The sequence below is a fragment of the Dromiciops gliroides genome, chromosome 3, assembly GCF_019393635.1.
Source record: "Dromiciops gliroides isolate mDroGli1 chromosome 3, mDroGli1.pri, whole genome shotgun sequence".
Lineage (NCBI taxonomy): Eukaryota > Metazoa > Chordata > Mammalia > Microbiotheria > Microbiotheriidae > Dromiciops > Dromiciops gliroides.
In genome coordinates this window covers 136,449,402-136,593,580 of record NC_057863.1, presented here as the reverse complement: position 1 = coordinate 136,593,580, position 144,179 = coordinate 136,449,402, and positions in this window count along the sequence as shown.

Genomic DNA, 144,179 nt, shown 5'->3' with positions numbered 1-144,179 from the left:
TTTAAATTTGGTATTTTAAAAACTTTTCATAGAGCACAGAGGAAAAGAAAATCTACAAGTATAATACTAGAAGAGAACAGAATCTCTTCAACATAAAGTAGTAATGAATAGAATAGTGAAGACAAAGTGAATAAACACTTGTTATAAAAGGGAATGGTAATTGAAATAAGATGTTAGATCACATAGGTTTCCAGACAGGGAAAAGCAGAGTCAAAAGTTAATTTGTGTGTGTATGTGTGTGCGGGCGGGTGTGCATGCACATATGTGGCCTGTGTATGTGATGGGGAATAAGAAAAAGGGGAGGATAAATATGGAAACAATAATAACTGGTATAGAAAGGAGAGAGATACAGAAACATAGAGGGATAGAGAGAGAAGGCAAGAAAGAATGAAGGCAAGAAGGAAGGAAGAAAGGAAGGAAGGAAGGAAGGAAGGAAGGAAGGAAGGAAGGAAGGAAGGAAGGAAGGAAGGAAGGAAGGAAGGAAGGAAGGAAGGAAGGAAGGAAGGAAGGAAGGAAGGAAGGAAGGAAGGGAGGGAGGGAGGGAGGGAGGGAGGGAGGAAGGAAGGAAGGAAGGAAGGGAGGGAGCAAAGGGGAGACTGAGAGAGAGAGAGAGAGAGAGAGAGAGAGGGAGGGAGGGAGGGAGGAGACAGAGAGATACAAAATCAGAGAGTCAGAGACAGAGACAGAGAGACAAGGACAGAGACAGAGACAGAGACAGAGACAGAGACACAGAGAAACAGAGAGAAATAAAAAGAAAGAAAGAAGGTTCCACTTCTCAATGTAGATCAGCAGCTGTTTTGCAATTTTGAGGGATAAATAGGAAACCTATGTTATGCTTAAAGATATCAGAGACCATGAATCAATATCATAAATATAAATAACTGTCTGTACATCTATTGATTTCCATCTATCGATTGATAGAGATGAAGAAAGATAGAAGGAGGAAGAGAGTGAGACACAGATAGAGACAGAGACAGAGACAGACAAACAGACAGAGATTGGTATCATTAAGGAGATGAGTCAAAAAATAAATTGTAAAAACAATTAACAAAACGTGAATTAAATTGACAACAGTGAGGCAACATGCCAGGATTTGGGGAATGTAGCTAAAGTGGTAGTCAGAAGCATGGCTATTTGCATGAAATTATACATTTAGAAAATTATGAAAGAGAAATTTAATTAATTATACATGAAATTAAAATAAAAAATAGGGAAAACTAGAAAACACAAAATAAACACAAGATGAACTTTGAAAGTTAGAGTAGAAATAGATAAAAATGATAAAGAACTATGAATATGATAAAAAGTAAAAGTTGCTTCTGATTTTTAGTCCCTATTTGACTTTGGGCAAGTCACTCTTTGTACTTAAGTTTTGTCAGCTTTGAAATGAGGGGCTTGGAGGAGATGGCTTCTGGTGTGCATTCCAGCTATAATTATAATGTCCCAATATTGATAATATCAAGAAGCTTTTTGTTAACTTGATAAACAGGGAGGAAAATGAAATTGCCTTTTATATGTCTATGAATATATCAGAAACTATTTTTAATATTATATATTGTCAAAAATATTAAAGTAAATGTACATTTACCTACAAAATTATCTAAATTAACACAACATTAAAGATATTTTTAAAATTCATCTTAAAAAGTGAAATTGAATAAGAATTAGAAGGAAATTCCAGTGGGAGCAGGAGGAGTGGGGGCAGTTCTAAACCCATTGGCAATTAAATTCTATAAATTTTTAGGGAACAATTGAAACCTATAATTCAGAAATTATTCAAAATATTTTCTAAAGAAAGAACTTTGCTAACTTCATTCATAAGAAAAATGTCAGCTTCATTATCAAAGAATGAAAGAAGCAGAGAATATAATATAAATGAATATCAATAATGAATATTGATTCAAAAGCCTTAAATAAAATTCTATGAGACTACAGCAATGTATTAAAAAATTTTTTTCACTGTGCTCAATTTGCATTTAGAATGGGCTACAAGAAGTTAATTTTAAGAAAAAAATTGGCATAATTATATATTAATAATAAAATCTAAAATAAATTATTAAATCAATATACATCACATCAATATACATTTCTTTCCTTCTATTCATTTACTCTAATGTAAAGTTGCTATCTGTATGATGGCTAAGATTCTAGCTATACTGTCTAAAAATCTAATGAGTGGTCGCCAATAAATTAGAAGCTTTAGCAAGAGTTTAGACTTTTAAGCATTTATTAAGGAGCATAAGAATTTGGTGAAGAGAGAGAGAAAGAGGCCTAGATTCAGCTATCTATCTCAGGGAGCCAGCATCTCCTGTTCCACTCCCTCCTGAGGTCCTGGCTAAAGAGAGAGAGAGGGAGAGAGAGAGAGAGAGAGAGAGAGAGAGAGAGAGAGAGAGAGAGAGAGAGAGAGAGAGAGAGAGAGAGCAGGAGGACCTCACCACTTCTTTGTCCCACAAACCTCTTGTCAAAACTGGAAACATCCCGTCCACACACACACAGCTCCAAGCTAATTGGCTGGTAGCTTTGATCGACAGTACCCACAAGCAAACATCACTTCCTGATGCCAAGAAACTGACCTTCCAAGCCACATGGCTTGCCCTCAGATTACTTCTTCTCATGGCAGAGCTTTCCTACAGTACCTCCCCAGCAGGGGGCATCACTCCAGTTGTCACACTAAATAATCTAAAAACAATAGGCATGGAGGGAAATACTTTAATAAGATAAAAGTGCATGTCTAAAACAGCAAAAAACCCCAACTATCTTTAGTTTAAATAGGGAACACTAGAAGCTTTCCCAACAAATATAGAAGAAAAAAAGGATATCCCTTATCTCAAATATTATTTGACATAGTTCTAGACAAAGGAATGAATTTAAAATATTGACATTGATTAGGAATGGGAATTATCTCAATTTAAAGGCAATATGATAATTTTCTGAACAAAAACAACAGACTCCAAAAAGAAATCAATTGAGATAGCAGCTTGAGTAAAATGAATTTACACAATAAATGCACAAACATCATCAACATTTTGACAACAGAAATATGAGAATGTAAGACAAATTACATTTTAGTAATTAAAAAGTAAATAAAATATCCAGGAATATCTACTAAGGAATGATGGAGACTTACATAAATACAGTTACAAAACACTTTTCACAGAAATAAAAGGAGACAAATAACTGGAGGGATATCCATTGCTTACCATTTTGTTGTGCCAATATAATAAAAATTATGAGACTATCTAAATTAATTGACAAATTTAGTACTGTGATAATGAACCTAAGGAGGGATTCCTGTATTGCACTAGAAAATAACAATTTTATTTTGAAGAAACAAAAAGTTGAACTCATAAGGGAAATAAAAAATCAATTAGTAATGAAGTGACGATTGACATGTCAGATTTCAAGCTATATATGCCTATAATTATAAGTCTATTTGGTACTGGCCAAAGAATAGAAAATTATATAAGTGGAATCATGTGGATAGCAACAATAATTGACAATGAATCTCAGTAACCCAATGTTCAACAAATACAAGAATGAAACTATTTGGAAAAGGACTGTCACAAGAATTATGATTTTTTGTGAACTATTTTAGAACAACCACAACCCACTCATTCTGTACTTTTGATATTTCATTTTTTAATAAGATTATATGACACTGACTGAACATCATTAAAATATTATCTTGAGAGGCAATGTGACATAGTGGTTAGAAAGCTAACCATCAAGTCAGCAAAACTTGGACTCAAGTTTGGCTTCCCTGTGTGACCTTGAGAAAGTCACTTAAATTATAAGGTCTTTAAACATCTCTCATATTATTAATTGTAGATATTATACTGTCCTGAATCACTGGAGGATGCTTCTTCACTTGTGAGTTCTCAATACCAATAATACGAGAAATATAGTCTCTATACCTCTTTTTATTTTAATAAACATTTTTATTTGAAGTTTTGAGTTCTGAGTTCTATCCCTCCTTCCCTTCCTTTCCTTCCTCCTCTCTGTGGCAGTAACCAATCAGATATAGGTTATACATGTACATTTATATAAAATATTACAATATTAGCCATTTTGTATAAGGAAAATCAAATAAAAGAAAAAATGAAAGGAACAAAGTGAAAAATGCCATGCTTCAGTCTGTATTCAATAAATATTATTTCTTTCTATGGAGGTGGATAGTATGCTTTATCATTAGTCCTTTGGGACTCAGATCATTGCATTGTTGAGAATAGTTAAGTCATTTAAAATTCTTCATCAAACAATACTGCTGTCTGTGCACAATGCTCTCCTGGTTCTGCTCACTTCATTATATCAGTTCATATACGTTTCTCCAGGCCTTTCTAAAATTGTTCAGCTTATCATTTCTTAGAGCACAATAATATTCCATTACAATTATATACCACTTTTTGTTTAACCTTTCCCAAATTGATGGACATTCCTTAAATTTCTAATTCCTAGCCACCACAAAGAGAGCTGCTATATATAATTTTATACAAATAGGTCTTTTTTTCTCTTTTGGGGGAGATGTCTTATCAGTTCATAACTCCAACAGTGGATTACCTTATGCTTATTCTTAAATATTATCTGAACTCAGATGACCATTGAAAGTTATCAAAATTTCTTTGCATCCTGATTTTGCCATCCAATTTTAGTTATCCCTCTGAGCTTTATGTAATTTGCAAAATTGATATCCATGACAACTCTCACTTCATTTAATTTGTTGAGAGAAATATTGAGCAGCACATAGACAAGGAGAGATAAATAAGATCTTCCTCCAAAGTGACATCTATTAATCATCCATTTTGTGGTAGAGACAATCAGATATTAACTCACTAAATGGTAGTATAATCTTTCTACAAGGATATCATCAAATACTTTATCAAATTACAATCTGAAATGCAGTAGCGATATGTCTGTGTTACTCCCTTGGGCAACTAGTTTAAAAAAAAAAAAAGAAAATTAATCTGACAATACAGATTTTTTTTATCAATCTGCATTACCTCCTCATCACTTCTTCTATTTCTAAGTCCTTGCAAAGAAACCATTTAATAATGTGTTATAGTTAACTCTTCTTTATTAGAAGTATGTAGTAGGGGCAGCTAGGTGGTACAGTGGAAAGAGCACCAGCCCTGGATTCAGGAGGACCTGAGTTCGAATCTGGCCTCAGACACTTAACAGTTACTAGCTGTGTGACTCTGGGCAAGTCACTTAACCCCAATTGCCTCACCAAAAAAAAAAAAAAGTATGTAGTACCTAGGTGGTACAGTGGATAGAGCACTGGCCCTAAAGTTGGGGGTACCTGAGTTCAAATCTGAGCTCAGATACTTACTTGTTCTGTGACCATGGGCAATTAATTTAATCCCAATTGCCTTAAACATCTGAGGCCATCTCCAGTAATCCTGATGTATATCTTGCCATTGGACCCAGATGACTCTGGAAGAAAGAGTGAGGTTGGTGACTTTGCACAGCCCTACCTCACTTAAATCTAAATTCACTGCAAGTCATGATATCACCACAGAGTTATGGTCCTCTTTGAGAATTAAGGAGAAACAACAACATTTGGAAGTATTCACTTTTATTCCCTTTTAAAATATTGTGGCAGTATCTAGTCTAACTCTCCCATGTACTCAGACATCAAGTTCTATAGTCGTAGAGGAAAGTTCCTTCAGTATCCTGGGATGTAGTTTGTCCCAATTAGGAGAACATGACTCTTAAAATGTAAATTGGTGTCTCTTCTTAGGTCTTAACTTCTCTGCAGCTTCCTATTTCTATTAAGCATTTCTATTCTCTCCTTAGTAGTTCTGTCTCTTTGGAAGAGAACTGAAGTCACACGATTCTCAATAAGTCTTTTATACTTAGTAGGGTTCTTATCCTTTCCTTTTTTTCCTTTTGCTCCTAAAGTAACTTTCCAGTAATTTTTAATTGTCTTGAACACACATTTAAGTTTTCAGGTATCATTGGACTTTAGAAGTCTTTCTGATATATATATATATATTTTGGTGAGGCAATTGGGGTTAAGTGACTTGCCCAGGGTCACACAGCTAGTAAGTGTTAAATGTCTGAGGCCGGATTTGAACTCTGATACTCCTGACTCCTGGGCCGGTACTCTATCCACTGCGCCATCTAGCTGCCCCTGATAATATTCTTACAAGCATAATGGGGTGTTGGTGAGCACAGATCAGTTTTCTTGGTAGATGTAATTCCTTATATGAAAGATCCTGCAGAGTCTGCTTCCTGAGAAGCACGAGCATGTGTAATAGAAGAGGCTTGGAGAAATTTGTCAAGTAGAGACATTCTGAACTTGGTTCAAACATTCAGAAGACACTATTTATTCAGAAACATTCTTTTTTGTTTTAGTCTTACTCCTTCCTTCCCACCTCTATTTTGGTGAAAGAAGAGAGTGAATACAGTAAGAGCACAGGTATTTTGGGGCTATCCCCATCCAAGGTCAATATATCTGCCTCTGACTTACGTTTATTTGCATTTACATTTCTTTCTGCATCTATTTGTCTAATATTTGAGATGTTTATGATACTGTGAGCTTAAAAAGGACAAGAAGGTGAATAATCAGGAGGTCTTGCAGTAGAATCCATGCTGGATTTTGTGGACCTTTGGTCCAGAATCAAGGCCCTAAATGAGCTTTGAGATCCAAATCATCTGTAGCTGAGAAGGAACCTAAGTTGAATTTGAATTTGGTGGAACCAATGCTGTGTAGCAATTATATTAAATTGGAGTCTACTCTTTCCCAAAATGAAAGTGATATGAGAAGAGTATACCCCTCATACAAATTTGGGGGACATAATGTGTTTTCTTGCTTTTACTATTTATTTGAAATAATTATGCCCATGTCCTAATACTGTTAACAAAATTTTAATAACAATGGAATATTAAATGCTCAACACTGCCTATTTTCTTCCTCACTATAATCAAATATATCATCAGAAATTTAGTGGTGAAAACTTCCTTCCCCCTTGAATCAACTTTTTTTAAAGTCAGAGGTCTTGGATATTATCTATACCTTCTGTAAGCCACTTGAAATCTGTCCTTACAAAGTCTGAGATATATGTCAGACTGTTTCAAGTAATCCTCTCTTTATTCATTCACAATTTCTAGCATGGCATAAATGCTTCCTCCTGATGTCAGTCACTTTTATTTCATTAACTATTTCTTCCTTATGAATCAGAATAAGGTCCCAAATAATGACACTCTTAGTTACTTCCCTCACTTTCTGAAAAATTAAATTATCATGCATACAAGTCAAAGTTTCTTCCCTGCTCTATCAATATCAAAGCAAGATCCGAAGCAGAGGACCAGGTGGTGAAAGTTGCCTACCATAACCCTGTCCTGCCTCTGGGCCGGTTACACATTTTGGATCAGAAATTCTTCATCCATTTTTGTCTAACCCACCTGCTGGCCTATAGTATTCTCCTACAGCTAATGTTATATTCCCATCATCCTTTTCAACCTTTCCCCAATAGTTTTCTATCATGTCCCTACCCTATGTCAAGTATACTTTGCTCCAATCAAGATTAACTGACTACTGATTAACTCAAAAATGCTCCCATGTATTTGTCCATTACTTTCCTTTCCTATTGTCTTTGTTCACAGAAGACCATGGGCATAGCATTTCTACTCTTCATTGTTATCTGTTTTAATGTTCTCATTTTTATCTCTAATAACAACATCTCTGTGAAGATTTTTCGTAAAGACTTCACTTCTCCCTCCGGTATTTTATTTGTGCCCCCCACATGGATTTATCTATTTGTCATTTATATATCATTTTGGTTTGTTATACTAGAATGACTAGAATAATTTCTTAATATCTCTCCCAACAATATTTCATTGAAGACTCCCTCGTAATAAGGACAAATTAAGGAAAACTTAATGATGAACCACCAAGTTTGATAGCAGATGAACCAGTTTCTGCACTCCCCATGCCTTTCTTTCTCCCATTAGGACATTCCTTGTCAGACCTCCATTTAGCGGATAGTTTCAGGTGAAAGTTTTAACTGCGTCCTAATCTATAAACTCCTGGCTGGCTGGCTAATCTGAAAAATTATAACTGGTTTTCTAATCTGTAACTTTCTATAGCTGTAATTGGCTATCTGCAGGCTGCTAGCTGTCTGCCCATCTATAGGCTGTTAGCTGCCTAAGCCAGTCTGTAAGGGCTGTTTAAAAAAAATCCCCCAACTGCTTCTCTGAGACTGATAAGAATTGAGCCTCTTTTCAATTAAAACAAAACAGGGCTTATTGAGGTGAATAAAACTTAGGGATAAAGACAAAGAAAAACAAAATATATATGACCTGTGAACTTGACCTGCTTCTTTTTTAACTTTCTCTCCTGCCTCTGTGAAATCTCCTCCCTCCTCTCTTGCCTGTGGGTGTAGCTGGCTGCCTCCACCGCCTATAGCCATGCCTCACTTGAACTGGTTCACCTCCACCTCTGTATCTGGTCGATTGCACTTTTTTGTCTCCATAGCTACTTCACTCTCTGTTCTCAGTCCTCCCTCTATGTCTCTACCTCCCAGGCTATAAAAACCTTCTCTCCTCTGAAACTCTGCTTACCGTGCCCATGCACACCAAGCTAATTTGCTGGCAGCCCTAGGACTGCAGCCTGCGGGGCTCGGGGGAGCCCTGCATCTGCCTGAGGCTTTCTAACCTTAGCCAAAGATTGGGGGGGGGTCCCCAAATCAATTATTACAAAGGCCAGTCATGATTCATGGAGGTCCCTAGTTGGCTGACTTTGTGATATATTAAAATACCTTAGCATAGAAACTCCCTCATTATCTTACTAGTCCACCTCTGAAGCTGGTCTTGAACCCAGAACTTCATGACTCCAAACCAACATTTTAATCTCTAAACTCTGCTGCATCTTGCCTTACTTTTACTAGATAGTTAATGAATATGTACTTATTCAGTGAATTGTCATTTCTCTTTGAATAGACATGATTAACATAGTGGAAAGAACCATGGAGTAGTAGTTTAAAGGCTTAGGTATTATCTAGCTGTGTGACTTATGTAAATTACTTATTTGCTCTGGGCTTCAGTTTTTCTTTAGCTACAAATTAGAATGATTGGAAAGGGGGGCAGCCATGTGGTGCAGTGGATAAAGCACTGGCATTGGATTCAGGAGGACCTGAGTTCAAATTCAGCCTCAGACACTTGACACTAGCTGTGTAACCCTAGGCAAGTCACTTAACCCTCACTGCCCTGCAAAACCAAAAAACCAAAAATAATAAAATGATTGGACCATATGATCTCCACCTCAGAAGTTATCTGATTCCAAGGGAGGAGCAGAGTCAATAAATATTATGAGCAGTATGATAGTAGAATGTTTCTCATTTTCTCATATATCATCTCTAGCAACAATCAAAAGATCCCGATGCTACTTCCTTCTGGGGTTCTTTGTTGTTTTTGTTGTTTTTAATGAGCAGTTCCCTTTCTACTGAATTTGAGCCCTGGAGAAAATTGGGACAGAGATGTGTGTGTGTTGGTGGGGGACTCTGTACCTGTTTTCTCTAAAACTATCAAGCTCATACTATTATTCTACTTTTCTTTCCCAAGGTCATGGCTATCCTCATCAAACACTGCCTATTTAAGTGACACTCTTTGCTTGGCATGTACTTAATTGCTTTAGTAATGAGTCTTTTGGTAAATGACAGCAAATATTAATTATATGTTAACTTCCTGAAATTATGCAATTTACAATAATAAATGTTTCTCAATGCTTACTTATTCCTCTAGTTATGACTAAGATACAAAAGGAGTCACTGTCTTAAGAGATATATAGGGTTTGAAGAGGTAATTCAATTGATTTTTCTTTGCCTCATTCTTTTGTCTGTATTCAATACTAATGGTGGTGGTATAGAGGTGTTTGACTGAAAAGTAAACTAAACAGTTTCTCTCTCTCTTGACCCCCAAACTTCTATAGGCAGGGCCACTCATTTGAAAATGCTTGATTGAGGTGTACCCCTTGGTTTGAATTTCCCTGAGTCAACACCCCTACTCCACCCCTTAGCTTGAGATGAAATCTTTTTTTTTTTAGAACCTACCTGCTTGGAGAGAACAGACAAAAACATTTACACAAGGTGAATGTCATTGAAAAGCCCTTCTTCTCACTAGAACATTACTAGCTCAGACTATGTCTAAATATCTTTTTTTGGCCTAGATTTACTTAATATTTGCTTTGAAGGAATCTACAGTAGTATACATTAATAAAATCTCCTTTGATCAACTTGAGTTCCTACCTGATGAAAAATTCTAGTGATTAGAAGAACTTTCTGATCTCCCTCTAGGTCCCAGGAAAACCACAGCCATCTAATACACTATTTTAAAAAAAGAAACAAATAAAACAACTCAAGGACACACATCCACATCCACAAACACCTCCACCACACATTCTGAATATTTAAAATCTGTTTCTTTTTTAAACAAACTGATTATAGAAAGTGAAAAGACCTGTTTAAAGAAATAAGGAATGGGGGCAGCTAGGTGGTGCAGTGGATAGATCACCAGCCCTGGAGTCAGGAGTACCTGAGTTCAAATCCGAGCCTCAGACACTTAACACTTACTAGCTGTGAGACCCTGAGTAAGTCACTTAGCCCCAATTGCCTCACAAAAAAAAAAGAAATAAGGAATGAGTAATTATTTCTGGAAGAGAAATAGACTGAAGAAAGATACTTGGAAGGCTGTTGTAATTCTGAGTAAAAGAGGACTCTTTGAAATAATTACCAATGACGATGATCTTGGTCTTGGAATCTCTTTTCTCTCCTACCTGTCATTCATCTCTGTTTGAAACTGTTCAGATGAAGGCAGTGGCAAGAGTTAGGACAATCCCATTCCCTTTTTCTATACACTATTAGAGCTGTATATTTTGTAATTGAAATGGCAGTAATCTGGGCCCATCATGCTCATTACTAGGGTTTATAAACCTCTTGTTTCCCACAAGATCTCAGTTCCTGCTCCTAGTTTTAGAACAGACTAAACATTTCTGTTCCATCCTGCTGTTCTGTATTTTTATTCCATCTATGCCAGCTTCATTGAAATTTCTTAGGTTAAAAAAAAAAGGGCTACATGTAAAATTAGGTAGTTGTCTCTTGCCATTTTTATATCAGACTCCACTAGCAATTTGGTGAAGTCTATAAAATTCTCAGAATGATGATAAAAAAGAACTATAATTAAAGGAAATACTAAATTTCTTTTAATGATTCAATCCAGAGACAAGATGACAGAGAGACACCAGGAAGTTACCTGAGCTCTCCCAAGTTTCCCTCAAAAACAACATTAAATCAAGGCTCTAAATGGATTCTGAAGCTAGAGAACCAATAAAAAGTCAGAAAGACACAATCTTCCATCTTGAGATAATTTAGAAGACTTCAAGAAAGGTTGGTCTCACTTGGGCAAAAGGGGAGCACAGCACAACTCAGCACAATGTGGAGGGGGTCTGGGCAAGTCAACAGGAGACTCTTGGCCACAGCATAGTAACTGAAGTCCCTTGGGCCTGGATCACCTGTCTGGTAGTGCAGCAGGCCAGTTGTGAGACCCAACAGCAACAGGTTGAAATGGCAAGCTGCCAGCTTGGGAACAACACAAAGGACAAGTGTGACTAGGCCAAGCCATCCCAATTCAGGGAGCAAGCCTAGGGCAGTGAGGAATCCACAAACCACAGAGGCCTCAGAGCAGAAAGCCAATGACCTGGCCCCTATCTCCCAGCACAAGAAGTTTGCAACAGTAGACTCTGTGCCCTAGAGTAGATCTAAACTTTAAAAGTTTTTAAAAGAAATTAAGCTACAATATGAATAAGAAATAGAAAAGGGTCCTTACCATTGAAAGCTTCTGTGCTGACAGGGAAGACCAAAACCCAAATTCAGAAGAGGACAATATTCTCAAGATGCGTACATGTGAAGCCTCAAGGTGGGAAATTAATTGGTCTCAGGACTAAAAAGCTTTCCTGGAAGAGCTCAAAAAGAATTTAAAAAATCAAATGAGGGGCAGCTAGGTAGTGCAGTGGATAGAGCACCGGCCCTGGAGTCAGGAGTACCTGAGTTCAAATCTGGCTTCAGACGCTTAACACTTACTAGCTGTGTGACCCTGGGCAAGTCACTTAGCCCCAATTGCCTCACAAAAAAAAAATTAATAAATAAAATGAGAGAGGTAGAAGAAAATAGGAAAAGAAATGAAAGAAATGAATGAAAGTTACCTAAGAAAATTATGAAAAAAAGAATCAACAGCTTGGAAAAGGAAGCACAAAAATTGACTAAAGAAAACAATCGCTTAAAAAATACAGTTGGTCGGGGCAGCTAGGTGGCACAGTGGATAGAGCACCGGCCCTGGAGTCAGGAGTACCTGAGTTCAAATCTGACCTCAGACACTTAACACTTACTAGCTCTGTGACCCTGGGCAAGTCACTTAACCCCAATTGACTCACTAAAAAAAAAATACAGTTGGTCAAATGAAGAGGTACAAAAGCTTACTGAAGAAAACAATGCCTTAAAAATGAGATTTGGGGCAGCTAGGTGGCACAGTGGATAGAGCACCAGCCCTAGAGTCAGCAGTACTTGAGTTCAAATCCAGCCTCAGAACTTGACAATTACTAGCTGTGTGACCCTGGGCAAGTAACTTAACCCCAATTGCGTCACCAAAAACAAACAAACAACAACAACAACAACAACAAAAACAAATGGGAATTGGGCAAATGGAAGCTATTGACTACATAAGGCAACAGCAATCAGTCAAAAAGAATCAAAATAATGAAAAAATAGAAGAAAATGTGAAATAACCCATCAGAAAGACAACTGATGTGGAAAATAGATCCAGAAGAGATAATTTGAGAATTATTAGACTACCTGAAAACCATGATCAGAAAAAGAGTCTAGACACCATATTCCAGGAAATTATCAAGTAGCACTGGCCTGATATTGTAGAATCAGAGGATAAAATTATCATTGAAAGAATCCATTTATAACCTCCTGAAAGAGACCCAAAAAGGAAAACTCCAAGGAATATTGTAGCCAAATTCCAGGACTATCAGGTGAAGGAGAAAATACTACAAGCAGCCAGAAAAGAAAAAAAAATAAATATCATGGAACCACATTCAGGATTACATAGTACCTGGAAGCTTCAACATTAAAGGATCCCAAGGCTTGGAATTTGATATTCTGGAAGGCAAAGGAACTTGGATTGCAACCAAGAATCAACCACCCAGCAAAACTGATAATTCTCTTTCAGGGTAAAAGATGGACTTTCAATGAAATAGGGGACTTTCAAGGTTTCCTGATGAAAAGACCAGAACTGAACAGAAAATTTGATCTTCAAATACAAGGCTCAGTAAAAGTATGAAAAGGTAAACAGGAAAAATAGTTATTCAATAAGATTAATCTGTTTACATCCCTAAAAGGGAAGATAATATTTATAACTCTTGAGTACTGTATCTCTATTTGGACAGATAGAAAGAGTATACATAGAGGGTATAGGTATAAATTGTCTTTGATGTGATTATGTAAAGAAAATTAAGGGGTGAAAAAAGGAGTATAAGGGGAGAAGAGAAAGGAGAAGTGGAAGGGAATTAATTACTTGATATGAAGAGGCACAAAAAACTATTACAATAGAGGGAAAGAAGGGAAGGATGAGTATTGTTTAACCCTTTCTCTCATCAGATTTGGTTCAAAAAGTGAATAACATACACACATTTGGATAAAGAAATTTAGTTTACACTTAAGGGAAGTAAAAGTGTTAGGGGAAAAAGGTAAGGCACTGACAGAAGGGGGGCAAAAGCAGGTGAGGAGAAAGGAAAAAAGGGAGGCAGCTGATAAAAGAGAGGTGAGATTGAGGAAGGCAGGGGTCAAAAGCAAAATTCTGGTGAAGAAGAATAAGGTAAAAGAAGAAAAATAAAGTACAAAGGGGGAAAATAGAATGGACTTAGTCATCATAACTGGGAATGTGAATGGGATGAAATCTCCCATAAAACAGAAGTGAATAGCAAAGCAGATGAAAAAACAGAATCCGACAATATGTTTTTTACAAGAAACACATTTGAAACAGAGAGATACACATGGAGTAAAGGTAAAAGGTTGGAGAAGAATATATTATGCTTCAGCTTAAGTCAAAAAAGTAGGGGTAGCAATCCTTATCTCAGAAAAAGCAAAGGCAAAAATAGATCTAAATAAAAGAGATAAGAAAGGAAACTACATCCTGCCAAAAGGTTCCAAAGACAATGAAATAATACCATTACTAAGTGTATATTCACTAAGTGGTATAGCATCAAAATTCTTAGAGGAGAAGTTAAAAGAGTAACAAGAATGGAGCAGCTAGGTGGCACAGTGGATAGAGCACCAGCTCTGGACTCAGGAGGACCTGAGTTCAAATCTTGCCCCAGGCACTTGACAATTATTAGGTGTGTGACCCTAGGCAAGTCATATAACCCCAATTGCCTCATTAAGAAAAAAAGAGTAACAAGAAAAAATAGACAGCAAAACCATACCGGTGCAGGACCTTAATCTTCCCCTCTAAGAACTAGATAAATATAACTACAAATTAAGTAAGAAAGAAGTTAAAGAGGTGAATAGGATTTTAGAAAAGTTAGATATGATAGACCTCTGGAGAAAATTTAATGGGGATAGAAAGGAATATACATTTTTCTCATTGGTATATGGCACATCCACAAAAATTGACAATGTATTAGGCAAAAATAGCTCATTGTCAAATGTAGAAAGGGAGAAATAGTAAATGGATCCTTTTCAGATCATGATGCAATAAAAATTATATGTATAAAAGATCCCTGAAAAGATACACTGAAAATTAATTGGAAACTAAATAATTTTATGAGTGGGTCAAACAACAAATCATAGAAACAATCAACAACTTCATCCATGAGAATGACAACAGTAAGACAACATACCAAAACTTATGGTATGCAGCCAAAGCAGTGCTTAGGGGAAATTTTATATCTCTAAATGCTTACATGAATAAAATAAAGAGGAGATTAATGAATTGTGTATTCAACTAAAAAAGGTAGAAAAAACAAATTAAAAATTCCCAATTAAATACTGTTAGAAATTCTGAAATTCAAAGGAGAAATTAATAAAAATTGCAAGCAAGAAAACTATAGAAGTATTAAATAAAACTAAGTTTCTTCTATTAAAAATCAATAAAATATATAAATTTTTGATTAATTTGATTAAAAAATAAAGAAGAAAACCAAATTACCAGTATCAAAAATGAAAGGGGCGATTTCACCACCAATGAAGTGGAAATTAAAGAAATAATGAGGAGCGATTTTACTCAACTGTATGCCAATAAATTTGACAATCTAAATGAAATGGATAAATATTCACAAAAATATAAACTGTCCAGATTAACTGAACAGGAAAAAATCCTTAAGTAAGACCATTTTAGAAAAAAGAAATTGAACAAGCCATCAATGAACCCCCTCAGAAAAAATCTCTAGGGCCAGATAGGTTTACAAGTGAATTCTACCAAACATTTAAAGAGCAATTAATTCTAATACTATACAAATTATTTGGAAAAAATATGTGAAGGAGTTCTACCAAATTCCTTTTATGACACAAATATGGTGTTGGTACCTAAACCAGACAGAGCCCAAACAGGGAAAGAATATTGTAGACAAGTTCCCCTAATGAATATCAATGCAAAAATATTAAATCCAATATTAGCAAGTTGATTGTGGCAGCTTATCAACAGGAAAATAGATGTTAACCAAGTCGGATTTTTACCTTGAATGCAGGGCTAGTTTAACATTAGGGAAACTATCAACATAATTAACCACATCAATAACAAAACCAACCAAAATCATATAATTATCTCAATAGATGCAGAAAAGGATTTTGACAAAATACAGCACTTTTCTATTAAAAACAATAGAGGGGTAGATCCAAGATAGTGGAGGAAAGACTATGACTCTCAGAACTCCTGACAAATCAACCTATTTACCTCCAATAGTGCTATAAGACAACTTCTGGAGCAGCAAAACCCACAAAAGAACAGAATGAGATCATTTCCAGACAAAGATGGTCTACCAAGATGGAAGGGATCATCTGCTGTACTAGGGTGAGAAAGGAGCTTAGCAAGGAGCACAGATGCAGCCAAAGGCAGGCCACACCTCCAGAAACTCATAATTTTCTGCATCAGTGGCTTCTTTTGAAACTTGGCTCAGAAACCAGTGAGGAGGTCCAATTGTTGGCCAGGGAGAAATATTAGGGGGTCTCTGAACAAGGGGGACCTCAGTGTTGTTGCTCAGGAAGTGGACTTGAGTGGAAGTGACCTAGTAGAGGAAGGGCATAGGCACGCCAAACTTTCAACCATAGAGAATCAGATTTTAATCAGATTTCTGTTTCCAGGTTAAAGAGCAAGTAGGCCCATGGTTACTTACAAGCCAGGCAACTGAGAATGAGCTTCTTCTTGAATCATACCACCTGGGACCCCCTGTAGCTTGGAAGCAGCACTCCACATTAAGAAGGACCTAAAAGCCAAAAAATAAGTGGACAAGATGAACAGAAAGAGAAAGCAGCAGACCATAGAAAGTTTCTTAGGTGGCAAGATAGATCAAAATACTCCCTCAGAAGAAGATAATAATGAAGTCAAAACTCCTATATTCAAATCTTCCAATAAAAATATGAATTGGTCTCAGGCCATGGAAGCAATCCTAAAGGACTTTGAAGATAAAATAAGAGAGGTAGAGGGAAAAATAAGAGAGGTATAGGAAAAAATGGAAAGAGAAATGAAAGTGATGCAGGAGGGTCATGAAAGAAAAAGTCAATAGGATGAAACGCCAAATTGGCTAAATGGAAAAAGAGGTACATGAACTCTCTGAAGAAAATTATTGCTTAAGAATGAGGATAGAGCAAATAGAAGCTAATGCCTTTATGAGAAATAAAGACACAATAAAGCAAATCCAAATGAATAAAAAATAGAAGGCAATATGAAATATCTCCTTGGAAAAACAACTGACCTGGAAAATAGTTTCAGGAGAGATAATTTGAAAATCACTGGACTACCTGAAAACTATGATCAAAATAAGAGCTTAGGGGGCAGCTAGGTGGAGCAGTGGATAGAGCACTGGCCCTGGATTCAGGAGGACCTGAGTTCAAATCCTGCCTCAGACCCTTGGCACTTAAGAGTTGTGTGACCCTGGGCAAGTCACTTGACCCCAATTGCCTCACCAAAAAAAAAGAGCTTAGACACCATCTTATAAGAAATTGTGAGGAAAAAATGCCCTGATATTCCAGAAGCAGAAAGTAAAATAGAAATTAAAAGAATCCACTAATCACATGCAGAAAGAGATCTCAAACGGAAAACTTCCAGGAATATTATAGCCAAATTCAAGCGATCCCAGGTCAAGGAGAAAATATTGCAAGCATCTAGAAAAAAGGAATTCAAATACTGGGGAGCTATAGTAAGGATAGCATAAGATATAGCTGAATCAACATTAAAAGACTGGAGGCATAAAATACGATATTCCAGCGGTCAAAGGAACTGGGATTACAACTAAGAATCACCTACCCAGCAAAATTGAGTATAATCTTTCAGGGAAAAAATAATGGGAATTCAATGAAAAAGAGGACTTTCAGGCATTTGTGATTGAAATACCTGAACTGAATAGAAAATTTGACTTTCAAATACTAGACCCTAGATACATGTAAAAAGCTAAACAGGAAAAAGAAATCATGAGAAATATTAAAATACCAAACTGTTTATACTCCTGCATGGGAAGATAGTACTTCTCACTTTTAAGAACATTCTCAGTATCAGGGAAGGCAAAAAGGAATATACTCAGACAGAGGGCACAGGTGTGAATTGAATATGAAAGGATGATATCTGTAAAGCATTTGGTTTTTGCTTATTCTTTTTTTTTTTTTTTTGTGGGGCAGGCAGGGTGGGGTGGATTATGTCTGGGGCCAGATTTGGTCCAGTTGCATCCTGGGTCAAGGGCTGGTGCTTTGTCCACTGTGTTACCCAGCTGACCTATGATGACATCTTTAAAATAAAGTTAAGGGGTAAGAGGAATGTACTGGAAGAAAGGGAAAGGGAGAGGTGGAATGTGGTAAAGTAGCTCAGATAAAAGAAACAAGAAAAAAGCTTATGGAGTGGAGGGGAAGATGGGGAAGGAGCAGGGGCAGTAAGTGAGACTTATTCTCATCAAATTTGATTCAAAGAGGGAATAACATACATACTCAAGTGGGTATAGTAATATATCTTGCCCTGAGGGAAAGTGGGAGGGGCAGGGGAGAAGTGGGGAGAAGTGAAGGAAGGAAGGGCAGATTGGAGGAGGAGACAGTAAAAAGCAAAACACTTTTAAAGAGGGATAGGGTTAAAGAAGATAGAAAATAGAGTAAATATCAAGGGTAGGGAATAGGATGGAGGGTAATACAGTTAACAATAGTAAGTGTGAAAGAAATGATCAGGATGCTATTAGAAGGACATATGAAAAATGCAAATCATCAACAGAGAAAAAACTGATAGTATCTGAATACAGATTGAAGTATATAATTTTTTTGTTAGTTCCTCTTTCTAAAGTTATTTTGTCTGTTTTCTTTTACAACCTGACTAATGTGAATATGTCTTGCATGACTGCACATGTATAACTTATATTGAATTGCTTGATTTCTTAGGGAGGGGTGAGGAGGAAGCAAGGAAGAAAATTTGAAACATGAAGTTTAAAAACAATCAATGTGAAAAAATGTGTTTTTTTACATGTAACTTGGGGAAAATTATAAATAAATAAATATATATTTTTTAAAAAAGAATTAAAAAAAGACTAGCGAGCATAGGAATAAATGGACCTTTCATTAAAATGATATACTGTATCTATCTAAAATCATCTGCAAAGATTATTTCTAATGGGGATAAGTTAGAGGCACTCCCAATAAGATCAGGGGGGAAAAATGGATGTCCATTATCACCTCTATTTTTTAATATTGTACTAGAAATATTAGCTTTAGCAATTAGAGAAGAAAAAGAGATTAAAGGAATTAAATAGGCAAGGAGCAAACAAAACTATCACTTTATGCCGATGATATGATGGTATACTTAGGAAATCCTAGAGAATCAACTACAAAACTACTTGAAAAAATTAATAACTTTAACAAAGTGGCAAGTTATGAAATAAATCCACATCAATTATCAGCATTTGTATACATGAACAACAAAGCTCAGAAGGAAGAGATAGATAGACAAATTCCATTTAAAGTAACTGTAGAAAATATAAAATATTTGGGAATCTACCTGTCAAGACAAATCCAGGAACCCTATGAACAAAATTAGAAAATACTTTTCACCCTAATAAAATCAGATCTATACAATTGGAACACTATCAATTGCTCATTGATAGGCTAAGATAATATAATAAAAATTACAATTATACCCGAATTTGTTTACTTATTCAGTGCCATACCAATTAGACTACCAAAAAATATTTTATAGAGCTAGAAAAATAATATCAAAATTCATCTGGAAGAACAAAACGTCAAGAATATCAAGGGAACTGATGACAAAAATGCTCAGGAAGGTGGGCCAGCCATACCAGATCTGAAGCTAAACTATAAAGCAGCATTCATCTCAAATATTTGGTAATGGCTAAGAAATAGAGTGGCAGATCAATGGAATAGGTTAGGCCCGGGAGACACAGTAGTAAATGACTTTAGTAATCTACTGTTTGATAAACCCAAACACTCCATCTTCTGTGATTAAAAACTCACTATTTGACAAAAACTGCTGGGAAAACTGGAAAATATGATTTCAGAAACTAGGCATAGACCCTCATCTTACACTATATACCAAAATAAGGTTCAAATGGGCATGTGATTTAGACTTAAAAGGTGATACCATAGGTAAATTAGGAAAGGAAGTCACAGTTTACCTATCAGGTCCCTGGAGAGGAGAATTTATGACCAAACAAGATATAGAGAATATTATAAAATGAAAAATGGATGATTTTGACTTTAATAAATTAAAAAGGTTTTGTACAAATGAAGCAGTGCATCCAAAATTAGAAGGGAAGGAGAAAGCTGGGAAACAATTGTTATAGCCAACATTTCTGATAAAGACCTCATTTCTAAAATATATAGGGAAGTAAATCAAATTTATAAGAATCCAAACCATTCCTCAAATGAGAAATGGTCAAAGGATATGAACAGGCAGTTTTTAGATGAAGAAATCAAATCTATCTATTGCCATATAAAAAAATGCTCTAAATCACTACTGTTTAGGGATGTGCAAATTAAAACAACTCCGAGGTTCCACCTCGTACCTATCAGATTGGCTAATATGACAACAAAAGGAAAATAATAATCGTTGGAGAAGCTGTGGAAACACTGGAACACTAATGCAATGTTGCTGGAGCTGTGAACTGATCCAACCATTCTGGAAAGCAATTTGGAACTATGCCTATAAGCTGTAAAAGTGTGCATACCCTTTTACCCAGGGATATCACTATTAGGTTTTTATGCCAAAGAGATCTTTAAAAAGGATAAGGACCCACATGTACGAAAATATTTATATCTGCTCTTTTTGTGGTGGCTAAAAATTGAAAATTGATGAGATCCCCATCAAATGGGGAATTGCTGAACAAGTTGTGGTATATGAATGTAATGGAATACTATCATGCTGTAAGAAATGATGAGCAGGTAGATTTCAGAAAAAAAACTGGAAAGACTTACATGAACTAATGCTGAGTTAAATGGGCAGAACCAGGAGAACATTGTACACAGTATCAACAACATTGTGTGCTGATCAAATGTGATAGACTTGATTCTTCTCAGCAATACTATGATACAAGATAATTCCAAAGTACTCACGATGGAAAATGCTCTCCATATCCAGAAAAAGGAACTGTGGAATCTGGATGCATATTTAGCCATAGTCTTTCTATTTTTCTTGTTTTTTCTTTTTTGTGTTTTTTCCCTTTTATTATGATTCTTCTCTCACAGAATAACTAATGAAGAGATATATTTAATGTGATTGTACATATATAATCTATATCAGTTTGCTTGTTGTCTTTGGGAGAGGCAAGGGGGGAGAAAAAATGGAATTAGAAATCTTCTAGAAATAAATGTTGAAAACTACCTCTGCATGTAACCAAAAAATAATAAAATGCTTTTATGATTAAAAAAAGATCCAATCCAAGTTCATGGACCCCCTTGACATTTAACTATGTAACTCTTTGGAATTTCAGGTCCCACTTCTGGTCCCCCAAATCTCTTCCAATTCTAAATGTATGCTCTTATCTGTTGATCTAAGGGGAAAACTGCATGTCTCTCTGAAGGTGTGGTTCAATTTCTTTTCACTTTTTACCTCTTTTCAAAACATATTTCATTCACTCCTAGATAAAGAAACATTTGAAGGTGTATGACACACATGACTGATATTTTCAGTCAGAATATTTTACAACAATTACTATAACTCAATATATTATATGCCTTTGAAACTTATGGCAGAGTTTTTTTTGGGGGGGTGAGAGAAGAGAATGGTAGGCAGATGCTGATATAGTAATAGGGGTAATCTTTATTGTAATCACATTCATGATTCAATATATATATAATCAAGGAAATAGGTAGGTAAGCTTCTCTTTATAAAATGTGTTTTGAATTTGGCTCAATTGTTTCTCTTCAAAAGCCAATTTACAATCTATTCAGAATCTTCTATAGGCTTTGTGCTTTGATTGTTTTAATGGTTACTCTGAATATCTTGTTAAGACAATTTACTCTCTAGGATAAGATTTCTTTTCTCAAATGGCCTAGATATCTAATGTTATAATGAAGAAAACATTGCTATCTAGTTACTATAATACTATCAAGCTGGCTTCAGAGCCAGGAAGACCTAGGTTCAATTTGTATTTGTGACATGTAATGTTTAGGTGATCCCGAGTAAGTCCCTAAATTCCTCAGTACTCTAGGTCACTTTCCAAGACCCTAAGTTACAGAGAAGGTGCTGACCTGTATTGGTAGAGAACTCATCTAGGAGTTCTTATATAATGAGATTCAGTTTGTAGCTCTTATCCTTTAATCCCCCAAATTTGTTGCCTTCCATTGTTCTTAGAATTGTAAGCACTTACCTGATTTTTATACATATATATATATAATATCTATATGTGTGTGTATCTATGTTTGTGTGTATCAATGTTTGTTTGTATATATGACTGTCTATCTACGTACCTATCTATCATCTATCTATGTGCTTATTTTTTCAGAGGTAGTTAGGTGGTGGAGGGTATAGAGTGATGGACCTGGAGTCAGGAAGACTTATGTTCTTGAGTTCAAATTTATCTTCTGTTACTTAGTACCTCTGTAACCCTGGGCAAATCACTTATCTCTGTCTGCTTCAGTTTCCTCATCTGTAAAATGGGCTGAAGAAGAAAATGGCAAATCACTCTAATATCTCTGCCAAGAAAACTTAGGGTAGGCGGCAGCTAGGTGGCACAGTGGATAAAGCACTGGCCTTGGATTCAGGAGGACCTGAGTTCATATCCAGCCTCAGACACTTGACACTAGCTGTGTGACCTTGGGCAAGTCACTTAACCCTCATTACCCTACAAAAAAAAAGGGAAAAAAAAGAAAACTCTCAATGGGGTCATGAAGAATCAGACACAAATGAAAAACAACTTAATAGCAATGGTTTATGGCAATATTACTTTCTTTCCTATTGATACTTTTAAAAGGTATAATAGTTCTTTTTGAGCAAATATATGCAACATAAATTCTATAAAGGGTATAGCAATTTTCTGTAGAATTATTGAACTTTATCTAGCCCTGCAGTCATGTCTTAGGCCTTCCTTCCTCCCTCCCACCTTGAATGTTTTCTTCAGGTGATTCTCTAAAATTACTAATGGTTAGCCAAAGAGTTGTGGTGCAAAGTTGCCTCCTCCCCCCAACTCCTCCACATCTGACACATATACATAGCAATACTATGCTTTCCCAAAAAAAGACTCAGGTACTCTTAACTCTAAAGTTAGCACTCAATCCACTGATATTATATATCTGAACTTTTTCACTGAAATAACTGATATTGATTCCAGAGGTCAAATGACAAAACATTCTTTACTCCTCTCAGTAGCGTCATAGTGACCTATCAATATGGGATATTAGATACTTTTAGCAGTTGCAAGAATTCTGTTTCTCAATTTTGCTTCACTATTTTTTTGTTACCAGAGAGCATTCTAATGGTGGGATGGTATTTGGGATGATTTGGGATGGTTTATTGAGAAGTGTTTATATGGAAAATTGAAAATGACATCAATAAAGCTTTCAACAAAAAATAAAAATGAAGTCTTCCCTAAAGGCAAAAAGTAAAAAAGATACCTTGGAATTCTGCGGAGGGTAGGCCCCATGAAATGCATACAAACACTAAAATAAACTAAATAAAAGAAATAGACTACTTTATTAAAATTCAAGGGACAGGGATAAGAACAGTCTCACAAACTCTGTCTTGCATTCTGTCTCTGTTTCTTACTGTGTGTAACCTTTTCTATGCTGTTAATTCAGTTCTTTCTTATTCTTTGTTACTCTAATGCATTATCAAATGTTGGTGGAAAATGAAATATATTTCTATTTCAATACAGTGAATGGTGAAGCTGATTGGAAAATTTATTTCCTGGCTGAAGACATGCACTCAGTGTCTGAAAAAGAAAAATACAGAAGAAAAAAATAAGATATAATTTTCTAAGTAGTTCTGACACCAGTAAATAGTATTTTTCCTGAAATTTTTGATAGAAGTAATTTACTTTGTCCAATAAGATGATCATCACATTGTAACATTGCAAAATACCTGAAAGATTTTCTTGTAGTTTTCAAAAAGACATGCACATTAATTCATTTATTCATCACCATTCTAGGGCTTTCAGTTACCAAAATTGACTAGCCTATGCTCCCCTAGCACTTTAAAACTATTTTTCATATTTAGCTATTTGATGATTAATATTTTGAGGCAGGTCATCTCTGTTGTTGAAACTCAGTAATTCTTTATAGTGCTTTTAAGCAACAAGCTATTCATAATGAAACTTTAGATGTGGCCCTTCTGCATTCCTTTGTGGAACAAGAATGTGGAAAATTCTAAACATATTAGCACCCTTTTTGAAATTCCCAGTGTTCTTCATCTTGATGGGAGAAATATCACTTATCATTCCATATTTGGCATATTGAAGGTATTTTGCACATATACAGATTAAGAATAATTATGATAAAATAAACATTCACATATTAATGGCTAGCATTTATTTTGTTTTAAGGGTTTGAAAAATGTTTTACAAGTAAAATTTTATTCTCCCAATCACCCTGGGAGATAGATGTTATTATAGTCATGCTTATTTTTCAAATGAGGAGTCTGAAGTAGGCAAATTAGGCTCTTTTTCCATGTATACATAGTAGATATTTGAGACCAAATTTAAATTCCGGCTTTTTTTTTTTTTTTTGCAGGGCAATAAGGGTTAAGTGACTTGCCCAGGGTCACACAGCTAGTTAAGTGTCAAGTGTCTGAGGCTGGATTTGAACTCAGGTCCTCCTGAATCCAAGGCCGGTGCTTCATGCACTGCGCCACCTAGCTGCCCCTAAATTCAGACCTTCTTGACTCTACATCTAGCACTGTAGCCACTCTACCTCCTAGCAATGTTACATAAAGTTGAAAATTAGTTTTCCCATTAAGTATTTTTGAACAATAAACTGAAACTTAGAGTCATTTTCCTATACATTTTGTCATATTTAGTGCAAATCTGCTCATCTTATGTTACAGTGTCATCACAAAAAAACTTTAAAAATATATTTCTAATGTCTTAATTTTAGTTTTGGTTGAATTTTATTTAATGTTTTATTATTATTCATCATTACTCGATCATTGTAAATCTAAGAAATTTCATTACAAAAAACAATGACTTCATTAAACTGAAAAATTGAAAAGAGTATCATAGGAAACTTGCCATATTATCTGAAAAGTCTTAAAGCACATATAATTAGATCAGTTAAAAAAAGATGCAAAAATGCATTTTGTACATGTCTTACTAATAAATTATGCTAGAATAAAATACCCATGTGATATGTTAACATGTAATTATAGATCAGTGTGTTTAAACATTAGCATTTAGATTTGCTCTGAGGCTACTTTATTGCTTTTAAGGTTATTTTCAATTTTATAACCTCCTGAATCTATCAGGTAGTATCAGAATATTTAGCAGTGCTAAGTTGTTACAACCAATGGATAACACATTTGTCTTTTTTAAAAAATTGATAGTGTGAACATAATGTCTTGTACTGAAGATGAATTCATCTACAATCACAAAATGAAGTGGATGGTTGAGAAAATAATTTGGCCTTGTTGGAAGGAATTAATGGAAAATTTGGAGTTTGTTCAATGTTAAGTAATCCATACTCTTTCAGTTGTATTAATAATATGATCAAATTAATAATATTATAAAATAGGGTACTTGATTAAAAATAATTACAATATAAATCAAAAGGGTTCTATTGCCCATCTCATTCTGTTTTTCTTTTGTCAGTCTTTCTATGGCCCTGCAGATGTAGGTTTCATATTTTTTTTAATTGCTATTAATGTGATAAAAAATTAAACCATTACTACATTCCATCTCTGGACTGTGATAATTTTCTTTTCTTTTCTTTTTTTTTTCTTTTGTTGAGGCAATTGGGCTTAAGTGACTTTCCCAGGGTCACACAGCTACTGTTAGGTGTCTGAGACTGGATTTGAACTCAGGTCTTCCTGAATCCAGGGCCGGTACTCTATCTACTGTGCCACCTAGCTGCCCCCTGGACTCTGATTATTTTCAAAGGCTTGGAAGAATCACCTCCCTTATCTCTCCTTTCTGGCTTCCCTGGCCTTCTCAGCTTAAGTCCTACTTTTTTCAAGAGGCCTTTCTTAATACTTTCTTAATCTTCCTGAGACTACTCCCAATTTAATGTATCATATCTTATTTTCATGTAATTGTTTTTATTCTGTCTCCTACATAAGACTGTGAACTTCATGAGAGCAAGGATTGATTTTTGTCTTTTTTTTTTTTGTATCCCTAGTGCTTAGCACAGTGCCTAGAAGATAGCAGATGCTTAATAAATGTTAATTGACTGGCTGACATTTCTATAGCTTTTTAATATTTAGAGATGCCTTTTCTTACAACCTATAAGGAAGGTACAATGAGTGTTAGTACAATCTAACATTGTACTGATGGTAGTAGTACTAACTACTACACAAAAACAGATAAGAAATCTGAAGGTCAGAGTGGTTCAGTGAGGAGCCCAACATTACAAAACTAGAGTTAGAGGTCAAATGCAAATCCAGATCTCCTATTTGCAAGTCCAGAGTTGTTTCAGCTATATCATGTTTACAGTCATGCTACCTTATTACATTCATAGAAAAGCTATTTGGCTAATCAATAAAATGAATAAAATAATTAATCTTACATATTAGCTACACTAAATTTGCATTGATAGTCACGTAGCAGACAATCACATCATAAGTCATAGTCAAGTTGATCAAATATACTCCTACATAGCAGTTAAGAAAACTACAGATTCATAAATGTTTAAGATTAGAAAGAATTTTAGAGAATATTTAGTCCTAATCTCTTGGGTAAAATGAAGAAATGAAGAATAGAAAAGTTAATTTATCTATGGTTACTTACCTGGTTAAGGGAAGGGAAGGGAAGGATGTGTTATTTATATAACACATATTGTGTACCAGGCAATGTACTAAGCACTTTACAAATAATAAGTACATTTGATCCTCACAACAAACCATAGAGGTAGGTGCTATCATTGCTTCCATTTCACAGTTGAGGTAAATGTAGATTAAGTGACTTCCCCAGGGTAACATAACTATTGTGTACCTAAGGTCATATTTGAACTCACATCTTCCTGACTCCAGTCCCGGTTGCACTATCTACTGCATCATCTTGGTCATTTATCCTGCCTTCTGGTTTTGTGCTGTTTATTCATCTATCTGTCTATCTATCATATATCTATCTATCATACATCTATCTATCTATCATCTATCAATCAATCTATCTATCTATATCATAAAAGATGGGTATAGACAAAGAATTATCATTTCCTCTGATTACTAGTGAACAATCATGATTGATTGGCATGATCAAAGGTTACAGGCCAAATACAACAAATACAAATACTTCTGCTAAGTGTTTAGGTATATTCAAATGTAACATTCACATTTAGTAAATAATTTCTCATCTACTTTTCTTGTGTAGATTGCACACCATTCACTGCTCTCTCCAATAAGAATTTTTAATGAGGAAAGAAAATAAAATTATGATGAATTACATCTGACATTTTCCTTATAGACATCAAGTTATTTTATTTAAATAGACATAATGCTTTTCATAATTTATATTAATTATTTAGCTTTTCTAAAATATTCTTTCATATTATTTCAATGAGGCTGACTTCAAATGGCAGTATTTAGGATGTTATTAAAATAAGGGAAGATGTTAAAGGGAAGATGTATGCATTAAAAGTCATCTTTACATTTTTTTCCACCATTGGTAACAACTCTACTAGAATGAATGGGTAGCTGGATATAAAATAACAGCAAGCAGTCACTTTTACTCATAGAAGAGTAGCATCAAGGAATTCAAAGTGCATTTGAATATGCAAAATGTATGTATTTCATGGGCCCAAAGAGATCATAGTATCCACCTTGATTTTTCAATGACAATTATGGAAATATAAATACCTACATACAAGGAATAAATAGTGTCCTCTAAATTACAAAGGACCCTCTTACAAATTAAGTGGATTTTTTATGTTAGAAGACATTTTCTGGATCACAGACTGTCATATTACACCATGTCCAATTTATGCTATCCCCCATTGTTTTCAGGAAGGGTATAAGTTTACCCATATTCCCATAAATGTTACCTTTTAAAATCAGTCACGTCTCCTAAATTAGAATATATGTAAAATAAAGTAGGCATTTGTATATCAATGGGCCAGTTTTCATTCAGTTTCTTCCCACAAAAATAAACCAAACCCTAAAAACCATTACTATTAACAAATGTCAGATGGAGCAAAACTATGATTCCTTTGTTATAGCACTGTGGTGATAAATGCATGAAAAGCATTAAATGATTTGGACATATCCTATGACCTAGACATCTCCCATTGTGTAAGTATGTTATTCCCCTCATAGTGGTACTGTTCAGTGTTACTCTTCTTGAGCAACTTCTTAGAGATCCCAGTTTTTTTAGGTAATATGTAAAATAAATGCGTGTTTTAATGCTCATATTTTTGTACTCAATGTTTGATCTCAAGCTAAATAATACAAACATAGAACAGAAAGAAATCCATTTAGACACAGCCTCTTTTTGTCTTCTTTGTTTTCTACTATCATTGCCAGCATCTATTTCAGTTGTGTTAGGAAATGTTTTTCGTTCGATGCCCTAATTGGCTCCTCTTTATATTTGCTTGTTTTGTAGATTTAGAGATGGAAAAGTGTTGAGAAGATATCTAATTCAATTTAATTATTTCAGATTTGAGGAAACTGGGGTCATAGAGGTTAAATTATTTACCCAATGTCACATATATCTGAGAGTGGCAGAGCAATGATTGGAACCCAGGTCCCCTGACTCAAAAAATCCCTCAATATTTCTATACCATCACATTTCTTCCTTCAATTTAGTCTCACCACTCTTTTTTCCCTAAGCTTATAATGTTAGCTGCATAATACTAGCTATTTTATTCTTTCTACCTTATGCTATATAGTGATCATTTTCACATAAAAGTAGACTAGTGAAAAATCCATATTATGGACATGTGTTTCTGCCTGCAGTCTAGATTGCAGGTGCAGAAAATGAAATGTCTTTGTTCCAAGTGGCTTCTTCTGCTGAGAAATATATAATTGGGGCAATCTATATAAATAATGTACATTTGGCTTGAGTCTCCATATTGCCACAGTTTAAATGTGTGTTTTCAGCTGCATTTGAATACCCGCTAGAAAAAATATATGTACAATGTTGAAGATAAACAGAAACACAACTGCTTTTCAATAAAATTCTAATTAATCCCAATGTACCTGACTTACTAAAATGCTCATGTTTATACCTCTCAGTTTGTGTTTTTAAGAATGCAATTTAAATACACTATATCTTTGAAACAATACTTATTGAATATATGTGGTTTTGGGAAAGAAAATAGTCTTTGGATATAGGATCTCACTATGTAATTTCATTTCCTGCCTGTCCTAGATTTTTTTTTCCTTGCACTTTTATGACCTTGCATATAAATAACCAGTATGATATAATAGACCCAGCTCTGGATTTGATTGAATTGAAAGGGCTTATGTTTCAAACCACACCATGTCCAGTCACTTTCTACCTATGTGATCTTGAGTCAGACATTTCTTTGCCCTAAGCCTCAGTTTCTTATATTTTAAAAAAGGGAAGGCTTGACTAGGGTCATAGATTGAAAGCTAGAAAGGACCTTAGAGAACACATTGTCCAAATCCACCATTTTAAAAATAGAAATTATGAAAATCAGAATTGTTAAGGGATTTACTCAAGGTCATACAGGTTCTCAATGGGAGGTTTCTATCTCCAAATTTATTGTTGTTTTTTTTTCTACTACAGAATACTGGCTAGATATTATATAAGTTACCATTCAAGCTCTAAAGCCAACACTCCTCTATTCATTGTGTCTATGGAGAGGATAAATTACATAGCATATCTTTTGGTAAAAAGATTAAAGACATCCCATAATTTAACCCCATAAAAATGTAAGATTTGGAATTTGCAACTTCAAAAATTTTAGTGAATTAATTCAGTTCAATCCAATTTAACAAGCATCAACTATGAGCAAGTTACATTGGTAGGTACTAGGAATATCAAAGCAAGACCAAACTAATCCTCAGCCTTGCATAACCTATATAAAGATGTGGTACCATCGTTTATGAGAATGCTAGAGCCAATTTATAAGATGATTGTTAAATTATCACTGTGATCATTTATACCTCAGAAACTGGCAAACACTACAATTGAGGTTTAATTTCTTGTTTTGTTGATTGTCTAAATTTAAAGAGATGCAACAAATATTGATAAAGCAGATTAAACTTAATAGTTTGTAATGAGCATGTTCTCCCCTTCCCCAATCTGGTTGTTAAACTGGGTTAACAACATCTGATTGTTAACAGTATTCCCTTCCTTTATTCTGACATACACTCACATTAATCAGTCAGGTTAAGTTCCAAGAAATAGGATAGCTACTCTTCCCCTCAGGGTTCAGGGAAGTGGTTGTGCCTATGTTTAATGCTCTTGACTCAAGACCCAATTATGGTATGTCCACTCCAATATCAATCACCTTTCATCATAAATATACACTCTTGTGATTACTGAACCACTATCATTTAACTAATTAACATGCTACCTTTTAAAAAGGAATATTTTTCAGATGATTATAACAAAAACAAGTCATAAATATTCATGCCTCTCCCCTGAAAACACCTGGGGATAGATGCTACCCAATACAACTCCAAACCAGAGGGAGAGTGGGTTTAAATTTAAAACAGTTTCTATAAGGCATTTGCTCCCACCAAGATCCCTTCCAAATGCAATATAGTCTCAGCAACTGATGGACAGGGTAACTCAGGAATTTACTACTCACTGTTTCAACTTGCCAAAAATCCATTGCAGAGTTCTCCTGGACACTTGTTACCTTGCTTATCTTACCATTTGAAGCTCACAAGCTTGCAGCTGTCTCCAAATAATCTGTTACATAAAGGAATGTATGGGGTTAGGGTTGGAGGTCAGCAGATGAGAAATGAGCTTTGGGGCCCACCCCATAGAGAATTTTGACAGACTCATCTGAAAGTTATGCTTCATTTGCCTGTGAACTTGGTAGGACAAATGCTATGTCTCATTCCACTTCCCCTGGAAACTGAGGTGGGTAGGATAGAGAATGGTGGCCCCTAAGGTATTTGAAGGAAGTGTTCCTTACTTCTATTCTTACTATAAATTCAAAATAAATGCCCTCTTTTTGACAGCTAATCTTTGTAAATTGGTTAAGTGGAACTGGAACATTAATCTTTGGCCATTAATAGGGGTTTGGACCCCTATTAATTAGAGCAAAATCACCCCCAACTACTCAGGAATGAGGGAGAGATTTAGTCACCTTTTCTCAGAGAAAGTGAGACTAGAGCTTAATCCAAAGGAAAGAACAAACATAACAAGGACAGAAGCAACACCTGGTCCACATGTTCAAGGGATACATGGCAGTGGCACAGGTAAAGAGAAAAAGGCTAGAGTTACTATACCTAATCAAGGGTTTACTGCTTTTTTCACCCATTTCCTAGAATATAGGTAAACAGGAAAGAAAAAGAGGTTTGCTTCGGGCCAATTAGTGTCTTTTGAATGCATCACAGTTCAGCATCAACATCCAATCAAAACTCTACATATTGCAGCCCTGAGCCATTTACTGATTATTAACTAAAGTCAATGTAGAGACTGCATATAGCATGCAAACTACATATCCTCATAATGGCTAGGCTTTTCCAATCCTCCATTACACTTCCAAAGAGAATACATTTTACTGGGTTTGGCAGTGGTGTTGCAAATATTCATGCAGTTATGTATATATGTGTATATATATATATAGATTTAACACTTATACCACTTATATTACTATATATAACTATATTTATATAACATAACTATATATAGTTCATATATATATCAATACATATATATACATACATATACACATGAACTTATCTATAGAGAGAGAGTCAATTCTGAAAACTAATGACCCAAGAGTCACAAAGATTATACAATCATTGTTATCTCTGAAAATATCAAGGAACTCACACAGATTATCATAACCACAGTTAATTCTCAAAATTAAAATACACTAAAAGCAAAGAGATAACAGTGGTCATAAGCAAAAAACTTTCTTCATTCTGTCAGAGGAGGGAAAGCTGTATGAAAGCTTTCCCTCTGATATTGAGGAGACCCACTTTAGTGTGAGCAAATTTCAGTATATATACTAATAGCTATGCAGTGAGCCACAGCCCTGACAACAAGGAGAAACAGCAACAAGACAAGTTTGATTCATAGCAGAATTTCATGACCAGAACATGGGTACTGGAAATGCTTGTCCAAGCTCAGCTGGTGCTGGTGTGAAATAATTCTGGGGGTTTGCTGCAAATGAGTTCATCCAGATAGTGAGTGCAAAGGACTGTCACTATGCCAAGCTCAGGGCAGAGCCTGGTTGCTAGGCCTTAGCTCTGGGGAATAAAAAAGGTATCTCTTTAAAGTAAAAAGAGATGAGTAGTCCTGGCATGGCGATCCTGATATTTTCCTTATTTAGTCAAAAGGAGGGGGTCTAAAAGAACCTGTCCCATTCTGGTTAAAAAAAAAAAAAGCAAAGGCAGGTATAAACTAAGATGGCATGAGAGACCAGTTGGGCCCAGACAAGATGTTGAGTTGAGGGACAGCTTTAAGATGAGGTTGGTGAGCTTAGGAGTTAAGGTGACAGATCTAACAATCTGTTAGCCTCTCCCCTTAGACATGATGGAATGGCATTTTTATTGCTCCTTGAGGGGACCTATTGGGGAAGTGTTTTCCAGATATCATTAAGAGCATCCCAGTAAGGAATCAAGGGTCTTGGTATTTAGGCGCATAACAAAAAGAAAGACCAAAGAAAAAAACCCACCACCAACAATAACAGCAAACTAGGACACTATACTAAGCCCTCATCCTCAAGGTCCTGGAATGTTCTGCCATTCACTCAGAAATGAAGGTTTTCTTCAGATTATCTAAGAGTTCACACCCACAAGTTTGACAGCTGTGGGATTAGTCAGAAGGACCTGGTAGTCACCCTTGGAAAAAATGTTTGCCAGTTTGTAAAGTGTGAATGAGGGTAAAATGAAACACAAGCCAACCCCAAATTGTAGAAGGCTCTGAGTGGTTAACAAATATTTTGAATTTTATCCTAGAAGCAGTGTGATAACATTGTTAGTTGTGTGTGAATTATAGATTGGAGAGGGAAGATAATGAAAACAGGAAGCACTATTATTTCAATAATCCAGGTGAAGTGTGCTGAAAGTCTTAAGTATGTTAATTGATATGTGAAGGGAAAGGAGAAAAATGCAAGACATGAAGTGAAGCTAAAGTCAACAAGATAGAGCAATTGATTGGATGAGGTAGATTGAACAGATGAGGTACTGAACTTGAAGGAGTTGATGCCCTTAACAGGTATAGGGAATTTAAAAGGAAAGCTGGCTTCTGAGGGGAAAAAAGTAATGAATTGCATTTTGGACATTCTTTTGAGATATTTTAGAATGTCCAAGTGGAGATGTCCATCAGATTGTGGATAATATGGAATATCTCAATATAAATTATGAGGACTGTATATAGATTTGGGTATTAGTGGCAACAAAAATGATCATTTTACTGAAAAGAATTGATGAGGTCTATAAGACAGATGATGTGGAGAGAGGGAGAGAGAGAGAGAGAGAGAGAGAGAGAGAGAGAGAGAGAGAGAGAGAAAGAGAGAGAGTAAGAGAAATTAAGAGAGAGAAAGAAAGTAGAAAAGTAAGACTGAAGCAAAGGGCACAAGCAGCAATATGATGGAAAAAGTTCAACCTTATCTTGAGAATTAATTGTAAAAAAATAGTGTGAGCATTCATTCCTTGGAAATTAGCAAATGATACAGATCAGAGATCGATTTATTGTTTGGTTGAATGTAAAGACTTTAAAAAGTAATGGAGAAAATGTTAATATTGCAAATCACTCTTAAAAGTTTGTACTTAAGAGAGCCATTTGTCGAATATTGAATAGCACATCACTGGTGTATATCCAAATTCAAGATTATAATCTGGATAATGATCCAGGAAGGAAGATTATAAAGGATTAGTCCAAAAGGTAGAAGAAGAACTAGGAGAAATCAATGTCATGAAAAGCAAAGAAAGAGAGATTTTCAAGAAGAAGATATTGTGGGATGGTCAGCCATATCAAAAGCTTTTAACAGGGCATGAAGGATAAAGAGTAAGGAGAAGTTATTTATATTTATCAGTCTTTAGTTGATAAGTAATCTCAGAAATAGTATTTTCTATGTAAAAGTGCAATCAGAAGCCAGACTTCAAGAATATGGGAAAAGAGGGAGATGCCCTGGTAAGCTGGCCTGGGAGGAGGTTGGGTGCTGTGGTGGAAGTGAGTAAACTTTCAAAATCATGACACAATCACTCCAGAAACATAAAATTAATGCTATAGGACAATTCCTGGAGCAGCAAATCCCACAGAAGAATGTGCTGAAATCATCTTCCAACCAAGGACAGCTTGGAAGGTCGGAAGGAGGGAGCTGCTGTGCTGAGACATGAGTGGAACCCAACCCCACAGTCACCATGACACAGATCTAGTCCCAGGAAGTCCTCACCAGAGAAAGAGACCCCAAGAGCCTCTGAATCAGCTGCAGAACCAGTGTTGTCAGGAACTAAGATCACAGTACAGTGAGAGGGCTGAGCCATTGGCAGGGGGAGACTACAGGGTTCTATACTGGTGCTGAGGCAGAACTTGGGCTTTTCACCCCTGCTGGGAACCAAGAGGTAGGCTTGAGTAGCAGTGGCCCAGGTGGGGGAGTTACACAGACTTGTCAGAGCTGACAACCACAACATACAAAGCTGGTTGATTGGCAAGTTGGTTTGGGGTCATCTATGGACCAAGGAACAGGCCATGTGAGTGAAGAACCTGCTCCACCTTAAATCATACCACCTGGGACCTTCAGAAGCTTGGAATAGTGCAGCCTGGAAACAGTACCCCACTTTAAGGAGCTAAAAGTCAAATAAAAGACAGGCAAGATGAGCAGATAGAGAAAGGTGAGGACCATAGAAAGTTTCTTTAGTGACAAGGAAGATTGAGGTGTACCTTCAGAGGAAGATGTCAACATTTGGTCCCCTATATTTAAAGCTTCCAAGAAAAATATTAATTGGTCTCAGGCCATAGAAGCTCTCAAAAAGGACTTTGAAGATAAAGTTAGAGAGGTAGAGGGAAAAAATGGAAAAGAGAAATGAGGATGATGAAGGAAAGACATGAAAAAAAAGTCAACAGCTTGAAAAGCCAAATTGGCCAAATGGAAAAGCAGGTACAAAAGCTCTCAGACAAAAATAATTGCCTAAGAATTAGGATTGAACAAATGGAATCTAGTGACTTGATGAGAAACCAAGACACAATAAAGCAAATCCAAAGGAATAAAAAAAAAAATAGAGGACAATGTAAAATATCTTCTTGGAAAAACTACTGACCTGGAAAATAGAGCCAGGGGAGATAATTTGAAAATTATTGGTCTACCTGAAAACCATGATCAAGAAAAGAGCTTAGACATCATCTTCCAATAAATTGTCAGGGAAAATTGTCCTGATATTCTAGAAGCAGAAGGTAAAAAAGGCATTGAAAAAAATCCACCTATCATCTCCAAAAGGAAAACTTCCAGAAATATTATAGCTATATTCCAGAGTTCCCAGGTCAAGGAGAAAATGTTGCAAGCTGCCAAAAAGAAAGAATTCAAGTACTGTGTAGCCATAGTATGGATAGCACACAATCTAGCAGCTTCTATATTAAAGGACTGGAGGGCATGAAAAATTATATTCCAGAGGGCAAAGGAATTGGGATTAAAACCAAGAATCATGTATCCAGTAAAACTGAGCATAATCTTCCAGAGGACAAAATGGGACTTCAGTGAAAAAGAGGACTTTCAGGTATTCGTAATGAAAAGACCTTAACTGAATGGCAAATTTGACTTTCAAATACAAGACCCTAGAGATCCATAAAAAATTGGAGTTGGGGGACATACCTGCATTTGTGCAGTGGCTGACTTGTGTCTGAGGCTGGGTTTTGGCTTGGATCCCCCTGGGTCCAGGGTAGATGCTTTGTCCACTGTGTCACATATCTGCCCCATGATGACATCTTTAGGGTTAAATTGAGGGGCAAGGGGAATGCACTGGGGGAAGGGGAAAGGCAGAGGTAGCATGGAGTGAAATCCCACATGAAAGAAACAGGAAAGTGCTTATGGAGTGGGAAAAAGGTGGGGGAGGAGCAGGGCAGTAAATGAATTTTACACTCATCAGAATAGGCTCAAAGACCTTAATGCCATCAGAGTAGGCTCAAGGAGGGATTAACACACACACACACACACACACACACACACATGCCCAATTGGGTGGAGTAATCTATTTAATGTGGGCAGTAAATGAGCCTAACACTCATTAGAATTGGCTCAATGACCTCAATCTCATCAAAATGGGCTCAAGGAAGGAATAACATACACAGTCAATTGGGTATAGTAATCTATCTAACCCTACAGGAAAATAGGCTGGGAGGGGGATAAAGAGAGAAAGGCAAAAGAAGGGAGGGCAGATTGGGGGAGGAGACAGACAGAAGCAAATCCCTTTTGAAGAGGGGTAGGGTGAAAGAAGATAGATAATAGAATATCATGGGGAAGAGAATAGGATAGAGAGAAACAGTTAACAATAGTAGTCATGAAAAAGAGAAAAGGGGAAAAATTGTACAAAAATATTTATAGCAACTCTTTGTGGTTGTTAAGAATTGGGAATCAAGGGAATGTCCATCAATTGAGGAATGACTGAAAAAGCTAGTATATGATTGTTGCAGATTGGTATTGTGCTATAGGAAATTACAAACAGGATGATTCCAGAAAAACCTGGAAAGACTTACATGAACTGATGTATAGTAATGTGAGCATAACTGGGAGGACACTTTTCATAGTGACAACTGTATTATTCAATGAGCAATTGTGAATAACTTAACTACTCTCAGCAATACAATAATCCAAGACAATCCCAAGGGATTAATGAGGAAGCATACTATCCACTTCCATAGAAAGAACTGATAAAAAGAGTACTTGTAGATTGTACATATATAACCTATATCAGATTGTTTGATGTTTTGTGGAGGGGGGAGGAAAGGGAAGGAGGGAGAAAAATTTGTAACTCTAAATCTTAGGAACATCAATGTTGAAAACTACCCTTACATGTAACTGGAAAAATAAAATAAATATTTGCTGCACTGGAAAAAAATAATAAGAAGAAAAGCAAATCCCTTTTGAGGAGGGATAAGGTGGAAGAAGATAGATAATAGAGCAAATATAATGGGGAAAGGAATAGGATGGAGGGAAACAGTTAACAATAGTAATTGTGAAAAAGAGAAAAGAGGAAAAATTGTACAAAAATATTTATAACAACTCTTTGTAGTGGATAAGAACTGGAAATCAAAGGAATGTCATCAATTGGGGAATGACTGAACAAGCCGTGGTATATGATTGAAATGGAATATTATTGTGCTATAAGAAATTACAAGCAGGATGATTTCAGAGAAGCCTGGAAAGACCCATATGAACTGATGTATATTGAAGTGAGCAGAACTGGGATGACATTTTGCACAGTGACAGCAGTATTATTCTATGAGCAATTGTGAATGACCTGACTACTCTCAGCAATGCAATGATCCAAGACAATCCCAAAGGATCCACTTCAAGAGAAAGAACTGATATTGATTGAACACAGACTAAAAAAAAAGAGTACTTGTGGAATGTACATATATAACCTATATCAGATTGGTTGCTGTTTTGTGGAGGGGAGTGGAAAGGGAGGGATTGAGAAAAATTTGGAACTCTAAATCTTATGAAAATGAATTTTCAAAATTACCTTTACATGTAGCTGGAGAAAATAAAATAAATGTTTGTTGCAAAAAAAAAAAAAGAATATGGGAAAAGAGCAAGAAGTGACATAGTGGAGGGAAGGAGAATAGAAGGCAATTCTAGAGGTTTCACCTGAAAAGGAGGAAAATATGATTGTGGCTTGGGAGCATTTCCTGGTTAAGAGAAGGGTATTAAGGGCATTGGATTAAGGGCATTGGAGTCAGACAACTGTAGAACTAGATTCAAGCTCTGCTTATTACCTGTGTGAATTTGTGCAAGTAATTTATCACCCCTCCCTCATCTATCTATGAGGGTGTTTGATTAAGTGTCCTTGAACCGTTAGATTATGCTCTTTAGATTAGGGTGATCTGAGCACTAGTGGAGACAACAAGGAAAGAACCCATATAGAAGGAGAGAATAAAGACCAGGAAGAAATGGGATAAAGGGATAGGAAGGAAAATGGTCACTTCTTTCTCAGAGAAATCTTGGCACTTGTATTGGATAAGTCTTGTTTTGACTAATGTCCTGCTTTCTTTAGCAGTTTTATAATAGCCCACATTTACATAGTCCTTTAATATTTACAAAACACTTTTTTCTTTAACCAAGTAAATCAGACCTTTAGCACTGGGATTTTACAAAGGGAAGAAGGAGAAGCTTTGGAAGGGTTAAGCAACCATTGTGTTGTCAGTTAGATAACACGTGTCAGAGGTAAGATTCAATTCAAAATCTGCCTCTATCTTCCTGCTTTCAAAAAGATTGATTTCTTTAAAATTCCCCAACCTTGCAAGATCATTCAAAAGCTTAAAGACAAATAGAAGTCTCTGCAGCATCACCTCTAAATAGAGTGAACCAGTGCTCTCATTGCTTCCTAGTTATCTGTGTCTGGGTTTGCCAGCTGCTTTGTGTGCTCTAATATAAAGGTGATACCTGAAACTTGCCTGTCAAGGTTGTCTGCCAGCCGCCTTTCCAGACTGCATATGATCCTTTTATCTCACAGAAGAAGTTTGACAGCTGAGGTGAATCCTTTCCCTGTCAGGTAATTCATTGCTTTCACCTAGGAACATAACCTATGAAGACCCAGGAGAAATGGAAAATAGACCTTAATGTAGATCTAATATTTTTAAGAAGACAAATGATCAACTGCTTTTCAGAAATTCGAGCAATAGATAAATCAGTCTCTGAATATTACATAAAGGATGCAGTGAACCAAGGATAATTCAAACAACTGGGAAAAGAGGCAAGGAGGTAAAGGAAAATTTTCTCTCAATAGGTGACAAAATGACAAGTCCTTAGAATGTACAGTCTATCCTTAGTTCCTGCTCCTATGGTTAAGTATCTATGTATTTAACTCATGCAAATTAATACTTAAGATTCTTATTATAATGGTAGGACTGAGAGCTAGCTATGTATTAGGCTCTGGAAACATGTCAGTATCCATGAGAAGATATATATATATATATATATATATATATATATATATATATATATATATATATATATGATCTTGAAACAAGCAAAAATTATCCTCAATGATAAAATTTTAATTAATGGAATAAAGAAAATTCAGATACTGTATTTAGATTAACTATAGGGGCAAATATAATGTATTATGCTTAAAAGTTCACTTTTAATTTAGGTGCTATAATACTAAATTTCCATATCTTCACATAATAGAAATATTATAATGCTTATCAGACAATTCCTTCTTGGTAAATAGAAAAGAAAACATATGGTCAGTCTGGAGAGAACAAATCAAAGTGTAAGAGAAAGTATTTAAAATTGTAGTATGAAACGTACATAGGAGTCAATTTTATTCTACAATGCTTTGACTTTTGGGATGTCACTAAATTTCATTTTTGTTCTTTTCCTCATATTTATGTTTTATAATGTGTTCACCCCCCCCTTTAGTCTACATTTTCACTTTTCCAGATTTGATAAAGGTTTAGATTTGCAAGTAGAATAGAATGTGATGTACAATATAGTGGATCAGGTAGAACTCTGACCCTATATCCATTTGAATTTTGTTAATATTTTTGTCTGAAAATTCCATATCATTTGATTGCTAGTAATGTAAATAAAGAGTAAGATAACATTCAAGTATTCCAAGAAGCTCTTTAAAATGGCACAGGTCTTAAAATTTAATTTAACTATTATATTATGCATTTTCTTATATCACCTGACTGACTTAGTAGTTTACTCCTTTAATTATTTTTTAAACATTTTTGAGCATTTTTTGACAATCATACTCTGATTTAGCATATCTAGGAGGGGATGTATTTTTGTTTCCTAGAATCAAAAAGACAAAAGAAATCTATTATTACTTTTTGTCAAAAAGAGTGTCAGAAACTGTAGTAAGTTGTAGACCAGGGCAGGAAATTTGGGGATAGATAATAAATCAGACTGTTAGTACTTTTATGATGCCCTGAATAATTATATTATTTAGTAGTTGGTTGATTTCCCATACTTAATTTGTTTTTTGGATAAATTAATGAACATTAGCTTGGAGGTAATTCTCTGGTAGCATACCACTAGACTCTTTCGATGCTCTTGTCGTACTTAACACTTTTTTTGTTTGTTTGTTTTTTAGATAAGTAACTTGAAGGAAGATACACCAAGCATCTTATCAAATTTCCAAATAATATAAAACTGAGAAAGGTACTTACATTGAAGTATAGAATCTATTTTTTAAGATCTCAAAGGCAATGGGAGGTAAATAGAAATTACTGGAATTGGGTCCCAAATGTACATCAAATAAAGATACACAAGAAGGAGACTTGGATTAACAAGAGTTCATATGAAAAGGACATAAGGATTTTAGCTGAATGCAAACCAATGTGAGAAAACAGCATGACTGCAGCCTAAGAATAAAGTTTTGGGACTGAAGTCAGGAATAACTGAGTTCAAATCCAGCATCAGATACTTTCTATTCTTGAGACTTTGGGCAAGACATTTAACCTCTGTTTCCTCAGCTACAAAATGGGAATAATAGCATCAGCTACCTCTCAGGTTTTTTTGTGAAAATCAAAGGAGATGTTTTTAAAGTGTTTAGCATAGTGACTGCCACATAATAAGCATGATAGTAATCCAATTTTTATTATTATTGCAGTCTTATCCAGATGATTCTGCAATCTCATTTATGTGGGTTCTCCCACCAAAGATTTATATTACATCTTAAACATGTCTGCCCATCTTCTACTACTTTTTTCTTTCTTTTATAAATTTGCCATAGGGTGGCCATAAAATGTGCTTGGGCCTTTCTTTACTTTTTTCTGAGAGCAAGGATTGAAATGAAATATATAGAATCTTTATTTATGACTCACTCTGACCCTTTCACCAGTCTATATTCTTTTTCACTCACATATTTCTCTGATGACACCATTTATACTCTTTCTCTTGTACAATGTCTGTTTATAATGTGTTAGAATGGAGACACACCATAGTATGAATTTATTTGTCTCACTTTCATAATAGTTTTGCTTCCTAGGAAAGTATAGCAATATAAAATATGCAGCTATAGGACAAGCTGGGGAAATATTAGTAATAAAATGTATTTTTCTAGGAATAAATATTGAGTTATTAAAATAACAGCAATTACACAAATTCAAACAAGCTTATTTTTTTCTTGTTCAATTTTCAACATATGTTAATTTTCAGTGTCTATTCAAACTCTTTCTCTTCCTTCCTCCATGTCTCTGTCTCTCACCTCTTTATCTCTCTCTCTCTATCTATTTATCTCTATCTCTTTTTCTCTTCTACCATCTTTCATCACTACTGGTACATTAGATTGTATTCATGTAAATGCAGTTAGTATCTAGGAACAAGAAGGTATCATTCATGATCATTTCCATTGGTCTAACCACATGAAAAATTTGTTCCGTTTTAGGTAACACATTTTAAGGTTACATTAAAAACAAACACACACAATTGAAGTGTGTTCAAAGGGAGAAAAAATAGATTTTTAAAAGCCTAGAAAGTAAGTCACGTTATTGTTCAATTGTTTTCAGTTGTGTCTAATGCTTCAAAACTCCATTTGGGATTTTCTTGGCAAAGATACTGAAGTGGTTTGCCATTTCTTTTTCTACCTCATTTTACAGATAAGGAAACTGAAACAAACAAAGTTAAGTGACATTTCCAGAGTCACACAGCTATTAAGTATCTGAGTCCAGATTTGAACTAATGAAGATGAGTCTTCCAGTGCTATATTCACTGTGCCACCTAGCTGCCTCCCCAAAATCATATTAGAAATTGTTAAAGGATATTTTCCTGGAACCTCTGGTGCTGGTATGTAAATGGAGAAGAGAAGAGTTGATAAAATTATTTCATGATATTTGAAGAATCGATTTTTGGAACAGGAACTATAATTATTTTTATTACCAGAAGGCAGAACCAGGGTAGGAGGTTAATGTTTATATATTTCCTTTTGCTAAGCCAGATAATGTTTAGTAATTAGTTTTGTCCCAAATAATAATCATATTTGATTTTTGTATAACACATTTTGATTTACAACCCACTTTACATTCATTATCTTATTTAATCTCCAAAAACAATTCTATGAAAATAGATAGTATCTATATCAATGCTTATGCAGATAAGGAATATGAGGTTCATAATTTTACATGGCTTGCATATGTTTACTGAATTGGTAATTATCAAATATAGAACAGATTCACATACAGTGTTCTCCTTGATACAAGTTCAATGTTCTTTCCAATTTATGAGATTGTCCCTAAGTTTGAACCAGATATCTTGTGAAGTAGCGAATTGCTTTTCTCCAAGAGCATTCAGGCTCCATTATCACCTATGAGGAATCTTCTACAAATGATTTTTGAATGAAGTTGGAGATGGTACTAAATGATTTCCAAATTTAAGACTATGATTTAATTTGTTTTAATTTATTTGTGATTCATCTGCTCTTCATAGACTCAAAATTTTCATTTTGGTTTTGTTATTCAGTCATTTTTGAGTTGTGTACAACTCTTCATGTACCCATTTGGGTTTATTTTTTGGCAAAGATACTGGAGTGGTTTTCCATTTCCTTTGCTAGCTCATTTTATGGAATAGGAAGTGGGGCACACAGGTTTAAGTGACTAAATGAGGCCAGATTTGAATTTTGGTCTTTCTGACTCCAGTCCAGGTGCTCTATCCGTTGAGCCACCTAGCTCTTTTGGTTTGAAATAAACATACTCCTAGATCTTATAAATAAAAGGAAAAATATCAAATGCTGAATGTCTCTAGATAGCTAGGTATTTATTTAGACTTCCAGAAAGCTACTTAAATGTGTAGTGAAGGAGAAATCAAATAGGACTTGGAATTAGAGGGCAAGACATTGACTGGAGGTTGGACCAAATGGCCTCTGGGGCCCCTTCCAGCTCTACAGATATTATCTTATGATACTGTGAAGTCATTACCTCTCTAGGTCTTCATTTTTCTCATTTTAAAATGAGAGGGTTGGCCTAGATGACCTCCAAGGTATGATCATAATAAACCTCATGAGATTTAATAGCTCTGTGTCATTAGTTTCCTAATTGCATAACTATATGGTATTTTTTCATAATGGGTTATATAAAAGGTCAATTCTGAAGTAAGTGTCAGAATAGTATAGAGGAAAGCAGATCAGGCTTGGACTTAGAATTGCCTGATTTCAAGAGCTCTTGCTGAAACATATTAGAAACATAAACTTGAGAGAGTCAACTTTTTTGCGTCCATGAAACTGTCAAAGACATTAAACCATAAATGAACCATGTATTTTCATTGGTGGGGAGGGTATCCAAGCTATGTATTTCATATTCTAATGAACTGAGTCTCTACCTCTCTACTGAGGCTGCAATGTTTTTGAAATTCTGTATGGAAAGTGTAAATTAAGTGGGGTGGGGGGCAGAGTCAAGATGGTGGAGGAAAGGCAGTAACTTCATGGACCTCCCCACACAATCCTTCCAAATACCTCCATATAATGTCATAGGCAACTCCTGGAGCAGCAGAACCCACAAAAGGACAGGGTGAGATCATTTTCCAGCCAAAGATGGATCAGAAGTTCATCAGGAATGGTCTGCTGTACTAGGGTGAGAGTGGAGTCCAGTTCCACTGCCCCACCATGCAGATCCAGCCCCAGGCCATGCCCTGCAGATCCAGCCCTAGGCAGGCTGCCCTAAAGGCAGCAGTGGCTATTTCTGGAACCCAGCTCACAGGCAGATGAAGGGGTAGAGTGGTTGGCTGGGGGAGATAGCAGAAGTCTCTGCTGGCACCAAGGGGAGACTCTATTGGGCTTCCCATGTTTGGAATGAGGAAATAGTAGGTCTCTGCTGGCACCATGGGGGGACTCTGTTGGGCTTCCCATGCTTGGAATGAGGAAATAGTCTGGAGTGGCAGTAGCCCAGGCTGGGAAGGGACACAGGCATGCCTGAGCTTGCAAGCACATTCAACCAGTTTTCTGTTCCCAGGTTAAAGAGTAAGCAGGACTAAGATTACTAACAGACCAGAGCACAGGCCAGGCTAGTGGAAAAAAGTGCCACTCCTTAAATTGTACCATGTTGGACCCGCTGAAGCTTGGGACAATACATCCTGGAAACAGTGCCCCACTTTAAGAAGGACTTAAAAATCAAGAAATAAGTTGAGAAAATGAACAGACAGAAAAAATTTCAGACCACAGAAAGTTTCTTTGGTGACAAGGAAGATCAAAATACACCCTCAGAAGAAGATAACAAAGTCAAAGCTCCTACATCCAAAGCTTCCAAAAAAAAATCTATCTACCTATCTATCTATCTATCTATCTATCTATCTATCTATCTATCTATCTATCTATCTATCTATCTATCTACCTATCTATCTCTATCTCTATCTCTATCTATCTCTATCTCTATGAATTGATCTCAGGCCATAGAAGTGCTCAAAAAGGACTTTGAAGATAAAATAAGAAAGTTAGAGGAAAAAATGGAAAAAGAAATGAGGGTGATGCAGGAAAGTCATGAAAAAGAAGTCAACAGCTTGAAAGGTCTAATGGAAAAGGAGATACAAATGCTCTCTGAAGAAGATAATTGCTTAAGAATTGGGATTGAACAAATGGAAGCTAATGACTTTATGAGAAATCAAGACATAATAAAGCAAATTCAAATGAATGAAAAAATAGAGTACAATGTGAAATATCTCATTGGAAAAATAGCTGACATAGAAAATAGATCCAGGGGAGATAATTTGAAATTTTTTGGACTACCTGAAAACCATGATCAAAAAAAGAGCTTAGGGGCAGCTAGATGGCGCAATGGATAGAGCACCGGCCCTGGAGTCAGGAGTACCTGAGTTCAAATCCGGCCTCAGACACTTAACACTTACTAGCTGTGTGACCATGGGCAAGTCACTTAACCCCAATTGCCTCACTAAAAAAAAAAAAAAAAAAAAGGGCTTTCAAGAGATTGTCAGGGAAAATTGCCCTGATATTCTAGAAGCAGAAGGTAAAATAGAAATTAAAACAATCCACCCATCGACTCGTGAACGAGATCCCAAAATGAAAATTTCCAGGAATATTATAGCAAATTTTCAGAGCTCACAGGTGAAGAAGAAAATATTGCAAGCAACCAGAAAGAAACAATTTAAATACTATGGAGCCATAGTCACGATAATAATAGACCTAGCAGCTTGTAAATTAAAGGATTGGAGGGCATAGACTATGATATTCCAGGGGGCAAAGAAACTGGGATTAAAACCAAGAATCCCTTAACTAGCAAAAGTTTGTATAATTTTTCAGTGGAAAAAATGGGACTTCAATGAAAAAGAGGACTTTCAGGCATTCATGAAGAAAAAACCTGAACTGAATAGAAAATTTGACTTTCAAATACAAGACCCTAGAGAAGCATAGAAAGGAAACAGGAAAAAGAAATCATGAGGGGTGTTAAAAAGTTAAACTGTTTACATTCCTACATGGGAAGATGATACTTCTAACTCATTAGAACTTTGTCAGTTTTAGGGCAGCTGAATAGAATGTACTTAAAGGGCACATGTGTGAATTGAATATGAAGGGATGATATCTACAAAGCATTTATTTTTTGTTTATTAGTTTTGTTGTTTTTGTTTTTGTTGTTTTTTTTTGTGAGGAAGTTGGGGTTGGGTGCCTTGACTAGGGTCACACAACTGCTAGGTGTCTTATGTCTGAGGCTGGGTGTGGGCTCGGGTCCTCCTGGGTTCAGGATTGATGCTTTGTCCACTGTGTCACCCTGCTGGCCCATGACATCTTTAAAATAAAATTAAGGGGTGAGAGAAATTCACTGGGAGAAAGGGAAAGGGAAAGATGGAATGGGATAAAGTATCTCACATAAAAGAAACAAGAAAAAGCTTATGGAGTGGAGGGGAAGATGGGAGAGGTGCTGGGAAGTGAGTGAACCTTACTCTCATCAGAATTGGCTCAAAGAGGGATAACATATACACTCATGTGTGTATAGTAATATATTTTGTCTTGCAGGAAAGTGGGAGGGGAAGGTGATAAGGGGAGAGAGGTGAAGGAAGGGAGGGCAGGTTGGGGGAGGGGCCAGTATGAAGCAAAACATTTTTGAGGAGGGAGAAGGGGAGAGAAGCTAGAAAATAGGGTAAATGTCATGGGGAGGGAATAGGATGGAGGGTATTATAGTTAGCAATAGTAACTGTGAAGAAAATATTTGAAGCAAGTTTTTCTGATAGGTCTCAGTTCTTAAACACATAGAGAACTGAGTCAAATTTGTTAAAACAGAGAGCCATTCCCCAATTGATAGATGATCAAAAGACATGAAGTTTTCAGATGAAATAATCAAAACCACTTATAGCCATATTTAAAAAATCCTCTAACTTCACTATTGATTGAAGAAATTCAGGTCAAAACAATTCTGGGTACTACCTCATAACAATTGGATTGGATAATAGGACAGATGAAAAAAATGACAAATGTGGGGGGGGGATATGGGGAAAATGAGACATTAATACACTCTTGGTAAAGTTGTAAACTGATTCAAACATTCTGTAGAGCAATTTGGAACTATGGCTAAAGGACTATAAAACCAGGCATACTCTCCGGAGCTAGCAATACCCCTACCAGGTCGGGACCCTAAAAGAGATTAAAAAAAAAAGTTGAATTCAAAATTGGGGTGATGCCCAGCAATTGGAGAATGGCTGAACAAATTGTAGGATGAGATTAGCATGGAACACTTCTGCTGTAAGAAATGATGAGCAGAATGCTATCAGAAGGACTTTTGAAAAATGCAATCCATCTACAGAGAAAGAACTGATAGTATCTGAATACAGATTGAAGTATATATATATATATATATATATTTTTGTTAGTTCTAATGTGGAAATGGTTTACTCAACCACACATGTGTAACTTACATTGCATTGCTTCAGTTCTTAAGGAGGGGTGGGGAGGGAGGCAGGAAGAGAATTTGGAACACAAAGTTTTAAAAAAATCAATGTGAAAATTTGTTTTTACATGTAATTTGGGGAAAATTCTAAATAAATAAAAATCTATAATAAAAAAAGAAATTATAAATTGGAAAAGATAGAAATGCCCCACAGCCAACTTTAAAAGCACAAATACCTTTTTGTAGACAGGGATTGTGAATCACTGAAAGTTTTAAATTCCTTGATCAAGGTCAACTGCATATTATCCAGGAAGAACCATGGATTTCATGGCAAAATTGATTCTATATCACTTTATAAAATATAACTTTACAAAAAGAACTTTTTTGTAAACGAGATAAGAAATTTTAAAAAGCACAAGGTATAGTCTCCTGAGAAATATACCACTAATACTTGATTATTTGAAAATACTATATCCAATTAAGTGGTTAATTTATTCATAAGTTACTATTTACAAAACTGAATTGCTTAAATAAAAAAGGTAAATTAAATAATACTTCATTAATTTGGACATAATTTATTTAGAATACCTGAGCATTTGACTTAGGCTTTGAGGTGTGACAAATTTTAAATATGAATTATTTATATGAACATGATTCATTAAAAAGGGCAACTTAATAATGTTAAAAAAATGTTTTCCCTTTAATTAAAGGGATCAATAATTAATTAGGGCTTATAGGATGGCCATCAAAATTAATGAAGGGGGGCAGCTAGGTGGCACAGTGGATAGAACACCGGCCCTAGAGTCAGGAGTACCTGAGTTCAAATCTGGCCTCAGACACTTAACACTTACTAGCTATGTGACCCTGGGCAAGTCACTTAACCCCAATTGCCTCACTAAAAAAACAACAACAAAAAACCCAACAAAATTAATGAAGGAAAATAAAAGTTTAGACTTCCTTTCTCATGTAACAGGCTAGGTTAAATTTTTGGCAAATAAAAGTGGCAAAATTGCTACCTATTCATATATGGCTATATTTTTTAATTGACTAAATTGTGTCAAAATATGATCATGTACCTTTCTTTCACCTTCCCAAAGATTTCTTAGAGAAGATGGTGCTTACTAAAGACTTTCTGTCAATCATTCAATCAATTTGTCAATATTCATTTATTTAGCTTTTACTGTTTTTTAACACTGTACTATGTGTATGGGGGTGTGTGGGAAAGGTATATACCTTTTGTATAATCAGATATTCTCCACAATGCCACGTTTTCAGATAATTGTTTATATTTTTCACTCTTCATTCAGCTATCTAGCACCCTACACACTCAGACTTAATGTCTTGCTGAGCTAAATAAACTTTTCTGTTAAGACTCTACTACCTACGAATACATCCACTAATCTTTTCCTTTCACACACAAAGAAAAACAACAAGGCACTAGTACAATGCAGAAGGAGACTAAAAGAATAATTAAGGGTTATTTTGTGACTTAAAACTCAATGATCTTAAGTCAAGTACCATATTCATACAGTACATAACCTTAATCCTTCTGCGAAATCCCTACTAAATTTTGTGTAGTTTTCTGTAGTGCTAATGGTACATCGATAATGAATATTGTTTGAACTGATTCAAATTATTTGAATTGTTATTTAGGATATAGAATGTCCAAATTGCAATGTCATTATAAAATATTTTTACAAAGATGTAAAAGGACATTTCAAATTGAGAATGAAAAAATTCATAATTGGACCGTTCATTCATGCATGGAAAGAAATGGAACAGATTGATTATAAGCTTCAAAGTAGTATACAGAAGAGTAACAAAAAAGCAAATAGTCGAACAAGTGCACTTTCCTTTATCTGAGTGTTTCAATTTTATTTAAAAAGTAAATTAAATAAATAAATAATAGCTAGTTTGAGGATAAAATATATAAAATACATAAAATAAATGAAAGGCATTTAGGAAATTATTGCCCTAATTCTTACAAGTATATATTCATTACTAATGAAGGAATTTTTTTCTCTCCTTTCCTTTCTTCTTTTTCTACCCTCTTTTCCTCTCCAAAGGATCGCAAACTATGAATAACCATAAAAGAATACTCCAGATCACTATGTGGCCTGTGATGATTAAAAATATGAGAGATAGTTTCTGGGTAATTTAATAATTTTATTAATATACCAGCAGGATCTTAATAAAAAGAGTTTCTTTGGCTTCCTTATTCAGACAAAAGACATCCAGTTTCAGTCAGGTCTCTTCCCATACATTCCTACAAATATAGTTGGTCCACCATGCAGCAATCAAATAGACTGGCCAATATCGTTCAATTCAAGTTCACACAGTTGGAGGTGTGCTAAATCAAAAAGCAGTTCAGGGATATGTAACTCAGGTCATTCAACTCTTAGGAAGATGACATCACAGAAAAAATGTAGACCTTCCTACTCAAGCTGATAAGAGCAAAATCCTTTCCATCTAGGTGTGGTTTAATATCATCACTAATGTCCTTGGCCTTTCTAGACAAAAGGATCTGTCTCTACCCAAGAATCTACTGTATGCTTGGGTCTAATTTGACCTAGATGAATTTTATTTTCAAGGGATACTTAAACCTTGAATCTTGGAGGGAGGACTAAGAAAGAAGGGGAGATCTCTGAGTCCCCCAACATATCGATCACCAAAAATTAGTTCTCAAAAGCCTCCCTGTTTCAAAAAACATTATTATGGGACTTGCCTTATTTGTGAAGATAAAGGTCTTGCCCTTTACAAGGGACAGGGTGTAATTTGTGAGAGGTGAGAAAGCTTAAGCTTTCACCTGTATTTCTTTAGGGACTTTCCACAAAAAGTTAGGATTCTAGTATTTTTCCTACAATAGAGGAATTTTTATTTTGACATATACACACAAACACACACACACACATATAGTGGCATTTAAAATTATATGGGGTTGCCCCATATACTGTCCCAGTTTAGGAAAACTTAGCTGGGGTTCTAATATATAGCTACTTAGAAATTAGGGGCTACTGCACCAGTTTGGGGGCATTAAGCACTTATTAAAGCATATTAAATATCTGTACATTGCTCAGAAAGATCAGAAGTCCTACATACCTAGGATAGAGGGGAGAGAGAGAAATATCTGGGTCCTGCCTCCTCAAGTCTTAAAAGCCAAGAGACCCTGAGAGTGGGCCATGTGGCTGCCCCTTCCTTGTACCAGGGTAAAGAGAAAACTTCCTGTGGGCCTGAAGAGAGCCTGCCCTTACACAATGCTCAAAGCAAATTCACTAGCATCATTCAAATCTATTGCTTTAGTGGATTTGAGGGTGGTTCGGCACAGTGCATGCTAATGTCAGAGTACAGAGCCCTCCAAGGGTAAAAAGGCTTCAGGTAGGTATGGTTTTAATCCCTATTCACAGTCCAAGGTCCAACCACATTCCCTTTGAAATTCTCCTGACTCTGCGCTGGCCTTAAGAAAGGTCTGGCCAGCCTCTCTGGGTGTCATATAACCCAATTATTTTTTTCACAATATGTATGTGTGTATGTGTGTTTATGTTTAAGCATGCATATATGAATTTATGTATGTGTGTATATACACCTATATACACATACATACACAAATCCATACATGCTATTTTGTTCTATTATTAAGAAATAACTTACCTAAGCTTTCATTTAAAAAATATTGAATAGCAGAATATATTATTGAATAATAGGGAGAAAAGGTGATGGTGCTCACAAAGAGCAGACACAATCATAGAACAGAGCTTCAGTCATACTCTGATTTAATCTTGTGGTGGTCTAGTTCCAAGCAGCATCATTCTAGTATAGACTATGGTATTGAAAATGCTGATAAAATTGTTTCATAGACAATGGATTGCAGTTGTAAATGAATTATATGGTGGAAGTATGAAACAAATGCTATGTGTCACCAAGGGATAATAGTAAAACATTTTAAATCCACATTACTGATCAGATTCATAAACAGCAAATATTTTGAAAGCTTGGCATCATCAAGGGGAATGGTATTTATCATGGAATATTCTGTGCGATGTTTCATATTTTAAAAGATCACAAATTTCATTGTTTTGGTATTCCTCCACTAATACAGATCACATATTCTACCTATTTTAATATACATTGATCCACATAGTTTCTTTTCTATTCCTTCATTCCTTCATTCCTTCGATCCTTCCTTCCTTCCTAGCTACCTAGCTACCTTCTTTCTTACATGAGCTCTTGTTACCCTCCTTCCCCTGAAACCCAAGCCCAAACACCTAGTTTCAATCTTCAAGGGATGAGCATCTCCAAAATTAATGAGATTATTCCTGGGAAGATAGACATAACCCATCATTTGGCTGTACTCTAAGCCTTTGCAGCTTAATGGATCTGTTAATACTCGTGTTCTATAGCCATCACCTTCAAAAAATTAAGGCAATCTTCTTATAGTGACAATTCATAAGAATAGGAATTTTGGGAGATCTAAAAAAGATATATGTCCAAAATAAAGTGTATTGTTATGTGTAAATAAATATCTATATATAGAGAGATAATTATATCATATACTAGTTGTAGAAATTTTCAAAATTTTGAAAAGAAAGAACATTCAAGTAGAAATTCCCTATTTTTCTTAGGTCTTCAATATGCTGCTTTTTTTGTCTTCTGCTATTATGATTGTTGAACAAAGCCTCAGAATACACCTCAATTCAGAAAAACTTCTGAGGAGGATCCATAATCACTCAAAAGAATTTGGCTAAAGTATCTGCAAATAAAATATAAAGTAGACAACAAAAGTTATATTGTAATAGAAGAACTTACATCATATAAAATTATATATTTACTTGACTTTTAGAAAGAACTAATTTTGACAAAACAAATTGCCCAGTGTAAGAAACCTAGTCAGTTATAGTGGGCTGTAATCTTGTAATAGTTGATCTAAATGGAATCTGCAATTTGAATAGAACTAGAATATAACCTCAAAGGGAGGTTATGCTACTTGTTAAAGGATTCAATGTTTCATTTTTAAAAAGATCTTATCACAAACATATTAAATTAAAGAATGTGAATAGTATTTATTTTACAAAACATAAAGAATCAAGTATTAATTAATTTAATAGGCAATATGATAATCAAAAACAATCCTCTTTCATGTAATGATTGGAATGACACCACCTGCTGGAGACTTACTGTAGGAAAACTCCACCATGAAGAGAAGGCCTCTGAGGGCAAGGCCATGCGGCTTTTCTTTGGCGTCAGGAAGTGATGTTTGCTCGTGGGTACTCTCTATCAAAGCTACCGACCAATCAACTTGAGGAGCCTCCCATTTCTGGGAGGGAGACATGAAGTAGGAAGCAGACGCTGTCAGAGGGGGTCTGGCTCTTTTGGTTCCTGACCTTGCCATGGTAGGTCAGATGATAGGGTCTCTTAGAAATAGTTAGATTTTTACCTTTCTCTCTGATCCTAATGCTCTGTTATAAATACTTAAACACTTAAATACTCTTGCTAAAGCTTATAATTTATTGGCTACCACTCATTAGATTTTAGATAGTATAGCTAGAATTTTAGCCCCTTACATTCCTATAAACGATAAGTTCATGCTCATTGTAGCAAATATTTATAGACATATCCTAACAAATCAGAAAGTTAAATAATGCCTTCACTGTTGTCAGATTTTTAAAAGTCAGACTTTAAACAATTTTGAATAAGGGTATTTGAAGACTATTTAGGGGAGATTCTAGATGAGGGCACTAATTTTAGATTCTCATTAGGGAAGTTTATTTTCTGACCTCTTTTTCTCATTATAAATGACCTTATATTAAGGGAAAACTATTGAGACATTGATCTAGGTTTATTTTCTGTGGTCAGATTCAGGAGTAATTTTGTGGGGGCTTGGGGAATTATTGCTTTTGTTATTGTTGATTTTTTTACGCAAGTTTCCATAAATGCCAAAAGAAACATGAGTGTAATAAACAAAACATTGTAAGAAACAGTATAGGTCAAATTGGAAAAGTGTGTATGTGGAGCTGGGTGAAATAATGGGTGCCTGCTGATCAGGAGCCTAGGATCGTTATATCTCTTGAATGTGGATATTCTGTGCTACAGCAAAGCTAAAGCTGATCTGTGTAAAGTGATTCTGGAACCAATATGGTGAGTTCCAGAGAACAAAGAGATACCAGGTGGTGTAAGGTGGAATTCTGAGAAAGGAAAGAAAGGAGGTAGGAAGGAGGGAAGGAAAAAATTGTAAGAAAGAAGGTAGGTAGGTAGCTAGGAAGGAAGGAAGGAAGGATCGAAGGAACGAAGGAATGAAGGAATAGAAAAGAAACTATGTGGATCAATGTGATATGGTTTCATAACAAGTAGTCTTTCTGTGTCCTGGCACATTTGGCAGACTATGTATTGACTTGAACATGCAAACTGAAAGGTTTTTGTTGTATAAACCCAGAGGAACTTGACATTTTTCAGTAATGGAAAACAAAACAAAACATGTATAGAAAAAAGTTTAACAGGTATCAGAAAGACTTTTTTTCTCTTAAACATAACTGCTACAAACTTTTTATTTGAAATTATCTAAGGTGAAAATTAGCAAGGAAATAAAGTTAATAATATGGCTCTTCTATGGTTTTCATTAAAAAGTTGACATTTATCTTATCAATTGTCATTTACCTTAGCTTCATTCACAGAAATAATAGGAAGGTCATAATTTATAATAAAATAAACACTGCAATAAGATCAATATTAAACTTATAATGAAAGTCAGGATTAGAGTTTACATAAGGAGAAAGAAAGATAAAAGTGGTTAGGATGAAAAGAAACATTTAAAGGAAAGGCCTTGCCAAGTCAATTCATTTGTTGTGTGACTATGTTCATAAAGGAATCTTAAAAATGATCCAAACAGCAAATGATATTTCAATAGTAAATATTAAAGGACCTAAGGAAATTCAAATTTAATTCAATATTATTCAATAAAGGTCAGTATGAAGAGGGAAAATGATAAAACCTCAGATGGTCAGAATTTTCAACAATGTCCTCATCAGAAAAGGTCAATATAAAATTATTTTACTCTTGTTCTCAAGAAGATAAAGGTTTAAGTGTAAGAATATTCTTGTTCATTGACTTCAAGGAAAATAGCCTTTATATCAAAAATAACTTTAAATTTTGTAGAATGAAATTTCCTCTAGATCTTAAACATGCAGGCTGAGCAACCAACACATTAGGGAACCTGTGAAAATTTGTCTCTGAGAAGAAATTAAAGGGAATGTATTCCCTTTTCTTTTTAAATAAATTGCATTGTAAGTCAGGTGTAAAAAGTAAAAAGATGATTAGAGGGCAACTACTCCAGTTGAAGATTAATAATTAATCTCTGTGTACCTGCTGTGAGCTCTCAACTTCAAAGGCAATTTCTCTCTTTTTCTGTTCTATAAGTGCTATAAAATTTTCATTAAACATTTTTCAGCTTTTCAGGTTACTGACCACTAACTGTTTATTACCAAATCATTGTAAGATACTGAATATTATTTCCTTTAAATTCATTTCAGCTGTCATAATCATCATTGAGTGATTCTAAAAAACTATACTGGGGGCAGCTAGGTGGCACAGTGGATAAAGCACTGGCCCTGGACTCAGGAGGATCTGAGTTCAAATCCAACCTCAGACACTTGACACTTAGTAGCTGTGTGACCCTGGGCAAGTCACTTAACACTCATTGCTCCACCCCAAAAAAAAAAAGATTCCACAGATTTGGGGAAGCTAGGTGGCGCAGTGGATAGAGCACTGGCCCTGGACTCAAGAGGACCTGAGTTCAAATTTGCCCTCAGACACTTGACACTTACTAGCTGTGTGGACCGGGGCAAGTCACTTAACCCCCAATTGCCTTACCAAAAAAACAAAAACAAAAACAAAAACTATACTAAAACTCTTCTGTAGTTTAAAATGAATTTAAAAAAAATATTTCTCTAAGCCTTATTTTTGAAATGTTTAGCACTTGGTAGGTGGGAGTAGGTTGCATGTAACACATTACAAATGAATTGTATGAGAAAGAAATGACATAAAAGGTGTCTTCAGGAAGCTGTATAAGCAGAAACAAAAGATGAGTTGTCCATGTGGTAAGTGCAAAAAAATCTGCATGTGGTCTTATCAGGCCAAAACACACACACACACACACACACACACACACACTCACATAAACACACAGAGACAGAGATAGAAAGAGAAACAGAGACAGAGAGACAGAGAGAGACAGAAAGAGATTCCAAGGAGGAAGAGGAAGACCTGGGTTCAGCCACTTCTGACAAATACTGGCGACGTCCTTCTGGGCAAGAAAATCAGAAAGTGCTTCCAGGCAATTATTAAGAATATAATTTTCAGGGGGTAGGTAGGTGGTGCAGCGGATAGAGCACTGGCCCTGGATTCAGGAGGACCTGAGTTCAAATCCAGCCTCAGATACTTGACACTTACTAGCTGTGTGTGACCCAGGGCAAGTCACTTAACCCTAATTGCCTCACCAAAAAAAAAAAAAAAAAAAAGAAATACATATATAAAATTTTCAGAAGTTATTTATCTGTACTGATAAAGGAATTTCTCCATTGAACTCACTCTACCCTGATGAAAAGACAGTAAGATAGTTCTGGGACAAAAACAAACCAATAACAAACAAAAATTTTTTTATTAATGTAACTAAGCATAATGTTTTGGTTGCCATTTCATATTCTAGATGAACATTGTTCTTGAAGTCCAGGTCTTCCACTAGCTTCTATTTTTTGAGTTTCATTTTTCAACCTCAGCTTGGTGTGTTATTTTATTTATTTTATTGATATTAAGACTATATTCCATTTTATTAAATTTGGTCCATCATTAAAACCTGTCAAAATCTTTTGGGATCCTGATCTGTCATTTGATATATTTATTATCCCTTCTAGATAAGCATGATTAGTTCACCTTTTTCCTAATCATGGGTACGAATGTTAAAAGGAACACAGACAGATCTCTAACAGTACTTGCCTTCAGATATTTTACGTTCACATGCATCCATTAATCATCAGACTTTGCATGGAGTCATTCAAACAGTTCTGAATTTACTTAACTGTACTGTGATCTATATACATCTTCCCATCTTGTGCACAAAGATATAATGAAATGTTCTGACAAATTCCTTGCTGAAATCATACTATGTCTACAGCTTTCTTGTTTTCAATTATTCTATTCCCCTGATCAAAAAAAGAAAATGAGGTTAAACTAGTTTATTATGTTGGCTCTTGGTGATCATTTCTCCTCCTCTAAATGCTTACCAATCATTGTTTTGACCATACATTGTTGAGTATTCACCTTTAGTATAAATATTTTACTTTCTTTCCCTTTTGGAAAATAGGTGAATGTGCCCTACTCACATTCTCTTTTTCTTACTATCCAAATTATATCTATTTTTTCATAGATTACTGATAAGAGCTCAGTAGTAACATCAATAAGTTCTATGAAAAAATTCTCCTGGGTATTGATACTTTGAATTGGAGCATTTTGGTGTTCTTTTAAAGTCTCCTAACTTATCTTGGTTTTTATTTACCTAGTACAGTTTTTCATTCTATATGTGCCATTTGTAGGTAATTTTTTTTTCCCTTTTGTAGGACAGAAGGAAAATAGGAATTGATTAGTTCTGCCTTTTCTCAATTTCCTATTATCTAGATTCCATTTACTCTGAGTTGGAGCATTCTTATCCTTTCTTTGATCTTCCTTTTGCCCCCAGTAGAGTAAAAAAGACACATTATATTGTCTTTTACATTCTTTGCCAGCCTTAGCCTGGCCTTTAGCATTTCTAATGCTTCTTACAGCACTGTATGGCTCTTTCTTCTTCATCCTTAGTTACCACCTACTTTCTATATCTATATATTTACACCTATATCTATGTTTATCTATAGATATATGGTGCCCTAACATGTGTAGCCATATTTGTACACATATGTGTATACTAATATATGTATGTTGTATACATACACACATGTGTGCGAATTTATACACACAAGATGAGGACAATAAAAGCACTGACACCATAGAGTTATTGTATTGATCAAATAAGTTTTCATTTTCAAAAGATCTTTTCTAACATTAAAGTTCTTCATACATGCCACCTATTAATATTATTATCCATTTCCTTGTAAATTTATTTTCCTTGTAGAATTTCAAGCCATAATATCTTAGCTACTGTTTCTCTGAACTTTTAAGCAGTGTGACATAGTGCATAGAGGGCTGAATGTGGAGTTAAGAATTCCAGTGTTCAAATCACATTTCTACCATTTACTACTTCTGTGATTATTATTTCTATGACTACCCATTTCCTTATATGTAAAACAATGGGGTAGGATTAAATGGTTTCACAATTCCCTTCCAATTTGAGTTTGTGATTGTATCTTTTTTTTCCCTAACCTCATGTGTACATCAGACTATAACTGGCTTCCCTCTTTGTATCTACCAGAAACTCTAATGTCTCCATCATTTCTACTTCAATAACTAGTTCCTACATACTAGTTAGAATCAGGTCCAGAATGTCAATTTTCCTCCTTGCTTCCTCTAATCCATAAAAAACCAAGCCAACAATTTATCATCTCCTATGCTTTTAGCAAAGAGACAGCTCTAGTCAAATGTCAATCATTCTAAAATTCCTCAGGAATATCCAAAATATATTGTAATCTATTTTTGTTAAACAAAGCCATTTTTGTGAATTCATTTGATAGAGTTAAAACTTTCTCAAAAATATTAAGACCTAGAAAAATTATAAGGAATGAGGCATGTTTGTGTAAGAAAAGAACTTTATTTAAATAACAAGTCTATTCATATGTTTAAAATAGTTTCAGTAGGGAGTAAGGTACCTGCTTCCCCCCACCTTAAAAACAAAACAGGAGACAGTTCCAATAACAAAGAAACAACAAGAAAATGTTTTCATTATACTGTGCAAAGACCATATTCAATAAAAGTAAACATTGAATTAAAGGGAGTGGCTGGTCAGGAAATATGTGTGGGTTTATGGGAAGGGGAGGTGACTATGTGGAAGAAAGTAGGGAATAAGGACAGGATGTGTATTGACTAAGCAAACTGCACATTACTCATGCCATCACTGAATTTAGGAGCTTGAAGGGATATTAGATAGCTTGAAGACATTGAGTCCTAAGGATTGGAAAGGAGTTCCTTAATTTCTCTTAAATAGTAACTATGAATCCAGATTTTGGACTCTAAGTCTAGTATTCTTTCTACTAAATTATATTTGTTTTTTAGAGAAATAGGTTTGTGTGGCCCACGGCACCCTGGAGGTCTTTAACAAAGATTCAAGGGGTTTGGAGTTCAAAACTTTTAATAATAATGTTGACATTATTTGTCTATTAGAATTTCCCTCCATTTTCTAAGTATATATCCATCTGAAGCCAAATTTTCTTCATATGTTTCAACAAAAACAACATATCAAAACAGATTGAATGCAGAAATAGACATGATAATCTGTCTTTTATTAAATGAGACATTAAAGAAATTTGCAGAACAATGTAAAAATGCAAATATTCTATTTTTTGTGTGGGGAGATAAGGTTATTTTTCATGAAATGTTGCTTTTTAAACATGTAATGGATTAATTCTCATTATTTTAAAATTAACAAATACTTTTTAATTTTATCATTTAAAATTTCTAATATGTTATGTATCTATAAATAATAATCCACAAAATGAAAGCTCCTTGTGTTACTGTATAATTTTCTTTTTTTGACTGGGCCATGAAGGTTAACTGACTTGCCCAGGGCCACACAGCTAGTAAGTGTCAAGCGTCTGAGGCCAAATTTGAACTCAGGTCCTCCTGACTGCAGGGCCGGTGATTTATCCACTGTGCTACCTAGCTGCCCCTACTAAGATCAAAAAGTTTAAGATTCATAGTTTTAGCATCCTTTTTATTCTGACAACAGTTAGAAAAGGAAACAAAAAGCCCTGATTTCTATGGAAATACTACAGTTTCCCTCTGCCCTTGCTTTTTATTTAATCAATTTTTTTTCAATCTGCAAAAATTCATCTTCTCTGCCTCCCTCTCCCAATTGAGAACAAAAGAAACATAAAGTTCTTGTTACACACATGTATAATTAAGCAAAACATACTTCCACATTGGTCATGTTCAAAACATATCCTTGCTTCTTCCTCTGATAAGCTGTAGCACTTGACCCCAACTTGCCGGATAGGGTAAGGAAGAAACAATTAGTTACAGAGACTTTCTTCAGCCAAATGCCAGCCTTTTGTGCTATTTCCATTCTGATTATATATGCCATTGCCAATAGCTATATCTCTTTTATTCTCTGGGTAATTCTTTGTCCATATACTACTTTTTCTATGACTGGAACAAGCATGGGAATTTGCTAGTGTAAAGAATTGTTATTTGAGCTATAATTATAGTCGTATAGTAAAGTTCGAATTTAGTTGTAATGCTTCCAGTAATATTGGATATGTTCTTAGTGAGAAAGATAAACTCTCCTATACCATTGTTCCAAAGATTTTTTACTGTGTTTGTGAGGAAGAAACCAGCAAAGCCATGAATAAGTATTGAGCAGGCCAATAGTTTAAAAAGGGACAATATGCTGTCCCAAAATATGCAAATTAGAATATACAAGGGGGGAGCCAGATATTCAATCATGGTGCAATTCAAAATGGACTGGCTTTTCTCTGACCAGCAAGATAAATGCTAATGTTTTTTAAGAGCAAGGGAGATTGCCTAAGGGGGCAGTGGGGGAGGGGCAAGAAGGTCCCCCAGGTTAGTTAAATCATGGCCAAATAAGGGGGAGGGGGATGGGTTAAAGAAATTCACTAGGTTAATCAACTCCTACCTGGCTCACCAAAAACTGTGGGGACCAATTTTTAATTGGGGAGTATTAGCTAAGTGCCTCACTGCAATATTGGGGCAAGGAAGGAGACTGGCAGCCTCTCTCAAAACAGAGCAGGATTTATTTAACAGGAACGAACAAAACACACACACACACACACACACACACACACACACAAACAGAATCAGTAGGATCAAGGGAAAGGAAATAAAATGGGGAAAGGGAAATTATACAACCTAAATAACACCACCACCCAGGAATTGGCTGATAATACACAGAAGAGCTCCTGTCACCTTCCAGCTTCCAGCTAGAATGGCAAATCTCCTCCCTTCCTCCCAGCAGACCCCAGACAGCCCCCAGCCATTTGGCTGGCCACTCTGATGGTCACATGACTGCCCTCACTAGACTTCCAATCATTATAATATTGTCAGGCTCATATAGGCGTCAGTGAGTGGTGATGACATGAGGTGCCAGCACCATGGCGATGGCTACAACCAGTGGGTGGAGCACTGTGCCATTTGTGGAGCCCCAGAGGCCAGTGCATGTGCTGAGGTTTTTTTTTAAAAAAACTTCTAGCCAAAAGATGGAGTCATAAAAATCTCAAATAACAATTAATTCTCTTCCCCAAGGACTAGACACTTGATCCCAACCTCACCCTCTGTGCTTGGGTCCCTCCTATAACAAGGCCTCCCCTATGTTGTACCTCTTCCTGCCACCAATTTACCATGATATCATGTTCTGCTCACCTGCTGCAGCACATTTTCTACTGTCTTTCTCTATACCTCTTTGAATTTGATTATAGGTCTTCATATCTACCTTATTTCAGTAGTTATATATCTTGCTTTAGATCCTGTTGTTTTTTTTTTTCTCAAGGGGTTACCCTATTGACTAGAGTCCTTGTACCAGTAGAGAGAGAAAGAGTTCCTTTAGAATGCATGGGGATCTGAGTGACACAGTGTATAAAGCACTGACCCTGGATTCAGGAGGAACTGAATTCAAATCCGACATCAGACCCTTGACACTTATTAGCTGTGTGACCCTGGACAAGTCACTAAATCCTAATTGCCCTGAAAAAATGGGGATGCTATTTCTTTCCTGTAGGTTATAGGTCCAAAGGTGAGAGTTTTAACCTTGTTGGACCTCTAAGGAATTAGAGTTTGAGCTTTTCTACTACCAAAGCTGGAGTTTAGAGGCAGCCTATTAGGAGTTATAGGTAGGAGTGCTCAAAACTTTGAAAGTTTGACAGATGAGCAAAAAACATATCCTTCTCACATTCACCATCACATCATAATTACTCACATTTCACTTCCATTAAACATCACATGTCTTAGAAACAGCAATGAATCTAGAGTTAGACAAGTTGGGTTTAAATCCTAATGTTGCCACTTGCTACCCAAGTCAACACCTCTAGATCTGGTTCTTCATCTATAAAATGAAGCAGTTGGACTAAATGGCTTCTACAATCATCTCTAACTATAAATTTTTGATCAGTTATGGTCTATCCCCTAAACTCCTTAAAAACAAAAACTCTGGATTTTCATCTTTCTCTCTCCAATGTCATTGCCTTGAATTAAATTTCTGAACTTTTCATCTCTCTGCCTTGCTCCACCCTCTCAGCTGAGAAACTTTCTTCAAATTTCACTGAAATAATTAAGGCAATTTGCCAAGATCTCTTTTCTTTAATCTCATTTCATATCACTCAAATATCTTCCACTACTATCTCCTCCTTTAACCCTATTAAGAGGTGGTCCTTTTCCTTTCTAAAACTAACATCTCCATATACACAAGTGACCCCATTGCATCCTATTTTTCTCAAGTAGATTGCTTCCTTCCAACACCTCTTCTCTTTCACTAACTTTCACTTTATGCTTCTCTATTGATTGATTTCAAATGGCCTACACACACACCTATGTCTCTCTCAAGCTCAAAAGTTGCTCACTTGAGCCAATCATCCCCACTAGCTAGCTCTTGTCCAATATCTCTCATTACTCTTGTGGCTCAATGCCCTGAAAAGGGTATCTCCTTAACTCTGTAATCTGGCTTCTGAAATTCTTTTTTTTGGGTGGGGTGGGGTGGGGTGGGTGCAATGAGGGTTAAGTAACTTGCCCAGGGTAACATAGCTAATAAGTGTCAAGTGTCTAAGGTTGAATTTGAGCTTGAGTCCTCCTAAGTCCAGGCCCAGTGCTTTATCCACTGCACCACCTAGCTGCCCCCTGGCTTCTGAATTTCAATGGATATTAAATCTAAACTTCTTTCTGGCTTTTTCTCAGTTCTCATCCTTCTTAAGATCTCTGCAGTCTCAGACATTGACAATCATTCATTTTTCCTAGATATAATCTTCTCTTTAACTTTTCATGACATTACTCTTTCTTACTTCTCTTCTTCCCTCTTGAATGACTTCTTCTCAGTCTCTTTTACTAGATCTTTATCCAGGTCATGTCCACTAACACTGGATGTCCCACAGGGATCTTTCTGGCCCTTCTTCTTTTCTCTCTTTCTACTCTTTCATTTGATAATCTCATCAATTATCTATGCTAATGATACTAAAATCTATTCATCTCCTGACCTCTAGTCTTACATCTCCAATTGCTTGTTGGATTTGTTGAATGAGTTGTCACATAGACATCTTAACTTCAAAATCTACAACACTGAACTCATCATTGCCCCCAGACAACCTCCTCTCTTTCTTGCTTCTTGTTAGTCTGAAATACAGCACAATCTTCCTTAAGTATTTGACTGCCCACCCTTCCTCATTTCCCATATCTAGTCTGTGGCTAAATTCTCATAATTTCTGCTTTAGTCATATCTCTCATGCACACCCCCCTTCTCTCCTCTGATACTTTCACCACTCAGGTGCTGGCTCTCATAACCTCATGTCTAGAGTATTCCAATATTCAGTTGGTTAGTCTTCTTGACTTGTCTTTCCACACTTCATTCCATTTATCACTCTGCTGTCAATGTGATCTTCTTAAAATACTGCACTTTGACCTAGTAACCCCCTCTTAAATAAACTTCAGGGGCTCCCTCTCACCTCCAGGATCAAATATAAACTCTTCTGGCATTGAAAATTGTTTTCAACCTGCACCCCTCCTATTTTTCTTATATTTTACTCCCCTTTCTTCCCCACTAGCTCTCCCCCAACCCCTGCCTCCCACCTATTTTGTTATTCAGTTACATTTGTCTTCTTGCTCTTCTTAAAACAAGATAGTCCATTTCCTGACTAAGTAATTACACTGCCTCTCTTCTATCCCTAAAATTTTCTTGCTCCTCATCTCCATCTACTGGCCTCCCTGAATTTTTTCAAGTCCAAGATAAAACCCCAACTTATATAAGAACCAGTTTCCTGCATTGTTAGTGCCTTCCCTCTGTTGAATATCTCCAATATATCCCCTATATATCTTGTTTGTACATAGTTGTTCGCATGATGTCTTCTCCATTAGATTGTGAGCTCTTTGAGAGAAGGCATTGATTTTTTAGTTGTTGTTGCTTTGTATTCCTAGCTCTAAGCACACAAGATTAATAAAAGTTTACTGAGTGACTGAATTAAAAACTAGTTATAACAAACTAAACAAATAAAGAGTTAATATAAGTTTTGATAGCTGATGATATGAACAACTGAGTGCAGGGGACCCATCTTATTTATTTCCCATTCTTCTTAGTACCCAGTTTTGTGTTTTGTATAGAATAGATGTTCAATAGATACTGAATAATGAGTAGATTTTTAGGTTGTCAAGCTGATACCTGGACATTCTCTTCCTTTTTAATATTGCTATACATAATATACTTGTATATACCTATAGCATCCCTTCATAAAATAAAATAAACTAATTTACATTGCTTTAATAATAATTTAATTTTACAGAAATGTAACACTCAAGTCATTTAAATTCTGCCTCACTTTCTTCATGTGTAAAATGGAGTATAATAATGGTATCTACCTCCTATGCTTGTTGCAAAGATGAAATGACATGATTGTAAATTGCTTACCATAGTGCCTGGTCCATAGTACCACTATAGAAATATTAACTGTTATTATTATTATATTGTTATCTAATTTTTCTCACCTGAAAATGGCATAGGTACATGACCTGTGCTATTTATGCAGCCCTGACCTTTCTGCTAACCTTTGGTCTTATAGCTCTGTCAATTAGGCATCTCAAACTATGTATTCCATAGACATCTTAAACATACATATCTCAAACTGAACTCATTATTTTTCTCCCAAAACTCTGTTCTCTTCCTAACTTCCCTATATTGAAAGTACCACTATCTTCCCAGTCACTCAGGTTTTCAAAAGTATCATACTTATCTGTCATTCAAAATATTGGGGGGAAGCCTATCTCTGTTCTAAAATTTTGGGAAACTTAGCTGGGGTTTCTAATATATCGCTACTTATGAATTAGATTTGACCACATTTAACATAAGCCAAAAGCTCCAGCACCAGAAAGAGAGAGAGAGAAAGAGAGAGAGAGAGAGAGAGAGAGAGAGAGAGAGAGAGAGAGAGAGAGAGAGAGCCAGCCAGCCAGCCAGCCAGCCAGCCAGCCAGCCAGAGAGACAGAGAGACAGAGAAAGCGAGCACATGGCTCCAGAGTTCAGAGGTCCTATATTACTTAGAGAGCAAGAGAGGGGAACATATGGCTACCTCCTTCAGTGCCCCAGGCCAAGAGAGAGAGACTAAGCCTCCTGTAGTCCACCCCAGAGGCAGCTCTTCCACACTGCTCAAAGTTACTTGGATAGCATGATTAAATTCTATTGGTTTACAGGACCTGAGTGTGGTCCATATCAAAATGAACTGTACTGTGCTGAGCTCAAGGTCTCATGAAAGACAGATGACCTACTAAGAGTTTAATTTGCATTTCTATTGTCTCTGGGCTGGCTCTGAGAAACCAGCCAGAGTTACTGAGTGGGGGGGGAGGCTCTCTGGGTCCCCACAAAAACCCTATTATTAATAATTATATTTTTCACACAACTCCTTACTTTCTCTTAACCCCCTCTCTTTATATCTAATCTGTTACTAAGGTCTATAGATTTTACCCTTGTATCATCTCTAAAATATGCTCGCTTTTCTCTTCTGACAGTGCCACCACCCTGGTAAAGACCCTCATCCCCTCAAGCCTGGACTATTGAAGATAGCCTACTGGTTGTTCTCCTTGCCACAAGTCTCTCCTCACTTCAGTGCATCTTCCACTGTCAAAGTGATATTCCTAAAGCACAGGCCTAACCATGTCATTTCACTCACATTCAATAAAGTTTACTAGCTTTCTCTCAGGATTAAATATGAAATACTCTTACACAAAAAGTCCTCTCCCCACTTTTCCAGTCTTCTTATACATAAAACTCCCACCCCATTTATCTTTAGATTCAATGACATTGATCGTCTTGTTATTCCTGTAAAAAGATGATCTATCTCTAAGCATTTTCACTGGTTATCCCCCATACCTGGAATGTTCTCTGTTCTCATCTTTACCTGATTTCCCCGGCTTTGTTCAAGGCCCAGCTGAAATCCCACCTTCTACAGTTACCATTTCCTAATCTCCCTTAATTCTAGTTCCTTCCCCTGCTGAGTATTTCCAATTTTCCCTTCAAATAGCTTGTTTATACATAATTGTTTGTATTTTGTGTCTTTAATAAGACTGATTTATTTGGGGTGAGGGAATCTGTTTTGCTTTTCTTTGTATCTCTATTACTTAGGACAGGGCTTGTACATAGTAGGTGCTTAATAAGTGTTCATAGGCATAATGAAAGACAACATTTAATTGAAAACAATACCTGAAGGGAAACAATCATTCTCTTGAGCAGGTGTTCTTATCCTTGGGTCCATGGATCTGCAAGAAGTCCATGGATAAATTTCAATTGGACAAGAAAAAATAAACTTTTATTTTCACTGACTTTAACTGAAATTTAACCCTTCCTTTGGCTATTTAAAAACATTATTCTGAGAAATGATTCATAGACTTAACTAGACCTCCAAAGGATTTCATGCACAAGCAAAAAGCTTAAGATTTCACATTTTCCACAACACATCTGATAATTTGTATCCTTTTCTATGCAGGGCAACTGGGTTTTACAATGGAGAGAGCACTGGTCTTAAAGTTGGGAGGGCCTGAATTCACATCTCTCCTTAGACACTTACTAGCTGTGTGACACAGGGCAAGTCACTTAACTCCAGTTACCTAAAACATCTGGGGCCATCTACACTAGTCCCGATGTTTATCTTGTCACTGGACCCACATGGCTCTGGAGGACAGACTGAGGTTGGTGACCTTGCACAGCCCTCCCACACTTAAATCCAACTCACTGCAGGTTATGATATCATCACCCCAATGTCATCGTGCTCTGCAGGAAGAAAGAACAAAAATACAGTCCTTTTCTATGAAGGTGAGTGTCACAATGAACATTGGTAAACCAGGTCAGGGAAGGATAACATATTCTTGAAGAACTACAAATTTATGTCAAAGTAAAAAAGCTAAGTTCTGTTTCATTCATTGTTGTTTTATTTGTTTGTTTTGTTTTCAGGAAAGAAAAGCCAGAGAAGATAGGGGGGAAAAGCATTTTCTTAATTAAAATATTTCCATTTTTCCAGTAAGTGGCTCTATAAGTGTAGCACCCTTACCAAGCAGATATGATTTTCATTATCAGGCATTCAATATGTAACCAGGACAATACACCTCAAGGCTGTACAAATAAAAATAATTATATTCTAGTCTGTGCAAGACACTTCACAAGTTAACAAAATATAGAGGGTATGATTTTAATAGCCATTTTTAAAAACCAAAAAAGGCCTTGCTTCTGTGTGTTAGATGACTTGGACTATGAGATAGATAAAAAACAATAAGAATATTATTTCAGTCAGTGAGGCATGACGTGATTTAAGGCCTATATGTGGACAGAGTAATGCCACTGCTTTGTGCATAGGATGAAACAAGAAATGAATTATGTCAATCACATGTCAGATTACAGACTAAGGTGAGGAGACAGGATCTAGTGTTTTTTATTATCACTACATTAACTATGAGGGGGCAAATGGAAAGCTATGAAATCATTTATTTTTATGTGCAGCCATAAAATATTAAATAACATGCTGACCTTTCCTGCTTTACAGCATGTGAATTACATTTGTAAAAAGCTGACACATGCAGTATGTACTGTTTCTGCCTCTCTTTTTGTATGTAAGGGTGATGGCTTTTAAAAGTACTAAAACCAAGGGAAAGGTTGATGAAATAGTTTCTAAAACTTCATTGTAAAGTTCCATCTCAAATATTTTTTATAGAAAATAATATTTTGCACATAGTAGGCCCTTAATAAATCATTGTATTGTGATCTATCTGAAATGAATAGAAAGGCTTTCTTTTTATTTTCTTCTTCAGTAATCAAACTCCAAAGCATTTCAAAGCAGTTTTGAAACTGAATTAAAGCTCCTTAAACAAATAAACAGTTGTTGTATCAATTATGCAGAATCAGGAGATTACCAAAAATGCTGTGGATAGAAGCCTAGTGCTATTTAAGAATAGTTCCTTGGGAAGTTAAGGGAAAGGACACTATAAGTAAGAAAGAGTGAGCTAAAGACATAAAAGCTGAAACCATGGTGACATATGGAGAATTTTTAAAACAAACAAAACACCTTGTTTCCAAGGTTAAAGATACCATTATCATAATGAAGTGTGATAAATTGAAGAACAAGAAGAAAAGAGAATTATAAATGGCATCATGTAATAAATAATAACTTTCTCTTCTTTGAGGGTGTGTCGTTTGAAATTATATGGGGTTGCCTATCTCTGTCCCAAGTTTTAGGGAACTTAAGCTGGGGTTTCTAATATATTGCTACTTATAAATTAGAGGCTTTAGCATCAGTTTTGGCCATTAAGCATTTATTAAATCATATTAAATGTTAGTAAAGAGAGAGCACATGGCTTCAAAATTTCAGAAGCCCTACATACCTAGGATAGAGGGGAGAGAGAGAGTGGGCTGTGTGGCTGCCTCCTTCAGTGTCCCAGGCCAAAAGCCAGAGGGCAGCTTTGGAGAAGGAAGAGAGCACTGAGAGAAAGAGACCCTCTTCTCCAAGGGTTTTTATCCTCCTGCAGGTAGAGGCGGGTCAGTGCACATTGATCGAAGCTAATTGGCCAGTAACATTTAAGTCCATTGATTGGCATGACTTGAAGGTGGTCTGGGTAAGTTAACTTCCTTAGGTAGTCAGGAAGCTCGATCTACCTTTCCTTTGCAATTCTACTGACTCTGGGCTGGCCCTACAAAACCAGCCAGAGTTCCTGTGTATATGCATGTGAGGTCTCTGAGTCCCCAAAACACCCCATTATTAATAATTTTCTCACAATGGTACAGGTGTGCCTCACTTAAAGAAAAGTAATTTTCCAAAAATTCATGCAGAACAACCAAATAAATTATAACAGAATGAGCCTTTATTTTGTAAACTACTGCAATATAACTTCATAACACATTTGTTTTAATTATAGTGTGTGGCCATTAGAGGCAAGCTCCTCATAAAAATAAACCCATCCTGAGGTTACTTTACCTCAACTCAGTTTTCAAAAATCCATGGCTTTTACCAAGGTATCCCTGAAGCCCTGATTTTGACTCCTATGGAAGGCATAATACTTTTATTTTCTGGGGTAGAGTGGTCTTTGAAACTTTTCCCTGTCTAGGATACAATTTCATGTTGTTTTTATTTACATTATTATATTAAACATACCAGAAAGGCATCCTGAGAAAGAAATAAAAGGTAGCATGTTCTAGGCAGGTCAGACCTCTTCCATCACTTCCACATAACCTCCCCTCAGACTCACATAAAAATAGTCTAAAACCTTTTCCCTAAGACCCTTGGTAATAGCAGAATACTTCAGACCACCAGCCTTGCTTCCAGCTGAGGCCTCACATTAATCACTGTGGAGAAGGGATCCATCTTCTTCACCAATGCAAAAAACCAACTCCTGACCAACTGTCATCATCAATAATGTAAGCCTAACAGTATGTGGAATAGTAGCACCCGTCATACCACTAGCCTTGCCCCTGCAACCATCACAGAGGGAAGAAAACCAAATAAATGTTAGCAAGGATCTGCTTCTACAGGTACTAAAGCCCCACCACTTAACCAATCAACAGTTACTGAAGGTATGGAAAAGAAAGTTCATACTACTGAAATCCTTGGCCTTGCCAAATGTTTCAATATCGGAAATGTATATGATTTTATTAGAATAAATAACATTAAAGAACACATGCCTTTTAAGCATAATACATCTTATTTGTCCCTATAGTTAATCTAAATATAGAATCTGAATTATCTTTATTCCATTAATTAAAATTTGAGCATTAAGGACAATTTTTTGTTTATTTAAAGATCATCATACATACATCTTCTCATGGATACTAACATATTTTCAGAGCCTAATACATAGCTAGCTCTCAATCCTACCATTATAATTATGTTCAGACATTTCCTCCTTTTTCTTTGAGATTGTTGAGTTACATTGCAAAGTATATCATTGGATTGAAAGATCACATTAATCTTCCTTTCCATTTTGAAAAATTGAAATGGTGAACAATATTTGTATAAAATACAACAGCTCCCATTTACCCTCAACGCTTGTGAATTCTAATGGAATTTACTCTAAGCTAACTGAAATACTATGAACTATGAAACCTGTGTTTACAATGGGACTTTTTTGTGGGGCAATGAGTGTTAAGTGACTTGTCCAAGGTCACACAGCTAGCATTTGTCAAGTATCTGAGGCCAGATTTGAACTCAGATCCTCCTGAATCCAGGTCCGGTGCCACCTAGCTGCCCCACTTGTGTTTATAATGAAAGCTCAGCAGACAAGAATTTTTCAATTGCTTTCAGATTTTGAGAAAACCATTCTGCATAGTTCAAATTTACATGCCTGCAAATAATTTATTTCAAAAATGGATAAAAATATAATTAAAAAAATAAATATGTGAATAAATATATTGGAATAGAAATCTCCTATGTACCTTTAAATATTATGAAATTGTCATTTTTTAAAAAGCCTCAGATACAAAATTATTGGAGATGTGCCCATCTGTATATGTGTGTTTCTACTAAAATTTCATTTTTTGTAAGATACATAGGGATATCTTATAACATAAAAATTGTTGAATTTCATGAGGATATAAAAGCAAAAATACCATAGTATATACATGCTTGTATTTTGTTGTTGTTGTTATTCAATTGTTTAGTTGTGTCTGACAATTTGTGACTCCATTTGGGGTTTTCTTGGCAAACATACTGGAGTGGTTTGTCATTCCTTCTCCAGGTCATTTTACAGATGAGGAAACTGAGGCAAGCAGGATTAAATGACTACCCCAAGTTCACACAGCTATTAAGTGTCTGAGGCCAAATATGAACTCAGGAAGATGAGCCTTCCTGACTTCAGGCCAGACACTCTATCCACTTTGCTCCCTAGTTTCCCTAAACACATGTATATGTGCGTGCAAATATACATTTATACCTGTATGCACATGTAACACCAGTGGATAATGCTATCATATCAATTCCTATCCTCCTCCAGGCAGAAGATGGATCTGAATCTCATTAGGACCTCATTTGTTTCCATCTAGTCCCTCCTAATTTCTTGTATTGGAGGCTTGATAAATAATCGTCCACACTTAGTTTAGCCTAGATACAATACAGTGTGCTCAGATCTATTTCATTCCTTTCTCTGCTCTTTTATATTTTAAAAAGACAAAAAAAAATTATTATTCCAACCACAGTAATGCTGAATTCTCAGGAAAATTCCTAACATTCAGACAGATTGAAATTCTCTTTAATATTTAGGCAACTCCAGTAAATCCTTGTTCTCTCTATATTTCAGGCAAAATGAGAATTCAGGAAACATTTAGGTAAAAGAAGTGAGCAGATTATATGATAGTGCCTATTAGTGGAGAGTCATAGAAAGGAAAGGTTAGGGGAAAAGGAAGACCTTCTCTCCTACCTGAAGAGGTGACAAGTGATACTTTCCACCTGAGTCATCTGTTTGGAGATGCTTTTGACAGACCAATCGGCTCCTTCATTTTCTCTATTCTCTGTGTTAGCTCACTTTCTTTTTTCCCTTATGCTCCCGTGCTGCTGATTCTTCCTAGCTCAACTAATTAAATCCTAAGTGAATCTGGAGATTAGAAATCTTTAGTCCTTCCGTTCAATTTGCTCTCACAAAGAGTGTGTGTGTGTGTGTGTGTGTGTGTGTGTGTGTGTGTGTGTGTGTGTGTGTGAGAGAGAGAGAGAGAGAGAGAGAGAGAGAGAGAGAGAGAAGGAGAGAGAGAGAGTGTAGGCATGTCTGTAAACTACTAGGTAAGACTCAATGCCCCTTCAGGACCAAACATTTTCAGGATTTTAAGTGATAACTCCCAGAATTCCACTCAGACCTCAAAACACTATAAAACATACATGCATACACAAGCTAACTAACTTTTTAATGGGACCAGTTAATCACAACAAGGGAAAATATGTCATGAGTAAATATTTGAGAAACAATATCATTTTTAACAGGTTGAAATAAATTTAACAATCAAATTTATTTAGATGTACATACACACACTAAGTGTACTACATGATTAAATAGCACATAGTCTCTCTCAAATTCCACATTCCTTTTACCAGTCACAGAAATTATTTATAATATTATCTCATAAAACTATTCTCATCCAGCTTGTCCTCTAAGCTCTCCTGAAACTCATGGGCACAGGGGACACTTCATATGATCCACAAACTCCTCAAGTTCTGCTCATTCTGTAGCTATTATGATGATTCCTCCAAGAGCCATTCTAAGATGCCCTTTCTGAAGTTCCAGATCATGACATTAAAAAGCAGTGACAGTTAGCCTAAGGGCATTCAGCTGCTGTCTCCCTCCTTCTGTTACTGTGAACATTATGAACTATACACACCATCCATTTTCCTTCCCTCTAAAGTAATGCTTAGAGTGAACGGAACCTTCTTTAAATATCATTGGATAGCCTATACTTAGATTTCCAATACTAGGGCATTTAAGAGGTCAAATGTAGTGTAAATGGAAGTCTGAGAAATTTAGCTGCATATAATCATGTTCTGTTGACTTTAAGTATCAAGATTAGGGAGAAAGTATTGTTTAGACTTAATGACAGAATAAATTACATATGTGTGTGTTTTTTTAATGGGAACAATTTGGGAAACAAGAATTAATTTATAAAATTCCAACATGTCTTTTCATAAAACTGCTGACTGACAATAGATAATATTTATTATTATCTACTATATTAAAAAACTAATTCAAGAAAAGGTGAAAAACAGAGGAATTCAATAAAAACAAAAGAATTGAGGTTAGTCAACACTATTTGCATTCAGGCACATTCAGCACCTAGTCCTAATATTTCTTGCTTTTCTGAAAGTGCATTCAATTTCACTTTTAATGGAAATGCATGCTTCTTGTCAGAATTAGGACAAGTCATTTCACATTTTCAAAACCAGTTTAAATATTTTGTCCATATATGGAATACTATTTTAGGTTCATTTTAATAGTTTTGCATTGTGGTTGAGACTGATAATAAAATGCTATTTACTTATTCTATTATTCATTGATAATATGCATTTTCTAGAAGAAAAATAATTATTGAAAAGGCTTAGCCTCTTATTTGCCAAAGTGTATGAATGTATATGCATACTTACACATATCATTTATATATATATGTATATATATATATATATATATATATATATATAACTTTATAAAAGCATTAGTATATCAACAGGGCAATTTTAAAATAAAATATTGGTGTGTGAAGCTATACACACACATAGGTATTATCAGTTCATCACAATATCACATGAAATGAAAACATGATTTAAAATATATTTTTAGAATTGAATCTGTTGCATTGGAATTAGGATTACAACCCAATAGATCACAGACAATTGGTCACATGTATAAGAATCATATTTCCTGAACTAAAAATCAGGACACAGAATCTGACAAAAATTATCTCTTTTACAAGTCTCATTAAAAGCACGCTTGAAAAAACGTTGGGACTGTCCCAGAAAATGTAAGGTCTTTTTCCTCTTATACTCCTGAGGCATTTGTGATTGAGTTTCATAATACATTTTCCTTAATTTAAAAATCCAAATGTATTATTTCAAAAGGAAATGGGATCATTTTGTTCCCATGCTATCTTTGAAATTTCTTAGATGTATAACTTGGAGGTAGTGAGATGAATTCAATGATTTTTGAAGGGAAATCTATGTACCTGATCCTATGTTTTATCCTAAAATGTCTTTGTGGACATTATTTTAGAAGTTTTCATTGAACATACTGATCTCTCCACCCAGTACTCAGGCAATGTCTGACCAAGAATGATTAAAGTCTTGTATCATGACTTCTCACTCTCTTTCTCTCCTCACTAATGAAGCAAATAGTAAAGGAACAACTTATAGAATTAGGAGTACAAGAGGTATAGGCATGAATTCAACTCAAAGAACTTATGAAATAGCAATTCCTTAGTTCATCTATTTAGAATTTGAAGGGCCTGTAGATATCACTTAGTTCATTTTACAGGTGATGAAACTGAGGTTTACAGAGATTGAGTGACTTTTCAAGACCAACTCAATAAACTCTCATTCATCTGACTCTGAGTTCCATGCCCTTTCCCCATTGCTACTTTTTTTATATTTAACCAAGATGCCAGAACAAATTAATGTTAGGGGTTGACTATCCCAAGAGTGATAGAAAAGAGGTATGAAGCAGAAAGAAGGGGAAGATGACATTACTAATCTGACGCTGATATACTCTATTTTTAACATTCATTTTTTATTTTGAATTCCAAATTTTCTCCTTCCCTCCAGTCCATCCCCAACCCATTGAGAAGGCAAGCAATATTATATAAATTTTACATGAGAAGTCATGCAAAACATATTTCCGTTTTAGTTTTGTTGCAAAAAAACAAAAGCCAGAATAAAAAAAGTGAAAAAAATATGTTTTAAATTGCCTTTAGAGTTAATCAGCTTTCTCTCTGGAGGTGGATAGTATTTTTTAATTTGAGTCCTTTAGAATTGCCATGTAATATATTGCTAAGTATAATATATTGCTACTTATAAATTAGAAGATTTAGCACCAGTTTGGGCATTAAGCATTTATTAAAGCACACCAAATATTAGTAAAGAGAGAACTTGTGGCTCAAAAAGTTTAGAAGGCCTATCTATACTAGAGGATAGATAGAGCTCAGCCTGGCTTGTTTCTTTCTCCAAGTTCCCCACAACAAGTGCATCTGAGAGCATGTGTGCACGCGCGCGCACGCGCATGTGTGTGTGTGTGTGTGTGTGTGTGTGTGTGTGTAAGCTTCTTCCAGGTCCAGAGGAGAGGTGGCCCTTCCAAACTGCTCTAAGCTAATTGTCTAGCATCATTCAAATCTATTGGTTTACTGGACTTGAGGGTGATCCATGAGTAGAATGTGCTGAGGTCAGAGTTCAGAGAACACACCCTCTGAGGGCCAGGCTTTCAGGTAGATATAGTTTTAATTAAGTTAACTTTAAGTGAATTAATCATCAAAGTCCATCCAATCAACCTTAATATTATCCCTTTGAGAGAATGGGTCCCTGTGCATCCCAAAACCCATTATTTTTTCTCACAGAACTCTTTCATCTGACTTCTTCCACTATTCAGATTTTGAAAGGTAGAGAGTAGAAGGGAGTGCATTCTAGACATGAATAATTGCTTATGCAAGTGCTCAGAGGAGTGAGAAAGAATGTTGAAATCTGAGAATAGTTTGTATTCAACTTTGGCTGAAAGATAAAGCATATGAAGGGCAATGATGTGAAATAAGGATATAAAGGTAAATTGGGAGCCAAATTCTGACTAGCTCCTTACATAAGGGCCTTTAAAGAATTCTAATTAAAGCATGACTACATTTACTTATTTAATTCAGTTAAACATGAAATACGTAGATTGGAAATTGGTAGGATAGACATTGACTTTTGATTTGATTTTTATTGAATTATTTAATTTTTTAAAAATTATTTGGTGATGAATATTTTGGGCCTAACATTGACATTTTCTCTGTTATCACTCTTGACAGCTAGATCTGCTTATATGCCACACTTGCCACTTTGTGCCATACCTAGATATTCTCTTTCCAGAACATTTTAGGTAGAACTCAAAAAATACCCATTTCAGATAAGGTCATAGGGTTATAGATCTAGAAGTACATGGGATTTTTACTGATCATTTAGTCTAACTCCCTTATTTTCCAGATAAAGAAACTGAGAATCAAAGATTTTAAGTGATCTGTCACACCGTTAATAAGCGGCAGACTAATAATTTGAAGCCAGGTTTTCTGACTAAATCATGAACTCTTTCCAATCTAAAGCTCTTTATTAGCCTCCTATCATCATGCTTTCATACTCTTATATTACTACATATGGGTGTACTAGGATCCAGAATTCCACATGGTCTTTCTTGAATAAATCTCTATGCACAAAAACATATCTGTGACACCCACCTACATTTGTCTTGGATCTCTATCTCTGTATGTTTTTGCTTCCCTCTCTTCCCTCTGTCTGTCTCTCTTCTACAACCCTACCCACACACAAATATAAACACTATTCACAGATTCCTTTCCTTTAAACTGAATCTCTGTTTTAGTGCACTATTCTTCTTCATTTTATACGCTGAGGATCTAAAATTTCTAAATGGCTTCTCTGGACTGTCTCCATTACTGTCTCTTCACTGACATCCTTTGTTTCTAGCATAAGCCTAGCTTCAGGAACACTAAGAGGTTAACTGACCAAAGCTTCCATGTTAACTGTGACTCTATACTTTCACCACTGAATTTTTATTATCCACTACATGGATTCTGAACATCATTCATTGTTTTTAGCATCCTCTCATCCCCATTTCCTTTAGTCACATAGTCAAGCCTATTTCTGAGATTGTAATCTGTGGTTCTACTGGATGAATTTAACAAATTATATAGGGGCAAGGTTCCTGTAAAGACAGCCAATAATATCACTCATTTCCAAACTTCAAAATCTACTCTTGGGTACCCAAATAAATTTTCATATACTTGACTCTATGTAGATAATACAGCATGTATCTCACTCCTTGCTTGATGTTCAGAATTGATAATGAAATATCAAGAGGATGCCAAAAGTTCTCCCAAAATATGTTTCAAGGTGTTGATAGATCTCTGTAACTTAGCTATTTTCCTCCATTAAGTAAAATTCTCATGGTCTCATTTTCAGCTTACATTTTACCTATTTCATAAAACTATAAATACTCCCAAATTTTACATAAATGGTCTAACCATTCAGATAAAAAAAACCTAGGGGCTGAAAAATGCATATTTCTCAGCATTAGGTATATGCACATATAACAAGAATATGTGATGAAAACCTCCAGGGCAGTCAAGTCTGGCAGAGTAGGGGAAGGACTCTACAGACCTCTCACAATATTCCACACCAAACAACTTTAAAATGACACTTCAAATCAAAATCTGGAGTAGAAAGCCAAAAAATGGTCAGAGTGAGACATATCCCAGCACAAGACAAGTTAAGAAAACAGGAAAGATATAGGGGTAGAACCTGGCATGGGGCCTGCAGGATACAGCTTCAGTGCTGAGACTAGAGGGTGGAGAGAGAAGCAGCACCATCTCCCAGAGCTTTTAAGCCAGAGTTGGTGAGGGTACCTGGTAACTGGTCAAAGAGAGATTACAGGGGATTACCGATGCTAGTAGTGGGTACAGAATAAGAAGCTGTTTAGCAATTTTATAGCCTCTATGTACCTCTAGATCACAGTTTAAAAGTGGGGAGGACCACTTTCAGTCCCAAGGGAGAAGGAGCCCTGAGGAACAGTATGACTTCCCGTCTTAAGAAAGAAGAGGGGGCAGTGAGGTGGCACAATAGATAGAGCACCAGCCCTAGAGTTAGGAGTACTTGAGTTCAAATCCGGCCTCAGACACTTAAAACTTACTAGCTGTGTGACCCTGGGCAAGTCACTTAATCCCAATTGCCTCACTAAAAAAACAAAAAAAGGAAAAAATTTTTAAAAAAATAGAAAGAAGGGCCCTGGGGAAGCTAAGTGATATAGTGGATAAAGCACGAGCCCTGGATTCAGGAAGACCTGAGTTCAAATTCGGCCTTAGAAAATTGACATTTACTAGCTGTGTGACCCTGGGCAAGTCACTTAACCCTCATTGCCCTGCAAAAGAAAGAAAGAAAGAAGGAAAGAAGGAAAGAAAGAAAGAAAGAAAGAAAGAAAGAAAGAAAGAAAGAAAGAAAGAAAGAAAGAAAGAAAGAAAGAAAGAAAGAAAGAAAGAAAGAAAGAAAGAAAGGCGGGCCCTGAGGATCAGTATCGATTGCAATACCAAGAGCGATCAGAGGACCATCCTGGGTAAAGTCCAGGACCAGAACAGGAGAGCAGTACTTACACCTTTCTCCTGATCCCACCTCCTCAGAAGTACCCCAAATACCTAAACTCAAAGAACTAGCTCTGACAATATCAGTGAAAAAAAAGTGAAGGTTGATCAAGTAACCTCTACTTCTCCACACACACACACACACACACACACACACACACACACACACACACACACAAAGTGGTCATAAATTTCAACTTTAAATTAAATACAAAGTCAAGAAATAGGGTGGAAAATGAACAAACAACAACAACAAAAGAACTGGATCATAAAAAACTACTATGGTAATAGGGAAGATCAAGAACAAACTCAGAAGACAATGAAGTCAAAATAGCTATAAGTAAAACTTCAAAAAAAGTAAATTGGACATAAGTCCAAGAAGAATTTCTGAAAGAGTAAAAAATGATGTTCAAAATCAATTAAGAATGGTAGAAGGAGACAAAAGTAAAGTAATGAGAGTAAGATAAGAAAATTATGAAAAGAAAATTAACAGCTTAATAATGAGAGGTACTTATTGGATACTGAAGGAAACAAATCCTTCTAAAACAGAATTGGCCAAATAGAAAAAGAGGTAAAATTTCACTGCTGCAAAGAACTTCTTAAGGAGCAGAATTGACCAAATGGGGGGAAAAAGGTATAAAATCTCATTGAAGAAAATAATTCCTTAAAAATTAGAATTAATAAAGTGGAAACTGACTCCATGAGATATCAAGAAACAATAAAACAAATCCAAAATAATGAAAAATAGAAGAAAATGTGAAATATATAATTATAAAAAAGAACTAACCTTAAAAAAATTCTTGAAAATTGATTCTTCAAAACCTTCCAGATTGTGAGAATACTTGCACAGTAAGATCTTTAAAAATTTTTTATTATGATATGATATAATGTCAAAGTTTAAATAATTATTTTAGAGCTATGTTCTCTTAGACCTCAGTCAAACAATGGAGAAAGGATAGAGTTTGTACAAGGGCTGCTGATTTCATGTTTAAAGTTCTTTTTACTGTACCACACCAATAATGATAATGAATGTCACCCTATGATGAAATAAGATTTTCACTAAGAATGGAGGGCTGAGATTATATTAGGAAACATATTAGCATAATTGACCACATCAATAATAAAAGCAACAAAAATTATATGATTATCTCAATTGATGAAAAAAAAAAGCTTTTGACAAAATACAACACCCATTCCTATTAAATACACTAGAACACATAAGATACAATGAAGGGGAAGCTAGGTGGCACAGTGGATAAAGCACTGGCCCTGGATTCAGGAGGATCTGAGTTCAAATCCAGGCTCAGACACTTGACAGTTACTAGCTGTATGATCCTGGACAAGTCACTTAACCCTCATTGCCCTCCAAAAAATCAAAACGAACCAAAACAAAAAAAAACAATGAAGCCTTTCTTAAAATACTAAGGAGCATATATTTGTTCTTTGTTTATTTGTTTTAATTGTATTTTATTTTTTCTGAAATATATATATGTATATATATGTATATATATATATATATATATATATATGTATATAATTATTTTTTGGGGGGGTAATGAGGATTAAGTGACTTGCCCAGGGTCACACAGCTAGTAAGTGTCAAGTGTTTGAGGTTGGATTTGAACTCAGGTCCTCCTGAATCCAGGGCCAGTGCTTTATTCACTGTGCCACCTTGTTGCCCCCGCCCCGAATTATATTTGAAGACAATTTTTAGCATTCATTTTTACTAGATTTTGATTTTGATTTTTTCTTTCTCTGTCCTCTCCCCTCTTTCTAAAAGGCTAGGCACTCAGATATATGTAATACATGGGATATCATATAAAACATATGTCCATATTAGTCACAGCTGTGAAAGAAGAAACAGATCAAAAGAAAAAAAAACACTAAAATAATAAAATAAGTGAAAAAGGATGCTTCTATCTTCATTCAGAATTCATCAGTTTTTTACCTGGATATGATTTCAGGATTCCTTCCTGAGTCCTTTGTACTTGTCTTAAATCATTGTGTTGCTGAGAAGAGCTGAGAGATATATAGCTGATGATTACACAATGATGCTGATACTGATACAGCATCATATGCAGCATATCATCAACTGGTGTATACAGTTTTTTTTCTGGTTCTGCTCATTTCACTTTACATCAGGTCATACAAGTCTTTTCAGGATTTTCTGAAATCTTTCTGTTTATCATATTGCACAATAGTATTCCATTACATTCATATACCACAGATTGTTCAGCCATTCCCTAATTGATGTATATCCCTTCAATTTCCAATATTTTGCCACAACAAAAAAGGCTGCTGGGGATATTTTTGCACATGTCAGTTCTCTTCCATTTTTCATGATCTCTTTGGGGTATAAACCCAGTCATGATATTGCTTGATCAAAGGACATGCAGTTTGGTTACCCTTTGGGAATATTTCCAAATTGCTCTCCATCATCTTCCAAGAAATTGTGAAGGAAAACTGCCCTGATATCCTAGAACCAGAGAATAAAATAGAAATTGAAAGAATTCACAGATTACCTCCTAAAAAGATATCAAAATGAAAACTCCCAGTAATATTAAAGTCAAATTCCAGAGCTCCCAGGTCAAGGAGAAAATATTGCAAGCAGCCAGAAAGAAACAATTCAAGTATCATGGAACCAGAGCCAGGATCACATATGATTTAGCACCTTCTACATTAAAGGATTGGAGGGTTTGGAACATGATATTCTGGAAGGCAAAGGAATTAAGATTAGAACCAAGAATCACCTAACGAGCAAATTGACTCTAATCTTTTAGGGAAAAATGGGAATTCAATGAAAGAAAGGACTTTCAGGCATTCCTGATGAAAAGCCCTGAATTGAATAGAAAATTTAACTGTCAAATGCAAGATTCAAGAGAAGCATAAAAAGATAAATAGCAAAGAGAAATCATTAAAGTATATTAAAAGGCTAAACTGGGGGAAGCTAGGTGGCGCAGTGGATAGAGCATCGGCCCTGGATTCAGGAGGATGTGAGTTCAAATCCGGCCTCAGACATTTAACACTTACTAGCTGTGTGACCCTGGTCACTTAACCCCAATTGCCTCACAAAAAAAAAAAGGCTAAATTGTCTAAATCCCTACATGGAAAAATGTAACTCATAAGAATTTTCTCATTATTAGAGCAGCTGGATGGAGTATATTTAGACAAAGGACACAGATGTGAGTTGAATATGAAGGGATTATTTCTTTACAAAATAAAATTAAGGAATGAGAGAGGAATGCACTAGGAGAAAGGGAAAGGGAGAGGTGCAATGGGATAAAGTATCTTACATAAAAAACTGTAACATGTTTTAATGCTTTCAAACCAATGCATGATGTAAAAGTCTCCTTTTAAAATCAATATTCTCTCAATAATGTTATTATATGGCAACACTATCATGACATTATATATAGTTTTTTCAGAGTACGGAAAGATGTAAGCTTGTCACAAATAATCTTTAGACATTTAACAAAAATGCTTGGGAGATGTGGCAAAAGACATATGCAGTATATCATCAAGAATTGGAAAAATGAATGGCATCATCCTGATGAAAGAATGAGAGAGAACAGATGGAGAGCCTTCATGTTTGAGTGATATGACACAGATATTAAACAAAGTGGAGAAAGTGTTTTAGTTAATTCTGTGGGTCCTCTTTGAAGGATTTATGAAAAGATTTAGACAAAAATTTTAAATGATTATAAATCATGCACGATTGTAATCTGCCAAAGTGGAAGTGATACTAAACTACTGATCCCTCCACGTGTTCAAGAAATTGAGCAGGGAGGACACATATAAAAGGACAAAGCCCTGGATAAAGGGTTGTTGTAGAATTTGGGCCTACATGGGTGAATCAAATACTTTCACTCTATTTATCCCAAGGCTTGGCTCCACAGCTACATTTTAGATTTTCTTTAGTGACAGGCAAAGTAGGACTCTGATTCCATTTAAAATTATGTTTTTCCTAAAGGCAAGAGCCCAGCATGAACAGGCAACTTTGTAAAAGGTTTTATGAATTAATGAAAAAGAGTCATAGATCTCTAGCTTTATTAGATTCTAAAGTACAAAAAAATCCCTCCAAAACTGTTTTAAAAAGCTATTTAAATATAGACAAATAGTGATTTTTAGATCATTTATTCATTTTCATTTTTTCTCTTTTAGATTTAAACATTCATGGGGAAAAATACATAGTATATCCTGTTTCTAATTGGTAGGAACAATTGCATTGTGAAAAGAGATACATTCTATATTTTGAAGGAATATATCTTAACCTTCTAGGAAGAATATCTGCTAAAATGACTTTTAAATGTTTTTCTATATTTAATACTTTCCCCTTTCTTTATGAAACATAACAGCTGAAAACATGGAAAATCTCTTCTCATTTTGCCTTGAGTTATGATAGATTTTTGTTGTTAAGTAAGTTGATTTCCTGAGGAAACAACAGATAATTCAACATCAATTTTGTGAGGTAAAGACAAAAACGTGTGGACAGTAACAAAAAAAAGAAAATAATGGTTGAATGATTCTAATTATTATTAGAATTACCAGGGTCAAAGAAACATGCAAGGTAGACTAAGAAATTTACTATTCTCCAAACTCTAATAATCCAATACTACAATTTAGCCTAATACACTAGGGAATTCAATAACTTTCTTGAGCAAAACTCTTCAGTTATTCTTGAGATAATAGTTGTCTTATCTCTACAGTTGAAAAACTTGAAATTTCCAGAAGAATGTCAACCAGAAGGTATGACTATTTATGACAATTATTGATCTATTTATTATTATCTCCAGACACTCTCAGATTTATTTGAGGCAAGCTAGTAGATTTAAAGATGTGGGCACAAAGAAGGTAGATCATGACAATGAAATGTTTAAACACTTCTTCACATTACAGGATCTCAGCAGATGTTGTCGACTAATTAAACATGGAATATGTTGGCATGTCAGAGAAGAGTATCTGAAGCTGTTGAAAAAAAGTCACATTTCAGAAAAGGAAACAAAACAACTGGCAAAAAAGTAAATTAAAATCCATCATAGCATCTTCCCTAATGTGTACAATTATGTTATATAACTGGCTAACATGTTACTTTCATAATTTTAAACGTACAAGAACCAATAGTGAGATAATTTCATTTTAACATAATAGCAGTCTTCCCCCAACCCCCAATAGCTTTATTGCCCAGGCAAAGTTTTTTGTTTGATTTTTTAAAATCATAAATGTATTTTATTGTTTTCCAGTTACATGTAAAGATAGTTTTCAACATTTGTTTATAGCAGATTTTGAGTTCCAAAATTTTCTCCTTTCCTCTCTTCCCTCTCCCCTCCTCATGACAGAAACCAATCTGATATAGGTTATATATGTACAGTCACATTAAACATATTTCTGCATTAGTCATGGTGTGAAAAAAAGAACCAGAACAAAAGGAAAAAACCTCAAAAAAGAAAAACAAAAGTAGAAACAGTATGATTTAATCAGCATTCAGATTCTACAATTCTTTTTTTCTGGATGTGGAGAGTATTTTCCATCATGAGTCCTTTTTGGACTGTCCTTTATCCAGAGTTTTTAATCCACAGAAAGGTCTATTCAAGAAAATGTGTACAAGGAGATTAGATGAGATGATGATGATGATGATATTGACATTTCTATAGTGCTTTAATGTCTATACAGCAATTTAGTTAAATTTCTTTTTATCCCTACAACAACCCTGGAAGGTAGGTGCTATTATTTTTACCATATTACAGATGATGAAACTGAAGCAGACAAGAGGCTAAGTGACTTGCCTAGAATCATACAGCTAGTAAGTGTCTGAGGCTAGATTCTAACTCAGGTCTTTCTGGATCAAGAGCTAGCCCTCTATCTACTGACATATATATATGCAAAATTAGTACATAGCTCCCAAATGTCTGAAACTAATAATAGTTTTGGCCTCAAGGTAGTGAAACATTCATTCATGGAAAGAAATATATTCATAAAACATCAAGAACTCTTTTATAATGAGGAATTTTTTCCAGATTTTCCAAGGATATGTTTCCTATTATAGGAAAAAAGCTGCAAGTCACAGAAATTCAGAATGATTGTGTGAATTTACTTAAGTTAGCTAAAATTTGAAGCTCATCTGGTCTCTTTCTGATCCAAAAGATCAAAAGCAGATCTATAAAGTCAAGTTGTTAGTCTATTCCTGCCCAACCCCCCCCAATCTTTCTTCCATTTTTATATACTGTAATTGCACTCACATACTCCTCTGCTTTCTCCTGTATGTAACTATTAAGTTATGGAATATCTTCCTCCCTATCTTTTCTACCTGTTTATACTTTGAAGCCCAGCTTGAGCCCTCCTTCTTTCATAAAGCTTTCCCTGACCACCTCTGAATTTCTATTGTACTCAATGACTATTCTACTCCTGTAGGCTTTATGCTACTGCTAATCCCCTATCTTTTATGTGTATATATTTTATCCCCATTTAGAATATAATCTGCTTGAAATCAAGGACAAAGTTCAGTACATTTTTTGTATCCTACCCCAGGGTCAGGTCCATTTTCCCTCCATATATTGGTCATGAAGTAGCTCTAAATTCAATTTCTTTTATGCAAATAGGAAGAGTACTAGAATAAAATAAGAATTATTATTATGGACTGTGTCAAGATATATAGTTCCACTGAAGGGGACAAAAAAACTTCATACAGGGCTTTAATCTAATGAAACCTTTTTCAAGTGATAGTAAAATGTTAGGACAGCTAGCCTTAGCAGATAGATATCTGGACCTGGAGTCTGGAAGAACTAAGTTCAAGTCTGGCCTAAAAAACTTAGCAGTTATGTGATCCTGGGCAAGTCACTTAACTTCTGCTGTCTCAGTTTCCTCATTTATAAAATGGTTAATAATCACATCTCCCATCCAGGGGTATTATGAGGATAAAATTGAGATTACATTTGTAAAGCACTCAGAAAACCTTAGAATGATCCAAAAATGCTAGTTATTATTATTATTATTAATTATTCAAAATAATCTAACAAAACTCATTTTGTAAAGAAACACAGGACCTATGGCAGCAATAGCAAAAAATAATATTTCTTCACACAAAAAAAGAAGAAAAAGAATTGATGGGCATTCTTAGAGCACATGATAAACAGGTCTAAAACCCATAAAAATTAATTTGGAACAAGCAGACATCAATTCAATATAAACAGTGAAGGCTAAAAACAGGAAGAAACCATTACATTTGTTGAATGAAACTGAAAGTAGTTTGTCTTGAGATGTGACCTATGAAATGCCAAGATCTCCAAATCAAATCAAAAGGCATGACATGAATGATTTTCCTATGAAATCAACCTATAACATGTAGATGTATTGTGGAATAAATGCACAATATGTAGAATTTTAATGGAAATTGGAGGGCTTATAGTGTAATTCCGGACTAATTGCCATCAGACATTACAGAAGATTTAACTTCAAGGCACACAGATAGTGATTAAGGTAGATTATGCAATGATATGTTAGGTACTGCAACTTCTCTCCAAGTGTGTCTCCCTCCCCCTTGTTACTATCTCCCTCCCTTTACCCCCTCTCATATACAGATAGATACAGATATATGTAGTCACATGAAGAGAGAACTCAGTACTTTTTGTTAATAACAGTAACTAATATTTAGGTAGTACTTTTAGGGTTTAGAAAGTCCCTAATATTAGTCTGTTTTGTATTTACAGTACAGAGTCAGTGCGGTGAGAAGGCTAGAGAAATGATCTTAGAGTCAAGAATACCTAGTTTCTCCTTTGACCAATAAAGTTTGGGTGACCCTGGAAAAGTCATTGAACATCTCAGTGCTTACAGCAACATTGTAAGACTATAAACTAAAGAAATGATGCTTACCTCTATTACACAGCACTTCTTATACCAATGAAATCACAAGTCTAATCCTTCCTTTCACAAAAATGCTGTTGTGAAACAATAGTCATTTTGTGAGTGTCAAACAACTCCAGCTAGTAGACTACAGTGTCCCATCAGAGACAGAATTTTAACCTAGGCCTTCCTGACTTGGAGTCCAGCTTTCCTTCTTTCCCAGCACATTTACTAACTCAAAGTCCAGTTCTCTGTCTATTAAGCTAAATTCCTAGTTTGAGTATGAATAGATAGGCGTAGGGAATAAAAAACATCAAAACTACTGCCACAAATGAAAGAACTAGGATTCAGAGAAATTATCTGAATTGCTGAAGGTTACATAGAGAAAAGATGGCAAAGCTGGGACTACAACTACAGGTTTCTGATTTTTCATGTATCTTCCTTTCCAATCAATATACCATAGCTAATTATCATCTTTTATTACTTTGCTTTGAAAATTATAAAAGATTATATAATTAATTTTGTAGTACTCTATACAAAACAATAATAAGAAATTGATTAAACTGGTTTTCATGTTCACAATTGTGAAAGGCAAATGTTCCTTTACAAGAAATTCCCTTCTTATAAAGAACTATCATCATTATTGACTTAATTTATGGTTTACAATTAAGGTCTAAAGTACAAGTTCACATTTCTTTTTTGTTCCCTGGAAAAATCTTCAATTTCAGAAAGTATCTTTAAGTGATGGTTTTGCACTATATGTGACTTTGCTTGCTTGTAACCAGTAAAGCAAGAGATATATGAAGGAATGGTGGTTCTCAATCTTTTTTTTCTCCTGTATTACAATTCAAAGTACTGTATTCCATTTATTGAATAGTCACCTAAACTAGCTGAAGCATTCAGTTGTGACAGAATCTGGTTTATTGCAGCAGCTATCATTAACCAGGACAAGCTGTCGATCTAAGCAGCCAGGCCAATCAATTCAGAAGATTGACTTGTTCCCAGAACATTTTGATGCTAGGAATCAGTCAACAACAAGGTTTTGTTGACTGTTTAGTCATATGCAGAACACACTTTCAGGGGCTGTGGAAAGAAACTGAAAGAAATAAATATCAAATGCCCTACCTGCTTCTGAAAAACTTAAAGGTCTATCTGAGGAGATCAAATGAGAGTGTTTTAAGCATTTACTAATATTAACAAATTACATCATAGATGGCAAAAAATTATACCATACAATCTAGATACATAAGCCTTGGAAACAGGCTAAATCAAATTAATCAGGAAAGGCTTCCTGAAAGAAGTGAATTATAAACTATGTTTAAAAATAGTTTAAAGGAGTTTATGCAAACATCAAGTGGAAAGGTCACATGGAGGTTATCCTCAATGGTGTTGTAAAAAAGCTCTACATCTAGATGAGAATGATTAATCACAAAAAATAGATATTTCAAAACTAAGTAGAAAATATAAACTAAAAGTTGCTCATGTGGTTATTTATACACAAATAAAATGCCTTTGGCATTTTTCTGAAAGTTCTTCATATATTTCCACTCCTTTTATCTCCTGTGGTCAGTACTGGTCTCCTCATTAGATAACACTCCTTTATATATTCTCTATGCAAATAACTTTGAATATATGCTCTGCTAGAAATCTTCACTCACTGTTAAGCTTTATATTGCCACAGTAACAGAATCACAGGATCTCATGTTAAGAAGAAAATTCTACTTTAAAATGTATAGGAACTTCCTCTATAGAATTCTTGGGAAGAGTAATCCAGCCTCTTCTTAAAATCCTGCAGTGATATAAAAGCCACTAAGCCTTTCCTTTCTCCCTCCATGTGCTTACTTTGTATTTTTGTTTTTTAAATTGCAGTTACTTGAACGTGTCTTATTCCCTTACTAGTCTAAAGTACTGTAAGTGTTAGTATCTTGTGACTGACTTACTATAGCTCTGAACCCTCTTCACTGACTCAGAGACCCTTGCTCTTCTATACCCCATATCAGGATCATAGATTTAGAAATGGAAGGGACCTTAGAGATCTCTGGCTTTCCTTTTATAGACAAGGAAACTGAAGTTCATAGAAGTTAAGTAACTGGGCCAGGGAGATAAAGATAATAAATATCTGAGGTGAGATTTGTGACCGTAAGTCCAGTGGCCTGCACTATTGCATCAGGCCCTATGCGCCTTTCTACATGTATTGATGAATTTTGAGTTTTGATGGTCAAAATCTGGGTCTGAACCTCCAATCCCTTTGCCAGACAATATTCACTTTGGGGCATTTCTAATTGTTAGGAAGTTTTACATCTTCAATAATAGATTCTTATTGCAACAACCTTAGAATTGGAATAAACTCCTTCTACCAAATAAGTCTGAGTTGAGTCTCCTGCACCTTATAATGTTAAAGTTGCAAGTAAGTTGAAAGCTTAAGTGTCACATAGGCTATATATGTCGGAGGCGAGACTCGAGAAGAGAGCATCTGAATTACTGCAGTTTCCTCCTAATTGACGTCATTTCTTTTCTCCACACACACAAACATGTATAATTAATACCTAACAGAGCTGGTAGAAAGATATAGTTAATGCAAGGGTCTGGGCCCAGCTCAGAACCAGAGGTCTTCCTACACCAAGAAACTTTTAGAAAATACCCCTTAATCCCAATATGGTACCAACACATAGACTCTTTTTCATAATTAAAACCCATATATTTTGCATAAGTGCTATTGTATGCCGATGTCAAACCACAACTTGTGGTGGGTGATCAAGCTAATTGTCTACAATTTGTAGACTCCCTTTTCTTCTCTCTCCCTCCCTCTCTCCCTCTCTCTCTCTCTGGAAATGTGGGATATTTGCTGTTCTCAATTATATATGTTCTTCTTTTAGTACCAGAGGATATCAGCATCAGGTGATATAGACTCAGACAGTCTCTTATTACTTTACTATGTATGTTGAGTGTCAACTCTTTATTAGGTATTTTTTTAAGCCCAAGAATCACACTCTTTGTTAAAGAAAAAATAGTAAATAACATTTTTGATCAGCTCTTTTTTTCTCTGTCAGGAGTTATTGTGGTTCAATATACCCTTAATTGCAATCATCTCTTCTTTGATCTTTTTTTTTTTTTTTGTAGGGCAATGGAGGTTAAGTGACTTGCCCCGGATCACACAGCTAGTAAGTGTCTGAAGCTGGATTTGAACTCAGGTCCTTCTGAATTCAAGGCCAGTGCTTTATGCACTGCGCCACCTAGCTACCCCCTGATCTTCTTTATATAGAGACAGAGATATTATATATAACCACTGATCAGGAATAATAGCAATGATGAGCTAACAAAGTAAATTAAGAAGTAGTAGCATGACTGGTTTAAAAAGCAAAACAAAACACATTTAAAAAATTAAAAACAAAAAACAAACAAAAAACATGTTTTAAGGAAAAATAGACAGAAGACAGTATGCAGGAGGGCAAGGTCATATAATTCATCACTTTGCACATAACAGTGTCAAATGCTAGTCAAGAGCAGTCAGGAAGGATGAGGAAAAAGACAAGAACATTTAATTTTGTAACTAAGATATTATTGGTTATTTTGAAAAGAGTTGGTTCAGTTGAGTGATGAAGTCAGAAACAAAACTCCAAGGAACAAGTGAAAAGAAAGAAAGAAGAGACAATAAATTTAAGCAGGGTTTTGTTGCTGTTGTTGTTTTTGGTTTTGGTTTTGGTTTGGTTTGGTTGTGTTTTTGTTTTGTTTTATTTTGTTCTTTTTTATTTGTTTGTTTTTGCTGTAAAAGGGAGGAACAATTGGTGCTTTCAATTTTTTGGAGGGTGAAGGATAAAGGGAGTCATGTAGGTAGGAGGGAAGGAGCCATGTAAGGGAGATTGAAGATTTTGTAGGGTAGGGGGATGGTTGTGAGTTCAATCCTCTCCTCTCTGGTTCTGCAGGCCTACTGCTCTATGTCCCTATCCACTCACACCTATGATTACAATCTTCTCCTCCATAAGCCATATTCTTTCTCATGATGGCTCCTCATAGTATTATAGGATAATAGATTCACTGCTAGAGACTACCTTGATGTTTGTCTGAGCACTTGATGTTATATATTATGACCTCTCAAGATTACACAGGTAACGACAAAGGCAAGATCTAACTTCAGACCCCTACAAACCTAAATAGAATGCTTTCCCCATTGTAGCACACAGCATCTCTGTTGCTTAGAAGTTCATGAATGCATCAAACTAATAGTTATTCCTTGCAGTGGCTCAGTCCAAGTCTGAAGCACCTGCTCTTATACCATGCATTTGGTCTTTTCCTGTTTGAACCAACTGACAGGTTCCGCTATCTTAGAAATCTCACATCTTGAGAGTTTAACATGTTGTAGAGAGTTCTTATGAGTAGCAACTGTACCGTGTTAATATTGTGAGAAAATTAACTCCTAAGGAAAAATATATTTAGGGCAGAGGCACATTGTGTAATTTAAGATTCTAAATGTGGATTCTAATGTGTTCCCCCAGTTTGGGGGAAACTGACTAAAAATCACTGATAAAACGAGTTTAGGTTTTTAAGGGTTTATTGGAAAATAGAAAGAAAAAGATTGAGAACAGAATTCTAACAGTCTGACATTCCTATCTTTCCTCAAATCTGCTGTGAAGTCCTCTGCCGCCACCACCATCAAGTCCGGAAGCCAAAAGGGCCCGCGCTCTCTGCGCAGGCTCCCTTTCCTCCTTCCTGTCTCCTCCCAGACCATAGGAGGCTCCTCCAGTTGATTGGCTGGTAGACTTGATAGACAGCACCCATGAGCAAGCGTCATTTCCTGACGCCAAGGAAAAGCCACAATGCCTCTGAGGCATTTTCCTCATGGTGGAGCTCTCCACAGCAAGTTTCCAGTAGGTGGCGTCATTCCAATCATTACAACATTCATCCCAAATTATACTTGTATCTCCACAGGTTTCTTACCCAGTGCTCTCCACAGAGTAGAGTACTTAATTGAATTAAATTATAAATTATTAATATTGTATTATAAATGGGGAATAGCAAATTTTAAATATGTTCAACCCATTTTAACCCCAAGTGCCACAAAAGACACAACAGCATGGACAATAATAAAGAAGATCTCTTCATGGAGATAATAATAATAACTTGTTTTTTATGGTGCTATATAAATTATAAAGTGATTTCCTCCACAACAATATTGCTAGCCAGTTAATACAAGTGCCATCTGTAATTTACTGAGGAGAAAACTGAGGCTCAGAGAAGTTGGATGAATCTTTCATACAATCATATAACAAATTTCAGTGGAATGGCATGAACCCATTTATATAGTATCTGGATTTCAAGTCATTAATCCTCCAAAAAAGGAAATTAGATAAAGGATTTCCCCTAACAAGGTCGGAGGGTTCATTTCTGTTTCACAGCATGAATAAAAGAAACAGGTGAATGTTGAGTTATGTTGGAAAATAATTAATGGATCCAAGAAGTCTCTAGAAACACAAGATATAATAACCATAGGCTTAAATAACTAGGTGTTTCTAAGATGGTTGCCAGTTGACCGTAACAATAAAAATGGGGGGAAAATCCTTGTTCAGAAAACATGTAATCCATTCTGACTTTGTCAGAAACAAGTAGATGAAGTAATTCATTCAGTTAAACCACAACGACAACAGAACAACTTACAAGTTAAGAACCAGCTTAAGGATTTATCTACAGTATTGACCTGTGGGATCTCCTGGCCTAAATAAGCTACTTCACTCAGGAAAATTAATTTCATGGTTGCCAACTCTGGTAAAACTCCTGACTGAAGGGCTTCACAATATTTTGGGATGGTCAGAGGAATGTCACAAAAACAATTGACACAGTCAAACAAGAATTATCAAAATCAAAACAATGCTTTCTTTATCACTGTTTCAGCTTATATAGGAACTCTAGAGATCCATATCTCAACTTGCTTTGGCAAGTTGGGTCACTTCGAAGGTAACTCTCTAGACTGCCTGCTCAATCTCTATAGGGACCTTGAGTGACAGTGGAATTTCTCTTCCAATGCCATCATCTCTAGTTCCTGTTCCCCTGTACTCTCACAATATAATAGTGGCAGTTAATATCTTCTTTGCATCACTTATAGATTAGTATCCCAATATCCTCTAATTAATATGAATTAATTTTTAAAAAGGAATCTTGGGGCATCTAGGTGGTGCAGGGGATAAAGTACCGGTCCTGGATTCAGGAGGACCTGAGTTCAAATATGACTTCAGACTCTTGGCACAAGTCACTTAACTGTCAAAGCCCCATAAAAATAATAAAAAAATAGATTAAAAACAAAAAAGGAATATTTACAGAAAATATATATATCAGGAACTGAAGCCCAAATACATCTTCTCCAACACCACTGATAGACGTTCTCTTTCACCCTTAAAGCACTACAGGTGCTACAAAGCATGCAACACAACAGTTCTACTTCCAAATAAAGCATAGCCACTTATCCTTTGCTTCCAGACTGTATTTAGCCTGGGAAATTAATTCATGGCTAAACTGGTTCTAACAGAACCCATGGCCTTGAGGGTTGTGTTGAAATTTACTTGATCCAGCTGCTGGTAAACTCTGTCATAAAATTTAGTTCTTTGGGGCAGCTAGTTGGTGCAGTGGATAAAGCACTGGCCCTGGATTCAGGAGGACCTGAGTTCAAATCTGACATCAGACACTTGACACTTACTAGCTGTGTGACCCTGGGCAAGTCACTTAACCCCAATTGTCTCACCAAAAAAATAATAATTATAATAATAATATTAATATTAATAAAATAAAATAAAATGAAATTAAGTTTGGTTCTTAGACCTCCAGGCTAATTCTTCTGACCTTTTTATGATAACAAAACTATAATCCTTTCTCAATAATTCTTTCACTTTAGAAATTAAAATGAGTAAATAAACAGAGACAAAGAACAAAGGTGTGAATTATTTGTGGTGACCTGTAGCCAGAAATGGAAAGATAGGCAGCTTGCTTCACAAGACCACTGCTGACAATGCTACTGCCTCCCTCAGAACCTGTTTGTTTTTTAATATTCAGACTCAGTTCAACTTCAACAGTCAAACAAAAGGCTAATCTTTACCACAGAGTAAGCAAGCAGGCAAAAACAGTTAATATGCATCTCTTTATGCTTTGAAGTCATTGACATGTATTACATAAGGCAATGGAACATGCTTTGTATGCTCATAAGGCTTTTTTTCTTAAGGAGGAAGTCCTTCATTACACCATTAACTATGACTGGATGATTTCTATAATCATTCTTTTAGACTAATATTTAGTAATTGATTGACCAATGAAAACATGTATATTAAACATCCAATATGTTCAAGCCACTGCTTGAAACAGCAAATAATTTTTGAGTGATGATGAGTCAGCTTGATAACAAAGGAATGAGAAGTGGGGGAGAAAAGAGAAAGTAGAGGCAAGCAATCTGTTATGTGAGTTACATTACACCCTTCCACTTCTCGCTTTCCCTTTCTTCCAGTGCATTCCTCTTACCTCTTAACTTTATTTTGAAGATGTCATCATGTGTCAGCTGGGTGACACAATGGACAAAGCACCAGCTTTGGAGCCAGGAGGCTCCAAGCCCAAATCCAGCCCCATACATAAGACACCCCACCCTGCTTGCCCTACAAAAAACAAGGATAAATGCTTTACGTATATGAGCCCTTCATATTCACTTCATATCTGTGCCCTCTAAGAATATTCCTTTCAGCTGCCCTAATACTGAGAAAGTTCTTATGAGTTGGAAGTATTGTCTTCTCGTGTAATGTAAACAGTTTACCCTTTTAATGTCCCTCATGATTGCTTTTTTCTGTTTAACTTTTTATGCTTCCCTAGGGCCTTGTATTTGAAAGTCAAATTTTCTATTTAGTCCATGTCTTTTCATTACAAACTCCTGAAAGTACTTAGGCATATTCTTCTTGGTCAATGCTTTCTCCCTTAGTAATCTCATACCTTCCAACCTCTAGCATTTATATCTTTGTTATTTATGAGCATATCCCACCTTCACTCTTAAACCAACTTTGACAAAAACAAAAACTACAATGATAATTGCTACTAATATAGCACTTTAAGGTGTGCAGTGCACTTGGAATTCATCAACTCATTTGATCCTTATAACACCCTTGTTAGATTACTCTTATGGAAGGTGTGTTCTTATTACCATTTTTTAAGACCTGAAAGGAGGTTTTAAATGACTTGCCCATGGTAACACAGAACTAGTACATATAGTAGGTGAGATACAAACTCATATCTTTCCTTAATCTTATTTCTTTCCTTTTTCCATTCCAGAACATCTAACTAATATCATCATTGTATGTTAAGTGCCTATTACAGTGACTTGCCATGGCAGGATCTTAAAAATAATTGATACTGGTTGTTTTTGCATTATTTTCCTTCCCAAATATGTTTCTTCCCTGTCTATTCACCAAAAATTTATCCATTTTAATAAATAGAAAAGAAAGAGAATGGAGACAGAGAAACAGAGAAAGATTTGTATTTATTATTTTCCTTTTTTGTCATATGAGACAATCTGATGGGTGTCAAGTGGTACCTCAGAGTTGTTTTAATTTGCATTTCTCCAATCAATAGTGACTAAGAGAATTTTTTTCATATGGCAATAGATAGCTTTGATTTCTTCATCAGAAAACAGCCTGCGGGGCGGAGCCAAGATGGCGGAGGAGAGGCTGTGACTCCCACAAGCTCCAGATAAACCCATCCATTCACGCCCAAATAATGCGGTAAAAATCAAAACCCAGAACAGCCTAATGCACACAAGAACAGAGTGAGACTGTTTCTCCGCAAAAGAGGGCAATTCTGATCACCTACTGATCAGACTGAACAACTCAGCGCGGTCCGGACTCAGCCAGGGACACTGCTTCCAGCACATGTCAGAGTCTTCAGCACCAGCAGCTTCTGAGGCTCCCATCACGGACTGGTGAGGGGGTTTGGCGGTAGGCTGGGGTGAAGTGGAGGCAGTATCTACTGGAGTTGGGGCAAAGTGCCCTGGGTCTGAACCAGTGGGCTGAATCGAGTGGTGGTGGTCCACGCCAAGCTTCCGACCATAGAGAATCAGAGTTCAATCAGGCTTCTGTTTCTGGGTCAAAGAGAAAGTGGCTGTGATTACTCACAAGCCAGGCAGGCTGAGAAGAAGCCCAATCACCCCCTGGGCCACCCTGTAGCATGAACAGTGTGTCCTGGAAGCAGCACTACACTTTAAGGAGTAAAAAGCCAAGAAACAGTAAGCCAGGATGAATAGGCAGAGAAAGCAGAAGACCATCGAAAACTTCTTTGGGGGAAAGGTAGACCACAATACATCCTCAGAAGAAGAAGATAATAATAGGGTCAAAGCTCCAACATCCAAAGCTTCCAAGAAAAATATGAACTGGTCTCAGGCCATGGAAGCTCTCAAAAGGGACTTTGAAGAGAAAGTAGGAGAGATAGAATGAAGATGTGGAGAAAGAGAGGAAGGAATGGAAAAAGAAATGAGAGCAATGCAGGAGAGTCATGAGAAAAAAGTCAACAGTTTGAAAAGCCAAATGGAAAAGGAGATTAAAAAACTGTCTGCTGAAAATAATTGCCTAAGAATGAGGAATGAACAAATGGAAGCTAGTGACCTTATGAGAAACCAAGACACAGTAAAGCAAATCCAATTGAATGAAAAAATAGAGGGCAATGTGAAATATCTCCTTGGAAAAACAGCTGACCTAGAAAATAAATCTGGGAGAGATAATTTGAAAATCATTGGACTACCTGAAAACCATGACCAAAACAAGAGCTTAGATACCATCCTCCAAGAGACTATGAGGGAAAATTGCCCTGATATTCTAGAAGCAGAAGCTAAAATAGAAATTGAAAGAATCCACTGATCACCTCCTGAAAGAGATCCCAAAAGGAAAACCTCCAGGAATATTATAGCCAAATTCCAGAACTCCCAGGTCAAGGAGAAAATATTGCAAGCAGCTAGAAAAAAGGAATTTAAATACTGTGGAGCTCCAATAAGGATAAAGCAAGATCTAGCAGCTTGTACATTAAAGGACTAGAGGGCATGGAATATGATATTCCAGAGGGCAAAGGAACTGGGACTACAGGCAAAAATCACGTAGCCAGCAAAACTAAGCATCATCTTTCAGAGGCAAACATGGAACTTCAAGGAGAAAGAAGACTTTCAAGCATTTGTTATGAAAAGACCCGAACTGAATAGAAAATTTGACTTTCAAATACAAGATAAACAGGAAAAAGACTTCATGAGGGATATTAAAAGATCAAACTATTTATATTCCTACATGGGAAGATAATACTTCAAATTCATAAGAACTATATCAGTAAGGATTTAATAGAGGACACAGGTCTGAACTGAATACGAAGGGATGTTATGTTTTGTTCTGTGTGGGGTGTCTTATGTCTGGGGCCGGATTTGGGTTTGGGGCCTCCTGGGTCCAGGGCTGGTCCATTGGCCACTGTGCCACCTAACTAACCCATAATGACATCCTTAAAATAGGGTTGAGGTGTAGGAGAAATAGCCTGGGGGAGGGGGAAGGGGAGAGATGGTCTGGGGAGAGGTTGTTCACATGAAGGAAACAAGAAAAAAGCTTATGGAGGGGAGGGGAAGAAGGGGAAGGAATTGGGGAGTGAGTGAACCTTAATATCATCAGAATTGACTCAAAGAAGGACTAACATACATACTCAACTAGGTATAGTAAGATATTTTTGCCCTGAGGGAGGGGAGGGAGAGGGGGCGGGGGAAGGAGGGAAGGGCAGATTCCGGAAGAGAGTAGTAAAAAGCAAAATACTTTCGAGGAAGGTAAAGATGTTCTGCATAACAGCACAAGTATGAAATATTGAATTGCTTGATTTCATAGGGAGGGTTGAGGAGAGAGGGAGGAAGAAAATTTGGAACATAGAATTAGCTCAAAGACCTTAAACTCATCAGAGTTGGCACATAGAGGGAATAACATTTACATCCAGTTGGGAGGAGTAATCTATTTAACCCTAAAGGAAAGTATGAGGGGAAGAGGATAAGGAAGGAAGGGTGAAAAAAAAGGGAGTGCAGAGTAGGGGAGGGGACAGTCAGAAGTAAAATACTTTTGAGGAGGAATAGTTTAAAAGAAGATTGAAAATAGAGTAAATATCATGGGAAGAGAATAGTATGGAGGGAAATAGTTATGATGACTTTGCTGGGCTAATATGAAAAAAATTCTTTGTCAAGTTTAAGGTAGTTTATTTAGGTTATGATGAACAAGATACTATTAGAAAAACCTGGAAAGACCTACATGAACTGAAGCAGAGTTAAATGCACTGTATACAAAATAACAGCAATAGTGTAAGATGATCTGCTGGGAAGCATGTGGTTATTTTCAGCAAGGCAATGGTCCAATATAACCCTGAAGGCCTTATGAAAATGGCAACCCATCTACAGAGAAATAAGTGATAGTATCTGAAAATAGATGGAAACACATTTTTTTCTTTTCTTTTTTTTCTTTTTTTGGTGAGGCAATTGGGGTTGGGTGGCTTGCCCAGGGTCATGCGGCTGGTGGGTGTTGGGTGTCTGGGGCTGGATTTGGGCTCGGGTGCTCCTGGTTCCATGGCCGGTGCTCTGTCTGCTGCACCACCTAGCTGCCCCTGGAAACACATTTAAAAAAAAAAAAAAAACTTTCTCTTTGACAATTCCTCAGTCTTAAGTTTTGGGAGTTTTTTGACTATTTTCTCTCACAACCTAGCTAATGTGGGAATGTTTTCCATGACTACTCATGTATAACTTATTTTGAAATGCTTGAGTTCTAGTGGGTGGGGACTGGGAATGGAGGAGGAAGAGAAGTTGGAACAATTTTTTTTAAAAATTGATGTTAAAATTTGTTTTTACATATATTTTGGAAAATAAAATTCTTTTCAAAAAAAATAAATAAAAGCAATTTCATTTAAGTTTTGGAAAAAAAAAAAAAAGAAAACAGCCTGCTCTTGGATTCTTATAAATTTGATTTATTTCCTGATATATTTTAGAAATGAGGCCTTTATCAGATGTACTGGCTATAAAAATTGTTTCTCAGCTTGCTGTCTCCCTTCTAATTTTGGGTGCATTGCTTCTGCTTGTACAAAACCTTTTTAATTTAATGTAATCAAAATAATCCATTTTGCATTTCATAATATTCTCTATATCTTTTTGTGTCATAAACTGTTCTCCTTTCCAAAGATCTGAAAGGCAGACTATTCCTTCCTCTCTTAATTTACCTATAGTATCACCCCTAATGTCTAAATCATGTACCCATTTTGACTTTATTTTAGTATAAGGTGTAAGATGTTGGTCTAAGCCTAATTTCTGCCATACTATCTTCCAGTTTTCCCAGCAGTTTTTGTCAAGTACTGAATTCCTATCCCAGAAGCTGGAGTCTTTGGGTTTGTCAAACAGTACATTACTAAAGTCATTTACTACTCTGTCTCTTGTGACTAGCCTATTCCATTGATCCTCCACTCTATTTTTAAGCCAATACCAAATAGTTTTGATGACTTCTGTTTTATAGTAGAGCATCAGATTTGGTACAGTTAATCCACATTCCTGTGCATTTTTTAAAATTAGTTCCCTTGATATTCTTTATCATTTATTTTTCCAGATAAATTTTATTATTATTTTTTCTATCTCTATAAAATAATTTTTAGGTAGTCTGATTGTTATGGCACTGAATAGGTAAATTAATTTAGGTAGAATTGTCATTTTTATTATATTAGCTCAGCCTATCCATGAGTAATTGATATTTTTCCAATTATTTATGTCTGATGTGATTTTTGTGAAAAGTGCTTTGTAATTGTGTTCAGAGTTCCTGGGTTTGTCTTGGCAGGTAGACTCCCAAGTATTTTATATTGTCTACCATTACTTTAAAAGAAATCTCTTTTTCTATCTCTTGTTGCTGGACTTTGTTGGTCATGTATAGAAATGCTGGGGGGTGGAGCCAAGATGGCGGAGAGGAATCAGCAAGCTGCCTGAGTTCTCCTTCTATTCCCTCAAAAAGAACATTAAATAAATCCTCTGGATGTATTCTGAAACTACAGAAACTGAAAAGAGACAGAGAGACACAGGCTTCCAACCAGAGATAATTTAGAAGACTTCAGGAAAAGGTCAGTCTGACTTGGGTAAAAGGGAGGCCCAGCGCAGGGCAGCAGCCTAGCGCCAAGGGGGTGGGGGCAAGTCAGCAGGAGCTGCGGGCCACAACCGAACAACTGAGGTCCCTGGAAACTGGCTCAAAAATCTGGTGGCCAAGCAGGACAATGGAAAACCCTACCTGCACCAGCCGAGAGGGCAAGTTGCCCTCTGTAGGGCCATGAACAGGACAGGCATGACTAGACCTACTGATACTACCACACTCAGACTGGAAGTGCGGGGTCAGGGGCAGGGGGAGGGGGGGGGGATGGAACTGCACACACATAAAGTCCTCAGTGTAAAAAGCTAGAGAAACAGCACCTATACTCCTGCACAAGAAACCCTGGTGCCCCCAGAGCAGACCTCAACTTAAAAAAATAAATAAATAAGCTGCAATAATGAGTAAAAAAGAGCCTTCTACATGGAGAGCTTCTGTGTCAATAGGGAAAAAGCAAACACAAACTCAGATGAGGACAATATCCTCAAATTGCCTACATGTGAAGCCTCATGTGAAGCCTCAAATTGCCTACATGTGAATTGGGTTCACAAACAAAAAGCCTTCCTGGAAGAGCTCAAAAAGTATTTCAAAAATCAACTGAGAGAGGTAGAAGAAAAAATGGGGAGAGAAATGAAAGCAAAACAAGAAAAGTATGAAAAAAGAATCAGCAGCTTGGAAAAGGAAGCACAAAGATTGACTGCAGAAAACAATTCCTTAAAAAATTCATCTGGTCAAATGGAAAAAAAATGGTGCACAATTTCACTGAAGAAAACAATGCCTTAAACAATTAATTTGGCCAAATGGAAAAAAGGTGCATAATCTCATTGAAGAAAACAATGCCTTAAAAAATTCATCTGGCCAAATGGAAAAAAAAAAAAAGGTGCAAAATCTCACTGAAGAAAAGAATGCCTTAAAAAATTAATTTGGCCAAATGGGAAAAAAAAAGGTGCATAATCTCATTAAAGAAACAATGCCTTAAAAATTAAAATTGGACAGTTGGAAGATAAGCAATCCATGAGACACCAGGAATCAGTCAAGCACAATCAAAAGAATGAAAAAATAGAAGAAAATTTGAAATACCTCATTGGAAAGACTACTGATCTGGAAAACAGATCCAGGAGAGACAATTTGAGAATCATTGGACTGCCTGAAAGCCAGGATCAGAAAAAAGAATCTAGAAACCATATTCCAGGAAATCATCAAGGAGAACTGTCCTGATATCATAGAATCAGAGGATAAAATTATCATTGAAAGAATCCACTGATCACCTCCTGAAAGAGACCCCGAAAGGAAAAATCCAAGGAATATTGTAGCCAAATTCCAGATTTATCAGGTGAAGGAGAAAATACTCCAAGCAGCCAGAAAGAAGCAATTTAAACATCATGAAGCCACAGTCAGGATTGCTCAGGACCTGGAAGTTTCAACATTAAAGGACCGCAAGGCTTGCAATATGATATTCTGGAAAGTAAAGGAGCTTTGAATGCAGCCAAGAATCTATTACCCAGCAAAACTGATCATTCTCTTTCAGGGGAAAAGATGGACATTCAATGACATTGGGGACTTTCAACTTTTCCTGATGAAAAGACCAGAACTGAAAAGAAAATTAGATCTTAACATACAAGACTCAAGAGAAGTTTAAAAAGGTAAACAGAGGGAAAAAAGCTACTCAATTAGGTTAAACTGTTTACATCCCTACACAGGAAGATAATACTCATAACTATTATGAACTATAAATGTATTTGGGCAGAGAGAAGGACTTTACACAAAGGGTATAAATATAAATTGTCTCTACTGTGATGATACAAAGAAAATGAAGGGGTTAAAAAGGGAGTCTATGGGGAGGAGAGGAAAGGGGAGGTGGAACAGGGTGAATTATATCATATGAAGAGGTGAAAAAAAAAACCTATTACAATAGAGGGAAAGACAGGAGGGGTGAACATTGTATCAACCCTACTCTCATTAGATTTGATTCAAAGAGGGAATAACATACGTTCATTGGGATAAAGAAACTTAGCTCATTCTTTAGGGAAGCAAAAGTGGAAGGGAAAGGGGGGACTGATAGAAGGGAGGACAAAAGCAAGGGAGAAAAGAGTAAAGAAAAGCGAGGAGAGTGATAGAAAGGGAGGGCAGATTGGGGGAGGCAGGAGTAAGAAGCAAAACATCAGTGAGGAGAAATAGGGTGAAAGAAGGAGGAAAAAGTACAAAGGGGGTAAATAGAATTGAGAGGAATAGAGAGTTAGGAATAATAACTGTGAATGTGAATGGGATGAACTTTGCTATAAAATGGAAGTGAATTGCAGAGTGGATTAAAAACCAGAATCCCACAATATGCTGTTTACAAGAAACACATTTTGATACACACACAGAGTAAAGGTAAAAGGCTGGAGCAGAATATATTATGCTTTAGCTAAGGTGAAAAAAGCAGGGGTAGCAATCCTTATCTCAGACAAAGCACAGGCAAAAATAGATCCCATTAAAAGAGATAAGGCAGGAAACTACATCTTGCTAAAAGATACTATAGATAATGAAGTAATATCAATATTAAATATGTATGTGCCAAGTGGTTTAGCATCCAAATTCTTAGAGGAGAAGTTAAATGAGTTACAAGAGGAATTAGACAGTAATACTATACTAGTGGGGGATCTTAATCTCCGCTCTCAGAATTAGATAAATCTAGCCTAAAAATAAATAAGAAAAAAGTGAAAGAGGTGAATAGATTACTAGAAAAGTTAGACAAGATAGATGTCTGGAGAAAATTGAATGGGGATAGAAAGGAATATGCCTTTTTCTCAGCAGTACATGGCACATTTTCAAAAATTGACCACATATTAGGGCACAAAAGCATCATGTAGAAAGGCAGAAATAATACATGCATCCTTCTCAGATCATGATGCAATAAAAATTACATGTAAGAAAGAGCCAGAGAAAAGTAGAATGAAAATCAATTGGAAACTAAATAATTTCATTCTAAAGAATGAATGGGTCTGGGGCAGCTAGGTGACGTAGTAGATAAAGCACTGGCCCTGGATTCAGGAGTACCTGAGTTCAAATCCAGCCTCAGACTCTTGACACTTAGCAGCTGTGTGACCCTGGGCAAGTCACTTAAACCCCATTGCCCCGCAAAAAAAAAAAAAAAGAATGAATGGGTCAAAAAACAAATCATAGAAACAATCAATAACTATATCCAAGAGAATGACAATAATGAGACAACATACCAAAATCTATGGGATGCAGCCAAAGGAGTGCTTAGGGGATAATTTATAGCTCTAAATGTTTACATGAATAAAAAAGAGAATGAGGAGATTAATGAATTGGGCATGCAACTTAAAAAGCTAGAAAAAGAACAAATTAGAAATCCCCAATTAGATACTAAACTAGAGATCCTGAAAATTAAAAGAGAAATTAATAAGATTGAAAGCAAAAAAACTATAGAATTAATCAATAAAACTAAGAGCTGGTTTTATGAAAAAAACAATAAAATAGATAAAATATTGGTTACTTTGATTAAAAAAAAAGAAGAAAACCAAATTACCAGTATCAAAAATGAAAGGGGTGATGTTACCACCAATGAAGTGTAAATTAAATCAATAATTAGGAATTATTTTGCCCAACTGTATGCCAATAAATTTGACAACCTAAATGAAGTGGATGAATATTTACAAAAATACAAACTGCCCAAGTTAACTGAAGAGGAAATAAAATCCTTAAATAAACCCATATTAGAAAAAGAACTTGAACAAGCCATTAATGAACTCCCTAAGAAAATACCCCCAGGGCTAGATGAGTTTACAGGTGAATTTTACCAAACATTTAAAAAACAATTTCAATATTATACAAATTATTTGGAAAAATAGGTGAAGAAGGAGCTCTACCACATTCATTTTATGATACAAATATGGTGGTGATACCAAAACCAGGCAAAGCAAAACAAAGAGAAAGAAAATTATAGACTAATTTCCCTAATGAATATTGATGCTAAAATCTTAAATAAGATATTAGCAAGGAGATTACAGCAAGTGATCACCAGGATAATACACTATGACCAGGGAGGATTTATACCAGGAATGCAGGGCTGGTTCAACATTAGGAAAACTATTAACATAATCAACCACATCAATAAGAAAACTAACCAAAATTATATGATTATCTCAATAGATGCAGAGAAAGTTTTTGACAAAATACAGCACCCATTCCTAATAAAAACACTAGAGAGTTTAGGAATAGGTGGAGCTTTCCTTAAAATAATAAACAGTATCTACCTAAAACCATCAGCAAGCATTATATGCAATGGAGATAAATTAGAGGCCTTCCCAATAACATGAGGGGTGAAACACGGATGTCCATTATAACCCCAATTATTTAATATTGTACTAGAAATGTTAGCTTCAGCAATCAGAGAAGAAAAAGGAATTAAAGGACTTAGAATAGGCAAGGAAGAAACAAAACTATAACTCTTTGCAGATGATATGATGGTGTACTTAAAGAATCCTAGAGAATCAAGTCAAAAATTACTTGAAACAATTAACAATTTTAGCAAAGTAGCAGGATATAAAATAAATCCACATAAATCATCAGCGTTTCTATACATGACCAACAAAAGTCCAGCAGCAAGAGATAGAAAGAGAAATTCCATTTAAAGCAACGGTAGATAATATAAAATACTTGGGATTCTACTTGCCAAGACAAACCCAGGAACTCTATGAACACAACTACCAAACACTCTTCACACAAATCAAATCAGATCTAAATAATTGGAAAGATATCAATTGCTCATGGATAGGCAGAGCTAATATAGTAAAAATGACAATACTACATAAACTAATTTACTTATTCAGTGCCATACCAATCAGACTACCTAAAAATTATTTTATAGAGCTAGAAAAAAATAATGACAAAATTCATCTGGAAAAACAAAAAATCAAGACTATCCAGGGAAATAATGAAAAAAAATTCACAGGAAGGTGGGTTAGCTGTACCAAACCTGGAGCTTTCCTATAAAGCAGCAGTTGTCAAAACTATCTGGTACTGGCTAAGAAATAGTGTGGAGGATCAATGGAATAGGCTAGGCACAGGAAACACAGTACTAAATGACACTAGTAATGTAGTGTTTGATAAACCCAAAGACTCCAGCTTCTGGGATAGGAACTCAGTATTTGAGAAAAACTGCTGGGAAAACTGGAAGATAGTATGGCAGAAATTAGGCATAGACCCACATCTTACACCTTATAGTAATATAAGGTCAAAATGGATACATGATTTAGACATAAGAGGTGATACCATAGATAAATTAGGAGAGAAAGGAATAGTCTACCTTTCAGATCTTTGGAAAGGAAAACAGTTTTTGACCAAACAAGAGATAGAGTATATTATAAAATGCAAAATGGATGATTTTGATTACATTAAATTTAAAAAATTTTGTACAAACCGAAGCAATGCATCCAAAATTAGAAGGAAGCCAGAAAGCTGGGAAACAATTGTTGTGGCCAGTACTTCTGATAAAGGCCTCATTTCTAAAATATATAGGGAACTAAATCAAATTTATAAGAATCCCAATCATTTCCCAATTGAGAAATGGTCAAAGGATATGAACAAGCAATTTTCTGATGAAGAAACCAAAGCTATCTATTCCCATATGAAAAAATGTTCTAAATCTCTAATGATTAGAGAGATGCAAATTAAAACTCTGAGGTACCACCTGACACCTATCAGATTGGCTAAAATGACAAAAAAGGAAGATAATAAATGTTGGAGAAGCTGTGGAAAAATTGGAACACTAATGCATTGTTGGTGGAGCTGTGAACTGATCCAACCATTCTGAAGAGCAATTTGGAATTATGCCCAAAGGGCGATAAAGCTGTGCATACCCTTTGACCCAGCAATACCGCTTTTGGGGCTTTTTCACAAAGAGATCATGGAAAGGGGAGAGGGACCCACATATACAAAACTATTTATAGCTTCTCTTTACATGGTAGCAAGGAATTGGAAGTTGAGGGGGTGCCCATCAATTGGGGAATGGCTGGACAAGTTGTGGTATATGAATGTAATGGAATACTATTGTGCTGTAAGAAACGATGAGCAGGAGGAGTTCAGAGAAACCTGGAGGGTCTTGCATGAGATGATGGTGGGTGAGATGAGCAGAACCAGAAGAACATTGTACACACTATCATCAACATTGTGTGTTGATCTACTGTGATGGACTATATTCTTCTCACCAATGCAATGGTACAGAAGAGTTCCAGGGAACTCATGATAGAAGAGGATCTCCATATCCAGGGATAAAAAAAGAACTGTGGAGTATAGATGCTGAATGAACCATACTATTTCTTTTGTCTTTGGTGCTGTTGTTTTTCTATTTTGAAGTTTTTTGTCATTGCTTTGAATTTTCTCTTATAACATGACTAATGCTGAAATATGTTTAATGTTATTATGTATATATGTATATATCTATATCTATATAACCTATATCAGATTACCTGCTGTCTAGAGGAGGGTGGATGGAGGGAGAAAAATCTGAAATTGGAAAGCTTGTATAAACAAAGTTGAGGACTATCTTTACGTGTAACAGGAAAAAAATAAAATACTTTATTACAAAAAAAAAGAAATGCTGATGATTTATGTGGATTTATTTTATATCCTGCTACTTTGCTAAAGTTGTTAATTGTTGCAAGTAGTTTTTTAATTTGATTCTCTAGGATTCTCTAAGTATACCATCATATCATCTGCAAAGAGTGAAAGTTTTGTTTCCTCTTTGCCTATTCTAATTCCTTTAATTGCCTTTTCTTCTCTTATTGCTAAAGCTAACATTTTTAGTACAATATTAAATAACAAAGGTGATAATGGACATCTCTGTTTCACCCCTGTTCTTATTGGGAATGCCTCTAACTTATCCCCATTACATATAATGTTTGCTAATGGTTTTAGGCAGATATTGCTCATTAATTTAAGGAAAGCTCCACCTATTCTTGTCCTCTCTAGTGGTTTTATTATGAACGAGTGCTGTATATTGTCAAAAGCTTTCTCTACATCTATTGAGATAATCATATGATTTTGGTTAGTTTTCTTATTGAAGTGGATGATTATGTTCATAGTTTTCCTAATGTTGAACCATCCCTGCATTTGCACTCCTGGTATAAATCCCACCTGGTCATAGTGTATTATCCTGGTGATCACTTGCTATAACCTCCTTGCTAATATCTTATTTAAGATTGTTGTATCAATATTCTTTATGGGAACTGTTCTACAATATTCATTCCCTGTTTTGGCTCTGCCTGGTTTAGGTATCAACACCGTATTTGTGTCATAAAAGGAGTTTGGTAGAACTCCTTCACTTATTTTTCCAAATAATTTGTATATTATTGGAATTAATTGTTCTTTAAATGTTTGATGGAATTCACTTATAAACCCATTTGGCCCTGGAGATTTTAGAGAGTACATTAATGGCTTGTTCAATTTCTTTTTCTAATATAGGCTTATTTAAGGATTTTATTTCTCTTCAGTTAATATTGTTATAAATATGTACCAATTTCATTTAAATTGTCAAATTTATTGGAATACAGTTGGGCAAATAGTTCCTAGCTATTGCTGTAATGCCACATCATTGGTGGTGAAACCACCCCTTTCATTTTTGATAATGGCAATTTGGTTTTCTTCTTTCATTTTTAAATCAAATTAACCAAAGGTTCATTTATTTTATTAAGTTATTGATTATTTCTATGATTTGTAGTTTCATCCACTCATTCTTTAGCATGAGATTATCTAGTTTCCAATTAAGTTTCAATCTACATTTCCATGGCTCTTTATTACATGTAATTTTTATTGCATCATGATCTAAGAAGTATGTTTTTACTGTTTCTGCCTTTCTACATTAGACTATGATGTTTTTGTGCCCTAATACATGGTCAATTTATGAAAATGTGCCATGTACTGCTGAGAAAAAGGTATATTCCTTTCTATCCCCATTCAATTTTCTCCAGACATCTATCATATCTAACTTTTCTAACATTCTATTCACTTATTTAATTTTTCTTATTTATTTTGTCATTAGATTTATCTAATTCTGAGAGTATAAGGTTCAGATCCCCCACTAATATAGTTTTGCTGTCTATCTTCTCTTGTAACTCATTTAACTTCTCTAAGAATTTGTATTCTATACCACTTGGCACGTACATGTTTAGTATTGATATTACTTCATTATCTATTGTACCTTTTAGCAAGATGTAATTACCTTCCTTATCTTTTTAATTAGATCTATTTTTGCCTTGCATTGTCTGAGAAAAGTTGCTTTCATAATACTTAGAGAACCTGTTTCTGTATTTTTAAAAATGACATTATAAATGCAGTATTTAGATAATGTATCCCAGAGTTGGTAAGTGTCCGTATGAGATCTAATGTACTGTCTCTCTCCTAGGACAAAAAAAGGGTATTTGATATTATCAGTATATATCTATTTTTTATAATGGTGGGGAATACTTGTGATGAAATAAATGTAAACGACTTTTCAAATATATTAAGGAAAAGATAATGTGACTACAGTACCAAAGTATTGTAGAATTTATCTCTTAGAAAAGAAATATTTAATACTTAAACATGAATAAACAAATGGTAAAATTATGAAAGATTTATGAATAAAATGAAAGTAAGAGAAGCAGTTAAGTGGCATAGTAAATAGATTAAGTGGTTAGCTAGGTGGCTTTAGTAGATAGAATGCTGGATCTGGAGTCAAGAAGACTCATCTTGCTGACTTCAAAGATAGTGCCAGACACTTACTAGCTACGTGACCCTGGGCAAGACACTTAACCCTGTTTGCCTCAGTTTCCTCATCTATAAAAGGAGCTGAAGAAGGTAATAGCAAACCATTCCAGTATCTTTGCCAAGAAAACCCCAAATGGGGTCACAAGGAGTCATACACAACTGAAACAATAGATAGATTACTGGACATGGGATCAGGAAGGCCTGAGTTCAAATGTGGCATCTGACTTTTATTAGATGTGATACATTGTAAAAGTAACTTAACCTGTCTGCCAAAGTTTTCTTATCAGTAAAATGAGGCTAATAATAGCACTAATCACAATTTGGAACTCTACCCAAAGAGTTATAAAATTGTGCATAACCTGTAATCCAGCAATGTTCCAAGTGGGTCTGTATCCCTAAAAGATCATGATAAAGGGAAAAGGGCACACACATTCAAAAATATAGCAGCTCTTTTGTGGTAGGAAAAATTTAGAAATTGAGGGGAGGCCCATCAATTGGGAAATTGTTGAACAGCTAGTGGTATATGAAATTAATGGAATATTATTGTGCTTTAAGAAGTGATAAGCAGGTGGATTTCTGAAAAAAATCTGGAAAAACGGGTACAAACTGATGCAAAGTGAAGTAAGCAGAACCACAAGAACATTGTACATAGTAACAGCAACATTGTATGATGACCAACTATGATAGATTTATCTCTTCTCAGCAATACAATGATCCTAGACAATTCCAAAAGACTCATGATGGAAAATGCTATCCATATGCAGAAAAAGAACTGTGGAGTCTGAATGCAGATGAAAACATACTATTTTCACTTTTTTTTACTTTCTTGTGGTTTTTCTCATTTGTTAAGATTCATAACTTAACAATGTAGAAATATGTTTAACATTTTTCTGATTTATTATAGGTGATATATATGTGTGTATATATGTATACAAGCATGCAGTCATGCATGCATACACACATGTATACATACTTATACATACATATGTGTATGTGTGTGTATACACACACATATCAGATTACTTTGTCTCTTAGGGAGGGAGGAGTGGAGAAAAATTTGAAACTCAAATATCAGAAAAAATAGCATTCACTTTGCCAGAGTTATTAAGAATTTTTAAAAAAGAATTAATAGTTTAAATCACTTTATAATCCTTAAAGTCTATATAAAATGTTGATTTTTAATAGTTTTTATATTTTCCTCAGAGCCAGTCAAAAACCTATGGGAAAATAACACAGCTGCATACAAATAAATTGGTGCATCAGATTTAGTGCAAGTATTTCCAAAAAGCATAATGTATGTTTGTGAGAGGGGTATTGAAGAAGGAAAAATCAACAGAGGGGTGAATAGTTTTACCCTTATTCCTAAGGCAGGTGAAATATAAATCATGGATAGATACCAGACTAGTTTGATTCCATGACAGGTTTATTTCTGGATTCTAATTAGGAGTTATCCTTTTTTACGTAACAAGAATTTGCATTGTGCAGACTTAGAGCATATACTCCTGGTCCTCCATTAAGTTTCCTAATTAATATGATTACCTCTAAATCAACTGTTTATAATCAAAGAACCAAAAGAGCAAACTTTGGATTTAGAATTCAAGAACCAGGGTTCAAATGCCAGCTCTGATAATTATTGGGCAGGTGAACTTCAGCAGGTAACAATCTCTAGACCTTGTATTCTTCAACTTTAAAAAGAAAGGGTTGAACTAGATTGTGTCTAAGGCCTTTCTCATCTCTGAATTCTAAGACACATTTAACTATTTTCTGCAGTAGCATTTGAAGTATGTTTGGGCTAGCTGTTCAGATGCTTCACACTAATGAGGAGAATGTCTCATCTCTATATTAATTAGTATAGTGCCTTGGTTAATTTGTCTCTGTATATCCTCCTTTGAAAGCCTTTCTGAACATTTTGTCTGGGCCTTTAATACTCAGGGAAATTTCCTTTGTTGTTGTGATGTCTGGATTCTAAAGACTGACTGATATAGACTAATGCATTAACTATTTTCTGCCCAGAACTTTTTCAGCAAAGTATAAATACTAGATATGAAATTTTTTTTTATTTCAATGTTATAGGCTTTCTGCATGTGTTTCCCTAATTTTCCTAGAAGAACTTTCTCCCATGAGATAATCCAGGAGATCATTGTCAAGGAAGTAAAGGAATATGGCAAAGGAATAAGTAGAAGGATGGACCTGAAGTCACATAGATCTGAATTTAAATCATCCTTCTGATAACAATAATGTGATAACTTCTCATAATAACTGTGGAGCCAAGGGCAAGGCACTCACATTTTTTCTTGAGTATATCTTATCATGCAAGAATAATACTGGGATCTTCTATAATATAGGGGTAATAATATTTAAAGTAACTAATTCACAATGTCATTATGAAATTCAAAGGAAGTTATGATGGTAAAGTGCTTTGAAATCTTTAAAATGCTACATAAATGTCAGTTATCATTAGGGCCAAGTACATTTCCTTGACTTCCTTCCATTTAACCATTGCTTGACTGTCCCTGATGGAATCAGTGCAATCAAAATGATCCACTAAACTTTAGCTGTTTTATTTATCTATTCCTTTGAACAGATCATTCTCTATGCCTCAAGTGTACTTCTTTATCACTTTGAATCCAGAATGTCTTTTAGAGATCAGCTCATATGTTACCTTCTATGGGGAATCTTTCCTAATGCCCCTATTTGTTATCTCCACTCAGATAACTATGTATATATTTATCTGTTTTTAATCTGCATCTTCCCATTAGATTGTAAACACTTTTAAGTTATGCATTTTTTCACTCTACACCATTAATGCGTAGCAGTGTGCTGCACATAGTCAATGCTTTAGAAATCCTTGTTGAATTCTATTCTAAAAAAATTGGGGGCTTCTCCTCCCATTCATGGGCCAGAAGTATTTGACTTTGTGGTGAACCGCCACAATCACCATTGGTCTATTATTCTCAATTAGAAATATAATCAAGAAATTAGCAATTATTCTAGAAAACAAATACACTCCAAACAAAGATATTAAATAATATTTTTCCTAAAGGAATCTCTATCATTTGTTAATTAATCTAACAAAAAAATCAATCATTTATGTTGAGTTTTTTTTATCTCTGTCTTTGAATTATCAGTCCAAAGTATTGCAATGCCATGGAAAATTTCCGGTTATAGTCCATGTAATTAAATTTGAACATTAAATAGCCTTATTTAATAAAATTACATTTGTAAGGAATTCAAATAGACTAAACCTTAAAGGGCAGAATTTAATTATGAAAAATAAAACTCCTTAAAACATGATGACATTTCATTTAGAAGTATAGTCTAGGTACCACAAAGTCATATTTTTATAGTTTCTACAAAGAAATGGCTTTTAAAAATGATATAAGAAATGCAAATTAAGCAAATGTGTATACTCTTTCCTTGAATAACAGAAAGAGCTAGAATTCATTTTATTTGCTTTTTTCCAAAAAAGTCAAGTTTGCAAACAATTTTCCAGGCCAACATACTAATGGTCACTGACATTTAATAAAGTAATGTGAAATTTACAAAGTGCTTCCCCTAGCATGTTGGTGAATTCAGACATTTTAATAAACATTTATCATGCCTCTTTTAAGTGCAAGACATCATTATGGAATTTGTGTAACTCTTGGAATCTCTTCCTCTCTCTTTTTCACTTTCTCTGCCTTCTTTTTCTCCTCCCTCCCATGTGTACACCAATGCTTTAGCATTTATGAATGGACTGAGATACAAAAACATGTTCAAACACAGTAATACAACAACAGATCCAATTGCTTTGCTTCACAAAGGTAGAGATTATTGGTTTAAAGTCAATTAAAAAGGTGGTATAAAATAGATCATCATTTAAAAATAAAGTCAACTCATTGTTTTGTTTTATTTTATTTTTCAACAGAGATACTTAATGTAAACAGTTTACATGTTTTCCTTTATAAAAATATTCTGACAACTGAAATGGGGTCTCTGGAGACCCATTCATTTATATTTAAGCATCATCATTTTATAAGAACTTCGGGTGACAATCTTAGGCCCCATGTTGTAATGATGGAAATCTTTTTGCTGATAGCCATCACTTCAGGAGGACAACACTACAATATTTCCTGATAAAGAATCTAAAGAGAAGCAGTGGTCTTGAAGAATTATATGGAAATTTGGGACTGGAAGGGGATTTTGAGCTTAAAACATCTAGCCCTCTCATTTAACAGGTAAAGGAACTGAAATCCAGAGAGGTTACATGACTTGCCCTGTTGTCACACAACTTGGAAGTATGTGAGCCAAGATTCAAACTCAAGTGTTCTTGATTGCCTTTCTGAGCTTTTCTCTCTATTGCTTTATGATTTCTTTTTTACATGTCTTTATATTTTTCAATCTGCCTGTCTCTCTCAAAATTTATTCTTCCTTCTTTGTTGCCATACTTCTTATTTCCTGAACTGATGCTACTATGATAAAATTTCTATATCAGTACTCTCACTTTTCCCCCTTTTGGTTTATTCTCTAGAAGTGTACCCCAACAAAATTTTTACTTAAATCTTATCAATTAGGGGTTAGAGTCCAATGCTAGCCCACAGAAAATCTATTTATCCCATGCCTATACAAATGTACATATATACATGCATACAATGTATTTATTATAAATTAATATATTAAATGTATTAGCCTCACTAAACCACAAAGTTAAGTAATAGGTATTAGGGGCAAGAAGCCATGTGATACAGAAAAGAGAATTCAAGAAAAAAGTTTCCTTCCCTTTTTGTGTTAGAGACATAGACATCATTTGTCATACTGGCATACTCCAAGATAATATTCCCAGAGGACCATCTATTTCCCCTCATGCAAAGGGCCAGTGGGAATACTTCCTCTGGGTGTGCTCACACATAGTCCCCTGTGTCTTTGCTTTCATATGGGTATAGACACACTTTTGAAATGCTCAAATTGATGTTGGTGTTCTTCCATCTGGTCTCCTTCCATTTGTTTTTGTTTGTTTTTTGTTTTTGTGGGGCAATGGGGGTTAAGTGACTTGCCCAGAGTTACACAGCTAGTAAGTGTCAAGTGTCTGAGGCCGGATTTGAATTCAGGTACTCCTGAATCCAGGGCCAGTGCTTTATCCACTGTGCCACCTAGCTGCCGCTTCCCATCTGTTTTTTTTTTTTTTCTGAATCTTGAATCCTGCTCTTCGCTTTTAAGTTTCCTCTTCCCTAGGTCTAAGAGCCGTGCTGTTACAACTCTTTTTAAGGGGATGCTTACTAAACAGATAAATCATCAATTGGTAGAATTTCAGGGAATATTGCAAAATGACAAACATTTGGTGAAATTCCCTTATTTTTAAACTTGAAGGCCAAAAAAAATCAGGGTTGAGTTTTCAACAACTGTTTCTTCTTTTTAAAATTATTTTACTTTGCCTAATTCTAAACATGCTAAATTCCATCATCATGAGTACTACAGCAGCAGTTGTGGTGACTATGAAAGTTGAGAGTAGATGAAAAACAGAAAGGAAAGAAAGGAGCAAGGCTTGCTAGCCACTTGTTAAAGATAATTCTTAGAAATTATGGATTGCATATACTTACCTTGGTAATGTGTTGCAGCGTTTAATTATGGATAATGCTAACCTTTCCTTATGTTAGGGGTTCTTGTTCTTCTATACTTTCATGAAATAGGGAATAACAGCTCAATTTTTTTCTTACATTATGATTTCATGGTAATTTGTTTTTAACCTTTTCAGGAGAACCACAACTCCTCTAGAGCAGCAAGAGAAATTGTATCATTCCAAGAGAGAGGGTATTAGGGCAGCATTTAACAAGACCCAGCAAGTTGAACGTGCCAAGAAATGAACATTGTGAATAGGAAACCAAAAGCCAGGTGTCTTTTTCCAATTCCCAACCCACAAAACCCTAGTCATTAAGAACAGGTGTGATCCCTGGAACAGCAGGAGAGTCAGCAGCAGGTAAGTGGGGGTTATACAGAGTTGAAAAGCAAAAATGAAAAATAAGCAGAAAAGACGACAGCTGCTTGAAACTGGTGTTTCCTTTGTTTAAAATCCATTCTATAGAGAAAAAATGCTGAGACTGGCATTTGATCTAAAAATTAAATATGGGGGTTGGGGGAGTTATTACAAGACAAGAGACATAAGAATCACAAGTAAAATCATCCTTGTAATAAATATCACTTGTTTTTTTATATTAAAAATCATGTTTATATGCTATTATGTTACAAATCATTGAATTACAATACCAGAGAAGACAATGAGAGGTTATTTAGTCCAGTTCTTTAATTTCATTTTTATTCCTTTGTTTCTCCTAATGGAGAACATATAATTATTATTAAACTCCATTATAGCATAGTTTCATTTTATGGGATATTCAAAGTATCTCTGTCTGTCAAAAGCAGTACACAAAATAAACACCTGCAATATTTAAATATGAATTCATTTCTATGTGGTCTTTATGTTTTTGTACAAGATCAACGAGGTGTTGTCTTTTAATGTTCAGTTCTGATTATCTGAGCATTTTCTTTAGATAGGGATGAAGATTCCCTTTAAGTAAATTTTGTAAATTCAGACCTCAAGTGACTGTTTATTCTCTTTGCACTCTTTTCTGGCAATTAGGGCAATCTGTAATTCAGAACAGTTGTTCCTTGGCCTTATAGCTTAGTCAGTTCTAACTGTGTCAGAAGCAGCTAAATGAGAGTAAACAAAAACTGCATAGAAATCAACTCATGTTTAAATATGGGGCTTATTTTAAGGCTGGTTCATACTTCCACAAACGAGGAGGTGGACATGATGGTAATATGATATGGATAGAAACAATGGAAATTAAATCAATGCTAAAAGATAGCATAACTAAAACAAAAAACAGTGACCACTTGGTTCGAGGGGACAGATGCTATAACACAATTTCTTTTGGTAAGAGGCAGGGAATCTAAAGATGCCAAATATTGAATGGACTTTCAGGCACGGTTCCTGTATTGGTCAGTTTTTTTTTTAACTTTTTTTCCTTTGTTAACAAAAAAAATTAGGTTATATAAGATCCTTGTGGGCAGGAACTTTTTAAAATGTGTCTCTGTATCCCCAACATAAAGTACACTCTTTGACACATATTGATACATAATCTTCATGGTAAATGATTATGGTATTAAAATTATGAAAAAGTGATGGGGGAAGGTACGTGGTGCAGTGGATAAAACTTGAGGACCTGAGTACAAATGCAGCCTTAGACACTTGAGACTTACTAGTTGTGTGACCTTGAGCAAGTCACTTAAGCCTAATTGCCCTGATAAAAACGAAAAACAACAACAATAAAAAAAAGAGAGATAGGGACTAGACCTGGAACTTCATCAGGATGGGGAACTTCCATGGTGATAAAATTCCCTCTAACCCTGGACAGTGATACTATCTCTACTACTTGTAGTATTAGAATTCTTTCTAGAGCACTGAGAGTTTCTGTGATTTGCCCACTTTCACAATGTGCCCCCAAAGAGATTTGAACTGAGGTTTTTACAACTTTTTTTTTGGTGAGGAAATTGGGGTTAAGTGACTTTCCGAAGGTCACACAGCTAGTAAGTGTTAAGTGTCTGAGGCTGGATTTGAACTCAGGTCCTCCTGACTCCAGAGCTAGTGCTCTATCCACTGTGCCACCTAGCTGCCCCTAGATTTTTACATCTTTGAAGATGTAAACTATGCCATATTACTCTCTTTTATTAATAAAGTGTCAATACGATGATACAGCTAAATGATAGATAAGTAGCCAAAATATAAACAGACTGATAGCTATATATGCAAGTATACCCTCAAAAGATTTAAGGCAAGGAAAAAACCTGTTCAAAAGCTTCCTGTTGAAATGAATTTCAATTTCCTTGCCTTCCAAGGTTTTCCTATTGTCTTCCATATTTTCAGTTGAGTTATTTCCAGTCATGTCCAACTTTTAGTAACCTCACTTGGGGTTTTCTTTGCAAAGATACTGGAGTGGTTTACCACTTTTTCCTCTAGCTCATTTTATAGAGTGAGGAACTGGGACAGAAAGTATTAAGTGACTTCTCCAGGGTCATACAGTTAGTGAGTGTTTGAGGCCAGTTTTGAATTCATTAAGATGTCTTCCTGACTCTAGGCCCACTGTTTTATCCACTGTTATGCCTAGGTGTCCATTGCCTTCCATATAAATTCCTTTAATTAGTATTTGGCACCATAGATTTAGAAATTAAAAGAACTTTAGAGATCATTAAATTCCATTCCTCTTTAACAGATAAAGAAAGGAAATCCAAATGTATTCATTTACTTACACAGCCTTTAATTACTGAATGGTTGTTGCTTCAGACAAACCAAAATCTAAGAAAGATGTTAGTGTTTAAAGGTCAAGGTCTTCCACTGCATTAAGGGCCATTGCCAGCCATCCTCATCTTTGTCTTGTCACTGGACTCTGAATAACTCTGGAGGAGAGAGTGAGGCTGATGACTTTGCACAACCCTGCTTCACTTAAATCTAATTCGCTTGTTAAGTCAAGAATCTGCCTCCTAATGTCATTGGTCTTCTTTGACAATGAAGGACAAACAACAACAACAGCATTGTACAGTTAGTAAGCATCTGAGTAAGAAATTTAAGTCAGGTTTTCCTGACTCTAGAGCCAATACTCCATGTTGCTTCTGCTAAAGTTCCAGTGATTTTTTATAAACTGTATCTGGTTTTGGAATATTGACTTCCAGCTTTTGAGATGGTGCATATAAGAGTTTTCAATAGAGTTTTCAGGTTATTCAGTAAATGTCAGGAGGACTTTAAAAGGCTTATTCTTCTAAAAAAGGAAAGGAGATATATGTATGATACAGGAAAAAAAACATGAATGTAATGCACCCCATTTTAGATTGGGTACTCTTGGAAAGGAGGAGAGAGAGAAGCAATGGAAGAAGATAATGACAATAACGTTTTCTTCCTAGAAGGTATGATAAGAACTGTCTATCTAAGAGATTTCATTTATATACAGAAAGAAGGAAAACAAAAAAATAAAATAAAAAAATAAAACACCTAGCAATGACTAACCAGAATCCCAAGGAACCATTTAAAAGACCAAGTGGTATTGTCTGGCTTCAGTTGCATGGGTGAAGAAGAGGCTGGCAGAACCACAGTAATACAGCTGGAGCAGCAGCCCTGGGTACTTTAAGTAAGATATGACTTGGAAATCTGAAACCTGCTATGGCAAGGTGGCCACAAGTGGTCATTGTACCTTATTAAAATGCACCATAGGGGGCAGCTAGGTGGCACAGTGGATAAAGCACCAGCCCTGGATTCAGGAGGACCTGAGTTCAAATCCGGCCTCAGACACTTGACATTTACTAGCTGTGTGGCCCTGGGCAAGTCACTTAACCCTCATTGCCCTGCAAAAAACCCCCAAAAACAACAACAACAAAATACCATAATAGAATTCACGACCATATAAAATTCTAAGATAGCTCCAAATGAGAAGGCCTTCTTTGACCCAGATAGATCATTAGAATGAGCTAGTTTCAGTTCAAACATATAATCCAAATGTTAATTAATTAAAAATGACTGCATGTAGATTAAAGGCACACAATCCCTTGTGGTGTAGAAACCCAAGAGACAGTAATTTTTTTTGGCTAAAATGGGCCACCAGTCATCACTTAGTACATAAACAGATTGCTCACATCTATCATTAACATCAAAGCCCAGGGCAGATTCTGGTCTACCTAGTTTGAGTGTGTGTTTGACAGCTTCTTTTTCAGCTGGTGGGTAGTCATGAACTAGGATTTAAAGCTTCTGATTGAATGGTACTGCAACCCAATTCTTTGAAGAGTTCAACAAGAACCCTCACTTAAGGGGCCTGTTTGGTGAAAATGAAAAACACTTTTTTTTTTTCCAGGCCTGATCTGTCTTTTAGCCAAAAAACTTTTCAAAGAATGGTGGTGTAATGGGTTTCTACTTAATATCTGATTGTGTATATTTATATCTTCATTCAGTATTTTTAAATTAATTATCCTTTGGATCTTATGCATGGACTGAAACTAGTACATTCCTCTGGGGCAAGGACTCTTCAATTGCTCCTTGGCCTACAAGGTGCTTTTTCTCTTCTTAGCTGACAACATTCAGTTGCAAATATGAAACATTTTATAGAACTATAACGACTTAGACCAGACTTGGTAACTACTGGTGAGTTTTGTGTGTATAGGATTTAGAGCTCAAATGCATCTTAGAGATAACTGAGTTCAACCTTCTATTTCATGACTAAGGAATTAGAACCCCATAGGGAGGGACATGAAATAAACCACAATTTTGGATGCGAAGACTGGTTTTCTGATGACAAATTCTCTTCCATTACAGCCTCAATGATATGGGATTTCTATGATCCATCTCACTTCTTCCCCTTCCCCCTCCAGCCCCTGAACTAATCTGTGGCCCAAGTAAATGAACTAATTTCATTTGTAAATTATTGGTTTAGAATTATTTTGTAATATAAACTCCTTGAGGATAGGCAATTGCTTTTGTAGTTATTTGGGGGTAGGTTGTTTTGTTTTTGAATCCCAATGCCTAGTACATAGAAGCTACTGAATAAATACAGAATGAATTCACTCAATACTTGTGGCATAAAGATTTGCCTTTCTATTTTTGATATTTCATTTTTTGCTTCAGTACTCTCAAATTTCAAAATATTTCTTTTTTTCCATTGGACAGCTAGGCAGGCTGGCACCAACTCATATATACAATCTCCCATACCCGAAAATTGTGTCAAAAGGATAGCTAAATTGGGGCAGCTAGGTAGCAGAGTGGATAGAGCACCGGCCCTGGATTCAGGAGGACCTGAGTTCAAATCCAGTCTCAGACACTTGACACTTACTAGCTGTGTGACCCTGGGCAAGTCACTTAACCTTAATTTCCCCACCAAAAAAAAAAAAAGCCTTGTGAAAAGTATATTTTCTTTCATTGACATTAATACTATTTTGATAAATCTACAATGTGAAATTGTTTTCTCCAATAATCTAGTGATGCTACTCCTAGAACTTTCTCTTTTCTCATTGTACCTTTGGGATCAGTTGTTTTCATTGGTGCATTAGAACTTGAATACTTTCCCACCAAAGGTATCTTATTTCCATCTCTGTTCAAAAAAAAAATAATAGTAACGAAGCTAATTCATGATGAAGTCCCAAAAAGTTTAGTGAAGGGGCAAATAGATAGTGAGGTAGATAGGTGATAGAGTAGATAGAACACTAGCCCTGGAGTCAGGAGGGCCTGAGTTCAAATTTGACCTCAGACATTTCAAATTTACTAGTTGTGGGACCAGAGGAAAACTACTTAATCCTGGTTGCCTGTTCCCCACATACAGTTTAGTGAGATGAAGGCCTACATATGCATTGCAACAGTTTTTAGGCTGAATGCAATTCTCAAATTGTCATCCCCACAAATTTCCTTAGTAATTTGAAATTTTAGGATTTTAAGTTGTGTAACCAATGACTGAACGTAGCATGTGCTTAATAAATACTTCTTGACTGACTTGCAGGGATATGTAGAGATTTTTTTTCAGACCTCCAACTGGATAAACCTATGGGTTAGTTGGGAACCACGGGAGAAATATGTATTTGTTACATAAACTTAAGAGACCCAAGGAGAAATTTCATATAGGAATGTTTGGTTTCTCACCTGAAGGTGAGGATATGACTTCCAATAATTTTTTTTTTCTTTTGCGGGGCAATGAGGGTTAAGTGACTTGCCTAGGGTCACACAGCTAGTAAGTGTCAAGTGTCTGAGTCTGGATTTGAACGCAGGTCCTCCTGAATCCAGGGCCAATGCTTTATCCACTGCACCACCTAGCTGCCCCCTGACTTCCAATAAATTTTAAGGCCCTAAATCCTATTGGGAGAATTCTGTGTTCTTTGGGTCATCTCAGACTACAATATTCTTTTGAGAAGGGAAACTCAAAATGTTTCATGTTTCACATAGTCATTAATACACACTTTTAAGTCTGTGTTTTTAAGCATTTCTTTTTTGTCAAAGAAAATAAAACTGTTCTATACCTGATTAGTATACTTTGTCCATTAAGTAACTTTATCTAGAAAAAGTTATATTAATTCCTTTAGGGAATACTTTAGCCATCAGAAACTGATTTTGGTTTATTGATTCAAAGAACACTAAAGAAGATGAGTTGCCATCTACTTTGCCCATGCACCCCATGCCCCATTTGAATTTCCATTTTACTTAAAGATGGAATGTTACATATAATTTCACCCTTGTAAGAATATTTGCTTTTAGAACATTTCTCTGTTATCCCAATTGTTTAGAATGATTCTCTGCATGAAATAAGTACTTAATAAATACTTTTTATTTCATTCTTCATCCCTACAGAGCAGGGATTCCCTTTTGGAATTTTGATGAAACCTAAGTCTCTTCAAAATACTGTTATAAAATAAAATGACAAAGAATTGGCATAAGGACACATTTTTTTTTCCCATCCAAGTTTACAGACTCTCTGAAATCTAATCACAATCCTCTTGGGGGTCTATAAATTCTATCTTTAGAACCTATGCCTTAGAGATAGATCTTTATCACTTGATAACATATGCTAATTTTTTTTTAACTCTCAGACTGATTATTTTACTTTCTCTATTTCTGTTTGACTTGGGGGTGGGGGGAAAGCAACAGAGCAACAGTGTTTGTATGGCAATGGAAGCTCATCTATGGAGAAAAAGTAATTAATTGGAAAGCATGGAATAGTTTGTGATAGAGCCAGAAAGTAAGGGAAAGTGAGAGAAAGGCATGAGAGTCACTGAAAATTCAAAAAATCCTGGGAACAGAGAGAAATAAATTGACTTTCTACTGTTGTTTATACATGGCAAAGAAAGGAAAGGATTTTCCACTGTTCCTTACACAATGCAAATAAATAAATTCATTGTGACAAAGTGTTATGTTTAATTGCTTGTTAGCCATAACCCTATACCGAAAAAATCAGCATGTACCCACATAACAAAAAGACATGAAGAAAGTAAGTAAATCATTTCTTGTTATTGTTATTGGTCCTTCATTCTTGAAGAGGACCATGACATCGGGATGATATCATGACTTACAGTGAATTGTATTTAATCGAAGCAAGGCTGTGAAAAGTCACCACCTTACTCTCTCCTCCAGAGCTATCTGGGTCCAGTGGAAAGATATAATATCAGGATGAGTAGAAGTGGTCCTGGATGTTTAAGGCAATTGGGGTTAAATGACTTGCCCAGAGTCACACAGATAGTAAGAGTCTAAAGTGAGATTTGAACTCACTTACTCCAAACTTTAAATCCAGTGTTTATTCACTGTGGCACATGGCTGACCTTAACAAATTTGTAGAGGTAAGAGGGAGAATATGTAAACCAAACAACCATTATGTAATTAATTTTTTTTTAAATTAACATTTGGATGTTAGGTTGAAAGTCACTTATTATAAAGTTACATAGGAAAGGGGCTGAGACTTATTTACATGGAATATATGTACCCTGATTCATTTTTGTTTTATTTTGGTCTGGACCTTGATTTTTCCCTGTGAAATAAACTTCCAATGTAGAAACTTCTTCCACCTGATGCAGAATGCTGTCCCTCTGTATTTCTAATCATAGAGAATTTTCTGAAAACCAAGAGATTAGGTGAATTACTAATGCTCAAACAACTAGCATGTATCAAAGGCAGCAGTAGAACTCAGACGATCCTGATGCTAATACTAGAATTCTGGTCATTATGATACTCTGACATTTACTATTTTTTTTGTTCACTATATTAGGCTTAAAGATAAAAAACGGTGACCTGTGATCTTGTAGTATTATAGCTTTAGAGCTGAAAGGGACTTAGAATTCATCTAGTCCCTTCATTTTAAAGATGAAACTGAGGCCTCAGTCACTTGAGGCAAGATTTGATCAAAGATATTTGTGACTCTAAGGCAATCACTTTATTCACTTTACCATGTTGCCTCAATCTAGGGAAACTACCCTGATAATGAAACTCCACTACCAATGCAAATTGTCTTGGTCTATGAAACTTTGTTCAACTGTTGTTCTCAAAACTGATAGCTATATAACTCTAAGGAATTTGACTTCTCTCGACCTTAGTTTCAAATCAAAAAGTTTCAACAGTCTTGATAGGTTAAGTTACTTATAAGTCTTCTACTTACTGAACCTAGTTCTGCCCTCTAGGGACAAACTAAAAAAAAAAAATCTTCCTCTACATGATATCCCTTCAAAAGCATGAAAGTAGTTATCAACTCCCCTCTTCTGCCCCTCCCCCAGATTATTTTTTTTCCCCAAGCTAAACATGCCCAGTTCCTTCAACTGATCCTCATGTGTTATAGAGGCAAAGCCCATGAGGGCTAGGCTTTAGTGATCACCACTGACCATTTAGTTGATGAGAATTAAATGTGAATTTTACATCTTGTTAGACAGGGAAAAATAGAAATGAATGCCTGCAATCAGAACACATTGAAAGAGACTTTTCTCTGCTCAACAAAAGATCTGGAAATATGTGATAGTAACAGAGCCATTTGATTTTTTGGCACAGAATTCTCCTGCAATGATCTATTCAATATTTAATCACCATTTTGTAAATTGCTGCAGATCATTAAACAACATGTTTCTAATAGAGTCATCCAGGTCAATGGAAGGTGGCAATGGTTGGCTCCATAGAGTTCTTTGAAAGCAGTGATTTCTGCCCATAGGACAAAATAAGTATCATATGTAAAGCAGACCTTGTTCATAGTTACCGCTGAGTAACCACACTGGTTGTATAGATCTTTTTATTCCTCCAATAAAAATGAATGGCCTTCTTCTCCCCAGTGCCTAAATCACTCCCAGTAGCAAGCCATTTAGGGAGGCAAATTAACTCAGCCTCTGTGGTACTATTTGATGCACTGAAGCAGCAATACTATATGAAGGGATACAGAGGAAGGAACAAGGGCAAGCAAATCGATTAAGGATAAAACAATGGGGAGGAAAGGAAAATAAAAACCAAAGTATTACCTATGAAAAAAAACTATTCCTAGCAGGAATTTAAGTGAATCAGGCAATAATTTTAGTGGATATGATAAATAATGACAGTAGTCATTGACATAGGGCTTTAAGTCTTTTAAGGGTTGCAAAGGACATATATACATCCCTTTTGAGCCTCCCAATAACCTTATTAAAGAGGTACTGTTAATAGTATTACCCATATCACCATGCTACTGAGACATCTGTACACTCCTCATTCTCTAGAAATTATAACTTGGTGATCTAAGACTTTCTACTTTGGAACTCTGACCCACTCTGGGACCATACTGTCCTATCTGCAAAGCATCTGAAAATAGTTGATTCTACCTAGCTGCTCCCATACTCTTGTCATGTTTAACCCTATCCGTATTGTTGCTTTTAACCATGCCTTTAACTTTCCTTATCACATACATTTTCTTTTCTTCTTCTGGTCTGGTAAATCAAATGAACACTACCATTGATCTGTAAAGGGTTTATCTATTAACTACTTTATATCTTCTCTCACTATCCTTAAGACTTCCCAGAACAAAATCTTCTTCCCTAGCCCCTCCTCTTCTATATGTATAGTTTCCCCTCTTAGTAAATAGGGTTTGTTTCTCCTTTGTATTTGTGGCCTCAATACTCAGCATAGTGTCTTGCCTATGGTAAACATCTAATAAAAATCTTTTTCATTCATTGAACAAATGGAGAAACTAAGGTGCACAAAGGTTGAGTTACTTACCTGGAATTAAATGGCTACCAATATTCAGAGTTAGGATTTTAACCCAGGTCCTCTTGATTCCAAATCTAGCACCTATCTACTATTCTTCATTGCTTCCCATGTTACAAATAGATTTCTATCCTAGCAGGAAATAATTTAAATAAATATAGCCTATTCTATTTTGTTGAATTTAGATAAGATTCAAATGTGGTGTAGAACTTAAAGAATAAAAATTAAACCAAGATTTATGCCAATTGACTAATAGAGCTAGACACTGCCTTCTGGATAACTTGGTCCAATAGGCTCAGTTCACAGGAGAGTAAACTGACGGCCACAGATAATAGATGTTTTACACCAAACCACAAAGCAAGCTTATGGCACAACTGGGACTAGAGTTCAGACCTACTGTCTCTCAATGTAAGATTCTATTCACTATTTCATAATTTTTCTTTCATATAGTACTAGAAAAACAATTGTTTGTCATTTTTTTAAAATAACAAAGTGCTTGTCTTATCAAATTTTAAATCAGTCTTTGCTTCTGCCATTTTAACTGTCAGAAACAGAGATTCAAACAGGCAATTTTAAAAATAACATATATGGTAGTACTATCCCACTAGCTCCATATGGATATTTGTTCTCAATTAATAAAACAGATGTACCTCATATTTGGAAGGTATAATTTAATCTTTCTTTGAAAATGTGGCCTTATACTATTTTTAAAATCCCTCTTGAGTAATTTTCCTTTAAAATATTACCTGTTTAATCACCGGTTACTATATGTCCACGACTAAATTTTTTTTTCAGAAAGTCCCTGAATGTAAATAAAAAGCTCATCAAGTGGTTATGTTTTTCCTTTTTGCTATTTTTTCTTCATGTTCATAATCAGCTTAGCCAGAAAAACGAGATGCTTGAACAAACCATCTGTTATCTGGTTGTGGTTCCTGACTGCCTGGCAGCTTTTCGTCCACCACTTCATGGCAGCCCAAAAGCATGAACATTTTGTCTGTCATGAGCTTAAGTGGTGATGAATCCCCAAACAGCCTGATATTCTACAAAATCTTTGTATTTTCCACTGAAGCCTCTCTTGGCTTCAATTCTTTGTAGAGGATGTGAGGAAAAAGGGGGTAAGAGGAACATGGAAAGGTCAAGGATTCAGCAGAAAGACCTAACTAAAAAGAACCAAAGACATAAATATGCAGAGTCATAAGCAATAATTTCTGGCACTTGGAACAAACTTTAGAAAACCCTATCTCAAGTCAATTTCATAACACTAATTCAATTGAAGGGAAAAGAAAAGATCCTTACACATTGAAGGCCTATTAGGAGAGAGACAATTGAGGCTGTGGGCAGAGACTGTAGAACATTTAGTAGCTTTTCTTAGGGGAGTCAAGTAGAGCCAGGCTGAGGTGTATGGGGTGTTAAGAGCGGACTAGCACCTCTGCTATGAGGATTTGCTGAGCCCTTTTTAGGGATGCTCATTCACCCTTAGTGTCCAATTTATTACCCACCTCTCATTGTATCTCCAAGAAGCTGTAGTATATGCAGTAGCCCCAGGCATTTTTGTAGATGAGCCAAACAAGTTTGAAGATAACAGACAGGCCTCAAACCTGTTGGTGAGTTGGGGGGATATCTACCCCAAATATATGAAAACTACTCTCCCTCCCCTGCCTCCTACAGAATGGAGTGCTTAAAGTTGGTCCAGACAGCAAATATCATCTACTGTGCACCTGCCCATCACTAGCCACCCTGATTTTGTTTTACCACTGGACTTCAATGACTGAAAGAAAGAGGTAAACTGATGACTTTGTGCAATACTATGTTCTCTTAAATCCAGTTTGTGCTCTAGTTAAAACATCACCCAGAGATTTCATTGGTCTGTTTTGGAAAAGAAAGATGACAACAGAGCCAGACTAGACTAAAGAAAAGCTTAGCTGAGACAGGGACATTAGGAATGGGATGTGGGTTGGGATGAGATAGGAAGCATGTAGAATAAAAATTCTTAAATTGAATTGATTTCAAAGAATCAGTGAACTTTGAAAGGGAAAAAAAAGGCTTTGTTTCCATTAACCTTTCATCGAAATGTAGTATTTCCTTCAGTTATCTAAAAAATATTATTCAGAAAAGAGGTCCATAGACTTCACTAGATAACTGAAAGGATCCAAGACACAAAAATCTTAAGAAATGCTGATTAAGATTATCTGATTGCATCTTATTTTAACTACTTATTTTTTGCTTACTAGGTGCTATGTTCAGCAGGCTCTAAATTTAAGTGTTTTGGAATGACAGTCTCAATCACCTCCCCCTAACTAAACCTCTTGATAATCTAAATGACTAATCTATTTTAATGAAGTTTCTATCATTTCACTGACCCATAAGATGATCTTTTCCCCTTCCAACATTTACCCTTTCCTTTCCTACCTTTGGTCTTGTAAAAGTTTGAAATGTATAGAAATGGATAATTCTGCTGCTCCTTCTGGTTGTATAAAGAGCTGTAGCAAATAGTATTTCTCTGTGTGTGTATGTGTGTATATACATATTATATATACTGTAGTTCTCAAATTTGTTCTCTTAAAATGAAAATTATTTATGTTTTAATAGGCAAACTCTCACAATTTATAAATTTACATGAGTTTTCAAATTTTATTTTGCAATACTATACACAGTTTTATGTACCATTAAGCTGTCCAACACAAATAGGATTTTGGTATCATTCTTTAAGGAATTTCTGGTTTCATTGGTGTGGGTGTTTTCTCCATCAAAGCAGATCACAATCACAGAAGGCATTTTAATTCTTCATAATCTATGTCCATGTATTCCCATAAATCTTCTACTACAATTTCTGTCCATTATGCTGAAGGCCTCTCTTTTCTTCATTTAGTATATTGGAAACAACAAAATCCTACCCTGGTTGTCTTCTGTCTTTGATTCTATCTATATAGCTAGATCATTTCCTTTTTTTCCCTTCTGTTTAGAATTGTATTTTCCAAATTACATGTTAAAACAAATTTTGACATCAATTTTTTAAAACTTTGTGTTCCAATTTCTCTTCTTCCCTCCCTTCCACCCCCCCCCCGCCCCCAAGAACTCTGTCTCAAGTTTTGGAGGGTCCCAGGTGTTTCAGGTTGAGGGAGGGCAGGTTTTTCTTTTCCCATGCTTGTTCTCTGGTGGAAAGATAACCTCAAGGCAGCTTGCTAATTATCCAACAAAACTGTTTGTGCTGTGGTTCTTAGATCCCATGAGCCTGTGCCCCTCCCCAAACTGGGCCTCCACCTACTCAAGATTTCTTCCTTGTTCCCAACTGGAGTGGAATAGCTGAATTCCTCCTTAGGTCCCGCAGGCACCCCTGTATTTCCACCCCCAGTCAGCTGTTCAGCCCTCTCACCTGACTGTAAGCTTAGTTACAGAAGACTCTGGTGCTGCCTCTGATTCAGAGGCTGGGAGGTAAATTTCTCTGGCACAGCCTGCCCGGGGACTGTGTTGGTGTGATCATGGGGTTGGACTCTACTAGCAGCCCAGCATGGCCCCCTTTTATCTGTATTTGTCTGGAAAATAACCTCAGCCCATCTTTTGGGGGGGGTTGCAGCTCCAGGGATTGTTTTCTTGCTGTTTTGGGGGTGATCGTGTCAGGAGCTCTGTGTGCTGAATGTTTTTCCTCTGCCATCTTGGCTCTGCCCCTGGAAGTTTGATCATTTCCTTTTTTAATAATATTTATGCAACTTCCTACTCAATTTTCATCACTGGTAATGTCTTATAGCAGGAGGTGAATTTTTGTATTATCTTTGGAATTTTTTGTCATTGTAATTTTGAAATATTCATTTTCCAGGATTCAAAGGCATAAAGCATTACTAAGAAGATAATAGAATTAAAGAGGTGAGTTTTTGTAGCACTGGGCAGTTGGGGGAAAAATAAATGCACTATTTTTTCCCAAATGCAGAACAACGTAATTTCTTCCTCTTACTCTTTTCCAAGCCTGGTTCCTTGTCTAACTTCAGTACTTTTTCAAGGTATCTTTATTGACAAGCTAATTTATTGAGCCACCCATACAGCTGTAGGCCATACCTGGCAATGTTAATTTTTCATGCAAAGATTTCCAGTGTGGATGGATAGACCAATCTCCTTAATATTAATGTATATTTCTATTAGGAAGAAAAGTTTTTCATTTATCCAAAAAGAAATGTGTCTGCAGACTTCTTTCAATTAATTCAATATAATCTGTGAAAATGAGCAAATAAAAAATCTCACCATAAATAGGAAATGCTTCTTTTAATTGGACATGACCCCCAAAAAAGCATTTTCTATGAAACAGGTAAATACCTTTGGTGAATATATCTCTTATTTAACACCATGATTGATAATACATACTGAATAAATGAACACAGTTATCTCTGGGGGTCATTTCTGTCATGTAATCTCATATGATTTTTTTGCAATTGTGAAAGACACTTTATCTAAGGACATATTTTAAGTTTACATTTTGTTTTACTTGGTCAAATGCTTTATTAAAATAGATGTTATAAACACACTTGCATCATATGTCCTCCTCACTTTTCTATAACTTTTATGAATATAAATATGTGGCATACTCCCCACAATTCATTTAAGTCTACCCATTCCCTTCATGAGTTTTTTTTTAAGTCCTCAAAAAGTACATATAGACCATTATCATAAGGATTTTGTAGACATGAAAGATCAGCCATATGGGCATATGGTTCAGTCAGGACTATAGTTTTTTCTTTAGGATAGATTAAAGGTCTGAAAAGATTTCTTGAATAAATACACATGGTTAACCAGAAATGTGGTTAGGTAAGCTTCTTGAGCTTAACTTTTATGTTTGCTTAGATTGCGTGCATAAAACATACTTTGTCTCCCCAAATGTTATAAGGGATCAGACCCACACAACTCTGTGAGGTCAGAGTGCCTCTGAAATAATTTTAATGACACAGAGTCTCTAATTTGGAATTAATCATGGAACCACATAAATTTTCCTTTTTGTAAGGTAGAGAGTTTCTGCTTGGTATGTAGATCTCAGTAACCTTCAAATAAAATTCTAAATGTAGAAGTAAGTGTGATGACACTATTTAACTGGAAATGCCTCTGCTCTGTGTTCCACGGAGATTGGCTTCTAACCAAGGTTCCAAAAGAAACTTCAACATGACTCATGGAAAAACAAACTATTTGATATGTTTTGTTTGTTTTTTCCACCATGAAAATTATATTAACCATTCCCTGGACCTATGGACTACCCTACTCATTGTGGATGAATAAAGATACTACATTACCCAAATACTAAAGCTAAAATTTAGAAACAGAAAATAATTCCACAGCCATGTGCTCAATGGACCTTCATCTGTCAATGGAAAGTATTGATGAAAGATCAAGAGAAATGTTAAACAATATAAAATCAATAGAGAAAAACATCCCAAATAGAGTATGTCACAAATGAAACAAATTGGAAGAAAGACCTGATAGAAGCATCACAATAGCATCACCAGAAGTCATCAACAGCTACAAAGCACTGAAGCCATGAGCTACCCCTCCACATGGGTGCTATAGGATATACTTTCTCTGTGTTTATTCTTTGACAGGTATTTCCTATTTGTGTCCATTCTTACTATTGATTGAACATGCACATACACACACACATACACATATTATTTGTTTATGTGTGTATATGTATGCATTTGTACTCTGTCATACATTATACACATACATATATATATATACATACACGTATATATTATGACAGTATGTTCAGATTTATTTGAGAGATGTTTTATTGCTACTTTTCTTACTATTCATTGTTAACATTTGTTTTGACAAAATCGTGACTTCTGACTACCTGAAAAAAGCAAATACATTTGTTGTGATGTCTGAGTTTTGGTTCAGGTGGATTAAGATTCTCTTGAGTACCTTGAACCTAGAGTAGCCTACCCTATTAGTTCACTATTAGTGGAAAAGTGGCCCCATTTTGTGGGTTGAGTTGTTTCCCCAAGGACTGCATATTTTTCAGTTTCTGGTGTTTAATAAAAATACTATCCATGATCTCTCCATTTTTAAAAAATTCCCGTCTTTAAGATATTTTCAAAATTAATGTCTATGTGCTTTTAAGTTGGTATCAGATTTATTCTTTATTTATTCAGGTTCAGGTATTCTTATTAACTTGAATGATAATGTTGTACCTTTATATATTAACTTGTGTATCCAAACTTTGTGTCAATATTATTGATGCTGTGTTCATATATTTCTATAAAAGTGTTGGGATATCTGCTTCATTTCATATATTTTTTTGCTTATTTTTTCCCTCTGCTGTTACTTATAAACTCTGCCAAGATCCACCTTATACAACACTCTCCAGTGGTTCATGTTCTCCCTTACAGGCTTTATGTAGCAATATGTATAATTTTCAAAAATCATTTTCTATACATTTTTACAAATAACTATGTACTCAAACCTGTTGTTTTCATTGGCTAGCTGTCTCTCTCCTTGCATTGGATGTTATATGTTTGCTTTCTAAGATAACTTCTTTGCTCTTTCCTCATCATGGCTATGACTGCTTTTCATTAGTTAAACTTCTCTAGAAATTGATAGTAGTTAACGATGATTTCTTTACTTATAGTCATCTCCCATTGTTAAGAGCTGACAACTTGCTTAAACATACCAGTTTGAGTTTCTGTACTTAACAATATCTTGTTTTTAAGCTTACTTTAAATTCATTATTCATTTTTATAATTTCTTTAACCAACTAATTGTATCACCATCAACAGCTATTTATTAAAGTACTTAATATATGACAGAGAGGATATTAAATATGGGAGATACAAATAAAAGTCAAAACAAAATCCTTAACCTCAAGAAGCTCACATTATAGTGGGAGAGACAAAATTTAGACAACTATGTACATACAAGATTTATACAGTGTAAATTGGATATAATATTAGAGGGCAGATACAATACAGGAAACCATGAAAGGCCTCTTGCCTTTAATTAATTAAAGCTTATTCTTGAAGGAAGAAGGGAATCCAGTAAAACAGATGAGAAAGGAAAGCATTGCAGGTATGGAAGACAACCAATGAAATCATGAAACTGGGACACGGAATACTGTGTGCAAAGAACAGTAATAAGGTGAATGTAATTAGATTGCAAATAGCAAGATGAGAATAAAGTATAAGAAGCTTAGGAATGAGGGAAGGTGCCAGATTGTGAAGGGCTTTAGAAGTCCAGATAAAAAAAAATATATTTAATGCTAGATATGATAGGAAGACACTGAAATTTATTGAGTAGCCAAGTGACAGAGAACCTTATTTTAGCTGAGTGGATTATGAAGTAGACTATAGAGAGACTTGAGACAAAGAGACAAATCAGAAGACTACTCTAGTAATCCACCTGAGTGCTGATGAGGGCTTGCACCATAATGAAGGCTAAAGGAGGGGGATTTTTACAAGGGTCAAAAGGCCAGGACTGGGCAGAAAATTGGATATGTAGGAAGGATATGTGCAAGTGAGGAACTAAAGATGACACCAAGGTTGTGAGTTTGCATGACTGAAAGAATATCTCTGATGTCAAAAGTAAGAGGGAAATATAGAAAAGTAGATGGTTGGGGAGAAAGATGAAGAATTCTATTTGAAAACAACTAAAATGGAAATTATTATTTCTGTAAATGATCACTTCCTGTATATTGAAATTCAATTATGCATGGTTTGGTTATGATATAGCACCTTCTGTCTCTCTTCTTTAAAAAGAAAAAAATCCTTGAGTCTTTTGAAAAAAAAAAGGATCCCAAATGTGTAATGATTGGAGTGATGCCACCTGCTAGAGAGTTACTGTAGGAAAGCTCCGCCATGAGAAGGTCTCTGAGGGCAAGCCATGTGGCTTTTCCTTGGCATCAGGAAGTGACATTTGCTTGTGGGTACTGTGTATCAAAGCTACCAGCCAATGAGCTTGGAGCTGTGTGTGCATGTGGATGGGGGATGTTCCCAGTTTGACAGAAGGCTTCTGGGAGGAAGGAGAAAGCATTGGGTCCTTTTGGTTCCTGACCTTGCATGGCAGGTTGGATGATGGGGTCTTTTAGAAATAGATAGTTTTTTTACCTTTCTCTCTGATCCTAATGCTCTTTAATAAATACTTAAACACTTAAATACTCTTACTAAAGCTTATAATTTATTGGCAACCACTCATTAGATTTTAGATAGTATAGCTAGAATTTTAGACCGTTACAAATGAAAAGACTGTTTCCATTTTGTTATGGGTTGCTAAGAACAGTTATTAAAATGAGCATTAAAATATTATTTTTTATTGAAACAAAATATTTTAGCATACACACACAATTTAACCAACATAGCACTTACAGTTGTCTGCAAGAATTTTGCCTCTTTTCCTCTTTGATCTCATAGTATATTTTCCAAATAATGTAATATCATTCTCTATGTTTACTTTCTTTTCTTTTTTGTGTGTGTGTGGGGCAATTGAGGTTAAGTGACTTGCCCAGGGTCACACAGTAAGTGTCAAGTGTCTGAAGCTGGATTTGAAATCAGATTCTCCTGAATACAGGGCCAGTGTTCTATCCACTGTGCCACCTAGCTGCCCCTTTGTGTTTACTTTCAAGTTGAAGCCCCAATGATTAATATCTATAAAGTTTCCATGAATTTGTCTTTTTCTTAGTAGAACTGCTCTATTTCTTCATCTTCTCCCGTGAAAGTTGGTTTGTGTCAGGCCAGCCATGGCTGGGTTTGAGTTAGAGACAGAAATAAAATGAGACTCTCATAGACTATCTCAAAGTTAACAAAATTTGGCTTGGATAACCATAGTAAGCAAAGATATTCATAGTAAGGAAAGGGTATTCAGCAAGGACATAAAATCAATGCTTTGAGTAAAGCTTATATTTGATTTTATTTGTTTGATTTAAACTTTTTTGGGTCCATAATTTTTTAAAAGTTATCCCTGTACTACTTTTTTGTTTTTGTTATTTTTTAAACATTTTCAGGGCAATGAGGGTTAAATGACTTGTCCAGGGTCACACAGCTAGCAAGTTTCAATGTCTGAGGCTGGAATTGAACTCAGGTGCTCCTGAAGCCAACATTAGTGCTTTATCCACTGCGCAACCTAGCTGCCCCTGTACCACATTTTATTAGAGACACCTGTTTACTTCCCATATGTTACATATGATGATCCACCAGGCTGAATCTATTTATTTTTCTTAAAATATTGTTGAAACCATCCTTGAGGCATATTTGCCTCATGAGACTTTGGGCTTGGTCCATTGACATAAAGTCTTGATGACTTTGGTACAAAAGATCCAGGGCATGAAGAGTCAGTGAATTCCCCGAGATTATTTTGTTCTTCATTAAGTCAAGGTTAAACTGGCTGTGCCATGTGTATACTGGACCCTCTGTTACAATATAATGAAAGAATTACCTCCAAGATCTTTAGTATTTATTATTTTGTATGTATTCTTACACTTTTCATTGCTGATATTGAAGTGGTTGCCAGAGTAGTTTTACAATAATAAAGTTGTCAAATGTAAGGCCTGCTTGTTCTTTCTCTGTATTGATACCTGATACAACAAATACCATGATTACTTCTAAGCCATCTACCTTACAGATCAATGTTGTATATGTATATGTGTCTGTATGTGTGTGTGTATGTGTGTGCATGTGTGTGTACATATCTGGTTTTGAATTTGAAAAAAATGTCACTTGTCTATCAAAATGCAAACAAAAACAGCAACAACAAGATTAGAACTTTTTAAAAACCAAATATTCTGGCCATTTAAAAAAAGAAAAAAATGTTTGTTTGTAATTAGAGTTGCTGACTACTTATTAAAATTAACTTTAAACATCTCATTTTTATGGAATGAAAATATTTTCAGCAGTCCAAATTTTAAACATCATCACATTTTCTTAAGCTCTGAATTGATTATCTCCAGCACTTTGGAGCAAGAAGAAGGATAATGCTAGGTATAAGACATAGCCCATAAATACCCAATTTAACTGCAGAGGACCTAAGAAAGAAGCCACTATGTGGATCTAGAGAAAGAACTGATAAAAAGAAGTGTGTATAGAATGGTTTCATATACACACACACGCAGACATTATATACCAAAGTGATAGAGGGAACACCATCAATTGCCAACCCATATGCCTATTTTCTCATCTTTCTAGTATATTTATGAAACTGATTTATACATGTATCAAGAATATTGTTCCTGAAAATATGAGAAGAGGCAGGATTTCATATAACATATGCAACAGACCTCATATTTAGAATCACAAAATTGACTGGAAGATGTAGACAATACATCATATTTTTGTATTTATTGTTTGCAAAAAAATGTATATGAATCAGTAGATCAAAACATTGTCTTATAGGCTTTCCTCTTACAAGGAAGCTTTTGCATACTTTAAGTCCATTCATGGATCCTTGATCATTTCGACAACCAAAATAAATATGTTAATGAAAATCTTATTCATAACATCAAGTGAGGAATAAAATAGGAAGATTCACTCGTGTAAGATAGGAAAGGAGTTACACAATATACTGGAACATAACCTAAAAAAGATCTGTCTGGAACAGGGATACTATATAGATGGTATAGTCTTCTAAATGTTCCTATTTGTAAACAACATTGAACAGATTGCCCAAGGCCAGTAATATTACAAGTTCTCAATGAAAGTTATTGTTATTCAAGAGAAGTCAATTTTATATTCCATACAAAACAACCATATATGTTTTTAAAAATACCTACTTGCCCAAAGACAGACATTATACTGAATTAGCACATTAGAATATTATCTAGGACAAGCAGTGAAGATGGACATTGAATTGGGGCCATAACTGAAAGGAGGAAAGAATAAAGGTTCAATTTTCTTTATTAAAATGTCTATTTCTCACCTATCAGATTGGCTAAAATGACAAAAAAGGAAGATAATAAATGTTGGAGAGGCTGTGGGAAAATTGGAACACTAATGCATTGTTGGTGGAGCTGTGAGCTGATCCAACCATTCTGGAGAGCAATTTGGAATTATGCCCAAAGGGCGATAAAGCTGTGCATGCCCTTTGACCCAGCAATCCCACTTTTAGGTCTTTTGCCCAAAGAAATCATGGAAGGGGGAAAGGGACCCACATGTACAAAAATATTTATAGCTGCTCTTTACGTGGTAGCAAGGAATTGGAAGTTGAGGGGGTGCCCATCAATTGGGGAATGGCTGGACAAGTTGTGGTATATGAATACAATGGAATACTATTGTGCTGTAAGAAATGATGAGCAGGAAGAGTTCAGAGAAACCTGGAGGGTCTTACGTGAGCTGATGATGAGTGAGATGAGCAGAACCAGAAGAACATTGTACACAGTATCATCAACATTGAGTGTTGACCTACTGTGATGGACTATATTCTTCTCACCAATGCAATGGTATAGAAGAGTTCCAGGGAACTCATGATGGAAGAGGATCTCCAAATCCAAGAAAAAAAAAAAAAGAAAGAAAGAACGGTGGAGTATAGATGCTGATTGAACCATATTATTTCTTTTGTTTTGGGTGCTGTTGTGTTTTTTTTTTCTATTTTGAAGTTTTGCATCACTGCTCTGATTCTTTCTCTTGTAACAGGATTAATGCAGAAATAGGATTAATGTTATTATGTGTATATATATGTGTGTGTGTATATATATATCTATATGTATATGTATAGAGATATATAGATATAACCTATATCAGATTACCTGCTGTCTAGGGGAGGGGGGAGGGAGGGGAGGGAGGGAGAAAAATCTGAAATTGTAAAGCATGTATAAACAAAAGTTGAGAACTATCTTTACATGTAACGGAAAAAATAAAATATCTCATAAGAAAAAAAAAAGATATAAAAAACAAAAACAAAAAAATGTCTATTTCTTTCAAGGATCAAAAATTGTCACATGCCACAAAAAGTCATCTTTTTAACGTGTCTATTTCTCCTGATATGGTTGCAATATTGTAAGACCACATATTTATAGAATCAATATTGGACAAAGTCCAAAGGGTAATGGAGGCATAAATGGTGAACATAAATAGGTTGCAATGTATTTACAATTATTATCTAAGTAAATTAAGTGCTATAGTGGATTTAGATGAAGGAATAGTCAACCCTGTGATTTTATTTGTGTAGTTAAAATAGTGAGAGACAAAAAAATCTGTCCACAAATTCAGATTTGCAGCTTATATACCTATAGACTTCCTTAGGGAACAGAGAAGTCCAATGTGATGCTATTCATCCAGGGAAGGAGGGAGAAAATATTTAAGTGCTAAGTACATCAGGTACTGAGCTAAGTACTTTACAAATATTCTCTTATTTGATTCTCACAACTCTGGTAGTTAGATGCTATTATTATTCTCATTTTATATTGATGAAACTGAAGCAGAGTTTAAGTGACTTGCCCAAGGTCACAGAGCAAAAAGTGTCTGAGAAACAATGAAGAGAGAAGGGAATATAACATATATATTGTCCCTGGGAAAGGACTGTACTGGTGGTAGCTTGCACATAGTAAGTCATTATTTTGAAAACTTAATTGGATTGAGTTGAAAAGACTTAAGAGGAAGGTTTCTATTATTTAAGTGGATACCACATGGAACAATTATGAGAAAGCATGTTCAAGAATCATAAATTATAAGAACATTAGAAAGGGAATATAGAATGTCCCAATTAAAGGAATACTTACATTGATAAAACTACAGATCCACTGCAGTATTTGTAAGTAGATTACATCTACTTATTTTTACAGCCCCATTCTATGATCACTACTTCATATATAAGGCACAATCACAACTTAACAGGTAATGAATGATTATTTTTCCTCAATTCTCCATGATAAGGACTAGTATAGTATATTATAATATTAATAACAAGTTGAAATTTTATGTGTCATAAAAGATAAGAATCTGCTTCAGTCATTTAAGACATTTGGATTTTCCAAATTTAATGGCTTTTTGCGTAATTTAAAATTCATTGCTAAAAATCTCATTGGCAAGGCAGATTTTCTGTTGTGACTTAATTCTTTGTACATCACTGTCTCAACAAAAATTACAGTTTTGGATAATAAAAGCAAAAGAACAGCAAATCTTTCTCAGTGTAAACATGGTTACACATGAACATTATAACCAATTAGAAATAAACAAAGAATGTATAACTGACTACAATGTGAGTATATTTCATGATTTTCAGGTTGGAGGAAATAAAATATACTAAAATTCAAATTGATAATCAACAAAGCAAAATGACAAAGTTAGTAAACACCATTACCTCATTTAAACACCTACTGCTGATAGCCTATAGAATTTTCTTCCCCAGACTCTTCCATAATATAACAAAATTAACATCTAGGGATTTTGTGATGAATGTCAACTGAATCTGGTTCTGGAGGAATTAGAAATTAACTCCAGACATTTATATCAATCTCTTCTTTAAAGAAAATGAGTCCCCATAGGTCTAGACCTTCTTAGTGATATATGTATATGATTAAATAATAATAATATTTTATGATATGATTAGTTCACATCTAAAAAAGTCATATATTCGACAGGATTTACTGATTCTGAGGCCTAAGTAGCAGATTAGAAAGTCGCAGCACAATACAGTAGAGAGAGGACAGATTACAAATCAAGAAACCTGGGTTCTTGCCCAATTTTTAACCCACATGTTTCCACTAACTCATTATGTGACTTTAAATATATCTCTTTATGTCCCTGAGTCACAACTTCATCTATAAAACGGATTAGGAATTTAGAGCTAACATATTTCTAGGGTATTTTTTATTTTTAGCATTTTCTCTAAAAATAAAGATATTTTCCTCATAGAGTAGAGAGAAATTTTAGCTCTTTTAGGCCACTAGGGTATTATTTAATACATTGTAAAGGTTTGTGTTTTTACTGCAATAGGAAGTCATGAAATGGTACCTTAGTGGCCTAAAAGAGGCAATACTATACCTTAAGCACCTAATTTCCCAGCAGGGAAGGAAGGAAGCATGGGGAGACTCCACATCACTACAATGTATCTCTGTTCATCGAGAAAACTACCATTGTTTTACTCAAGAAAAATTTAATTGGTTCAGAACTTTTCTATCTCTATTACTCCATCTGTTTACAGCTACAATCCACAAATGCCTTAATTTTTATAACACAACACAATTTCTTGGTTGACTAACAACCTGAAAAAAATATATGTGTAACCACAGAGACCAAGGTTTAAGTGAAGTTGACTTCTTTTCTACCTGACATATAAACCTTGTTATATGATAGAATGTGATCAGAGTGTGTACATTTCTATTCATAAAAAATTCTAAAATTGCTATCAGAATATTTTACATGGTTGACATATCATGAGCATATTTCTATCCCATAGGGCCAACATAAACATCCCCTTTTAGGAGGCTTTAATTGAGTCAAAGGTACTGCATTCTGTATTCCAAAAATCATGTCTTAATAAGGAACACACAGAATCAGCCAATTTTTGGCCTTTATATTTGGATATATTAAACATAATAAAATAGTAATAGATGGTAAACTAATCATAGAATTTTTAGAACTAAATTGCTTATAAAATTACCTACTCCATATCTTCATTTTTACAGATAAGGAAAGTGAGATCCACAGATGCTAAATAACTTGCCCAAGTAGTAGAGGGCATTTCATGAAACTGAATGTGTGTGCATGTGTATATTTGTTCACCATTTCTTTGGCTTTCTATGTGTGTAGGGGTGTGGGGGGCATTGGTATAAGAGAAAGGTAGTATGTGGCCATCATTTTGCCCAAAATTTAGAAACATGACATAATCAGCCAGCAGATGTAAAACAAAGGGTAATTGTTAGCCCACATATTTCAATGAAGTGAGAAGTGCCAGGATAACTCATATAGTAACATTTTAAAGACAAACAACTTTGAAATTCTTAAGAAACATGGTCAATGCAATCATTAACTTTGATTATAGAATATGAATAAAAAATGTTACCTCTCTGCTGACAAAGAGGTGATGGACTCAAGGTGCAGAATGAGACATGGAAAGTGTGAGTATTTACTTTGCTTGACTGCATATTTATTGCAAGGGATTTGTTTTAATTTGTTCTGCCCATGGTTTTGAAATGGGGAAGGTAACAGGGAGAGAACATAAATGCTTATTAAATAAAAACAATATCAAAAAGTTAACTTTGGTAAGTGTACTAAGACAGTGGGAAAATCCCAAAAGAAATATGTATAGGTAGATATGAACAAGTGTGCAATGGTTGTGAGGTTGTGATTTCAACCTTTAAAGAGGATACTAATATCAATGAGGTCACAGATACATCAGCAGATTATAAAAACATTATTCACTCATCATAGTTTTATGCAATATAAATGTTGTAAAGTAGAATTTGTCCAAAGTTTTAAAACTAATTATTTTTAAAATATATATATCTGTTGGAAAATTCCAGCATAAACACATTATCTAAAGCTATTCAAAGGAGAAAGTATATCAAGAAATAAAAAGGTGTGCTTGTCAACAAAAATATGTAGTCTTGACTTCTGGAGGTGGAGCCAAGATGGCAGAGTGAAGCCAGGAATTTGCCTAAACTCTCCCAAATCTCTCCCAAATTAAGCCTCTCAACAGATTAAGGAGCTGTAAAACCTACAAAAAGCTGGAGTGAAACAATCTTCTGGTTTAAGATAACCTAGAAGGTCTTTAGGAAAGGTCTGTCTCACCTGAATTAAAGGGGAGTACACCTCAGTGCAGAGGGTGTCTGGGTAAGCCAACAAAAGGCTCTTAGATGCAACACAGATCACTAGCTGAGGACCCTTGGTCACAGATCAGCAAGCTAGTGCCACAGCAGGACAGTTATGAGGCCCTTAACCCCAATACAGAAGGGAATCTGCCAGCTGGAATATCTGCATCCCGACAGGCCCAACTAGGCTGGACCACTCCATTGCAGTGTGCAAGTTGCAAGCAGCTGAGGCCTCAGAGTAGAAAGCTAGTGACTAGTCCCCTGGTCCCCAGCCAAAGAAGCTTGGGACACTGCAGGCTGAACCCTAAGAGCAGAACACAGCTTTAAAAGGCATAAAAGATGATAAAATATGAATAAGTAACAGAGAAATATACAGTCTTTAGTGGAGGAGGATAATTTTCTAGGCTTTAGGAGTAGCTTAGATTCAATAGTATCATAAAATTTAAAACTGGATAAAACCTTAGAGATCACTTATTCTACACTCTCATTTTCCTTATATGGAAACCAGGCAAAAATATGTTATCTGGTGATTCAGGATGCCACATAAACTGTAAGGAGCACAGTCAGAATTTCAAATGAATAGTCCTCACACATAAAATCCTATATTCTTTCCATTGCACCTCATCACTTTACTCTGGTGACATACTCACTAGGCAATCTGACTAGCTTGATTTCCCAGGGACCTATATATGCAAAGTTTATGACTCCCTAGAAAGCATACAATTTCAGTCATTAGAAAAGGATATCAGATAACAGAATTTAGAGCCAAAAGAACTCTCATCCATTTTACTCATTTTACAGATTACGAAACTAAGTTTCAGAAATGAGGCAAATTTGGTCAAGGTCACATAGCTAATAAGTAACAAATTGCAGATTTTAACCCAGGTCTTCTGATTACAAACCAACTCAGTGCTCTTTTTGCTCCCTTTCCAGTGTAAATTGTTGAGGTGGCATTCTGGTTTATAAATAAGTCTCTTGTGAGTTTGGTCAGCATAAATCAATTCCCTTTTGCTCTATCAGAAAATAGAGTTTCTGAATCTGAAAAGCTGCCAACCAGACCTTGACCTCACTGAAGAACAATCAGTATTAGTGGAGAGGATGCATTGCAGTCACAAAAGCACAGCATAGGAAATAGCATAAAGCCTAGGAATAATGACAGCTTAATGACATACCTGTAGGCTATCCCACTCCCAAAGGATTGATGATATGTTGCATGCCTTGAAATGGTGATTTCTTTCAGGATCCACAAGCCTGTATTGTCAGTCAGTATTTGTGATAATTTTAGAAAATAATCCATTGACATTCCAAAAAGCTCTGCAAAAATGCTAATATTGTTGTTTATTGTTATTGTGGTTGCTATTAACTGGCATTATATCTATTTCAAAAGTTTGTAAAATGCTTTATATATTTTAACTGCTTTTTGTCACCATTTTGGGGAGAAAGGTGTTCTTCACTGTCATTTTAGGGCTGCTGGAGTGTGGTCTTTTAATAAGGTTCTTCCTTCCTATGACTATTTCCTTTATTCTCTGAGAGAATGTACCTGGCTGAACTGTATTTCTTATCTCTGTTTCTCTTGGGAAAGGAGATTCCAAATGGTGTCATCAGGCATGTGTCTAGGACTATAGTAAGAGATGGATTAGAGACCACAGCAGTGATGACCAGTAGGGAAGTATGCTAGTGACCAAAAACAAAAAACAAAACAAAACAAAACTTTCCCAAGTCTCAGATTCAAGCAAATTCTGTGATGAATCCCTTAAAGATAGTTTTATTGATACATTTTGATTTTGTATACCCATCACTTTGAGATCTTTCCTTTCCTTCTTTCCTAATCAGAGAGCCATCTTTTATATAAATAATGTGGTACAGTGAATATAGTGTTGGGCCTTCAGTCAGGAACATCTGAGTTCAAATACAGCCTTTGGCCCTTATCAGTGGTCTGGCCCTGAATGAATCATTTAACTTTTATCTGTCTCAGTTTCCTCATCCATAAAAATGGGATAATAATAGCCTTTATCTCTCAGGTTTGTTGTGCAGAAAAAAAAAAGAAAATATTTGTAAAATATTTTGTGAACATTTAAGCATTATATGAACATTATAATAAATATTAAATTGAATTTACATTCAAATACATGCATAAATGAACATATATTGCATAGGCATATGTGCATGCATGTAAATATGTGTAAGTATGTATATAGGGAGAAAATACAGTTGTTCAGCAAAACTAATCAGCTCATCAAACAAGTCTGACAGTGTATGCAATATGCCATACCCACCAACCCAGTTTTGTAAAGAAAAGAGAAAAGTGTATTTTAAAAATCTGTTTTCTGGGTATAATCTTGGTTATTGATATTATATAATATTCAGTTTTAGGTTTCTTTGTTGTTATTTCCATTTACGGTGTTTTAGAAATTCAGCATACTGTTTTCCTGATTTTTCTTACTTCATACAGCATTAATTTAAGTTATTCCATGCTTCTACAGAATTATATTAATTCCTTATTTCAATAATATTTCCTTATATTCATAACCCATACTTTTTTCTTTCAGAATATATTATTTTGTTAAATATTACCTAATTACATGTAACAATTTTAACATTTTTTTTAATTTTGAGTTCCAAATTCTTTTTTCCTTTATGTCCATGCCCCCTTGCTTAAGAATGGAAGAATTTTATATCAATCATACATGTAAAATCATGCAAAACATATTTACATATTAAAACCAGAAAAAAGGAGGAAAATAAAGAAATTAAAATAAGTGTTTTGAATCAGTTTTCAGGTGATATCAGTTCTTTCTCTGGAGATGAATAGCACTTTTCATTAGGGGTTCTTTGGAATTATCTTCAATCATTGCCTTGATTACTTTTTGCTTTTTTTATCTTTTTATTTTTTGTCAGGGCAATGAGGGTAAGTGGCTTGCCCAGGGTCACACAGCTAGGAAGTGTCAAGTGTCTGAGGCCAAATTTGAACTCAGGTCCTTCTGAATCCAGGGCTGGTGCTTTATCCACTCTGCCACTTAGCTGCCCCCTATTGCCTTGTTTATAAAAGCTGTCTTTCCCAGTTGATCATCTGTAAAATATTGCTGTTTCTGTGTACAATGTTCTGATTCTTTTCATTTCACTCTATATCAGTCCATAATAAGTCTTCACAGGTATTTCTGAAATCAGCCTGCTGATACTTTCTTTTAGCAAAATCGTATTACATCACAATCATAAACCACAGCTTATTTAGCCATCCTCAACTGATGGACATTCCCTTTATTTCTAATTTTTTTTGTCATCATAAAAAGAACTGCTATAATATTTTTGCACAAAGAGGTCCTTGTCCCTTTTATTTTCTCTTTTTGGGATACAAACACAGTAAAGGTGTTTCTGGAGAAAAGGGTATGCAGAGTTATATAGCCCTTTGTGCATAGTTGCAAAAAGTTCTCCAAAATTTTTGGACTAGCACACAATTCCACCAGCAAGGCATTAATGTCCATTTTTTTTCTGCATCCCTCCACATTTCTCATTTTCCTTTTCTGTCATGTTAGCCAATCTGATAAGTATGATGTGTAATCTCAGAGTTATTTTAATTTGCATTTCCTTAGTCAATGGTGACTAAGTAGTCATGTAGCTATTGAAAGCTTTGATTATTTTTTCTTCTGAGAACTGCCTATTCATATTCTGTGACCATTTATCAACTGAGGAATGATTCTTATTTCTGTAAATTTGGCTCAATTCCTTATATATCTGAGACATAATTCTTTTATCAGAAAAAACTTGCTATAATCCTCCCCCACCACACACTTTACAGTTTTCCTTCTAAGTTTGGTTTCATTAGTTTTGTTTATGCAAAATCTTTTTAATAACATATAATTAAATTATCCATTTCACTTCTTGTGATCCACTCAGTGTCTTGTATGGGTATAAACTATTGCCTTATCCAACGTGTGAAAGATGCATTTTTCCATGTTTCCCTAATTTACTTATGATATCACCAATCATGTATAAGTAATTTATCCACTTTGAGTTTATCTATGTTATGGTGTGAAATGTTGTCTATGCCCAATTTCTGAAAAATAGCTTTGCAATTTTTCCAAGCAATTTTTGTCAAATACTGAGTTCTTACATCAAAAACTTGGAGCTTTTGGTTTATCAAACATAAGATTACCAATGGTCATTAATCATTATATATTCTCTATTCAATCTGTTCTAGTGATCTGCCACTCTATTTCTTATCCAATACCAGATTGTTTTGATGATTACCACTTTGTATTATAGTTTGATATCTGGTACTTCTATGCTACCTTCCTTTCCATTTTTTATTGATTCCCCTGATACCTTTACCTTTTGTAATTGCAGATAAAATTTGTTATTTTTTTCCAGCTCTAAAAAATAATTCTTTGGTAGCTTGATTTGGTATAGTACCGAATAATAAATTAATTTAGATAAAATTATTATTTAAATCATATTGGCTTAGCGTGTATTTACAATTGATATTTCACTAATTGAATATTTTATTTCTATGAAATGTTTTAGAATTGCACTTATATAGTCCCTGAGTTTGTCTTGCCAGTAAATGCATATAAATATACATATAAATATTTATTTATTTATTTATTTTGGTGGGGAGTGGGGAATAAATAGGTTTTATTGGGGCTGATGGTTGGGACCACGGTCTGCGAGTTTCTGGATCAGCCCTGTGATCTCCTCTACCGTCTACCTTACCGTCTTATTACCGACAGCTACCTTCTGGACAGAGCGGTTCAGATAATCTGCCACCAGCTGGCGGGCGAGGTATTTCTTTGCTGTCACATAGACCACGACCCCCAGATTCCTCCACACGAAGTCCGTCACGTGCTGCTCCACGCCCTGGCGCCTGGGGACTAAGGAGAGTCCCGGCTGAACCTGAGGCTGAGGCATCGGAGCTGCTGCACTTAGTGGCCCAGTCTGTTGTATAGGACACTACCAAGGAAGCTTCCTGTGGGCAGTCATGGCACCTCCGACGGGTCCAAATGCCAAAACACCGCCTATATATTTTACATTGTGTGTGTGTGTGTGTGTGTGTGTGTGTGTGTGTGTATACCCACACCCACACCCACACTCACACCCACATATATAGGTGTGTGTGTGTATATATATATATATATATATATATATATATATATATGTATGTATGTATGTATGTATGTATGTGTGTGTCTATATATATATATGTATGTATGTGTGTGTCTATATATATATATTTAATGAGATTTCTCATTCTATATCTTCTTACTGGGTTTTCTTGGTAATATATGAAAATGCTATTGATTTATGTGGGTTTATTTGATATCCTGCAATTTTGTTAAAGTTGTCAATTGTTTCAACTAGTTTTGTAGTTAATTCTCTTCAGTTTTCAAATATACCCTCATATGATCTTTGAAGAGTGATAGATTTATTTCCTCACTGACTATTTTTATTCATACAATTTCTTTTTCTTGTCTTATTGCTATAGCTAGAACATTATTTAATAATAGTAGCAATAATGGACATTCTTGCTTCATCCCTGATCTTACTGGGAATACCACAAGTTTATTTCCTTTATAGATAGTACTTGCTCTTTGTTTTAGGTGTATAGTACTTTGTCATTATTTAAGAATGGCTCCACTTATTCCTATGCTAATAGAAATGGGTATTGTATTATGTTAAAGGGTTTTTCTGTATGTACTGAAATGCTTCTGTGATTTTTTATTGATATGGTCAATTATGCTGATAGTTTAACCTAAAAGTAAACCACCCCTTTTCTGGTATTTATCTCACATGGTTATAGAGTATGATTTCTGTATTATATTGTTGTAATCTCCTTGCTAGTATTTAATTTAAATTTTTTG